We start from the raw sequence: 112,215 nt of genomic DNA on the forward strand, positions 1-112,215 counted from the left end.
GGGCCTCTGCCTTCCTTAGCAGACACCTGTCTTTCAAAACCGAGACACAGTCACTCAGAAACCCTGTAGAAGTGCCCCAGGTTTGTCCAGCTGTGTTAGCAGAGGCTTTGTCTATACTGGCAAAGCTCAGCTTCTGTATGACTTAATGGTTATGCTCCCTGGCCACCTTTTTGGCCTGTGCCAGTGAGCTCCAGCCTAGAAAAGGCCTGGATACAATTTAAATGAGAACTTGTAGAGGAGCAGTTCCCATTTATTTCCTTATGAACTTATTAACCCTGAGTCTGGTGTCAGTTTCTGTTCACATCAGAGCCCCCTGGACAGGTCTGGGATCAAGCCCATGATTCACTTTTAAAGCTCTGAAGAACTTATTGCATGAATATAGGCAGCACCTTTCCTAGTACTTGACAGCATCTCTAGGTCTATGGATGTACCAACAGGCAAGAGGAGACTCATCTGCCTGCCATGCAGCAGCTTTCACCAAGTCTCATTTCACTCTGTAGTGCCACTAGCTGGGATCTTTTGTGGTGGTTTTTGAAAGATACTTCTTTTTCAATACCCATTTGGCCTCCTCAGTACAGATGCAAGTCTCCATGAACCAAACTCTGCATGGGCTGAGCAGGATAAGTTTACACAGGTGACATTTCAACACAAACAGGATCTGCAGCAGATCATAGGATCAGCATTCTCCCTGAAGGCAACAGGGGCTGATGAGCTTTTCGATGAGAAAAATGGGAAAAAAGGGAAAATGGAGAAGATCAGATTATGTAAACCAGCTCTCCTTCACCCAGCTAGAAAAATCAAGCCAGGCAAACCTGCAAGGATGGCAGAGCATTCAAGCATAGCAAATGTTCTTGCTGTTGACTGGTTCCAGCTCTCTTACAACCCTAACAAGTAGCGCAGGCTGGAGAAGAGGCTGGTGACAAGGAGGAGCCAGGTGCTATAGTCAGTGATCTACCAGCCCTAGAGCCAAAGTTGGATGTCTCTGGCTGTGGTAGGAAGGCAGGCAGGAGGAGAGCCAGGGGAGAGCTGCTGCTGTAAGAAGGCCTTCTCTTTCTCCTGCCCCTCTCTTTTTTGGACTTGCTGTTGTTTGAGCAGAGCTAATGTTTGCTCTGGCCCCATCTGCTCTTTGCAGAGCTTTTAGTAGTGAATCCAACTATGGCAGCCTGATACTGCTTCACAAAATTGACCCTCAAAAGTCTCTGGGATAGCTGCCGAAGGGAGAGTCACACCTCAAAGAGTGGTACAAAGCTGCCAGTAAATGAGATGGAATTGCTACACATCCACAATGTATGGACACATTTGCCATAGGCTTCCTTGACACAGAGTGGATGCAGTCAGCTCTCAGCTCCCTGCAGAAACCCATAGCAAGGGTTCTGTCCTCTGGGCAGCATCCAGCCCAACAGGATCTTGGTTCTCAACTGCATTTCTGAGATACTGGTGACACATAAACAGAGCTTTCTTTATCTCTGTCTTCTATGAAATGAGATGTTTGAAAGACTCAGAGTTGGTTTCTTACTGGCTTCTTCTCTCTCATCCTGCCATGGCATAATCCACTGGTCTGATCTTCACCTGTGCCACCCAGTTTTTTGAGTTTCAAGGTTGTAGCTACAACCACAATGTTATCTCCCTTGCCTCCAGCTGTTCCAGACTGTCAGGATCAGATGTGGAATCCTCCATAGAAGCATGGCACTCTGCCCATTCATACCTTCAGATTCTTCCTCAATCAAGATAAGCATTATCTTGAAACCTGGGTGTCCCAAGAGAGCTATTATCTACATGTTATTTCAGCAAGCACTTGAAGAGCTATTTTATTTTCATTCTACAAGAGTACCTATACTAATCTGCTCCTGGTATGAGCCTTCAGGGATTTCAATGCACAATCTGAATTCCTCTCCTTCTGGATACCCTTAGAGATAAGATTTGTCTCTTTTCTTAGTCATGTTTTACCTTGTTTTGATTTTATAGTTGGAGGTTGGTTACCTTCCTTTTTGTTGAAATCTTCCTTACAATGAAAATACTTCATTCTGCTTAATGCCCACACTTCTTCCAAAATACCTCCTAAAGTCTTACAGTATCTTCGAGGGTGACATCCGTTACAGATGGTAATTTCAGAGGAGAGACAAATGCTCCTCTGTAATTCATCTCAACACAGAGTAAATGCACCAAATTCCTCACACACTCCCATTTCTTTTGTGGAAGGGCAGGCAGATGAAAGAGAACATCTCTCTGGGGATGAACAGATGCTTCCCAGCAGAGCAGGATGGTGTGTCAAGGCTGCCACTCAGCCCATATTGCAGAAGCCAGTTCCCGGAGCTCCTCTTCTGAAAGATGTGGAAGGGATCCCTGCCTGTCTTCTGGTACAGACCTGATGTCAACCACTGGCCACGCTCTTATATTCAGCCCTAGGTCAGAGATTCTTTCTGCTGTCCCAGCCAGTCTCTGCAGTGCAGTATCTGCACAGCAACAGCTCCTCTGTCGCCCCGGGGCTGCTACAGCTCCAGTGTCTTTTGGTAGTGCTTCTGGGATGGATGCAGTGTGCTGCTGGCCATCCTGACTCCACTGACCAGATCATCTCTAAGCATCTTTTATAAGAATTCCTCCAGTTCTTCCAAGCTAGGGATGAAGGTATAATTTAAGCAAGCAGATCAGTTTTCATCTGCTGCCAGGAGATTTCTATCCTTCTGCTTTACCTGCATGGAGGATTGCAGACCATGTCATCTCTCAAGAAAGCCCTTGCTCTTGAACTGGCTTGGATGTACTGCAAACTGCCCAACCTTCACTGCCCACATACTTTTCAGACAGCGATTCAGCTTCCATCAGCTATCACATGAGTGTGTTGAAGCAGATGAGATTGACCCAAATGTACACAGGTAAGAAAGAAAACATGTTGCTTAGGATTTTCAGATGACTAATGTGACTTTTTGGTTTCAGATCAACCTGCCAGAGAATGACAGATGCAGTGGAGAGAAGGCAGATTTTATACTGGGATGTCACTTCACTGATCAATTGATCTCCAGTCTAAGAGCAAAGCAATAGAAAGGTATTTTGAAGGAGGAGAAAGGGTAAGTCATCTCTTTGGTTGTGTACAGGCTTTTATTAATGTGATATTCAAGATAAGTTCTAATTCTCCTCCCCCCCTTTTCAGTGTTTCAGTGTCCTTTGAATGAAACCTTAAGGTAAAAATGCTTTGGTTCTGTTAACATGGAAATTGCTGCCACTTTTGTTCTGCATCAGCACTGGTGGTGCTGGGCACTCCAGTTTTTTTGCCTCACGTCTGTCCAGTCCCACTGCACATTCTGGCTGTCTGGGTCCTTGATTCCCTGTCAAAACCCCAAGGAAGACCTGCACAGCTACCCACAGCGGTACAGAGATGTAGGCAGTGGCAGATGTGCCTCCTGCTATCATAGCCCTGCTATGGAAAAAGCCACTCAGTGGAAGAACAGGAGTCTACAAGCTGGTGGCAGAAGCATGGTAGCCCTCATTTGCTGGACTGGGCCTCTGAGAGCTGGAAACTTTTCTCATTGCAGCCTTTGAATGCTGCCTTCACCTAGCTTTACCAGCCCTCCTGGGGATGCCTCCTGAGGCATCTCTAATTCTGATAATTGTGTCCCTCCTGGGGCACAATTTTGTCAGCAGCAGTGCTTTGGCCCATACAGGTTATGCTGTTTCCCCAAAGAGAACACAGCTTTCTGGACAAAAGGATTTTGTGGCCAGCCAGCATAATTACATTTACATGAAGGCTTTTGCCAGCTTTGCTATATTGGTTGGGACCAGAGAATGGTCTGAGGGTAAATGACACTCTTGGAGATAGAGCTTTGCCAGAAAAAGTTCCAGTGCCTTAGTCTTAGCAGCTGCCCTTCTGATTCTGTATCTCTGATTATTTTTAGTTTGCCTTTGCAATAGACAGACCCATGCCTTTCTCATGAATAATGTGAAATTTGCCAAGTTCCGAGTGCACATTTTAATTAAGTCAGTGTTTGCTTCAAAGAAAATGATATTGCTGCACTTTCATTTGATAATTCAAGTAATACTTGCTGAGTGTTCACTCCTGACCTGCAAGCCCTCATATTTAAAACAAGCCAGGAGGTGGGGGGAGTGGGGAAGAAAGGCATTTTTTGGCAAGGAAACTGCTGCCCTCAGGCTATTAATGCATCTTAATCCTGAACAGAAGATGAAATCACTTTGGGCGGGTGCCAAGCAATACAATGACTTTCCTCTGATTTTAGGGACTTCTTGAACAGCCTGTCCTGTATGGAGTAAGAGCCATATTCTTCATTTCACTCTGATTTTACACCCATTTTATACCCCTACCAAGGCAGTGTCCCATCAGAGTTCCCCCAGATTAACAAAAGAAAAGCAGTCCTCATTGCTGCTGGTATTTATTACTTTTATTATGGCTCAGGGTCTGTGTTACTGCTGCTGACACTGGACTTCATGCCTGCAGAGCCAGCAGGCACATTTTTTCTTCTGATTGTGCTTTTGAGCATAATTACTTCTATATGGCATCATTTTCTGGTCCCCTGATAGTGCTACTTAGAAAGAAAAATATCTAAACCTCTTCCTGCAAGGCAAAAGACCTGTGATAGTCATCAGGCTGCTCAAAGAAGCCAAACAGTATCTTCTTGTCACTGATTTGTCCCAGGGCATGATGCATGGTTCTGTTTAGCTACCCTGATGCTGCAGTGCTGACAAGAGGGGCTGTCCCACGTTTTTTCTGCTCCCCTGGGGGCTTCTGGCTACCTCTTATCACCTTGGACCTGGCATGAGATTCTGTGATCTGAATCAGATGAGCTGAGTTATTTGGCTGGAAATTACCCCAGGAAAATGTCTGTGGGATGAGTGTGCTGCTCTGAATGACTACCCAGGCATGCACTGATGGGGAGGTGCAGGAGCAGGATGGTTTCTGTTGCTGGCAACCCACACTTAAATGTCCTTTGAGTAGTAGCTGGTAAGGTGTTGGGTCCCTCCTTGATGTGGGCAGAAATGTAAGCACATGAGGAGAGCAGGATATGAGGGAAGGAGCAGAGGAGACCAGAGCAGGGGTATGGGGGGCTTCTGGAAAGACAGCAAAAGAGGTGAGCTGGAGCTGAATGCTTTGTGGTGACTGGTGAGGTACTCAGGGCAAAGGAACAAAGAGAAAAAGCTCAACAAAGGAAAACGTTTCTGCACAAACACTAATTATCAAGGGAAAAAACCAAACCTAGGCAGGAAGAGCCCAGTAGTGAGTGGAGATCTGAGGCTATGAGGAAAACTCTGCTTTGACAGAGATGAATGGTGTACTGAAGGAGAAAGTTTTAACAGGGTCAAACCAGAAAAGGGCGCAAGGAAAATTAGCAATGAATACCCATTTAGCAATTGAACAGAGGGGGCTCAGAGAGCACAGGCATCATCTAGAAGAAGAAGTTGGGGTGGTGGTACCTCATAAAATGGAGCGACAAGGACAACAGAGTGCCACAGGCAGTGCTGAGAGGGGAGGGAGGTAGCAGAGGGCCTGAGCCACACCCAGCAGTAAAGTGGAGCAAGCAGCAGAGGTACATCAGCAGGACACTGGGGTGATGCATTGCACTGTGCAAAGCAACAAGCTGACCTCGCTCTCCCCAGTCCAGGTGAGAGCTTGTCATTTGAGCAGATGGAAAGGTACCTGTCCACACCCACAGGTGTGACTGCAGAGCACCTCCAAGGACAGCAATTCAGCAACAGTGACATTGCACTCTTCCTGTAGGGCCAGGAGTTAGACTTGATGATCCTGGTGGGTCCCTTCCAACTTAGCATATTCCATGATTGTATGAAAAAAGTGCTGAGGCATCTCTAATTCTGATAACTAGGATCCTAGGAGACACACTGGTGACATTGGATTGTCTCGTGGGTCTAGAGGCCAGTCACCACCCCATCACAGAGTGAAGGAGAAGCACTGCCTGAGCTGTCCCATGAACACCATTGTGAGGCTGGCAGGATGCAGAGACCTACATTTGGCACAGCAGGGAAATGCAGTGTTTCAGACACATATACATCAAAGTGTTAAATATCTCCAGAGCTATGATATAAAAATGCCAGGAAAACTTGCCCTGGGACAAAAAAAACCTTAAGTCCCTGAAATTTGATAAAAAATTTCAAAGTCTGCCTAGCAGAAGAGAAAACCAAATGCTTTCCTGGAATTTGGAGACATGGGATAGAGAGTTTGTCAGGACCCTGAGTGCAGTCTCCCTCTCCTAGGATTTTGGTTGGCAGCTTCAGACCAGCTGGCTGGTCAGAGCTGGTGAGGAAGGAAGAGCTGGGAGAAGCTTTTGGGGGGTATTCCCTGCAAGGCTCTGCTGAGACGTTTTCATGGGAGACCCCCCCTCCTTATCCTGGGAACTGCTTGAGGTCACAGCTCTCTCATACTTGGCTGCTGCCTGAGCTGCACTATGGCCGTGTCCCTGGTATCCTGCTGATGGGAGCCCTGACCCTGCCACGGGCTCTCAATTTCCCGTCTGAACCTCAGGCTTGCCTCTTCACTTTGGGCGTTGCTGCTCCCTGCTGTGGTTTCATTGTGCCTGCCAGGATGGGCTGGGGCACTTGTCCAGCAATGGAGCTGTGCTGCAGCAGAGAATGATGGATGATTTCTCTTCTGCTGCAGGAGAATTGAATTGGCAGGAATCATTGAGGATGACATCCCAAGCTCCCTTGGGATTCAAACTCAACCCCTCCCTGCAAGAGAGCAGCTACTGCCTAAAATTATGAACACACACCATGGCATCCACCAGCAGCAAGACTCAGAAAGGGCTGGGGAGCAGAGCCTGTGCTGCAGCTAAAGACAATTGAGCAGATGGAGAAAGCACTGGAATGATTTTTCACAATAATCACAGGGAAAGAGAGAAATATAATCTGTAGCTGCAAAGGCTATTGAGACAGAAAGAAAGCAATAAAAAATTGCACTTTACACACCCAACATGAGATCACCTATCTGCTTTCTACACAAAATATACTAGATGTACTAAATGTTCCATCTAGGCACAGGCAGTTCAAGCTGGACCAAGAAAGCAGAATCTTAATGACTTTAAGAAGACAGTATTTCAATTTTGTACCTCTTAAAATGCTGCCTGTGCTTGAAATATTTCCCAAAATACTCCTGAAATAACACAAAACTGATGAAGGGCGGGAGTCACTTTTGTTGACATTCTTATGAATGACAGACCCAGAGAAAAACATGACAAAACTCCCCAGGTCTAACAGCATTACCTGTAAGAAGCAGAGAGTGCAGCCTAAAATTGAATCACAGCAAAATGCAAATCCACGCAAAAGAACTGAATTGTTTTGTCTATGCTGCAGAAAGAGGAGACATCAGATTTGATTCAAAGTAAAGAAAGCAGCTAATGAACAGCAACTTCCCTCTCAAAGTCAGCAACTGCATAAGGAATATTGACATACCTATCAAGATTTATACCATGAGCAGCATAAATGCATGGCTCCTGAACTGGGGAATGGTATAAATGAGGAAGACTAAGAAGGGAGAGTGGAAAGAAAACCTTGAACAAGACCTCCAAAGCAGTTGCTTTGAAATCAGGCTAAATCAGCAAAAGCAAGGAAAAGACCACATCAGACAGTTAAAGTAGTAGGAAGGACCTCTGGTAGCTTATGGATGAAGTGAAGCCAATGCTGCAAAATTATATTCCTGGAAAAGTTCTTGTTTGCCATTGTCTAGATGTCAGTTTTCTCTGGCACAATGCTGGAGCACAGGCTAACATTGCAAGAAATTCACAGTCTCTTAGGAGATGTTCTTCACAAGCCTCATGTTCCTGTACAACCAAGTAATTCACATGTAACTCTAAAACTAGAAAGATTCAAATTGAAAGGGAAAATATAATCAGGGAAAGACAAGTTCTTCTGGTATATCTTCCTTGAAATTTCATACAGAAAAGAAAAAACATAAGAGTTTGAGGAAGGAAACCATGCTGATAGTCCAATACTTAACAGTGTCTACATTTAAGTTATTAGAAATAGCAAGAAAAGCAGAGTGTGGGATGTGCTGTGTTTTAAAAGGAAGCAAAGAGAGCAGAGTGACCTGCACAAGAATAACAAGCTCCCTTGGCTATTGCAGGCTTGTGGAATGAGCAAAACATTGTCTGCAGAGAAAAGGCTAAGGATGAAACATAAGGAGAACACTGATTCCTAGAAAAATTGATCTGAAAAAAAATAGGTAAAGGGGGTTTTTGCTATAATGGTTTATAAAAAAAATAGAAAAGGAAGGATAAGTTTTTAACATGGTGTGAAACCACGGGTAGAAGGAAATATGGGCATTGCTGCTCAGACAGAAAGAGTACTGCAAGAGATGAATCAGAGTTTGTGTTATTGGCAGAAACTGACAATGGATTTATTCTCTAGAAGAGATACCACACTCATTGTGAATTATTGTCAAAAGGTAGGTTTTGTTTAGCTACACCATTACCTAACAAATTTTATGGCACTGTGTCGAATCCCACAAAAGCAGCATTCACTCAGCATATAGTTATGCCTGCAGTTCATCAGGTCAAGACAGTGGGGTGAGAGGGTCCAGGAGAAGTCCTTAGGATATCAAGTGCTGTCTGTGTGATTAATGTGTCAGGAGGGAAGGGAGACACTGTGAGGAGCTGGGAGGCAGCTATCGGTGGAGACACACAGAGTTGTACATTAATTGTTACCATCTACAATTTCTGAGCTGGCCTTAGAAACATTGTCACCAGCAGGGAGGCCATTCACACCACAAGGGCTGTCCTCACTGAACGACACAGTGGAATTCAAATGCAATGTCAATCTCTTCCTCTTCTGTACACTGCCTCCTCCAGCTGCCCCTTACTTGAATCAAATGGCAACAACATATGTCATGCTCTGAGCTTTTCCCATTTGTAGGTGGGATGTAAAATGGGGAGGTTAATTTTAAGAGACATTCAGCAAGAGATTCTGGTATCCCATTTCCTCTTGTTTGTGTACAGGTGTGTGCAAGACTTTGGGTGTTTGATATGGTATCAAGTGTCAGAGACAGACTAGTGACTAGTGCAGTTTAGGGATATGGTTTAGTGGGACTTGGCAGTGGGAGGTTTATAGTTGGACTCCATGATCTTAAATGTCTTTCCCAACCTAAATGATTCCATGAATTTTGACATTCATTAATTTAAAGAAGAAACTTGCAGTTTCAGGCGAGAAAATGGAAAATGTGACCCAGCTAGAACCAAAGACTAAAAGACAAAAGAAAAACTTGGCCAGTCCCTGTTTTTCTGAAAACCCAGAATGAAGCCCCTGAATTTCCCTCACTCTCATGAAGGGACAAACAAACACTGAAGCAAGAATAGCTCGTCATCTACAACAGGTGTCAGAAGAAATAATGTTTTTATCCTCCCTTTGAACACCAAATGATATTTTGCATTGGTCCCAGCTTTCACCTGATTTTTGGCCCATCCTAACAAAAATGCAACCGTTTTGCAGTGCCAGGAGGATGGACAGCAGGACTGTGCAACTGGGTACTCCAACTAGAGCTGACAGGGAGGAGAAAAGAGAGTTAATTTTGAAGGTGGTCTAACTAACATCACATCCAATATGTGTTTGCAAAAGACAAGTCAGTCCAGGCTCATCCAAAAGTTCCAGGCTCACCAAAAATACCAGCATCTCATGGGGGTTTTGTTGTTTTCAAGGGTCTGTAATTTGAACATTTTAGGACATTGAGGAATGCAAACTGTTCAGTGAGATAAGAAATTCTTCCTTGAAACTTGTGCTGCTTTCAGTCCTGCTGTGCTGTCTTTGGAGGGTTGAGCCAAAAGGTATCAGCAGGCTGAGCTCACAGAGAGAGTGGGGTTACTTAACTGGGAGGGCTCAGATGCCTCAGCTACTGGTTTTAGGGGACATATTTGGTGGAAAAGAGTCTACATTCCCAGAATGGATGTCACACAAGGGGAATGAGTCTGGGAATGTACACTTACCACTCCAGATTATAAACTGTGAAATTTCCTTTGCTTCAACTGTGTCCAATTGCTTCTCATCCTTTCAGGTTGGACCTCTGTGAAGAGTCTGACTCTCTCATAACCCTCCCTTTAGTCAAAGACAGCAAGTAAGTCCCCAACAACTATCTTTAGTCCAGCATGAACAAACACAGGTTCCTCAACCTTTCCTTATGCATTAAGTTCTTCAGATTCCTGATTTTCTTGGTGTACCCCACTTAGTATATGAATATCATTCATACCCTGGGAAGAAAAGAACAGGAAAGAATGCTCCAGATGCAGCCTCGTGAGCGTCGAATAAAGGGAAATAATCCCTTCCCTTGAGTTGCTCTCTTGTTTCTGCAGTCCAGCATGCCCTTGGCCTACATGTCTGCTGAGTCTTCTGGGAGCCTAAGGCCTTTTTCTGCAGAGGTGTTTTCTGGGCAGTCAGCAGCCAGCCTGCACTGGCAAGCACTGCAAAACTTTGCCCTTGTCACTGCTGAACTTTGTGAAGTTGCTGCCAGCCCTTTTCCCAGCTTATTTAGGTCCTTCTGAATGGCAGTGCTGACCTCCAGAACACCCACCACTACTCCAGGTTTGTATCATCTGTGAACACTGCCAGGTGTTCTCTGCCTCCTTTTCCTCCTGTAGATGAGGATGTTAAATGGTATTGATCCCTTGAGGAATGCTACTCCTAAGTGGCTTCCCATTTTCCCATTAGACTTTGGAATGTTGACCTCTACACTTTGAGTTCCCCTGTCCAGCCTGTTTTTTACTCACTTTGTAGTCCACTCATCCAGCCCATACCACCTTGTTCTGGCTACAGTACTATGGGCCAGTGTTGTAGAGATCCAACACTTCATTTGAGGGAGAAATATGCATGCACCTAGACATCAGTAACCAAAGAGTTTTCCTGTATCACATTTGGCCACATCTTCTCAGCTGGCAATAGATCAGCTGGACCAAAGTTCTCTGCAAAGTGGCAGGACACAGGGCCAGAACTTACACATGGCAATAAAACTGTCATGGAGTTGTGGCAAGGGGCCAGAACCACAAGCTGTGCTATGCTAGTCACAGATGGGAAATGGAAATTTGTGACATTTTGTACTTCAACCCAAAATCTGAACAGATTTTCATGAGACCATATTACAAAAAGTTATATTTTCCTGAATTATATACCCTACCACATTTCATAGTCTTGCTACAACACTGCAAATATTGCAAGAAAAAGGAAAGTCATGAAAGGGTGGGAGGAGAGCTTTATTATTTCTTTTTTATCTTATGGAATGTACCAGGCTGCCAAGTTTTAGGAGTGTGAACTCCTCTGTAAAATCAAAGAAATCAGGATCCAGATTTCAGCCAAGGTCTGCTGGTTATTTCTACCAGTTGGCCACAGGAATCAGTTAGCTGTAGCCCAGAAAGACTGGTATTTGTGCTGATAAATTCAAACAGTTTCCTAAGAGGTCTGATAAGGTCAGCCAAGGATCTGGGGGGAAAAAAAAATAAAAGGGGTTTGGGTCCTCTCTCTCATCTAAAGTTCTTGCTTCAGCTCCTTGAATTTCTGCCCCTTTCTGGAATGGTTGAAAAAACAAATCTGCACTGTTAAAACTATTCTTTTCCCAAGCCCCTTTCAGAACACAAGGATGCTATTTCTGTAAGAATTTAAAAGGAAATACATGTCTGAGACGGAAAGCAAGAATGGAAAATTTCAGTACAAATAAACAGTGAATGTTTGGCAGCCAGGACAAAGTTTTGTAATACACTGTAAGAAAGAGGTTGTCTTGTTGGCTCTACCAGTGGTCAGATTTCTAAGGAAAGAAAAGAATGTGCCTGTTGGAATGGTTTTTCTTTTGCAGAAAATGCTCCAAGAGGCTACTATGGTGGAGAAATAGCAGGTATTTTTTCAGATGGAGTCCAGTAGGTTCCCAAAAAATTGTCTCTCCTCTCTTTCTCTTCCTTTACCTTGTCCCAGCCTTGGCCAAACATTTTAGCCACAACTTTTTTTTTTCTCCTGCTGTACTCAGCCTTCCCCACTCCAGCCTATTTCCTCCTGCCTTTATTTTACTGAGGTCAGCCATGCCAGCAGCATGGAAAGGGAAACAAATGGCTTTGTCTTGTTTTCTTCACTCTGTGAAATGATGGAAAGATTTGGTACAATCTTCTGTGTCCATCAGGAAGGTCAAGTTGAAGTTAATTACCATTATCAGGAATGCAGGACTGCAGCCACCAGGTTTCATGATCTTTCTCATCTCCCATCAGGAAATGACCCAAGGTTGTACATTTCTCCACAGGTCATCTATTGCTTTTCCCAAGGATACAAATCTGGCTGCCTTAAGAGGGCTTTGCTTTAGTGTGTTTCCACACACAAACACTAAAAGGAAGCATTTCCACTACAGAGCAGTACTTTTGTTTGAAAGGTAATCAACCATGAGAAGGTAAAATGGAGCTGTGTCTGAGGAGGAGCATGATGTCCGTATCTCCATGTCATCACATTAGCTGAAAGCCACTGCGATGGCCCCCACACTTCTCCCATGCTGGATGGGTGTGTGGGTACCTGCTTTGACCTTCCTAGGTTTGAGTGAGGGCAGCAGCACGAGTTTATTTGCAGGATGGACGTGTTTGCCCATTTGTTTCCCAACAGGAGGCAGGAAGTCTGTTATTTCTGTGCTATTCTGATGCCTTTGCCAGTTGCCCAAGCAGCTTGGGGAAGGAAAGACATTTACCTTCAATGCAGAGTGGGGAGGCCCAGATGGGAAGGAAATGGGTTGTCCCACACGGGACAAGCCTCCAGGACCTGAAAGAGGGAGAAGGCAGTGACTGTGGGTAGCAAAGGATGACCAGGAATATGTACTACAGGAACTGTAGGATCTGGAGCACTGCGGGAGATCAGACAGAGAGTGGGGAGACACAGCCAGAAGCAGCCAAGTTGGAGGGGCTGTGGACAGCCTGAGGAAGGAGACTGGGAAGGGTGGGTGACTGGACAAAGAGCTGGAGGAAAGAGCCTAGGATTAGGTGATGGATATTTGGGGGAATGGTAGTGAGGAGCAAAAGGAGGCTGAGCCTCAAAGATGAAGGCAGATAGGTACTTTGTGGGGCAAGTAGAGAAAGCAAGCGGGAGCAGTTATGAGAGGGGGAGGCAGTGACTGGAGAGCAAAGAGGACTGGGATGAGAAAACAGCTCCAGGTACAGGAAGGACTGGGACAAGGTAGGAATGAAGGAATCAGACTGGGAAGCTAGGGCTGGGTCACAATGTCACCAGGAGTGGCTGGGCAGCAGCCACCCATCTGCTGCCCACCAACCTCAGTGGGATGTGCTGTCAGCATACAGGCAGCAGCCTCTCCTTCAGGTGATCTGTTTACAGAGGCTCCCTCTTAGAAATGGTTTGAACCCCACTATTGTTTTGGGCAGTGATCCATCTGATATCACAGCATGGGGGTTTGGTGTTGTTGCTGTTGATTTTTGGGGGTTTTTTTTACATTATTGTTTTGGAAGATGAGACAGATGAGAATCTTGCCAAGTCGAAATGCTTTGAACCTGCAGGACATGAAAAGTACTTTCATATTGTGCCTTGCATTGCAGTGAGACCCCAAGTGACCTCCTTACACCAGCTGCTCTTCAGGAGCTCCATACATGGCCTCTGCCAGCCTGTGTGCTCTCACCTCAGCTAGGGCACCACTGTTTCCCACTTCCCTTTCTCATCCCTACCCTTTTTCTGGGCTCTGTCTCCTCTGGATGACACACTATCCTTTTTCCTTGCACGGGTACACCAGAGACATCTGTGTGTGCTTACTGTGTGGTGTATGCACAGGCTGCTCCCCAGGCCTCGTACCTGCAGTGATTGCAGTGTGCCCTCTGCTGTCTTGCTATCTGCAAGTAGTCCAGAGTGCCTGAGAATTACAGAAGCTCAGTCTCTGCCCAGAAGCAAAATCATCTGTGAACCCCCTGCCCTTGTACCGCCTCAGCTGAGAGAGCTGCAGCATTTCTTGGCAGACAAGAAGAAGACAGCATTGCTTTGGGGGAAATATCTGATCTTTGCTCTGACCAAACAATGGAACCAAGTTGTTTTTAATTTTGTTTATCTTACCATTGGAGTATAACATATGCAAGAAAAGAATGAAGGAAGTATGACCCCCAAAGGGGAGAGAGAATTAGCTAGGTGAAGCACTAGACCATTAATCTCAGCTAAATTTGCCCGGTTTTCCTACTGTTGCTGTATCTGTGCTCAAAACAAAAAGGCCTTTTACCAACCTTATGCCTGATCAGAGCAGGAGAACAGGAGCAGAAGGTGGCTGTGTGCAGTTGAATGCCTGTTTACCCACTACTAACAAAGGAAATGCAAGTGGAAGAATTTGTGGAAAATAATTAAAGGAGTTGTGCATTTTCAGGCAGCATTTTATATTATTTTTAGTTTTGTAGCAAGTTTATACTATTAATGTGTATTAATACATATTTTTATGACATAATAATATTTGTAATAATAAAAATTATATAATGATCATAATTCCTAATTTGTAGCCATAGCCTGAATTCAAACTAATTCCTGATGTCAAGTAGAGTGTAGTGCCAGAGTGACTTCGTCAGTGACTCAGGTTGTCTATGGCCAAGACCTGTCCAGGTCCAGGAGATTTCTCAGAGCAGTCAACAGCTCCATTTCAGACCACTGATCTCCTACATATGGAGACCCATACAGATGTTGAGGAACCCCATGTCTGGGGACATGAGAAGGGGTGAGGGTAAGTTTAGGGAGGATGAACACTTACAGGTTCCTGGTACAGTGGTGTGTCACTGTAACAAGTCCCCAGGGAGGTGGTGGAGTCCTCATCTGCAGGGATATTCAAGATTTGGTGAGATAGAGGCACGGCCAATCAGATGAGAGTTGGCCATAGCCCTGTTTCATGTAGGAGGCTGAACTACACAGCCTCCAAGATCCCCTGTAGGCTGGCATTTCTGTGATTCTGCAGGACTGCTCAAGCCCACACATGGTCCCAGCCTGGGAGAGGTGCTCAGGTCATATCCCCTTCCCTTTGATAGTCAGTTCAACTCTGCAAACAGCTGCCAAGGAAACACTTTCTTTCCATCTTCCACCATCTACCCAGGTTTTTGGAGCTTATATGGAGTTGGTGAGACATGCATCTAGGCTTAGGATGGCAAAAAGGGAGACACCAGGAATTATCCAACACTTTTGCTGAAATCTTGGGGCTTGCAAGTGAGAATAAGTCAAACTCATCAAGCCAGTTGAAACAAGGTCTGGTCCAGAAGGTAGAGGTCATGAGCTCTGATCCTGGAAGCCAGGCCTGCCTATGTGTTTTGCTTCCCAGAACATCCTAATAAAATGCAGGATATAGCCATTGGTACTACAATACTGCTGCTCAGACCTCCCTTGTCCTAGGGCAGTCCTTGCTCCTGAAGCAGAAGAATTCCTTCTGATTAGGTTGCTGACAGAGGAGTCATGGCAAATCTTCCTGCAGCAATGTAAGATGTGGTTCTGAGTACCTGTTTCACATCTCTGCTGTAGCTTTCTTTCACTTCCTAGAGCTGAGTTGGAGGGAAGGGGACATGTAGGGAACCTAATATCATTTCTGGATGGTTTTCATCAAGTGGCGCCTTAACTTTCTTGCGAACATGAAATAACACATTGGAGATTTTCCTTCTCAAAGCAGATGAGATCATGATGGTTGGAGGAACTTCAGCAGAAGTCTCCAAGGGCCAGAATGGGAAAGTTATGCAAGGATGCAGAAAGGGGCTTTGTGGGTACTTCAGATGGGTCCTTCCAGCTTGGTGACCTCCTCTGCAGCTGAGCTCAATGGAACGAGGGATCTGCAGAGCAGAGCCTGATGCCATTCCAGTAGCTGGTTTCTGTTTGCAGGAAGGAAGCTGCTTGGCTCTGTGCAGTAAGTAGGTGGCCCAGCTCGATACATGTGGTCCCCCCAACAAAGGATGATGCTTTGGGCAGGGGGGTTGAAGAATGCAAACAGAAAACCTCCCTTGGGTTTCCCCTCCCTTCCTCTGACCCTGTTTGGTAGTTTTCTATAGCAGGGGCAATTTGACTCCTAGACAGAGGCAGCTTACAAAATATGAGTAAGTCTCAGGGGGGCAACACAAAGGCCCTTTGTGCTGTACGCTGCGGAGTTAATCATCAGTCACTGTTGTCTACCACCAGTCTCTACAGTCAGTTCCACACAATGTGATTATACCTCATCAAAGTCAATTTACCAAGCTGTTTAAATGCCTGTACAGTACAGTGAGCCTCCTCCCACCACTAGCATCTTTTTCAGCTGCTCCCCTGATGAGGATGCTTCAGGCTGGGTGGTCCCAGCAACACCCTGCAGCATTTTTCAGTCTTGTCAGCAGCCTGGAATAGGGTCCTTTCTTCTGAGTTTTTGGCTTCGTTTCCCAGCCCCAGTTACAGGAGTCCTGTGGAAAATGATTTGAAGGACAAGAGGCAGCTCTGATAATGGAAAACGTCTGTGAGGGATTGGAACATTGGCTTGTAATCCTTGGACAAAACTGCCTCATTCAGAAAAAAGGGGAGGGGGGGAGGGGAAAGCATGCAGAACAAAGATCTTATTTCACTTCATGAAATGAGCATGTGATGTTTTCTCTGGAATGCCTCACTTACAGACAGGCCCAAATTTTCCAGGGACCATGGCTTTTATTTAAGCTCAGACAAGGCCATAAATGGCTGTGAAAATTATGTAAACTCACAGCTTATGTTAATTTGTCATTTCCAGGCTCTGCGATAACTCAGAGCCATGCCATTCCCAGGTTTGCATTTCCTGGGGAGTGGGATGGTGGAAGAGGCCTCTAAAAGCCCTGCCCCAGAGCCTCTGGACAGATGTCATGTGCATCACGTACAAATTTGCATGGACACAGAGTTACAAAGCATGGCTCCATCCAGATCTGTCCGCATCACCTGGCCATTATGTTTCTCCCACCAAACAGAGATAGGTACCCACAGGAGGCAAAACTGCCAAGCCAGATGTTTTGTCTGGAGCAGATGACCTCATACCTTGCTGAAGGAAGATAGAGGCAAGCTTGGAAAAGATACTGGAGATCTGGGTTCAGTGGACAGATTTTATTCAGCATTTTGGCCTCTACCAATGCTATGTTAAACGGCTGTACCTCTTGCTGTGGGAAGTCATGAATACAGGCATGTAAAAAGAGTCAAAAGCTCAGACCCAGGGAACACACTCCTTTTCTAAAGGTGGAACTGTGCTAGTGTTAAAGTCAATGACCTTGTGAGTGTTGGTTGTCCAGGTGGGATTTGGGAAGATGTCACACTTCCACCACGAATTTATCCCCTTCCTCATCCTTTCAGAGCCAGGCAGGCCCCTCAAAATCTGTTCCATTCAGTTGGAACCTGTCCCCTCTCCAAGCCCTGTGATGGGGCTTTCATTCTTCCTTTTTTTTGCTTATGGCTTGCTTTGCTCATCACCTCCACTGTTGTTCTTGCCAGAAGGGTGTCTCTCACCTCCTTTGCCTTGCTTTCCAACAGAGTTCAGTGGTCCCTGCAGTGCTGCACTGGCCCAGAGGAGTGAGTATGTCATTAGAGCTTGCCCATCCAGCTCTCCCAGTTTCCATTCTCCTGGGACAACTGATTTGGTTTGTAATCACAAGTTCTTATCCACTTTGCCTCCTATCACTAACATTTCCAATTCAAAAGCTTTCTCTCACACAGGTTGAAAGCAGTGACCTTTTGCTTTGGATTGGCTTTGTTTACAGCAATTTATCCTCTTCTTACACATAAAAGGTCTGGCACAAATCCTGACCCACTGGGTCAGCTTGGCTGCAGCAGTTAAAGGCAACATGTTCAAATGTGGATGTCTAAGGTCAGAAACTTTCTCCATACTTACCACCTAATGCAACAACCATATTTACAGGCGCTCAGCAACTGCACTTGTCAGCCCCTGTAGTGGGGCTGAGGGTGCTTAGCATATCCTAGGGAATGATAGCTCTGGTTAAAGGCAGGCATTTCATCTCTGTAGGAAGGAAAACTAAAACCCCTGGGTTTCCACTGTCTAGTCCAGGGCTGCGAGAGGAATATATGATTTCATAGCATTGCTAAGCAATGACAAGAGCTAATCTCTAGGGTGAGCTGTGTTTACTAACACATTGCACGTTTTCTTGCTTAGCAGCATAATTTCTCATTTTATAAGAGTTCCTGACCTCATGTTTATGTTTTAGGTCAGCTTTCCAAACTTACATGGCCAACTCCCAAGCTTTCTCATGTACACCACCAGAACAGACATCCTGAATCTGTGTACAGAACTTCGCAGCAGTCTGTAGTTAAAAAAGGCTGTGTCGACCTTTCCTTCAGGTCTCACAGACCCCTGGTGACTCACAGAGCTGCTGTTCCACACCCAGTCCCCACTGACCCAGGCACGACTCACAAAGCTCAAACACATTTTGGGCAGCAAATTCCTTCTAGCAAGTATCCCAGGCTCTGCCACGGGCTGGGACAAATAGCTATGTGTGTGATCATGTTCTATGCTAGCAGGTTGCCCATCCTTAGAGGATGAGAAATGACTAGCAAAATTATTCAGAGTGGCTGGGACAACCTGAGAACCTCTGTCCTTTGAACCATAGAAATGACTGGCACAGTCCGTGAGGTTTTTCCATATGTATAATGTAAGGTAAGGAGAAGGTAGCTACAAGACCTGAGTTTGAGATGTACTCTGACAGTCCTGTGGCATTGCTGAGAGACAGGATCTGCTGCTGTGGCAATTGTTTGAATGGACTGGTGGCATCTTGGGGTGTACTCAAGTTCTACTATCACACAGCTGCGCACAGATTATGCAGATTAGCGGACATCCCTAGGCAGAGCTGCTCAGTGGATGGTCACCTCAGTGGTCTCTGAGCTCCCACATCCCATAGATGGATTGTGTGGTGTTAAGGCACACAAAAGACTCTACACAAAATCTTCCCACACCTCAGTAGGCTCATTAGCTCTGTGTCCTTGCCCTCCCCAAGAACGGGCTGGCCACACACACCCCAGCACCTCCTGTGATGTTCATATTAATCCTTAAAATGCCCACTGGCTCTTTCGGCACTTGGCGCTCTGACTTGGTAGTCAAGATCCGTAGGTCCCACAGCCAAGCCACAAGTGATGACCTTTGGCTGCTGAAGAGAGAGTGCCTGCTTCTTTACAGCAGGATGGCAGGTGCTAGCACACCTCCTGGAATTTTTTCTGGAGTTTTCATTCAAATGTTAAGCTTGCCCCTGTGTGACAGCAGCAATTGAGAGGTGACACAAGCGAGTGGCATGTAGAACACTTGTGTTTTGTTGTGATATAACTTATAGATTATAACGGCCTGTGCCTGAGCTCAAGACATCCTGGGTTGATTTCCTGCTACATTCATGTGCACAACCCCCCTACTGTTTCAGCTAATGGAGAAAGTGCTCTTAATTGTGTGAATCAGGATTTGCTGGTGGCAGATAACTGCTCGCTCCGCAGCAGTATTCTGTTGGGGATAGGGTGCCTGGGTTATTTTATGGAATATGGCAGGGCCAAGTACATGTTTGTAGATCAATTATGCAGAAAGACAAAGTAGCCAAAATTTCATCCAGCCACAGAAGAGTTCTAGGTTTGACTCTCTGCTCTGCCAGAAATGACCTTAGAAACTCCTCATTGTATGTGTCTGCAAAATGAGGGAGATAATGGGGAAGGAAGAGGAAGGCAGTGATGATTATTTCCTCACTTTTGGAGCGTAGTGTTATATGTAGCAGTCTGTGCTGTGAAGTGCATGTGACATTAGCAGTTGTGGAGTCAAGCTGGGACTCTGTCCTGCAGTGTTTCTCCATGGCAATGCATACCTGCATCCTGCTTTGTGATGTAGCGTTACACATGAGGAAATCCACATCACGAATCGGACGGGCCCATTCAGCTGCCTGTACAACGGACAACTCACCTTATCTTGATACCAGTCCCAAGACTTAATTTGCTAGGCTTCTGCAATTGCCTAGGCTTCTGCATTATCAAACTCTCTCTGAGGAGTTTTTGGGTCAGACTCAAATCCAAGAAACTGAGACAGTAGCACATAGGCTAGGACCCCACAAAATAACTGTGGGTACAGATATCTTGCAAGTGATTGCCTCATTTGGATGGAACAAGGGTTTTGCTCATCTAAGTGATAAGCCACATCTCCTCTGCACCAAGATAGATGTGCTAGGCCATCTCTATGAACCAGTCTCTGTGACCAGTCGTCATGTACACAATGGTGGAAGCACACATCTGGCAGCTGGGATAGCTCTTATTCCCCATCAGGCTGGGGGACAGCCTTGTAGATGCCATTGGACTGCCTGGGAACACTGTTTCCTTCATGCCAGCTATTGATCCAGATGCATGAGACGTGTTCTTTATATGTAAGGATCACAGTAATTCTCACTTGGAATGAGTAATTCTCATGGAATGAGTAATTCTCATTCCATATCTCCAGAACACAGTTACTGGACTTGTCAGTTCTGAACTGTTTGGCCATGGACAAGAGCATCCTAGGGAGCACTTTCAGGGAATTGTAGCAAACTGCTTCTGGATAGGTAGGACTTTTTTTGTGAGAGTGCTTTTAGTTTGAAGGTTGTGTCAAACTTAAAGGACCAAACAAGTTCATTGAATAATTCAGGCTGGAAGAGACCTCAGTCTATCCTCCTGCTCCAAACAGGGTCTCTTCTCCAAGCTGAAAAAGCCATGTGCCCTCAGCCTCTTTACAAAGGGCACATGCAGGACCAGAGTCAAAAATAAGAGTATTTCACTTACCTATGCTGCATCCTGGCCTGGCAACAGTGGAGTGAACTGGCACGAGGAACATGCTGAGACAGAAGCATGCCACACTGCTGAGGATAGATTGACTGTTTCCACACTGAGGCTTTGACACAGATTTCTTTTTCTTGCACCATGACTTGGATCCAAGTGTAGTTCAAGCCTCTGAGGTACTGTGAACATCAAGGTAGCCTTGGCCAGCCTGTGGCAAATGCAGAGTGGACATGGCTACACTGACTGGACATGGGTGCAGTTCTGTGCCCACTCCTGATGGGCATGGCTTACCTGGGTTATCGCACCTGGGTGCTGGGGTTGGATGAATTCTGTGAGGAAAATACGCCTTTGGGAGCTTGCCTTAGATTAGAAAAGCTCATCTTGAATTAGGGATACCAAGGATAAAGTTTAAGGGCCAAGTTGTTGAAGTATTTAGGCATTTTACTGCTCTAGCTAATGGAATATTCAAAAGCCCGTCAAATGCATTACCCATGAGAGAATGCATTTTATGCAAACGACATAGCCTGCTAGTGCCAGACTTGTGTGCCCTTCGGTCAGTAATGTCCCCAGCACAGCCTGGAAAATAAAAACATCTACTAGGGGAGAAAAGAAAGGAAGGTATAGCACTTTATTACATCAGGTCTGAAATAGAGATTTAAGGAATAATTATTAGTACAAATGCTGAGCTGCAGCAGGAGTAAGAAATGAGGAAACCACAATGAGAAAGAAAATTACAAGAGCAAGGAAATGAAGCAAAAAACAAAACCAGAAGAAGAGAAAAAAAAAATCTGTATTTAACGAAGTGCAGTCTGCAAAGTACCCATACTCCAGAAAAGTAGTTACAGACTTGAGTCAGCACTGCCAGGTGAGGGGGACACCTGGAGATGGCTGCTGCAGGCCTGAGTTCTCAAAGAATGTGTTGAGGTATCCGTGTGATCCGTGTTACAGCTCTGGGGACCCTCACACTGGCCTTGCAGTCATCCTAGAGTTCATCTGGGTCTGATGCCCACATCTTTGAGGGTATAACCCTGCTCCAGGCTTTCCCCTCATGCCTTGCAGTCCTGGCCTATGTCTGCTGTGAAAACCCAGGTATCCCTTGGCCCTTCCTCAGGTGCTGGCAGTCTGGTCCATGAGGAGTCACTGCTCACATAGCTCAAGACAACACAGATGTCTCCAGTGCCACATGAGCTGAGCCTTCTCAGCTACAACCTTAATAGGTTTGCTACTCAAAAATAATACCCTGCCTCTTAATTCCACCAAATAATGTTGCTGCAAATTTCCTAATCTTCAGTGGAACAGACTACTGTCCCATCACGAAGGCCTCTTGCCAAGCAACTTGGTTTCTTGAATTGTAACCTAAAACACAGTGCAGACAGGGCAATCACTGACTTCATCACAGCACTCTGAGCACAACCCCATCCCTTAGGGCAGATGTTTCATATGGCAGGGGAAATGGGGAGACATAAAGGATGTGGGTGGTGAATAGGAGTGAGGTAATGTGGAGAGAGTGATGTCATGGTATAGCCACAAGGGTTGGGTGAGTGAAGGCTTAAGAAGTAATTTTTGGCGTGTTTAGCCTCATTTCCCAGGAAACAGAGGCTTACAGTATCACTTTGGGTGTATATGTGTGCACATGCTGTAATAAGGGAGAGGCTGAGGCTTCAGAGTAACCCTCATGAGGCACCAGAGATCCAGGGGAGTGATCCTGACAGTGCCTCAAGAATGGAGAAAGCCTCAGCTGAAGCTTGCATTTTATTAAACACAGGAGAATGTATCCTCCCATGAGATGTACACTTGCATGAGTCCAGGCTTCCCTTGCTCTGCTTCTCAGGCAACAACTTGTTACTGAATTCAATTGTGCAGCCACTTGGGCATAAGTGTACATCTCAAAATTTGCAATCCCATATGTATAACAAAATGTTTGTTTTAGAAATACCAGTGACTGGAAAGTAAGTGTCAGCAGAAATGAAATACTGGTATATGTAATAGAACAACATCTTCTCTGTAGAGCAATGATTCCCAATTTCTTTGGCCCACCAGAGCATTGCAACCTTCAAAATTTCAGGCAAACATCGTTCACCCTTATAATGAAGCTTTTAGCTGAAAGCATTTTTATGATACTACTTTGGTTGTGTAGCCAGCAATGATGAATTACCTTATCCATTATGGCCACAGCTTGAAAACACAACTGTAAATGCATTTGCTTTCCCCTTATTCTAGTGCTTCTGATTCAAGCTGCGTGTTTTGGGTCCATCATGAAAGAGCAAAGATTCCCATCAGATTTATTTGTCATGCACTCAAGTTGTTCAGACTGTTCCTTTGCAGTTTACAGTTTTAAATGGTGAAAGTTTGGAATAAAAGTGAAAAGTTTGTCAGATACCATGTAATCGGTCATAAAATTTGTGCCTTTGTACACAGCAATAAGGCTCTGGTGTCTGCACTGAGATTGTTTTGTGCTGTGTGTGATGGAAGAGAACACACCTTTCCCTGCCTCAGTAAGGTTCCTGACATGGCAGACACCCACACTCTCACAAACAACTCTGGCTCCATCACCTCTCTCACCTTTCCAGTAAAGGGCTAAGGACTGCTCCTGCCCAGTCTACCAGAGATAGATCTCTCTGCACACAAAAGTTTTACTTGATTTAAAGGGGTAGCTGTACCAATGCCTCTCTCCACTTGTGGGAGCCTGTCTTGTGGTCACCCTTTCTGATGCTTGCACGAGAGACGCTTTTTGGTTTTTACTTCTACCCATTTCCATGATAGAAATACAGAAATGTAGAAATACATTTACACATAACTGAATGTCAACGCAATGGGAGATTTAATCCTTTACCTTCTGTTCCATATTTAGTCCTTTGAGTACACAGAAGAAAAACCATGCTCATGGTGACCTACATAATGCAGCGCACTGCCTAATCACACTTACATGAGGTGGCTGCCCGTGGTATCAGGGAGGGAACACAGGCACTGGGAGACCCCTGCTAGTGCTCTGTTCTGAAGAGTGATATGAGTCACTTTTACTCTCTGGAAATAGAGATCCTCCTCATGTAGCACAAGTTCCACAGAGCTGAGTGTCAAGCAGAGAGAAATTGATGAATCTTTTAAAATGTATTTATCATTTGCCATTTGTTTTTTTTCTTATCGTGGCACTCACTTCAGGGTGACTCAGGGTGAGCTGCTCCAAACTTGAGGCCAGCTGATTTCAGCCATAACTGTGCCTGTGCTGTATCATGAAGCAGGGCAATCAACAACTCCGAAACAAAGAGGTACATCATGGAAGGTGAGTTTAAAAAAACCAAAACCAAACAGCATCAGCAGTGAAATAATTAGACATCTCTTCAGGATGGATTTATAGGCTAGTACCATTCACAAACAGAAGCAGAACTTGCTGGGGAGGATGCTTTATAAATGCAAAATTAGTTACAGTAGTCCTAAAAACAAAACTGAATAAGGAAGCAGACCCTGAGGAAGCACAGAAAAATGGCACAGCTGCCATGAACAGACCAGATGTAGGCTAATCCCAGAATTTTCTCCTTCCAGCACGATGCTGGAATACTCTTTGGTCTTTGTGAATGAGGAGGGTGCACATGCCAGCATCTCCCTTGGTGCCTGCCTGCATTGAGGGCACAGAATAAAGCAGGAAAAGAAGACAGTTTATGGGCATGCTTGGTCAGAGTGAGATGGTATTTTAAAGCCAGGGGTGTCATTTTTGGTTACGACAAACCTCAAAACTTGAGAAAATGCCCTTGACAACTGGTGTCATAGTGTTGCTTGCTGTGACAGAGATTTCTGTATGTGCTTGGGGCAATGAGTCTCTTTGCATTGTCAGATCCTTCCTTCTAGCTACTGGAGGCTACTGAAATTCAGAGATGAAGAGATAAAACAAGAGGATCACAAGTATTTATAAACAAATGAGCACCACCGGGCATTTCAGGGGGGATTTTGAGCCCCTGTACCTGGCGTGAAGCCCTGGCTGCCTGTTTTGCTCAGCGAATGTTTGGATCCCAACACATATGGGTCTAAACCCTTATTTTTAAACCTGCCTGCATCCCAACATGAGTGACACCTGTAGCTGTGGCCAGCACTTCAGTGGCCTCAGGGCTGGAGCGGGGGGGGGACAGTGGGTTGAGTCGGTGAGTGACTCCCGCCTCTGGAGAAGCCACCTCGTGCCTCAGTTTCCCCATTTTTGTGACAATGCGGGGGGCGGCTGCGATCCCTCGGCGGGATGCTCTTGGCCCGGCTGGCGGGCATCCGCGCCCCGGGATGGCTGTCTCCACTCCTCCTGAACCCCCACCGGCGCAGGCCTTGGGGAGCCTCCCCGGACCCGTGTTCCACTCGGCCGGGGTGTGAAGCCGGGCGGTGTGGGGCGGCAACCGAATCCCCTGGACGCCCCTCAGCCTCCTGCTGCCTTCAAAGGCCGCCGAGGTCGCCATGGGGCGCCGAGGGGCCGGCGGCGGGAAGGATGGGGGCACCGCCGAGGGGCGGCGGGGAGCGGGCGGGGGCCGGGGAGGAGTCGGCCCCGGGGCGGGGGTGGAGCCGCGGGCTGGCGGGTCGGGGCGAGGGGGAGCCCTCCCCTTCCCTTCACGAGCGAGCCGGAGCCGGGGAAGGCGCCTCCGCAACTCCTCCTGCCCCGCCGGTGCCGCCTGCCGCCCGCAGCATGGTGAGAGGGGTCGCCGGGCGGGAAGTTTGGCGGCGGCGGCCGCCCCGCCGTCCCCTGCCCGGCCCGCGCTCACTGCCTCCCCGCTCCCTCTCTTGCAGATCTGGAAAACTCTCCCGCTGCTCTGTGCCCTGCTGGCCGCCGCCCGCCTGCGAGCCGAGGTAGGCGCGGGGCCCCGGCGGCGGGACGGGGAGCGGGACGGGACGGGGTGGGGGCAGCGGGGGAGCAGCCGGGACCGGGGGAAAGTCGCAGCCGGGGCGGAGGGGGAAGTTGCGGGGCCGACGGGCGCCTCGGTGGGGGCGAGGGGCTGTGTCCCCACCGCGGCCGGACCCCTGCATCCCGCCACCGGGACGGGCTACCCGGGGCAGCCCCCTTTCCTCCCTTCCTCCTTTCCTCCATCTCTGCCTCCCTCTCTCCCGCGCGCTCTTTCCCTCGCTCTTCTTTTTTTCCTTTCTTTCACTGCAATGACATTGAAAACCTTTGAAAGCCCCCAGCTGCAACCCCCCCAGCTCTGTTGACAGAAAACAAACTGTGCCTGCATTCCCGGTTGCGGCGGCCTCCCTCAAAAGTGAAGTCAGAAACAAAATATTTGATAATTACGGCAGGGGAAATGTGGAAGTGATTTGAGGAAAATGAACTCAAGCTGGGCTGGGAAGGGAGGCTGAGCCTGCCTTCGGAGGAAAGCCGTTCCGCTTGGGGGGCAGCTCGTCCTCCCTCTCTGCATTTTTTCTCCCTACACATTTCTCCCAGATGGCGAGACCCACCCTAAAGCATCGCAGTTTGGCTCCGTGGAAAAAAAAAAAAAAAAAAGCAGCATAAAAGCATAAACACGTCTGGGTCCCTCTCTTTCTGCCTTCCACCCGTGGACTGTGCTGCCCGGGTTATGGTAAGGAGTGGGGTTTAGGATGGAGCCCATCGCTGTTGGTCTCTCCCTGAGCAAAGCTCTTTGTGAACTCCCCGCAACTGCCACGTGAGGAGCAGAGGTGAGACAGGGTGGTTGTGAGCCAACACTGTCAAGCTTTGGTCGCTGCTGTCATGAAAACCAAGGAGAGTGGGACTGAGCTGTAGTATGGACTAACATTTCACATCTGCCTGTACATGATAATACTGTAATACACTTTCTTCCTGAAGTGTGACATACTTATGTAGTGAGCATTTCCATGCATGCTGTCCAACACTGTCCTGAAAAAGCCAAATCATGTTTATTCATTTTCTTAGGAACCCTAAATAAACCTTAACCAGTTCTGGTCAGTATATACCAACACCTCTGTAGGAAGAAGGCACAGAGCATCCATAAGAAAAATTATAATAACAGCTAAATAATGATGGCACTGGTCTGAGTAAAGCCTTCTGGGATCAATAGCCCAGAGAAACATAGCCAAAATATATTTGGCCCTGGATTTGTGATTTCATTTGTGTCACTAACATTGTCAAAGTGCTAAATCCTGCTTTTTGCCTAATGTTCTCTAATTTGTAGTACCTGGATAGCTTCCCAGCTGTAAGTACTGTCATGTCTCTGTGTCTCACCTGCAAACTGAAAGTAAGAAAAATGTACAGCCATCATGTTCAAAACTTGGTTTTTAAAGGCCAGTTCATGCTTGAGTGAATAAATGAAATATTATTATGACTGCCTCCAGAGATAATGGTCCAAGTGGCAAACCAGTGAACGTTTTGGTTTGATTCCAGTCTAAGTTCAACAAAACTTGAGACTGATGACTGAGGTCTGGGTCTGGTTTCAGGGAAAATTGACACTTCAGGCAACTTTTGTTTTGGGGTTCAGTTTGATTCCCTTTTGCTAGTAGTTTCCAAGTGGTGAACATCAGTTCAGTCACGGGTGGCATCCCACCCTCTGCGATATTTAGACCTTCTCATTTTCTGGGGAGTGAGCTGTGCTTGAAGGTGAGCTGCTTGTAATTCAGAGACAGCTTTGATGGTTGCCCACTTCTAAATGTTTCTTGTTACTGCTCTCCTGCATCACTGGCATTCGGTAAGATTAGTGTGGCATTTTCCTCTGTGGTTTTCCCGTTCCAGATTTTGGAAGTGATAACCCTCTCTATGCCTTCTGTTACTGCTGCAGCTTGCACTTTGTGTCTTTCAGTACATTCAGAATATTAGCCCTGAGCCCTAAGCTTCTAATCCTTTTGTTAGCAAAACTATATCTGAGTTGCGCTGGAGTTTTTGTACAACACTCATTTCTACAACATTGTTAGGTGCATAATTAGAGTCTTGAAAGAAAGAAAGAAATTGCTTCAGTAAATGTTCCTGGCATAACTTCATGCAGACTGGAAAATCTGAGGCATGCCAGAACTTGGGAGCTTTTCTTGGCCTGGTTCAGTAATAGTCACAAGAGCAATAGACGGTGAACTGTACTCCTCGGATGGAGGCCAGCCACCAGCTTCAGACAGCCCTTTTTATCTCTCTCTTCCTGGGTCAGACTCAATGAGGTGGCTGTTCATTCATATTAACAGGGATGCTGCAGACGTGAAGTTGCTCATATTCTCGGCTGGGGCTCCCAAAGCATGTGGAATGATTTTTGGGAAGCATCCATTACGATAGAGGAAAAGGGAGAGGCATGAAATGTCTGTTGAATGTATTAATAGTCAATCAGTTGTTCACATCCTGCTGGACTAAGTTACCTAGTTAACACTGGAGAGGAGTCCAGTTGCTGTTTGACTGTATCCATGAGGTCTGAAGGGTGGTGTGTGGGACCACTTCCGTACCAGCATCATTCTGTGTCCCACCAGGATACTTGTTTCACAATAAGAGTGTGGGGTTTTCTTGTTCTTATTTTTCACTTAAACCTGATTCAGAATCTTGAAGAAAGTTATTTTCACCGTGAATTTTAGATGTTAGCAAAGAGGTTTACGCCAGCATGAGTATGTTTGTGTGAGCTGTGGATACAAGTCCTTTCTTGAATCCAGCCTTGCTAAGAGAAGAGGTCACTGACCTGGCCTACCTTCTGCTCCTTGCCAATTTTCTGGCCATTCAGATGAATCTCTGGGGCCTGTAGCTGTTCTTCGAAGTGAACCATCCTTAACCCATTTCTGGCCAAATGAGCCAGCCTTTGGAAAGAGTTATGTGTAAATGGTTTAATCTCATTAGTCTCATTTTGGCTAAAAAGGGCAAGCAGAGGAAGGCCAGCAACTCCCCTCTTGCGAGGAGACGTACAGACAGATCTGAGGGGCTGTAACTCCTGAGCAAGAGCATGGTGACAAATATCTGGAGGCAGATTTATAACCTTTCCTAAAAGCATGGTGTTTGCAGTGTCTACATCTGTTGTAACCTTGGGATGAATTTTTTTCACCTGACCTCTGTTTCCCTCAGTGTAATTTTTCTATAGGAAAAGCTGAAAAGGGATGTAAATGGGGAGAGAAAAGGCAAAGGTTTCTGTTTGCTTAACTCACCTAAGTGCTTCCTCTTGATCTGACTTGGCTGCTTTTTCATGTAAGGAGAGCAACACTTCAGCCTTTCCAAGACTTGTGCCCTTTGCCAGCAGAGTACTTGTGTGCACCAGGGAATTTGAAGCTGGGAATTCCAATGGTCTTCACAGGACTTGGTGTACTTCCTCCCACTGGGCTGTTCACACAGTCTGGCCAACATCATGAGCTTGCTGTGGTCAAACTTTTCCCATGTTTTTGCAATGGACAGAACCTAAAAACTTCTGTCTTAGTAAATGAAACTGATTAAATTTGAGATCCTTATGTAATTGCATAGCTGTATTTGGCCCTGAAGCCATCATTTTGAGAAATTTGCCTTTTGAAATTAAATGATGGAGACTTTGTGAATAGTTCAGTCCTGCTTTCGCTGATAATTTAGCCAGGACAGGGGGCAGAAAAGGCAACAATCATGTGAGTAACTCAGGCTGTTTTTAATATGCATTGGCTTTGTGCAATAAAACCCAGCAGTAACACATTCATAAAATAATTTAATAAAAGTGACTTCCCCCATCTAGTCTAGCAAGCACATCTTGGAAGTGGAAGGAAAGATTGCATACATTTTTTCTCCCTGAGCTGGTTTTAGAGTGATAGGTGTCTTCCTTCTTGAAATCCTTCCCTTGAGTGCCAGACCAAGGATTGCTGGAGTTGCATCTCAAGACAATAAGCACCTTTTAAATGGGGAGGCAGGGAAGAAGTGATTCTACCCTGGAAGCACAGCAAAGGCTCATCTGCACAAAGCCTATTTTTTAAGATGTGTGGTGTGCCACCAGGGAGCTGCTGTGCTGCAGATGTCCCAGGAATCAGAGTCTGGGAGATGGATCAAGCGGTTCTGTCCAAGGCACCTCATATAGTGCTGAAGTCGCTGGCCAAATGCCCTGTGTAGGAGTGTTTAAACAACCTCCCTGGCTGTTCTGAAGGGGCTGTAACACGCAGCCTGTGTGGCACAAGCTCTGCAGCAGACGCGATGTCGTGTAGCGCTTACATGTGCGTGGCACCCAAATGCTGCATCTCAGATGGAGCTGCTGTCAGAGCCAAGCTGCTTTGTGCAAACGCGCCTGTGGCTGAGTGAATGACTTTATCTGCCAGAGTGCAAATTCCTTGCCGGTAATTAACAGGGGGCTGCTGCTGGGGGCTGCCGAGGAGGCGGCTCTGCTCCCAGCACAGGAGGAAGGGACTGGCTGAGTCTCCTGTTGCATTTTCCAGCTGCTGTTATTGGTACAGCTGCTTACCCATCGGGAGGCTTCGGGGCACCTTTGATCTTTCTTGTGTGGTGTTACATGAGCTGGGGAGTGTTTCTCTTTGTACAGAAGAGAGTTTGTCACAAATCTCAGTCAGATGTATCTTCCCGGACTGATGAGACTCCCATTAACCAGGCTGTGTTTCCGCCACATATCCTGTGAGCTAGATGAGATTGGTTCCCAGAAATGCCTTGTTTACCTGGGTTGCATCTATCTTTGCAGGGAGCTTTGCTTCTGCTCTACTGTGATAGCTGTGCTAATCTCTGAATAACCAGCATTTCCTTGGAGAGATTTCTCTCTCACAGCGTTGTCTCTGAGTTTAGCAAGGGAACAGAGCAGCCTGCTGTTGTGCTGTGAAGCGTACTTCCTTCTACAGCTGCATCTGGGTGGTAGACAAGGGGGTTATATACATCTGGACTTCAGCAGGGGCTGTAGGTTTTGCCACAACTGTGTACAGAGTTAGGTGTGAGCTGGTTAGAGCAGGGGGAGTATTTGCTCTCAGCTGTGGGACTCTGATTGCAACTCCTCAGCAGTAAATAAACAAATGGCAGATAAGCAGGTCTGGAGGCTTCAAAGCTTCATTAAAGCACAGATAACTGTAGTACAAGCAGTGACTGTGTGGCATTTTCTTGCTACTTTTTCTCAAGTGTGCTTCAGTTCTGATCTGGACTGAAGACACCAGCCAGCAGTAATGAATGACTGTCCCTTCTCTGCCTTGCAAACTAGCTACCCACAAGTGAAGTTCATATAAGTTGCTGTGAAATTTTACTACCTGCTCTGTGTAGTTTTGTCACTTATTACATTGTACCTCTTGGTTTTGGCATGGACCCTGTGGTTGTGTGGAAGTGGTTTAGATGTAGGCTGCCTGTGAGAGTTGAAGAAAAGCAAATTCATGCTCCAGTCTGCAAACGTGGAATTTCTTGCAGATATCTGCACCTTGTTTGGAGGGCATCAGGAGGCCTGTAAGCTAGAAACAAATTGGAGGCTCCTCTTGGACCAGCACATTGGAAAGAGCAAAGGATTTGGGGTGGATGGTTGGGGAGGGGTTTGGTATCTCGTTAAGATTCAGCTGGAAGTGAAGCCCATATTTCCACTGTTTGACAGCTAAACAGCATTTCCCTTGGCTGTACTGTCAACTGCTGTCCCAGAGATGGACCTCTAACCACTTTCACAAAATACCTTAACACTGTGTAATGGACCCCATAGAATCCAGCTTTTCTTGTCCTTCTTCTCCTTCCCTTCCCTTTTGCACTGCAAAGAGCAGCAAACCAGCTTGAAGGAACAATGGAGAAAACAGATAAAAACACCAAGGCAAAGCAGCTGCGTTTCATTTGCAGGAACAGAGGGTTTGCACACCTTATGCTCCAAGCATAGAAGGACTGGTTGGACAGCTATTTGTTATCCACTGCTGGTTGTCCCTAGCCAGTACATGTTCCTTCTGATCCCATCCCTGCTTCTTGCTTAGAGTCCTGAGGTAGGATCAATGAATGCCGGTGGAGCTTCCCGTGCTTAATCAGCTTTTTCCCAACAATGAGAGTTTTCAAGAAACAGTGATGTGAAGATTTATTTTTTTTATCGCCAGAAACAAATTCTTTATTTCTGGATCTGTGAGGAGACCTAGAGAGGTCATGGAAAGACTTGCTGTGGAGGTACCCATGGTAGGAGTATGACTCAAGCCTGTTATGTCTTCCAAGTCACGGGAGGGGAGAAGAGGTTGCTAAAGTCTTAGATAAGAGGGAAGAAAGAGTGGGGGTGACAGGAGTGGGCTGCCAAAGGTACCTGCCTCTGATGGAGAGATGTACTGGTGAACCTTGTCCTAATGCAGGAGCCCCTGGCTTGGGTATACTTCCTCCCATCAGAAATGCTATCCTTGTCTGCCTTTTCCTTGTCACCCTGCTGCCATGGTGAGATATTTTGGGGCTTGAGTGTTAGAGGCAGAACAAAGAATTTCTGTCCATCCAGCAGGATGGGCTTTGGCAGGTGCTGGCCAGCTGATAAGTTGGCCTGCAGTGCTGTGTTGTCCAGGGATGGTTTTGACAGCAGAGCCTGTTGCTGTTCTCCTGACAATGAATCGATCTGGAGGACTGTTCCTGGGAAGGTGCCTCTCCACACTAGAGCAGCCACTGCCATTTAAGCACGGGTAATTTTAGCCCGAAGCCAAGAGCTTTCCTTCTGCATGATGTAACTCCTTGCATATGTACTTCTTGCTGCTCTGGGACTATGTTCCCCTCCTGGTTTTGGCCGCTTTTTCATGTTTATGTTCAAGGAAGCTTAAGTATGAGGGATTGGAATTGTTGTCTCGTTTCCTATATGTAGGAGGAAGCGATTTCATTGGGGAATTTTTGCAATGTCTGGATCATTTAGTTGTCTGGGTGAGTAAAATTCCTCAGGGATAACTGTAAAGGTTGTGACCGAGCTCTGGTCTGCAGCTCGTGCATTCAGACCCAGGGTTCTGGAAGATTAAGGTGGCAAGGGACCAAGCATTCATGTCGGAGGCATCGCCTTCAGCTTGGCAGAAAAGCTGCAGTATTCCTGTCTGAGGACAGCGTGTTTTCTCCACATGATGCAAGCTCTGGGGTATTCCAGTCCTAAGACAATGAATGCCACATGAGTAGTGTCAGCCTAATCTTCAGGTAGTGCTCTCCCTCTCCAATTGCCCTGTTGGTGGATGATGGGGACGTCAGGTTGCAGCAAAGGCCCAGTTTCTCACAAAGCTCTTTTTCTCACATTCCCAAGACTGTGGCTTGGACCTGTTTGTAGAGGGTGATGTGTAAGGGTAAGGAGGAGCAGGTTAAGAAGGGAGTACTTTTTTATTCTTTACTTGTTCAGAAAAACAGACTGTTTTCTACAAAGTATCGCTGCGTGCCCTGGGATTAGTAGCTGCTTGTACAAACCATAGCCATTAGTGTCTTGTCAAATCCAGTTTTACACATCCCTGATAAGTGATGCCCCCTTCCTGTTCTGTGAAAAATGATACCATGCCCTGGAATATCTCAGTTAGTAAGTTTATCTTCACAGTCCTCTCCTGTGAGCAAGTAGACCATTAATCTTCTTATTCTGTCCCAATGGTCCTAATTACACCCCCTGTTCAATGATAATCAGCATCTCCCCCATGCCATTATCTCCACCTTGTACATGTAGCCAGTTTATGGCACCCCTCAGCTGAGTGCTTAGCACACCTCTTTTAATCGCCTTGTAGCTCCCTTCCTCCTGTCAATGCAGGAAAGGAAACAGAGATGTATGTGATCTTATTCTCTGTTTGGTGTTGCCTTTGAACCTTCTCAAATAACTTTTAAACCAAACAGCTGCCCATTTCAGCCCTGTTGAGCAAAGTGTATTCATTTCCTACAGGATACTATGTTGCTCTAAGTTTTGTAGAAGTAGGTGCAGTGGTACAGTACTTACTGCCTTACCAGAGGGAAAAGCTCGAGTGTGAGATCAGCTTCTACTGCAGGCTGGAGAAGCAATTTATGAGCATTCCCCAGTGATTGTAGTTCATACCTTCATAGCCACTAAATGCTATCAACCTCAAGACAAGAATCTGCTGGAAGCAGTTTGTAGAACAACTTATTGTTGCTCAACTTTGTACTCAGTGCTTTGTCCTCTCCTCTTTGGTGCTCAGAGCTGTGTGCAGTCCCCCAGGAGGGTGTCGTGGAGGAAACTGAGCCAAAGCATAGCTAATCAGGGGGGACCAAATGTGGTTTGTTACACCTCATGTGCACCTACACCCGTGCACACAGAGCTGCTGTACTCAGTCCTGTTACTTGCCAGTAACTCCTGCAATCCAGACCTAGGATGGGAGAATGGAGGATGCAGCAAAATTTGCAGTCAATGTAGATTATTTGTGGATTTCCTATCTTGATGGGTGAGTGTTAAATCTCACTGTGGTATGTGAATAGCCTGAAACCACACAGTGCCAGCACGGTGCCTGGGCTGCTCCTGCCTTCGTGCACGTAAAAACGGAGAGAGATGGGAGAACAGCTGGATGTTAACACCTCCTCACAAATCTCTGCCAAGCTCTTCTGCAGTGCAGCAGCACACATCCAGATGCTGGCATGAGTTAGGCCATCCTGGCTGCAGATGCAAGGTCAACAGTAAACCAGCATTAAACAGAGACAACTATTTGGGGTTTGGGTTTTTTGATTTTGTTTTTACTTTGGGTTAATATTTATTTGCTGTGGGGTTTTCGCAGGGTGGAGGGACTACAGGAGACTCTGATCATCTGTGGTTCAAACACTTTCAGAGCCTGTGGGCATCAAGAAAATGCAAACACTCTTCTCTACTGACCAATTTGTCCTCACTCCTAGCATGATGCCATGATTTGTATGTAGGCTTTGGGCAAGGCACCTTATTCCTCTAAGCTGTGGTGCTCACATCTGTAAAACAAGGATAATGATGGTGCTGTGGCTCACAGCAGGGTTTATAAAGCTGAATGCATTCCTGTTAAGAAAAGTTTAAAAGCTCTCATGTAGACAGTGCAGCAGGCATTGCAGAGGATCATTTTCCTTGTCAGCAATGATAACAATAGTAAGAAAAGTGGAGACAAAATGTAGACCAGAGTTGCTGTGTGATACAGCAATTTCTTGCCAGGCAGTAAAGAGGTGCAAAAAGGGCATATATGGGCCACCTTTAAGGTGTGAGCCAATAGCTCACAGATGGAAAAGAGGTGGTTGAGTGTTTCGATGAAGCCAGAGAGAGAAAGAAGCAGGTCATCAAGTGGGAGAGCTGGGGTGTCTCAGAGGGGATTGCACTTCTGGGATCTGTTTGATCTCACAGGGGAACAGTAAGGACCTCTCCATCCCTTTGTATCTCAGAAGAAAAAAGCTAGAGCTGTGCTGTAAGGGGAGCACTTGACAGTATGGCAATGTAGATTTCCCTGTGTTCTGGTTAAGTAGAGAACCTTACACAGGGCATAGTCCCTTGCTTTCCCTGACAGGTCTGTCAGAGGTTGACAAGGGAGAGAAGATGGGTTAGCGATTTCTATTGGTTGTCATGGAAACTAATGGAAATTACTCTCCTTTTTTTTTATTTTTTTGTCTGTCTGTCGTATATGAAGATTTTGGTAAAACAACTAGGAAGAATTCTTTATTTTTCTCTCTCTCTTTTGTTTTTAACACTTTAATTGCTGACTTCTGCTCTTCAAAAGTACTTTGTTGGCAGAATTTTCCTAGGGAAGTTTGTATACTGGTTTTGAATGCTGTAAAGTATGTGTTGGAGATGAGCATCTGAAGTAGGGCAGCTGCTGGGCAGTTCTGTATGCTGAGCTGCTTTCCACTCTGAGAGCTTCTGCAAGGTACCCATGTGACCATTTTCTCACCAAGAGGCTTAAAAGTAAGATGGCAGGTAGCCTGAGTGTTCTGTTTCCCATGTAAATGGCAAGCAGATGATTAGCTACTCTGCAAAAGCACAAACTGGATGAAAGGGGCATGATAATGCCAATTCATCAGCCAGTGAGTTGTCAGGCTTGCTGACATAGTGATGGTAAAGAGCTTAGAGAATTTCAGATTAGAGGTGTGGGTGTAACACAGCATATTATTACTATTTCATGTAAACATCAGTATGTCTTGTTGCTAAAAATATGGCTGTCTACCAACTCCACTGACAAAAAGGGGCAACTTTCCCCAGAGATTAGTAGATGGTGAGGCCAGAAGAAGCTATTTTGCTGTAGTTTTGCCCTCTTGCATAATACAGCCCATATATCTAGCTTTTTTTATTAATTCCATTTGCTCTGGACTTTACAATGTGTCTTAAAAACATCTAGTCTTGATTAAGTAATTACCACAAATGGAAAATACCACTGTGTTTGGTATGTTGCTGCAGTGGTTAATTACCCACATGCTGTTACACCTCATTTCTGGCTTGAATTTGTCTAGTCATGATCTGCAGATGCCGAATCTTCTGTTTAATCCACTAAACAGAAGAAAACCTTTAGTCCAGTTTGTCTGTTCCCTGCTGCTCTAACTGTGGTCTGCACAAGGACTGCTCCCAGTCTTGTCTTTGGCAAACTGAACAGTCTGAGCTCCTTAGGCCATCCCCTGGCAAGGTGAGTTTCCTAATCTCTTGCTCAGTACTGGGTCTCCACGCAGTGCATCCCCTTTGCCAGTGTGTTAGTGCTCCCTCACTCTGTGGTGACAGGGCATCTCCGTGTGGTCGTTTACTGGGAATCCATAAATACTGGGCAATATAAATTGTGAAAAGAAGAAAAAAGCCACTATGAACCCTAATTTAATACTAGGGAGTTTATACACATAAACACACACGCCATCAGGAAGCACAGCTGGTGAAGTTTTCACAATGGGGGGTCCTCCCCAGTACACAAATGTGCTGTTGTTACCAGCTAAAGCCTTGGTTTTGAGTTTCCTAAAATACATGCTTAAGTTAAAGGTCAATATTTGGAGGCTTTTTGACCCTCTTGACTTCACAGGTGAGATTTGACTGGACTGCGGGCCAGGATGTACAGCACAGTTTGTGTCCTGTAGTAGGCAAGCGGCCGAACTGCAGCACTTCAGCCAGCTGGAGCCTGTCCTCAGGCAGCCTCAGCTGAAGCCTGCTAGGGCTCCTGTGCTCCCCAGCCAGTGCCCTGAGCACGGTGTCCCTTTGTCTTTAATAACCTTTGTCTTTAAGTAGGGATGTTGGATTTTTTTCTCCTCTGAGAGAAAGTAGAAGGCTGTCTGTATTTCTTGGCCTCAGGTCCTTTCCAGTGCACATTTTGGAAAGACGGAATGGGCGAGGCTGAAGGTTTGTGCTTTCATAGCTTTGAGGCATCTTCCTGCATGATAGCCTTTACTGGGCAGCAGAGGCATTTGGATAAAAAAATCTCGTGCACTTTTTCTGTGGGCAAGCTAGTTGGAAGCTGTTTTTTGTCAGTGATAAGAGGTGAAAGGAGGTAGTTCCCTCTTCTGAGGTGATGCTTTCACCCTGTGCTCTGCTGTGAGCTTGAAACCCATTTTTAATGAAAGTCTGGCAAGAGGCAACAAAGCCCTGTTTCTCAGGGCTGTGATTTTTAGATTTGTAGCCAAACTTCATTCAGACATGCATCTAAAGGAGTGGTTACAGAGTGTGACTTGCTCTGCCTGTGAGCTGCCCTGAAGAAAGGTGAGCATCTCCTGTGTTGCTTTTTTCTTTGTGCTCCCTCTTCTTTTTCCTCTGCCCTTAGGCAGCTGAAAACTGAACTCTGCCCCCAGAATAACTCTGGGTGTTGGGGATGAGGATGAACATAGTTTTAAATTTTTTATCTTTACAGACGTGAGAGAAAACATTGGAGAACAGTGCATGGGGAGCACAAAAGAGGTGCCCTCCCTCTCTGCCCCATCACATCCCCTACAGCCCCTGTGATAGAAGCCCTTTGCTGGCTGCTCTGTCTTTTGGATGCAGGAGAGCATTAATGCTTTTTCAGAGAAGCTGTGGTCTGTCCCCATTGTTCCTCTAACATAAAAACTCTCCTTCGGAGCCTCCAGCAGCATACAGGTGGGGGGGGGGGGGCGGATTTCCAACTCCCCACAGGACATTTGCCCATGGTCCCCTGCTGGAATGGGAAACTTGTCAAGTGTTCATATATTGCAGAGGCAAATTCTGGAGGACACTAGGTGATGTACTCAAGGACACAAGGTGCCATGATTGAAGGGTGGATGCAGAAGCATCCATCAGCTGAATTCTGTGTGAGAAGGGCTTTGTGTCCTTGCTCATACACATGCAGTGCATGGCAGGATAGTGTAATGGAACAACTGCGGTTGTTGGCGGAATGTGAGCATGGGCTTACCTGGCAGGACTTGCAAGGCTTCCCACAGACTTCCTGTGTGGTACTGGATAAGCACTGAAACCCAAGGCACTGAAGACAGATGATGTATCTAACATTCCTGGAGAATAGAGTTAGACTCCTAAATGATGGTAGTGGTCTGAGCCTAAGTACTTCAAGGTGGGTGTTTTGGTGGAACCCAAGAATTTTCCTGGTCCTGTATTAGTGCGTAAGATTCCCAAAGGAGAGCTTTCTACCCTGTGACCACTTTTAGGTGATAATGCAGTGCAGTTCATGCCTGCTCTCAGGAAGCAGCTATCTGATACAGCAGTGGAGAGTGTTCATACAGCTATCTCAGCTTTCTGCCTAGGCCTGTTTGTTTAGCCAGCAGGTGTTCACACAGTAAGTACCAGAAGTCCCAAATTAGTTCCTTTCAGCCTCTGTCCCATCCAGCAGCATTATGTGTTCCTAAGAGGTTGTTGAAAGCATTAGGATGTCTCGGGGAGGAGTGCCCATATTTGCATCATTATTTTTTATAGGATTTAGCTGTTAAGAGCCAGGCACACTGCGTACTGCTGGCTGCTGTCCCAGTGTTAGTATAGTCTGATCTCTCTGCAGTTGAATGGTTTCCGACAAGGAAGTGGGGAGAGGAGGAATTAAAATTTCTTGGCTCAGATGAAGATACAAAACTCAGGTGAGATGAAGAAACATGGTGAAGTCCATGCCTGGAGCATGCAGAGGTGTAAAGCATGTGTTTGACAAACTATTGCTTGGGGTGTTTTATGACATACAAGAAGGTGAAGGAACAAGATTTAATGGGACATTGATGTGACTGGAAGAACAGCATCCCTGTAGCAGGGCTGTGCTGGCATCCTGGCATTTTGGAGGATACAGGGCTCATGCAAGTCAACTGCGTTTTGCTGTAATAAAGGACTTGGAGGATTAGGCCTGGGCAGCTGAAGTGCAATGTGACCATTGCTGCCTGCAGCAGCCTTTGGCTGAGATTGCCATCCCACAGCAGGGATGACTGGACAGGTCATGGAGCATGTCCTGCAGTGGGGCAATTTTACCATGGGAGTGAGCTGCAACACCTCAACAGGACCTGCTCCACAACCAGTTGGGATACCTTTGCTGTAGAGGGAGTATTCATTGCTAAAGGGGAAAAGGAAGCAGCCTCAAACAGTGTCCCTTTTAGAGACCTGATTTTCATCTAGACCCTGGACTTGATGTTGCTGACTGGAACATTAAAGGCTTCTTGTATAAAGGTTCACTGCTGGGATTAGACTGTGTTTGTGTACGGGTTTCACAGTGTCAGGGTTGCCAAGTGCAAGAGCAAGTGGTATGTGCACGGGTAAGGGGTTTGTGGTTCACACAGTAAGTGAGAATTGGTGTCAAGGCCTCATGAGTGACAGGCTCTTAAAGATCAGCACAAATGTGGTAGACATTCATGTTCACAGTAAGATACTTGCCCTCTCTTTGGTCAGGGCTGTTCCCTTTTGAGTTTCTGCATTGAAGTGGCTCAGGAATTAGAAGTGCTGGAACACTTAAAGCACAAGGAGGAACATAAAGCCAGCAGCTGGATTTGCCTAGGCTGTGATGAAGTTATTGGGTGTTGTGATTGCAGTAAATCTTTCATTACAGGCTAAGATTATTTACTGTATCTTGCTTTTGCCATAGGCTAAAGGAGCACGCACACACACAATCCAATCCCTTCAGCTTGGTGAGATAACTTTCTAGGGGTGGTATCTTACCTGTGTCTGACCTGAAGTGTCTACACCCTTGGAGGGTCTGGGTGTTTGGCAGGGAAGGACTGGGGCAAGCTTTGCAAGTTCTATTCTAGGAGGGCTGTTAGACCTTTAATAAGGAACTTTTGTGGCTTCTTTGGGTTGTGGGGTTTTTTGAATGGGTATTTTTGACTTTGTTCGCTTGTTTTTAGGTTATGTCAAGCTGAGCTAACACAAGTTATTGGGGAGCTGAAAAGTATGATTTGCTTTCTTTGCAAAACAAACCAGGAACTCAAAAAGTTCATGTGTTCATGAACCTTTTATTGCACAGTATTAGACTTCCAGTAATTGCAAAACTTCCAGATGGCTTGCAGCACCTTATATTGGTTAATTGTGGCTCAATACCTTGCTACAGTATCACATGCTACTTCTAAAATCGTTTGGGGTCAAAGAGATCATGTTACCTTAACAGATTTCCTACATTAGTGCAGTTACTGTCTAGGGTAGCTTTGTTTCACAAAGCAAGTGGGACATCCAGTACACAAGATTTACATCTACAATACACAATGATATGTACTTTTAAAGTTTTTTCTCAGTATTCAAAAGGCTACCAGTGATTTCCTGGTGTGCTTAAGTCAAAGCCAGCTCTAGGGATGTATTTTAATAAATGCTTTGGGTGTGTGAATTTCCTGGATTTTCTTAAATCTTTGTCAAGAAAGAAAACCTATTGTCCCTTCTAAATTTCCTATCTTAATTTCTTTCAACACATTGCATTTTATGTCTGAAATCTGCTCTGCACAGGAGAACAGGGTCTGGCTGCATTGGGAATTGTAAAAATGGACTGCTTATACATTCAGATGATGTCATTCCTGGAGGGGAGCCCTGGGGAGGGTGGTGTCAACAGTGCGGGCATTAGGGTCAGGAGGGCTTCCTTATACCCAGTCAGGCAGCGGAGGATGCTCCTACTTTTACAGCGGGCTCTGGGCTAGTGGGGGCGTGAGCAGTGCTGAGAACTGTGGCAGGCTTGGCATTATGGCTTTATCTTTAGCACCTACAGCTCCCTTCCCCCGTGGGAAGCAGTAGATAGCCAAACCAGCCTTTCCAACAGCAAAAGATGCTACATCAATTTCTGTGGAATAAACATCCCTCTTTAGCCCCTTTATTTGCCTCTTTTCTTTCAAGTCTCTTCTAAGCCTTTCATGGCAAGGAAGACATTTAGTTCTGTTCTTATCTGTTCTTTCCCTCCTTCAATATACAGCCATGAGTCTGGGATCTCACCAATCATCAGCAATCCAGTCTAATACACTGGGCTGCAAGCTATAGAGGCTGAGGCACAAGCATGTATTTCTTTCTGCCGACTTTATTAGAGGAGCAATAAATTCTGGCTGGCTGACAAGGTGGACAGCCAAGGCTGGCAGACATCTGTGCAAGCTAATGTCTTAAACTGCTGCAGTTGGATTTGCCAGAGGCTGCCTTCTGAAACCTTTAGTCTGCCTCTGTTTTGCATGTATCAGAGTTTATTTTTCCCCCTCAGGAAGTAATGGCAAAAATTGGCTTGTCTTCACTTGGGTTCTGCAGAGAACCTACCATCCTATCAGGATATTTCCTCTCACCTCCCAGTGCAGCCCTGGCTGCGAATGAGCCACTTAATGTCGCACATGGACTTTGCTAAAGTTGTGGCAGAAGCAGGGGCTGTCCCATACTTAATGAAGACTGCAAGAATAGTGTGACCTTCTCTTTAGTTGCTCACTGCATTCATTAAATGGGACATTTTCTGTAGAATACCAAAGTTGTTTATACAGCATTAAGCAAGGGAAGTTTGCCAAATATTTTATGCTTGTTTAGCTTAAATATGTCCAAACTAAGTGTGCTCCCCGCCTTTAATTTGATTTTGACATAAAGCATGAAAAACACCATGTTTCAGCCTGCCACATGTGTCTCTCTAGTGTCTATATAGTTCCACAGACAAGGAGGTTTGTGGAGAAACATGAACTCGGCCATTTCTGCATTGTTGCAAAGGGAGAGCATAGCCACTGCCCTCACTTTGTGGAGCTGAGCTCTTCAGATCAGATGGGATATTTTCAGGCAGTGTTAGGCTGGTGCTGTGGGCTGGGTTTCCAGTGAGGCTGAAGACTTTTGTTTCCTTTCTGTATCACTAAGCATTTCCAACATCTGTGAACGTCAGGCTGTTTGGAGGAATGTTCTCCCCTGGCAGAAGAACTGAAGCAGATCAGATTTTCTCTTTGATGGAGGAGGTTAGAGGGAGGCATGCAGGGCTGGATACAAAAGGTAAAAAGGGGAACATCAATCTTCTGTAGTATGGTTCCCAGGAGGATGGGAAGCCAAGCTCAGATCATCAGTGGTGTCACCTCTGATTCAAGCAGTAGCAGTTGGGAGCCCCAGTGGTCAAAGGGTGGGTAGGGTTGTGTTTGCAAGTTGCATCACAGACACCCCCACTGATTAGGGAGGCTACCAAAAATTCACAATGTCTGGCTTCTTGCTGTTGTATGGGAAAAAAGAGATACATAAAAAATGTAATCATTAAATGAGCAAGCAAAAAAACCCCATGGAAATAATCTGTTTCTAAGCCAACTGACCTGGCTTTGGTAATTGGAGATCTACTGTCTGTGCAGAGATCTTGGCTTCCACTGCTGTTGTATACTTCTAGGTTTCTGGGACATTCCCCAAAGTCTGGCACAATCACCTTCATTGCTCGGGGAGGAATTGCTGCTGTGCAGGTACCCTTCACATCTGTGGGGGTCATTGCCTTGTCATGTATCTTTTTTCTACCTTTGTTTTGCCTTGAATACCCCCCGCCTCGTGTTCCTGAGCTCCAAGGTGTAAATCTGCTGAGCTTCAGCTCCAGCTGCTGTGAAAAATTAATTGGGCAGGTATGTGCAGCTTGTGTGGCTGCTGTTTGTATGATCAGGGCAAATGGCACTTGAAGGTGGTGCCTTGTGTTGGCAAGACTTGGCTGCCCAGAAGGACCCTGTCTCTTCTAGGAGTGAATTACTGTAGATGAGTGCTGTTCTGCTGTTGGGGAGGAAGACACCTGGGACCTGTAGTGCTGAGCTCTGGCTGCAGTTGGTTTGTCATTCTCAATGTTTTTTTCTTCTGTGGTACAGAGCATCTGTAATTTCATTTTGCTGTCTGCAGCATCATCTATCTCAGCCCATTAGAGCATTTAAAATCATAGAATACCCTGAGTTGGAAGGGATCCACAAGGATCATCAAGCCCAACTCTTGGCCCTGCACAGAACACCCCAAGAATCACAAGTGAGCCTGAGAGTATTGTCCAAATGTTTCTTGAGCTCTGTCAGGCTTGGTGCTGTGACCACTTCCCTGGGGAGCCTGTTCCGGTGCCCAGCCATTATCTGGGTGAAGAACCTTTTCCAAATATCTAACCTTAACCTCCCCTGACACATCTTCATGCCATTCCCTCATGCCCTATCACTAGTAACCAGAGCTTTTGCTGCTTAATTTGCTGCTTAGTTACTTGAGCAGCTGTCAAACCTCTGTAAGGTAAGCTGTTACAACATCTTTCTTGCTTTAACCAAAGACAAGCAAATAAAGTCACACCACCACATTCAGGTGGTTTTCATCCTCTGTCTAGAGAGGTGGTGGCAACCACTGGCTCTGTACTGTTAAGAGCACAGGGCTGGGCTTCTCTTTTGAGCAAATATAAATAGGAAAAGCTGAAGGTCAGACATGAGGGTGTAAGATGCCTGTGTGCTTGGCTCCACAGTGCTTGCTTACCCAGTAACTAAGAGGGAATTTTCATGGGTGGAGCAGCAGTAGCTCAGCCACCTTCACAGGCATAGGGTTTATAGTACCTGTGAATTCAGACTGCTGCTGTACTCATTCAGGCTCTGAGCTGCATCCCACCATGTGGTTGCTTGATGAGGGAATATAAAACACGCACTGGGACCTGCTGCCACACGATCCAGGTCCCGCACGGGGCTCTAGCTCCGGGGGATGATGGCCATGTCCTACCTGCCCTGCCTCTCCTCTGTGCTATCAGTCATGTCCTGAGCCCACCTCTTCTATGCAAACCATCTGCTGATTCAGTTCTTCACCCTTGTACTATTTGTCCTGTTTTCTTCTGGCATCAGCCTTGTTTGCTGTAATGACGGATGACCTGAAAAGGAGATGTAGCTTTTAATTTCATTGCTCCATGCTACACCCCAAGCAGCAGATGCCTATGAAATCCTGCAATCCCAGAAGAGAGCTTGTTTGGCATTCCTGTTTAGCTCGTGTTTGAGCAACAGAATTTGGATCCGTGAGGTGTAAGGGGAAGGATTGTTCTCAGCAGACTGAAGTTTCAGAAGTAAAAAGCCACTAGTGTGTAAACTGGTGATTTCCACAAACACACACACACACTAGATTGCTACAGTCCCTGAGAGATGTGGCCATCTCTCCATAAGCAAGAGGCACCAGGGTGACTCTCCCACCAAATTCAGGCTCTTGCAGAGGTGCTGAGGTCTGCTCTGTATTCTGAGCTGAACTTTAACAATTCCTCAAACATGGACAAAACAACTTAATCGTGTTCTTAGAAACCACTGACCTTTTTCTGTTGACACTTTAAAAGGAAAAGTCACCCTGAGGCAAACTTCTGACATGGAAACATTTCAACCTGAGCTGGCAAAGTTCTCAGCAGCGGAAAAGATGTTTTCATAAGAGAAAGCGTCAGGCTGCTTTTAAGCATTGGGGTGCTACCTATTACACCCTTAAGAGTGGGTGACACCTTGAATTCTGTGAATCTGCTGGCTCAGCTGCTCTCCATTCCTCAGAGGACCTTTAGAGGAGGTCAGGCTGCGAAGTACAAACCCAAGCAAAGTTGGAGCGGGATCAGAGCTGCCGTTTCATATACACAGCTTGGCATGTCTTTGTATTTTCCAGTCACAAGGATGTCTTGCAAATACCAGATGTGTGGAAAATTATGCCTTTACCTTGGCCTTTACTGCATTTCCCATCATGGTGCTTGACTCCTTAGAGGCTGTGGCTGAGATTCTGCCATGGCTTTGGCAATGTCTGCATTATTAAATTAAACATGCATGGGATTGTTTGCCAACTGTGGGGCCAAGGGAGACCAAATGGCCAACATCTATGGTGTTGTTAGAGTGCCTTAGCTCTTACTTAGAGATGCTGTGTGTGAATTACTTCTTGGTTACCAGGGGTCTGTGCTAAGCCCTAAATCATGTCTGAGAACTTGCATACCATTGGCCTTATCCTCTCTTTGAGCTTGGGTGCCTGGGATTTTCCTGCTAGTGCCTGGCTCCCTTAAATTTCCCAGGGTAAGCACAGCTTCTGAGCCTTGGTGTTCTGCTCCCATCCCAAAACCATACGGTTCCTCAATTTTTCCCTTTCTGTGTGGTGTTCAGGAGTGGATTGCACTGTCAAGCCCTTGGTGGCTTCTCCTGCTGCCTCAGGGTATTCCTGTCCACAGCTGAACTTCAAGCAGCTTTGCTGGGATTAGCCTAGACATGGAGGATTACTGAAATATCTGTGATATCTGTTACGAATTCACTCCATTTAGTGTTCTAAACTCTTTCTCCTCACTCCTGGATTATCAGCCTTAGCTATTGCTAATGAGTTTGTTAGAAACACCAGCATGGAGATAAGCTGATGCTGATGAATTGCCATAGTTTATTGTGCGCCGTGGAGGAGTCTTCAGATGGTTACAATCTCCAGTTCTGGTGACACAACTGAAAGTAGCGTAGAGGCAAAAGCTTGTGTACCGCAGTTATCTGGCACATGGGTTGTGTCCCTGCTATGAAATCTTGTCTGCGTTTCTGAGCAATGGAGAACTATGCAGTAAAATGCATCTCCCATGAAGGCTGCTCATCCTGCTGTTTCTTCATGTAAAATTCCTTCACCAACAACTTCAAGGACAATACTGTATTTCTCAGACACTTAATGCTGTAGAATTTGTCTTGGGAAATAATATAATTGCATTTTTTTCATAACAAAGCCATTATACTGTCAAAAGCTTAATTTTCTGTTGCATTAGCCGACAGCCAGCTGAGATTGCTGGGAAAAGAAAGTGCTTAGCTTAACCTAAATTTCTTGCTAGCAAGAAAAATGGAATGAAAACAAAATGAATTTATAATGAAATGGATTTATTTCTGGGCTTTCCTATTGTGCTGTTGTTTGCTTTCTTTGAGGGCATTTAGAGCTGATTAGCAGCCCTGGAGACAAAAGTTCATTATTTACCCAAAGAGCAGCCAAGAGTGGAGAGACAACAATGCAGCCTTCCTCCCTCCCTTTTTCTCTATCCTCTGCATCCCTCCTGCATTCCCAAAACAAGCCTCAAATGTGCCCAGAAGGGAGCATTCTTCATCGAAGAGAGGACAACTAAGTCTGTGTGGTCTGCTGCCTTCTATTGGAGATGCCAGCAGAGGATTTGCTGGAGGTCTCCAGCTCCTCAGGGTCAGGTCCCCGTGCTGGGGCGATGCGTGAGTTGCCTGCCTGGACTGTGGGAGGCAAAGGGCTGGCAAGGGTGTCTGAATCCATCTGTGCTTAACTAGCCTTCTGGGAAGCAGGATCACAGGGGCTGTTTGGGGAACAAGGAGGATGAACGTGTGGTCCTGCTGAAGAGATTTTGCAAAAGCCTGCACATAAGAATTGTTTGTTTCCATGGGAATTAAAGCTGGGGGAAAAAAGTGGAAGAGCCAGATATGAGCTGGTCTGTGGCAGCATCTCTACCCTCCTCCTCCTTCTGTGCCAGGAATTGTTCCTGGGCCCTCTGCATGCTCTATTTGTGGTGCATGGGCACTTAGATACCTGCAGAGATCCCAAGCGTCCATGGCAATTGTTGCCTGTAGCGTGGCATTTTTAATTGCAGGTTTAGAGGCAATTACAAATAATTTGAAACATAGCCCTGGTTTATTGGAGAAGGTTTACAATGTGGGGAAAATGTTGTCTTTTGTCTTTCAGCTGCCCATTGAGATAACAGCATGGCCAATAATGGATATCAGCTCCAAAACAGTAGGGGATTTAGTTCTGGAGGTGGCTGTTTCCTCTCTGAAACAAAACTAGAGCTGCCTCATGTCGTTCTGTTTGTTCCCAGGCTATTGTATTTGTCTCCATCCCTCATCTTGCATGTCACATCTTATACAGAGGATTCTGTTTCCCTAGAAGGAACAGGAATTTGATGATCATGACTTACTGTCCTGATTAGAACCTTGGCTACACTTGCAGTGTAGTGAAAATATTAAATTCGGTTTTGAAACTTTTCTTTGCCCTTTTCTGGCCATAAAATGGCGTTAAACTGCATATTTTCACCTCTGATTTGGCCTGTCCCAGATTTCCACTGCAGTAGAAGATTTTTGGGTCTCATGCTTCTTTAAAAGTATTGTTGATAACAGTCAAAACAGAGATCACTTTTATAAAAGAGCATTATTTATTAAGTCAGGCATCTGTTTTTGCTTTCTCTTTTCCTCTCTTATGCTGAGCAAGACAAGGGAATGAAATGCCAGGGAGGGAAATACATTGTTTCAGTTAAAGTATAGGAGTCATATGCTTAGAGTAGCTAAAGCACAGAATGTATTCCTATGCCAGTTTGAATAAATATGTATGAATCAGCCATGAATGCAGTCAGCCTTGACATTAGGGGAAGGCTTATAACTGTAAGACAGTTTTGAGACCAGGCTTTCTGTGGGTGTGAGACAGCCGAAAATAACAGCCTCTAATCAGTATCATGTAAATGGAGTTGCACAAAGAGGGAGCACCGGTAACATGGAGATGGACTTGGTAACTCACAAGGTGCCTCCCAGTCCTGTGTCCTTTCCAAGTGTGTTATCCCATTAAAGGCAAGAGTTGGGGATATGTACTAATGCTGGAGGGCAGTAGGACCAGTGTGCTGGAAAAGTGGGCAAGGAAAATCATCTGGACAGGCAGGGAGTGGGGAGCTGGAGTTCATCTTACTCCAAAGCATTAGAAAGGAATCAAAGACCGTGACTGCCCAAACACCTTGAGGAAATAAAGTTTCCACAAGGACAAAGTTACAGGAGTAAAAATCAATCATGAGAGGGGACAACACAGGACAGGAAGCAGTCTTCAGTTTGACAACACAGAGCAATGAGAGCTGCTGGCAACTGGAGAAAGTTTCAGTGCTAATGAACAGAAGGTCTGGCGCTCAAGAGAGAAATTAAACAGCCTGTGGGCAGAAAGGATTGTGTAGCAGAGAGACACTCCAGGTGACTGAGTTATTACCAGGAGCATCCTTGCTGAAAACCCCACACTACAGTGGTGGTGTGAAGAAAACAAATAATTTCTCCTCTGGAATGGTACTTTTGCTGTTCCTGCCTGGGGTTCCCTTGTTCAGGGCAAGGCTGAGGGTGGAAAGGACAATGCCAGGGGGCCTGAGGCTCAGCAGCACTGGGATGCAGGGACAGAGCTGTGCTAGCCACAGCTCCTACAGCAGCCATGAGTTGTTTCAGTGATCAGTTGGGTGTCACAAAGCCACCTTTTCTTGCCTTGTGATTTCAGTAAGGTGGTGTGGGAATGGGGCCGTTTGACTGCCTGTGTGGTGTGAAGAAAGAATAATTGTCTTGGAAAGTATTAGGAGAAAGGACCCGTGTAAAGAGGAGACACAAAAAGAGCCACTTCGTTACTCTGGCTGTATTCTGTCTTGTGTGCATATGGCAGTGGTGCAGTTTATACACTCACAGAAAAAGCACATGTAGTTAATTCAGCCCACCTCTGAGACATGACAGGGGAGGGAAATAGGGGAGCACTTGCCTCAAACTATGTGATACACAGAAACTGCAAGGACATTGCTTTTCAGAGCATTCACAACAGGGAAGGCCAGCCCCTGTGACAGGGGTGCTCCCTTGCACAAAGAAATGTGCAGAGTAGCCAGCTAAGGGCCACTCCTGGGAATCATGGATTTTCTAAGAGGTGCCTGCCCCAAGTCTGTTGGTGTGCCTCTGGTTTGCATGCACAAAGCATGAGGGCATCAAGATCTCCCCAGGACAGAGGGAGTTTCATTTCTCATTTCAATGAGGCCAGGGTTTTTCCCTTTGGATCCAGCTGGTTTACTGGTTACTCTTCGACAGATTCTGGTGGGTTTGTGGTGTTGGGTTTTTTTAACAGGGTTGTGTTTATAACTCCCTGTCTTGGTGTGTGAGAGAGAGAGGGCTGCAGCTTCCACCCAGGCTCTGAGCTTATCTCTGCCAGCAGCCGATGCCATAGGCCGGTGTGATCCTTGAGAGCTGCCTTCGGATCTCCTGAGCTGTGCCAGCTTCATCGTGTCGGAAGGAAGGGCTGCGTTTGGAGGGGCACAGGGGAGCCCATCCAGGGAGACCCCTTTTCTTGCTGGTTGTGGAGGGTCAAGGCTGAGCTCTTGCACCAATGCCAAATTTAAGAGGGAACCACTGGGGGGACAGCATGCTGGGCTGAAATTCTGCCTGGCCACTGGCAGAGTCTCCCTGTAACATTCTGATGCGGCTGAGCTGCACGCTGAGACTATGAGCCAACTTCTCTTCAGCGTTTGGGGTTGGGAACTTGGTTTGGCTTGTGCTAGAGGTAGGCAGGGGAGATGGGATGCACACAGATGTTGGTATTGCAGCCTCCAAGTGCCTGCCCTGCTGACTGCTTTGGTGTTGTTCAAATCCTGGATTTTCTGCCCAAGACCTCAAGTGCTCTTTGGGTTCCCTCCCTATAGCACACGTTTCCCAGCTGTGGGCAGTGGTGCTTCACATGCTTGATCTGTGACGTGCTCTGGGAGCCATGGGGACAAAACAGATGAGAAACACATGTTTTTGTTGAGCAAGTTTGCGTGCTGATAGCATCGTGGTCTCTACATTTTGCACCATATCTCCTTAAGGCAGTTGTAACTCCCAGGGAAAGCAGGAGAGCTGCCTTGCTTTCCACTGGGCTAGCTGGGGGCCCGAGGGGGTTACAGCTGGTCCCAAAGCTAGAGGGGTTTGTGCTGGATCTTGCAGCATACCTGGCAAGCTGGGGTTTGCAGCCATGTCTCTGGGCTGAGACGTAGCTGCTCCTCCCTGGCAATGCAGCTGCAGCTGCTTCGAGGAAAGCTTTCGAGCCAGGAATGCGTAAGGATGCCGGCATCTGTGTGTGCTCACAGCCTTTCATCTCTGAAATGTGGCCCAGCCAGGCCACAGGGCAGAAAGCAAAACGTCCTGGGAAGGGCTCAGGAAGTATTAGAGAATAGTTCATGCTGTTGGAGGTGATTCAAGCAGTGATCTCTCTTCTAGGAATGCAGGCTGCAGGAGGCGTGGAGAGCCTCAGGGTCACTAGCAGGGCTTGGAGCCCTCTTCTTCTAGCCCAGGGCATTACTGAAGCTCACAGCAAGTCCCTAATGCCTTGTTGCTGTCTCCAGGGCAGGGAGAAAGGTGACATGAGCAAGCGCTCAGGGTGTCATCATTGCATGATTGCCTGCCCTTACTGGTTTGGGGCCAGATAGGCTACTGCAGTTCTAAAGCCCTGTGTTTAAGTGACTGCAGTGATGCAGTCCTTCATGCCTCTGCAAGTTGAACCACCTCTGGGTGCATGTAGAGGTGTGGCAGTGTCTCTTGAAATTGCCCATCGGGGAAGGAGACCTGGGAAGACCCAGGCACCTGCTCTCCTGGTGGCAGTGCTGGAGGCAGTGCTGTGTTGTCTCTGCATGAGTCCTGGGTACGCTCTGCTTCTCCAGGCAAGCCTGAGTATCTCTCTAGTGCATATATCAGCCTCCCATTTGAGCTTCTGCATGCAAACCTTCTGATGCCCATTAGCTTGCCAGCTGGGTCTGGATGGTGCCAGCAGGGGCAACAATATCCTCCTCTGCTGACAGCTGCATCACTCACTGTGTGTCTCAGCCAGGAGGCAGGTATGGGGGCCTGAAGGATGGGAAGCAATGGAGCAGGACTGAGTGTTTGAGAGGGGACCAGAGCAGAGCAGGAAGGGTATTTGCAGCCCTGGAACAATTTGGACTGGGAGCTGCCTCATTAAATCACTGCTTTGCTGGAGTCACTCAGAGGAGGGCATGCTTTCCCTGAAGCAGCATCTATCTGGGTTCTCATAGCCAAATGGAGATGTGGCTTTATTTTTCTGTTTGTTTGTTTTTGAAAGTCAAGCCATGGGAGTCAGCATCGAAGGTCTTCCCAACTAGACAGGAAAAAATTCCATGCTTGCAGAGAGAGGGGGAGAGAGATGTCTGCATCAGTTCTTCGTTATTTCCAGACACAGTCACAACGAGCCAGATGGAAGGAGATGAAAGAATGAGAAGAATAGGTTGCTTTAGACACCAAATAACAATGTTATAGGAGCAAAGCCATTGGAATAACTTATTGGTTTTGGTTTTTTTAATTTCCTAGCTGAATCAGAGAGTCAACCCAAAAATTTTGTTTTAGGTCAGCTGAAATTCATGTTTTATTCTCAACAGAAAAATATAACTGGGCAAAGTTGCTAAGCTTACCAAAACATGTTTTTATTTTGCTTTCTTTGACCTTTAAGCTTACACACATAACCTCATGAAATATATTTAAAAATAAGAAAGGGAAAATAGTTCACTTCATCTCAGAAATCATTTTGGAATCAAAGCTGTTCCCTGAACTAGGCACAAATTTCCAAATAGTTTTGGTCTACCTCAAGTTGCATTTTCTAGTGAATTAGATCTCTGTCTGAAAAACGTTACCCAGCCTTATTTAGGAGTTATAGGAAATCAATGGTCACTTTTCTCATTTCTTAATCTCAGAATTGCCTTTGGGCTGCAAATGCTGGCAAGTCTGTGCTGTCAGCCTGGCACAGGGGCCATGGGGACAGAAGGGAAGCTTTGCTCTGGGAGAAGTGCTGGTGATTGAATCTGCTTCCCTGAGACTACCCATGTAGGTATGGGGCGTGCCACTTCTAATGAGCTCAGCAGAGGTTGTTTGTTTCATTTTCCCCTTCATTTTATATACTGCTCCATTGCTGTGAGGGGGATGGTGGTTGTGGCAGGTGTATCTTCCAAGGAACAGATCATAAGCTAACAGGTCAGGGGGATGTTCAGGAAATACCATCCAACTTCCTCACCCATAGTCCACACAACATAGTTACCTCTTGTTCCCCTTCTGTTTAGGCTGTGTTAAATCAGAAGTGAGGCAGGGAACCTACAAGGACACACCAGTGTGAGCACAAGCAGCTTGCCTAAGAAAAAGCCTCTGTATTTGACCAAGCATCTTGGATGACATCGGGTCCAGTGCAAGCTGCAGGGAGCAGTGCAGGGACTAAGGGGCCATCGTTGGCTGTGGTGCTGATAGCCTGGAGAAACATCCATCCTTGGGGCACCCATAGGAAGGCTGGGAACCCTCGGACTTCAGAAGTTTCCTTCTTTCCTTCCAGCTGTGGCAGTTGCCATAGTGACTGTATTTTATAGCCTATTTCATAGTGATGCTGCCAGCTTTCTCATGGCCTTCTTGCCTTATCAGAGCTTCCTCCTGGCTGTCTCAGTGAAGAGGTCAGCCATTAAGTGCAAGTCAGAGAGACTTACAGAGCTTTTCCTACCACAGAGGGAAGTCTTTTGAAGATAGGCATGAATTGGTGTTAGCACAGCACAGGGATGGTTTCAGGTGCTGGTGACTTGACTGGAAGCTTTCTGAAGGATGACAGGGATAGCAGGAGTTGAAAAGAACGTGCTGATCATAACTTGGGTCACAGTTCCCCTTGTGCTGGGTCCCAGATGGCCCAACACTGCTACTCCCTGATCTCAGTGTGGGGCTGTGGAGTGACTGCCCTTGCAGTTTAATAGGGTTTGCTTGTTGCTGATGTGATGTTTCTGAGAGTGGAGAACACAGGCATGTCTCTCCCTGTGTACCTCTGTGGCCTTCCCAATGGCCTTGTTGCAGCAAGGATTTTCACTTAGTTTTTGCAGCAAAATTTTTTCTCTCCTCTTTCCAATACAAATCAGTAGGCACACACACCTGCCAGTTGTCAGGTCATCTCCTGAAGTCCTAGTCTGCATTTTGTAGGCTGCAGTATGACAGAGCTTTGGTAGACTTGCCTTCAGCTTCCTCTGGCTACAGGGACACAGTTTAACCTTGGATGGAGCTGTGCCTTTTTGGCAGATGTATCACTGATGAGCAGACTCCAGGTTACTTCTACACCGTACTCAAACTTCTCGTCTCTTGCAGGTTTGGCTTGCTTCACTTCTATTTTCAGGTGTTCCTGTTAGTCTGATAACCATTCCCAGCTATAGGAAGGGGATGGATGCTCCCGCAATACCACAGACCAAGAAAAGTTGTCTAGACAAAATAATGAGGGGTTTTCTGAGCCTTCTTCACTGTTCTCACTATGTAAAGGGGGTTTCGTGACTGCATGAAGTAGAGAAGCTTCAAAGGAGAGGGATGACTGTGACAGGGCACTGTCCCCTGAGGATTCACTCTTGCAGAACTCTCTCCAGCAGAGCCATTGGGTGGAGCAGACCCAAAGCTGCTCTGCATTAACAAGGAGCAGAGCAAATCCTTCAGCAAGGCTAGAAAATGGGAAGTTCAGAACTGGCTTATGTCCAGTTCTGTTCTCATTCTCCCACACGGAGTCTGACTCAGTGTTTCCCCAATCACATAGCAATTTCCATTGCTTTTTTTTGCAATGTGCTGTGGTAGAAGGCGAGTAAAGAAGGACTAAGGGGCAGAGCTGGGAAGAGGGATCATCAAATCCATTGAAATTGGATTCCCATCCTAGCGATGGGAACAAAACCACTGAGGACTCTTGCACAAGAAGCTGGAGGCTGCTGGTAAACCTCAGCATTTCCTGCAATCTACATTCCTCCTGTGTATCCAGTTACTGGAAGAGGTGTGGATATGCCATAGGGTTGTAAATTCTAACTTGCCTCCTACTGCTTAGCTCACTCTTTCCTTCTCTCTGTTGGAGCCAGGTGATGGCTCAGAAATGTGCCAGATTTGGATTCCATTCAGAAATAAATCATCCCAGCTGGTGAGGAAAAAGAGGCAACAAAACTTACTAGCTGGACCAGTAAAATCTGCAGGACTTCAGAGTGTGGGAAATTAGGGGAATGAAGAATGAAAAAAGAGGGACTGTCATGATACAGAGGGAGTTGTGGGTCAACACAGATTTAGGGGCTGAAAAGGGGACATTTGAGGTTGTATATGGCACAAACTGCCTCAAATTGGGTAATGGGTGTGGGGTCAGGCAGCTGTGTGAATGGGGCAGATGATCTCAGGGCTCTAGTGCTGGGCTTCTCGTGTCCTGCAGGGGAACGAGCATACCTTTGGGGAAATGCCACCCGACAGAGAAACCTCCCTTTTACAGCTGAGCCTGGGTGTGCTTAGAGAGAGAGGTGATGGCATCTATGTTTAATTGCTAGCAGTAGTCTGTGGTGCACAGCTCTTCTCTGTGGAGGCCCTGAGGGTGAACTCCTCATCCTCCTCCTTCACACCCTCCTGTTGTCAAGGGCTCCCTCTGACCACTCTTAAGTGCTGTGACTTGTCTCATGTGCTACCAACATGCAGAACATCACCCTCCCGTTGGAATTCAGGAGTCAATGCTGGTCTTGTTTTTACTTTTGTTGTAAACAAAATAGGATGGAGAATTGTCATTCCCAGAAGCTCAGCCATGGCAAAATAGAGGCTAGCCCAGGGCATTCAGGATCTGGAAAGAATAATCATGTCCCAATGAGGAGTTATGACGTGTGTCACTGTGAAGTGGTCCTGGCTCCAGACCAGAGAGCAGAGGGAGCTGAGCCACTGTCTTCTGGTCACTCTAGAGAAAATCTTCTCCCTTGGACCTTTCTTTTCCAGTCTGTCACATGAGAGGATGATACCAATCTCATCCCTAAGGCCCTGTGGGACTAACTTCAGTTAGGACCTTTCACGTGCACTGAGATATTTCCCTGTGCATGAGGGTTATTTTTCTATCCAAATACAAAGTGATTAACTTGACTGCTCCCTCTAAGAACCATGGTGTAGCAGAACATCATGTCCTCTCCTCCTGTTGGACTGATTCTGCCCTGCACACAGCTGAAGCCTTTTCAGCTGGTTTGGTATGCGTAGATCAGTCAGTCTCTGAACTCCTGCCTCTGTGCCCTGCTGGGAGCCAGCACTACCAAGAAAGATCCTGGTGGTTGTGGAAAAGCTGGCAATTTCACCGCATGATGCAGCAGGAGGGAATCAAGCTCCTTCTTCCAGAAGTGCTGTAGGGATAGGTGGAGGGGATGAGTGCTGAGAGACAGTGCAGCTCTGGGCCATGACATTTTGAAAGCTGCGATGATAAGGAGTGTTTTTGCCTGAGCAGCAGAGTGAGGCTGCAGGAGCGAGAGTGCTGCCAGATGCAAGCTCCCTTCCTTCTAGCAGCCATTTTCCAGACTTTTTTGCAGTAGAGATTTCCTCTTCCCCAGACTCTCGTGTCATTGTTCCCCTAATGGGGCCTCACCGGTCATTGGCTTGTGGTGGAAAATATGAGGTTGTGGGGGCCAGAGCACAGACATTCCTTCCAGCTTAAAAGGGAAAACAGAGTCCTCGCACAGCGGAGTCCCCGAGAGGTGTGCCTGGCTCTGTAACTGTTCTAGCAGCATCACTCTGTAAGAGACATCAGCTGTTTGGCTGATGCCTTTCTGCTCTTGATTAGCTTGTGGGGAGAAAAGCCTCCTGCTTCCCTTTCTATGCAGGCACCAACTTCTGCCTGCTCACTGTGGGACACGAGAAAGCCATGGCTGGTGTGTGAGGGCTGCAGACCCTGCCAGTGTTCCAGGCCATGTCTCCACAGAGGTCAGTGGGGAGGTAGAGCTCTGTATCCATCCTGCCAATGTCTGCAAGGGAATGCTGCCCAGGCAGTCTTTTTTTGTAGCCATACGAGCTTCAGACATCTTCATCTCCATCTCCCTGACAGAGCCATGGACGAATTCCTACAAGCAGGCTTCCATGAGCAATGCTGTTTTTCCATGGCCTCATGCAGCGGTCAGTGACCTTATGGGCCTCGTTTATCACAGAGGTCAGTCAGAGCCTCAGTCACTCCCCTGTTCAATGCTCTGATAGGACGGACACATCTGATCCATGGATCATGGACTGAGCAGCCAGCAAGTCAGGGAGGGTCTCGCACAAATGGGTGAGGTATGGGTTTGGAGAGAGGGAACCTCCTCTGAGCTCTGGGAGTTGCACTTCCTTTCTTCTATTGCCTTCTTGTCTCTGCATCCAGATTTTCTGGGAACACACCCCGATTCCCAGCATGGGCAGAGATGTATGGTCTGGCTTGTTTCCCATTAGCGAAAGTCAGCTGCCATTAAATATTCATCTAGCAAGCATTCAAAAGCCTTTAAGGGGTTGCACTTGGCATGATGTTTTAAGAGAGCCAGTCCTAGATGTCAGCTGAGAATAGAAAGAGATACAGGCAAAGTATTGGAAAGAGGGGTTGGCTGATGTCTAGGTGTGTGGATTGGTGGATTGGGGCACATGCTCCTCCATGGCAGGCATCCCACAGGGAGTGCAGTACCTCCTGTGTCCAGATGGCTGTTCACAGCCCTTGATTGAAGCTGGCTGAAATACCCTAGTGATGGAAGCTCTGAGGGGGCAGAAATCCTCCAACACAAAGAAAATGCTGTCAGGGAAGCACAAGGGTCGGTGGAGGGGAGGCTGCAGGGGGCCTGGATTCATGGCAGGAGGCTGGAGTGAGGACCTGTCCTCAGGACTGCAAGCAGCAGTGACATTGAGTCTGTCAAGAGGAGAGGCTGAGCCAGAGAAGTGTTTAGTGGGACTCTGCAAAGGAATTACTGCCTGGTTCCCCGAGGAAGCAAAGCTATGCCTGCCTGTCTCTGGCCTCCAGCGAGTCTTGAATCTATCAGCCTGTTTCCGGCACAGCTGATAAAGCAGTGGAGGCCTCAGAGATAATGGGATCCAGCTGGTTTTGTGACTCTAGGTGACTGCCTTAATGAGAGGGGCCTGCAAAGACCTCCCCTGAGGAAGGAGTCCATGAGCTGCCCTGTAACTAGCTGACAGACAGGCCATGCAGAGAGAGCTGTTGGAAACTGGGCTTCGTTAGTTCTGCCACTTGCAGGATGGCTTTAGGATTTGGGGGTGGAGGACTCCTGCGGTTAAAACGGCACTAGACCCCTCTGCATCCAGGACAGACCCCATGCTGACACCCTTCAAATAGGATATTGTTTGCATTGGGAACATTGTCAAATACGGCTGGTCACAGTCCCTTGGGGAGTCCAGCCCTGGTCCAGACTTTGCCTGACAAACATCTCTTCTTTTTTAACTAATTAGCTTGGGGATAGTCTGGTTTTGAGCCTTCCCAGCTGCCCAACAACACCTTTGCTGGTGTGAATGGCAGGACATGTACCATGTGCCTCCTGGAGACAGGGATGGGAAACTCGTGGGGCAGGGGAGGGACTAGCTCCAGAGGGTACTACTTTGAGTCCAGATAACACCAGACCAAAGGAAGTGTGCAAAAGATGACCCTGCAGCAGGGTGTACAGCAACCTCTGGCAGCAGGTTTCCTTCCAAGTAGAGTATGTATCATTCCACAGCCTACTGTACCATCCCAATAGTGATGACGTCCTGGGAAGTAGGTTTTATTGGAGAGCTGAACTGGGAATCACTGGCTTATCTCCTTCTCATCTTTGCTAAATGAAACTCAAGCCTTCCAAGTAAGAATTGAAGATAATTTGTGTGGATTTTCTTCCAACCTGAGGCAGTAGCCCAAAGGAAGAGAAACTGCAATGTTCGCCTTACCTATCTATTTATGGCTAACCCAGTGTCAGGGGTGCCTGCTTGTTTCACGCTAATCTGCTCAGTTTATGCTGCTGCCAGATTTCCGCCCCATCACACCAGAGTGTTAGTGGATCCAGGGAGCTGCCACAGGAATTGGGTCAGGTTTGCAGGGAGGAACGAGTGCTTTGCTTGTTAGTCGCAAACCAGAACAACGGGACAAATGTGCTGCCAGAGCCAGCTGCACAAATGACTGGAGGTGACAAGCTGGCTGCCCATTTGTGCCCTGCAGTGAATGTGGGATCTGGCCTCCTTGGAGCTCTGCAGGAGGACACCAGCCAAAAGAGCTGTTCTGCCTGGAGGCACACTTGGGTAATGGGATGAAATGCATGAGTCAAATGCCTTCTCAGTGCCATCACTGTACAGGAGTTGCTAAATTTTCCTGACACCCTCCTGAGCTGCTCTGCTGCCCAGCCCTCTGTTTTTGAATGTTGCAGCACAGCATAGTGCTTCTCCCTCCCAGCTCCACAACAGGAGAGGAGGGAGGTTTGGGAGTCAGGAGACATAGCTTATCTCAGCTTTCTGCATTGTTGACTTACTGCCTTGTGCTTCCAAATCTTTCTGCATTCAGAAGCAAACGTTGCCAAGACAACATTATATGAGGCGCTAGATTTCATGGCTGGTTGTTGAGTTGTTCTAGAAATTGTGCAGGTTATGCAGTTTATAGGTGGCACTTTGGCATGTTCAGAGATCCCCTACTCCCTTGGTAGTCATGGCAGGGAACAGGCAAAAGGGGTGAGGATGGGAAGATGTGGATAGGAAGATGGCTGAAATACATAGCTACACAGCTTATTTCTGTCCGACTGCATGGAGAGAGTCTATTGCAAATTGTACTGATTGTATCTGAAAACTTACCCCCAGCTTTTGCTACTGCCTTCCCTGAGGCATGAGAATCTGTGCATGTCTTGCAATCTCAGACATCATTTTGGTGCCCTTTAGTTTTGCCTTATTTGTATTATTATACAAACTCAAGTTTGTATAATACATGGGATTGCCTCCCATAGGAGCTTTCGGTGCTGCAGCTTTAGAGCACTGTGATTTCCTTGCACATCACGCAAGGCAAAAACACAAAGCCTCGATTTTACAGCAAACAGCACAGAGCATTATGTGAGGGTCAAATCATTTTATGGATTTCCAGAAAGTGATGCCAAAAGAAGAAAAGACCTGCCCTCACTGCTGATAGCAGAAAAGGTTGTTACTTGTATCAACAGGAGCAGGACAGTAGGTAATATTTCTCCAATGCAGTGTGGGCTGCTGAGAAAAAGACTTTTGAGATCTCGAAGAGGAGATTTTCTATGGAACGGTATGCAGAAAACTAAAGCCAGTATGACGGGTTGCTGTGAAGCACATTAACTCCCCACCTAGTAGCAGGGCAATCTTTCTGCTTGTTTCCCAGAACATGTGTAATGGTAGTAATCCCTGCTGCTCCCTTTGAGCAGTGGGGCACCGTGGACATGGAGCTGCATGCACAGCTCTTCTCTGCAGGTGGAAGAGCTTACAGAGGTGTTTTGTCACTGAATTGTTCATGGTTTCAACTTTCACAGGCTGGTTGGGAAAGTCCCAATTCCCACTCAGTGACACTAGACAGTCATGGCTCGACAGGCCAGGGGAGGCAGCAGCCAAGGGAGAGCTGCAGTGAGCAGCTCCCTTGCAAAGGCGAGGAGTCACAATACCTCTTCTCTGTCGTGTGTACAATCACTCACATCTCACTGCAGACACCACACTGTTTCCATGCAGTCCCACCAGTGCAGGGCAGGCACTGCACCTCGCAGGACCTTGGGATCCTGAGCCGACCTGCACATGGCACTGTGTTGGTGCATCGAGTCACGCTCAGTCCTGGACATCGGGGCGCAGACAGGGACTCAGGAATGCTCTGGACATCTGTGCTTACTCTGTGTTGGGGGTCCAACTCCTCAGCACCGGATGCTGCCAGAAATGAGAAACAGCCCTTTCCACTGCCTAGTTTCCTAATTTTAGCTCTCCACCTTGAGGCCCTGCATTGCTGGTTGCCATGGTGATCCTTCACCACCGGCCTTGCCTCTGGCTTTCTCGCCTTCGGCTGCTTTGGAAATGTCTTTTTCCTCCTTGCTCCTCAGGAGGCAACAGCTGAGGCAGAGGCATTGCATGTGACTCTCTGCACTGTCAGCTCAGGTCTTCTGTTTAGTGTTTGCCTGTTAAGATGCCAGAACCTTCATCCACAGGATTACACTTCCCAGCCCTCCAAAAGCATTGTGCATTCCCATCCCCATTCAGTAGACAAGCTGGGCTGTGCATACATGACGCTGCCCAGCTGCCCTGAACTTTTGGCCCAGGAGTTGTTGGGAACAGCTTTCTCTATGGTCTTTGCCAGAGAAGATGTCTGGGAAGGTCATGCCCCTGCAGGGTGAAGAGTCAGAGAGCCCTTGTGCTGTGGTAGACATTCCAAAGTCCCAGGTGCTCCTGCCCTGGCTTCATCCTCGCTGCTTTTACACCTTCCCACTTGCTCTCTGGACAGCAGAGAGTACGTAAAAGCATTGCCCAAACAGAGAGTGAGCTTGGGCACCTCACTCGAGGCAGAAGAGAGGAGCTGCCTTGCCAAGGCTTGCAGTGGAAATGCCACCATGCAGCAATTAATAACGACTCTCTGCCCTTTCTCTTCCGCCTGCCCGAGCGTGCTGTGGACTGGAACGGGTGACACTTCCCAAGCACAGGGTGACAGAAAAAGCAGTGGCAGCTCTCAGGGACAAAACAGTGTAAAAGCTGTGATTCCAGCCCCCAAATCTGGGTATTAATTAATTTAAGGGCAATGATGTTGAAACGCTGTGGAGTCCTTTTTTTAAGTTTAAAATATAACAGTTTTAAATTTTGCAGTTCATATTTTCAAGCTTTTATGAGGCAAGTGCAAGGATGAGTATTTAATACTAAAGTGGCAGCTGCCATCCTCACTCACATGACTCCAGAAGGTGAAGCTTTATAAAAAGCAAACATGTCAAGATCCAAGGTAAGGTCAGAATATCTGTCACAAGAAACCAGTTTGGCTGGTAGCTTTTGGGAGGTCACCAGGGAATCGGGAGATTATAAAGCTTCATTCACAAACCCCCCACTGTACTCATCCAGTCATCCACCTCTGTCCCTGTTACACTCAGTTGTGCACAGGAGACTCCCACACTTGCTGGGAAGGCAGCCAGGAGCTGCTAGAAAGAGCTCCCACCCTGTGGTGTTCCACAGCTGGCTTTGAGAAACCCTGTGCCACAGTAAGAGGGCAGCCAGAGCAGCTGGCTTCTTTTCTTCCTTTGGCTGAACCCTGAGGTGGAGAAAGCCATGCTGTAAAGTGGCAACCAGCTCCAACCCACTGCCAGCCTAGGAAAACTTAAGGCAACAAGAAGAAACAACCAGCAAATTGTATTGCTTAGATTAATATGAAAAATCAGAGTAGTGTGGGCTTGTAGCCTGGGAGGTGGCAGGGTGTCTTCAGAAGCTGTTCTGGCAGTGTCACCCTGCCAGCATCCCCAGCCCGGGTTCCAATGGAAGAGCTGTGGGAGTGCTTTAGCACTCCCAGGGAGGGAGCTATGGTTGGCCACACTGGAGACCGGGTTTCCAAGTGAGCTCCTGTGGGAAGAGGAGTCGTGCAACCTGATCCTGGGCACTGCGGATGCTTGTTGAGGCCAGTTGCATTGTAGCAGTGCCTTAAGTCCCAGACAGGAATCAAAAGCCAGGTTTGGCATCGGTGAGCATGGACTGGGAGGTGGCTGCTGGCAGTCCTGCCTGTCCATGGGAGAGGCAGAGTACTGCCATCTATTGCCAGGCCCCTGGATTACAGACCTCGCTGGGTGGTGGTTCAAAGCCGTGCCCAGCCGGTTTTTTCTGGTCTTTGACTGCTTGAAGGGATTGACACATTATTCAAAACCCCTTAAATGGATCAGCACTTTGGTAGCTACGGTGCATTTTAGGTGTGTGAGTGCCCTTAGTCAGACTCCGGCCTTAGACAATTTGGGTTTTTCTTTGTGCATTTTGCAAAATGAGCTATTCTTCATTCTCTGCCCTGAGTTGCATGAGATTGCTTTGTGCAGTGAAGTACTCCTGTTGTGCCATCCCACCCCAGAAGTGCCCAGGTCATTTACCCCAGCTCTCCACTGGAAGGTGAGTAGAGAGTGGTGGATGCAGTAGAAGGGATAGTGTGTCGCTTGTAGCTCAGAAAAAATATGTGAAAGGAGGTTAAAAGGCAGAGGGAGGATAACACTATCTTCATGGGGAGAACAGGCCTGGGACATGGGATACATTTCTCAGCTAAGATTGGCATGTCCAAATACTGTATTTGACAGAATAAGCAGCAAAATAGGAACACCTATAGAGAGTATGAAAGATGTTTGTCACTGTGTGAACCTGGAGGGATTCCTGCAGTGCTTTGAAAAGACCTTCTCGGGTTTGATGAATTGTGCAGTAGGCCAGCAAACAAACCATTCTGAAGACCAGGGCAAGGTTATTCAGAAAATGATCTGGCTGTCTCTGTGGGCTGTAAAGACAGCAGCTCTCTGAAATTGTGGTTTAAAAGCAAAACAAACAAAAAATTAGGATAAAGAATAAACAGGAGGAAAAAATGTGTTCAGCATTTGTCAATAACACTTGTTCTTCTGAGAAATTATGTTTCTAGTTCATCACCTATTTTCAAAAGTATGTGATGGAGGTACAAAGATGCCACAAATGAGCAGATTTTAAGAATAATAGATGAGAAGGTGAAAAAATATTTTTGTACTAGAAGGAAGAAACACAGCAGATATCATTGACTTATCTCACTGATTATTTTTCATTCCTCAATCTTATTTCTGATACAAAACTGTTGCAGAAGCCAGTTGGCTGGCATATACCAGATACTCAACATACAGGTGGAAAATATTAGATGAAATGAGAGTCCCAAATGAAATTAATGGCAAAGCAGGGAATTAAGCCAGGGTCTTCAAAGTCTGAACCCCTGGAACTACCTTCTCTTTTAAAAGTGTATTTTAAAAAGGCATTAAATTGATAAAAGTAAGTGGTGGTTGTATCAAAAACATGATTAAACTATGGAAATACTCCGTGCTAGGTGTCACCAGTTTAGGAATGCATTGGGACTCAAAAAAAAAAATATTTGACAGTTATGTGAACAACAATACTTGTGATGGCTTTGGCTAGGAGAAAACTGTAAAGCTTGTAAATTGTGCTGCAGGGCATAAGTCAACTGCAGGCTGTCAGGAACCAGGAAGGAATTTTCATTATGGGAGGGTTACTGTATAATTATCTTATCCATGACAGCGCTGCTTCCTTTTAAGTGTTTAATCTTGACCAGTGAAAGCAAGATAATGGGTCATGTAGTTTTGTGACTTTTTTGTGACGGGGACATTATCTGGTGCCTGATGGCAATTTCTTTTGCCTGTTTGCTATTGCACCTTCCTCTAGGGATATGTTCACCTTCCTCCTCAATGTCTCAAGCAAAGACATTTCTGCTCCCTACCCTCCATGAGAAGAAATTTTAAAGACAGCCGTCCTTGACATGAGCAAATTATTCATGCTAGACTTCCTCTTGCTCATGTTTGCTCCAGTTCTCTCAGGTGATTTTCCAGGAATGACCTCAAGGAAACCCTGTATTGTTGGGACTGTAGCCCTCATTCTTATGTCTGCTCTTTCTTATTGTCTGAGCTGTCCATCTACTGCAGTCATATCTCTCTTGTTCTGTCATCCCCACCTCACCACCGTGGTACCTTTTGGTCTTGATACCAGTTAAATGTGTTATTTTTTTTAAACTGTGTTGCTACTCTTCTGGGAAATAATGTATTTTGTGTCTCTGATTTTGTATCTTGCAGGAGGAGCCAAGGAGCAAATCTAAGATCTGTGCCAATGTTTTCTGTGGAGCTGGGCGTGAGTGTGCAGTGACAGAGAAGGGAGAGCCAACCTGCCTCTGCATTGAGGTACGGGAGCAGCACAGGTTCTGTGTCTGGGACAGGTGTCACCACCGTCACCCCCCAGATGGGTTTCTTTCACTGGAAGGATCCCATGATGGAATAAAGCTATGGCTGTTTTGAAGCAGCTGCAAATTCACAGTGGCTCTTCAAACAACAGGATTGTTTCCAGTGTTGTGTGGGAGAAGAGCCCTGTAGGGTAGATATAGTCTGGAACTCACAGCTGTGCTGCTTGCAGGACTGCCTAGGGTCTTTACAAGCACAGGAGACTTGACTGGAGGTCTTTTGTTGGGAAAGCCCAGTGGGGTATGGGATATGCAGCTGGCTTTGAAGGGCACTCTAGAGAGTGGTGTGTGAGCTCCAAGACAGCCTGCCCTCACTGGCGTCTTGTTTGAGGAGGTTACAAGCACCCTACTAAAAATCAGCTTTTGTATAATGGAAATAATTGTGGTAGAGTGCTGTGAGGATGAATAGCTTTATCCAGCAGGGAGTCAGGGATGATTAGAAGAGTCTTTCCCAGCTGTAGAGACACAGTGTCTCCCTACTCTGCTCTGCCCCATTCCTTCAAAACATTTCTGCCTGGCTCCTGGGAATGGCCATATGGTTCTTCGTTCCCCCTTCCCTCAGAGCCTGCAGCTCTGACATGACCAGCCTGGGCACTGGAGAGTGAAGTGCCCTGTTAGTAGGAAGAGAGTCTGTCACTCTGGGTAGGCTTGGCCAGCCCAAAAGGGACAGAAGAAAGAAGCTCATAGCCTCAACAGTGGCACTGGAGAACTCTCTTTGCCTTAGGCTGTGCTGTTTGTTCATGGCTGATGGCTTATTCTGCCATTTGGTTGCAGAAGAGTGGAGCAGAGTCTACAGGGAGATGCAATGGAGCCAAGCAAGGACAGGTGCATAGACCAGAGGCACAGAAACACCTGTGACATGTCCATGGCACATGGAGCAGCAGTTGCAGGATTATGCTCTGTATTTATGCTGAGCACTGATTTCTCTGCAGGGTCTGCTTTCAGAAAGACTCCTGTCATGCTGGTGGTGATAGAAACTGGGATGAAGGGAGGCCTTTGAACTCACACCCACAGACTTCCCTGCGTGTGTTTTTCTGGGGTAATGATGCATGAGTTAGCCTGTTCCAAGCACAGCGCCAAGGGGACTATGCCAAGGACTTCTGAGCTGGGCTGATGGTGGGGACTCGCCTGCCTCCCTCTAGCTGTCCCAAGGAGGCAGGTAAAACGCTGTGTTCTCTGGCTCTCCCACAGAAATGCAAACCTCACAAGAGGCCTGTGTGCGGGAGCAATGGCAAGACATATCTGAACCACTGTGAGCTGCACCGTGACGCCTGCCTCACTGGCTCCAAGATCCAGGTGGATTACGATGGCCACTGCAAAGGTAACCCTGGCCAGGAGGGCTGGCTGCACTCTGAGAGACAAAGAGTTGGAAGGGGAAACATGATAACAAGGAAGGGCAGAGGCCTCATCAGCCCAGATCTTGTCCCACTGTTGCTGAGTGGGGTAAACAAGGCAAGCCCCTCAACAGTAGCCAGATTCAAGCAAGAGTCCAGATGACCAGGCAAGCTGCTGGTGATGAAGTAGGCCTGAAATCAAGTCATAAAGTCAGGGCTGGTGATTCGGGTAACTAGAATCAGACAACAGCCAGAAAAACTCATAGTAATGCAGTCTGGAGCAAGGCTGAGATCAACACAGTCACCAAGTCAGGGCCTGGATCAACAATCTGTGGAAGAGAGTGGTTGCAACAGAGCTGGAGACAGGCATGGCTGCAGCATAATGATCACAGGCAAGGATTAGGGGTTGAGATATCAGATATGAAATGGAGCCTCATGGCTCACAGTCAGAGAGTATGGATGGAGGCTTTAGTTGAGGCCAGCAGGATCGTTAAGGCCCTCATTAGTGCACTCAAAATCCTGACACCTTGGCTGTGGTGGAATCTTGGAGCTATTGTCTCCCTAAGCTGCTGGGAGTGCAGCGCTCAGGGGAGCAGGGCAACTTTTTGCTCCTGCTGCTCCTCTCTGAGCTTTTGGATTCAGCCAGGTAAATGTCTCAGTTTAACTGCTGAGGAAAGGTCATGCTCTCAGGATAAACTCCTAAAACCAATACTATCATCCATGTTCATAACTGACCTCAATAACTTTAGGAGCAAGGATTTTGCCTCATCAATGAGGCTGTTTAACATCCCCCATGCCAGCTGCAATGTTTTCTTGTGTTTAGGCAGAGTTTCATGTGTTTAAATATGTGCCCACTGTCTCTTGCCCTGTCACTGGATACCATGGATAAAAGTCTGGTGCAGTCTTCCTCATGTCCTTCCATCAGATTTATAAACATTGATGACATTGTCCCTGAGCCTTCAATTCTTCAATCTAAACTGTTCTCGGTATCTCCTCTGCGTCCAGGGGATTCCAGCCCCTCAATCACATATGTGGCCCCCATATTTCCAAAGAGTCCCAGGTTCCTCTGCTTTTACCCATGGTGGGAAGAGATTCGTATTGCTACACACTGCATCAGAAATGTCCTCTTCTGTCTTTCCATTAACAGAGAAGAAGTCTGAGAATCCAGCTGCAAGTCCAGGTAAGAAGCTGTCTCCTGTTTGGCTGAGGCCTCTGTATGCATTTGTATGCTCTGGGAGATGGGCAGGAGGGTGTTCTGGGGGACTTGGCAGAGCTCTGTGTAAAAGTCATACCCTGCACGGCCTGTACCAGAGTCTGAGTTGATAAATCAGCTGAAATGTGGTTGCCCAGCTCTTTACTCTTGGGCAACCTTTCAGAACTCATACGTTTCCTGGGCTTTTCACTATGCTGGGATGTCTCAGGGACTCAGCATAGTCAAGGTGCAGTGAAACCCAGTTTGCCCCCAGGGACACAAACTGTGCTCATCACCCAGACTGAGGGATGGAGCACTCTTTGACCTCCTTCACTGGGGATATAAGACAGAACAACTGTGGAGCTGTTGTCCCCAACTCCTAGAGCACCCTTTGAAAAGGAAACTTTGCTTTAGGAGTGATGAACCAATGGGTGCAGAGGCAGAGAGTCAGGAGGTACAGCTGAAATGCCTCTACCATCAGCCAACAAGATGATCTTAAGGGTCTCTTCCAACCTAAATGATTCTATGATCACCTAAATTATAAGCCTCTTTGATTCCCTGTGCTTGGTTTCTCCCCTTATGTATTGCCATGTGTACTTAAGACTCTGGATTTTAGGACCATGGCTCATGCTTCATCAGGGGAATTCCTTTTCTCAGTCATGACCTCTTAAGTACTGGAGCTGTATAATCATCAACTTTAATTTCCTAGGACAGATGAGAGCAAAGTCTCATACAAGCTAGAGAGGGAGGACCATGTCAGAGCATGGCCACCACCGTAGAGCAGTTTTAAAGAAGTTCAAAATTAAACATGCAGAATCCCTACAGAGCTGGGTTTTTTCATCTCTCCATCTGGTTGTGATAGTAGTCACTGTATTCAGAAGATCTTTAGTGTGTGTAAGTGACGTGAATGCATGCTGATTCCTTTTCTGGCTTCACTGACCACTGGGCAGGTGTGATAATTCACAGCCAGGCTTTCAGTTTTGTTTCCAAAGGCATGGTTTGTACTAGCACACGAAGTGACAACCACCTGGAGAAACCTGTGACACTGGCAAGCACTGTGAGTGAACGAGCCCAACTTGACCCCTCTTGTTTCCAGTCAGAGTGGACAAATCAGGGCTTTGAAGAAACAAAATTTCCTGAGATAGTAGGCCCTAAAATTCAAATCTTGGAGAAGAGTGGTAGAAAGGCTTGCTCAGTCTAGTCTTCACCCTTGCAGAGGATAGAGGTTTTGGTATTTTAGGGTTGACAGCTGAATGCCAATTCTGTACAGTGTCGGGAAGCCTGGGGACTGTCAGTTACCTTCCTCCCTCCTTCTGGGACTCTTCACACCAAGATGAGTCAGCTCGGGGTTGTTCTTCCACAAGCTTCAGGGATGGGAAGGAAGAGCTTTGGCAGGAGTGTTGTTTTCCGGCCTTGCCACATGGTGTCACCAACAGCCTGTCCACTATTCAGCACATGACACATCTGCTTGGATCTGGCAGTGATGTAACTCCAAGGACCAGACCGAGGGGCTGCAAACTGCCATCAGGGTGGGCTGGCTGGCTTTTATTCCCAGGCCTCTCTCTGGGGTCTCCCTGCCAGCTTCATTTCTCTCACCCTTGTATTTCCTTCTGCTGCACTGTCTCCCATTACAGTTGTCTGCTACCAGTCGGACAGGGATGAGCTTCGTCGCCGGGTCATTCAGTGGCTGGAAGCTGAGATTATCCCAGATGGGTGGTTCTCCAAGGGCAGTAACTACAGTGAAGTCCTGGACAAATATTTCAAGGCAAGTAGAGCAGCACCTGCCTCAGAGCCCAAACAACACTTCTTGCCTTGTCACTGTAAAACAGCTGCTGTGCCCGCAGCTGAGAGGCTCCAGTGTGTGATGCGCCTGTGGAACTGGGGACCAGAGGGATCTGATAAGTCCTACAGCCTGATGTGTTATGGGCTGCCTGCAGCAGCCACTGACTGAGCCACTGACGCAGCTTGTGACAACCAGATGTGGAGCCTCTCCAGCTCCTGGTGTCTGACCTGCCCTGGGGAAAAGGAGGAGGGCAAGCCACATGTGCCTGTGGCAGAGTAGAGAACTACTAATCTCAGGGGTAAAAAGCCAGAGGAAAAAAGGTGAAAGTGCTGGAAATGCAGGAAGCTGTGGCAGCTGATCCTTTGTTCCAGATAGTCCCAAGGCCATATTGAGATGGATATAGGGGACACTTGGGGGGCTTAAAGGAATATGTCCCAGTTGTGGCCGAGAGCTGGCAGTTCCCTAGTACTCTGCAGAGTGAAAGGAGCCACTTGCGTCTTGGGCCTTGCAATAATCCTGTTTTTCTCTCCTCCCCATCAGTCTGTCCTCAGCCAATCCCCACCCCCTTCTGTAACCAGCAGATCCCAAGCTTCTCCCATGCTCCTGCCACATGCACTGCTGTGTCCCTCCCCCTTATGCCTGGCTCCTGATAGAGACTTCAAAGCATTCAGGATGGAGCTGGAGGAGCAGGTGGGGAAGAGGGGAGAGCATTTAAATCATGAGCTGTTGACAGCAAGAGATTAATGGTGCCTGACAGGAGTTAGCGCTGCCAGCAAATTTGCCATGGCAATGGCACCCCCTGGTGAGACAGAGGAGCTGGTCCCCTCGCTCCACAGAGCATCCTCACATTTGCAGCCATTAAAGCTGCTCTGTGTGTGGAAACCCACTGCCCTGGGCACTCCTGTCAGTGCCTGCCAGCACCCAAAAGCAGCAGTGTCCTGTGTCGGTCCCTCTCCCTGCAAATGTGCTGTCCCCAGCCACTTTTGCAGGGTCTCCCCAGGTCATGGGCTTTGCTGAAACGCGTGAGCCAGCCACAGGGTTGTTGCACTGTCACTGCATAACCTGTTCACACCTGCTGTCCTCACGCCTGTCAGTGTGCTGGTGACATCCCATGGCTGCAGCTCAGAGGCAGGCAGCCTCATGTTCTCTTTACTGTCCCACTTTTTCTGGAGCACTGATCCCAGCCACTGGGTGGAAGTTCCTATGGCAAAACAATGCCTCTACTTGTACCAACCGGTGAATTTCTGTGGCTGAGGTCAACAGTATGAGGTTCAGTAAGGCCAAGTGCTGGGTCCTGCCTTTGCATCACAACAACCCCAGGCAGTGCTACAGGCTGGGGAAAGAGTGGCTGCCAAGGGACGTGGTGGAGTCACACCACTGGAAGGGTTCGAGAAACAACTGGATGTGGCAGTTGGTGCTGTGGTTTAGTTGATAAGGTGGTGTTCGATCAGAGGTTGGACTCAATGATCTTGGAGGTCTTTTCCAACCTTAATGTTTCTGTGATTCTTTGTCAGGTGTAATCCACCTTATCAACTACCTTATTCTTAAAGCTTTGAAACATTTTTAAAGCAGAATTCAGAGTTTGGAAAAACTTGAGACAAATCAAGGTAAAACAAACTAAATGGTTTCAAACACACAGAAATTTGTGTCAGCAATGAGTGTCTGCAGTCACTGGAGGAATTTTGTCGTGCCAAGCTGTGGGGCTCTGCAAGCCTGCCCAGCAAATGGCCTGATTCCTGCCCTGCATGTGGAAACACTGGAGACGTAGCTGACATGAAGCTTTTCCCTTTTCTCCTTGATGGGGAGGTTTGCAGATGTAGCATTAAGCTATTTCCCTCCTGGAAACCTGACTTGTGGGGCTCACTGGGATGTGCTTTGTTCGTCAGGCAGGCCATGACCTTGAAGGACATTATTTCAAGAGGAGCAAGGCCAGTAGTGGGAAGCTGCTCCATTTTGGAGGGTCTCTGTGGGAATGCCTTAATGCAGACCATAGCTTTGAAAGGCAAGAAAACTCACTTAACAGTCTGGGTCATTAAGAGAACTGCAGTCATTTTCACAAAAAAAAAGCAGGACAAGAGGCTTCAAAGTCTAGTGGAAGTTGACCTGTGGAGCAGTTATGGAGGATAAGCACACAGAGTAATTTCCCTAGCCCTAGATGTTTCTCCTGAAACACACAGAGGTAACAAGAGTGTCTCTTCCAGCATTCCTGAGAGCACTACACAAGGAGCCACAGTGACCTACCCCAATCATGCAGCAAAAATTAGGTGGCAGCAGTCTGTGTGCAGGATTAATTTTCCACTCACAGGAATGCAGCTGTCTCTGAGGGGGTACAGCAGTTCCTGCTGCGTGCCCAGCACTGTGGTGTCACATCTCCAAACAGGAAGGCAAAATGCAATTACTTCTGTGGGAGTACAGCCAGGATTTTGGGGCTAAAAACGCTGCTCTTCAGTGCCAGGAGCCTTGTCAGGAGCTTAAGAAGTTGATGGTGAGATGTTGTGCTATTGCATTAAATTTTTTCCCTGGTATCAGCAGAAAATTGCTTCCTGTGATTTTCCCTTTTGTCACTGTCAGAGTCCAGGCACAGCTTTGGATTTACACATATTGGAAAGCTGACACCTCCTTGAATGCAACTGGTCTGCTTTAAGGCAGGACGTATATAAGAAAACTAAGAGCTGGCTGGAACAAAGAGGAGAAATAGGGTTAGAGCCATAAATCAAGCAGCAGGAGGTGAATGAAAGGCAGTGTAGCTTATCTGTGAGGACAAGGCTAGAATCATCTCTCTCTCATTCTGAGGCTAATATGGATATGTTGCTGCTTTTCTCTGAGCCTCTTGCTTTGTGAAAAACAGGGATAATGGAACTTGTCTCACTAAAGCTTCAAAATGCTAAGTAAATATGGAAGAGGAAGAAGGAAGAGGTGTACCTTGAACCGATAAATTAGAGCCTCTCACATCTTCCCATCTTCCCCTGCAGAGCTTTGATGATGGTGATTCTCGCTTGGACTCCACTGAATTCCTGAAGTTTGTGGAGCAGAATGAGACTGCCATCAACATCACCACCTACATGGACCAGGAGACCAACAAGTTGCTCAGGTGGGCAGTGGACAGGGTGCCAGAGGGAGGGCAGATGTGGTAGAACAGAACATGGAAATTCACTCATGCTGCTGGGGTTTGTAGTTTGGATTTGGTGTCATGAAAATTCAGCACTAAATCTTACAGACCAGAGCTACTCTGCATCCAGCTGGTGCAGACCAAATATCAGTTAGGGTTTGCACTGACAAAGATAACTTTGTATGAAGTGGCTCCTCACTTAAATAGGTGTGAGCACCACAAGAGGAGCAGTCCTATCTCTACCTTTCATGTTAGGCATGTATTCCAACCCTCTTTTGACTTAAATCTAGCACTTGTGCAGCCAGAAGGGAGTTGGGTGACAGAAGATTTGTCATCTTCTTTCAATTTCCTAATAAATTAGCTTTCCAGAGGACTTCCCTCACCTTTTGCTTACAGCTAGATCCAGCACAAGGAAGATGGTGGGAAAACACCGCTCATATGCAGCGTATAGTTTGAGAGGTTCCCTTTCTCTTAGTGTGCCACTCTGTGAGAAAAGGCTGCTTGTGGTTATGCTGTGCTTGCACCTCTACCTGTGTCACAGCATGTAGGTGTCAACAAATGTGGATGTCCTATTCCTGCTGTTCTGAATATGCCCCCAATGCTCAGCCCCTTGCCAGAGTATTTTGTGACTGTTTTTATTTTCTCTGTATCCCATGAGGTTTCCTTAGAGAAGCCACTTCTGCCAGACATCTTAATGGAGTCTCCCTAGTTATTACTGTTTTTACTCACCTGCACTCTGAAGACAGTAGAACAGGGACCAGCCTAGCACAGCCCTGTGCAGAACAAGCCTCTGTGTTTCCTTTCAGGGGACTCTGCGTAGATGCCCTCATCGAGCTGTCAGATGAAAATGCTGACTGGAAGCTCAGCTTCAATGAATTTCTCAAGTGCCTCAGCCCATCCTTCAACCCACCAGAGAAAAGTAGGAACTCCTCACTTATCTTGGGGAACAAGAGGGGTCCTGGGAAGGGAGGAAAGAAAAGAGATCAGCTTCAGGCCAGACATCGGGTGCTGTAACTCCACTGCCAGAGATAATTTTAATATATGCCTGCCTCTTATCCAGCAGCACCATTGTCCCTGCATTGTTGAAAGTACTGCTTTTTCTGTCCCAGAGCTCCTGCAGCCCTTGTAATGAGAAAGGTTTGGATTTTAGAAGCAAGGACATAGCTTGAATGGGTATGGTATGCTTGTAAGGTCAAGGCATGTATTTAACAGTGCAGAGATCAATCACGTGAGGAGTTCATGGCCAGATAACTTAGGAAAATCAGACCAGACCAAAGTCCTGCTATGCTCTAGCTTTCACACAGAGAGCCTCCCTGATGACTATCTCAAAGTTCACTATCCTTCCAAATCCTGCTTAGTGATCCAGTTGGTGTGAAAGCAGCTTAATGTTCTACTGACCAGGTGTGCATAGCCAGTCATCTCATTGTCTCCCTGAGGGGTGAGTCCAAAGGGGCCAGACTTGCATCCCACTGCAGTGGCACTGAGCAGCAGGCAGAGGCCATGCTTTCTTGGGAATATTAAGTTGAACTTGCTGTTGCCTGTTTCAGTGAGAAACTAGGGATGCTGCACCTTCCCTGGAAAACTTCATCGGCTCGTTATCACTTAACACCTTTGAGTGCTTGGGGGGCGTTGACTTAAACATGTAATGTAGCTGTAAGAAGAAATGTGAGCTGAAATGAGATTTTTTTTTTTTTCCTTCTTTTCTCAAGGCAACATACATAAAATACATAAATACATAAATCATTTCCCCACCTTATCCCTACCTGGATCAGAATAACCCAAGCTTTCATTTCAGGGGTTCTTTTCTTTGTATAACAGATAAGGAAATTCAAACAAATCCAACGCTGAGATTTCATTTGGAATTGAGAAGTTGAAATGTGTTCTTCTGAGGAAGAAGAACAAAGTGTTTGACTTTCCCAAAATTATGTTTTGGCTGATTTCACTCACCAAATTCAGCATGAATATTTTAGTCATTAGGAAACTTCTGGTGGTTGGGGGAAGGAAGGCTTCACCTTAAACCTCATACCTGTTCTCTCTCTTAAAGCATCTCCAAAGTAAGTTGTCTTTAGCCTGCTCACTATCTCACAATCACTGCCCTTGTTTTGTGCCTCTTCAGAGTGTGCCTTGGAAGATGAGACCTATGAGGATGGAGCAGAGACCCAGGTGGAGTGCAACCGCTGTGTCTGCGCCTGTGGGAACTGGGTGTGCACCGCAATGACGTGCGAGGGTCCGTATGCTCTCCACATAGTTACTGTGTTTGGGTTTGGACAAAAGGAGTTCTCGCTCTCTGCCTTTCCAAAGGCACCAGCTATCCAGGTTTCTTCTCTCTCCAGCTTCTCAGCTTCTCCATGAGTGGCTTCTGCATAACCCTCACATGTTCCTTGTTAGTCAAACCCAAGCTGGTACTGTTCCAGAGGTCAGAAAGTGTGTAACTGAGCTGGGGGCAATGCTGCTGGGGTTTGTAGTTTGGATTTGGTGTCACAAAAATTCAGCACTAAATCTTCCAGACCAGAGCTAGTCTGCATCCAGCTGGTGCAGACCAAAGAGATCACTGGCTGCAACTGTATGTGTAGGCGTGAGCAAGTCAGCTTTCCTGTACGTGTGTCTGTATCCTCACTGTATCTGTGTTTATGGAATTTGTAAAAGAGGATCTAGGATCCTGTCTTGATCCAGAGGAAATATAGGAAACTTCATCCAATGCAAAGGAAGCACTTTAGCTTCTTGCCCCAAAAACTGTAGAATGATGGTGATGAAAGAAGGTGGTGCTCATAGTAATGCAGGGTTGTTTGTTCCTCCTTTGGAAGGCCCTTAAACTTGCACAGCCACGGTACAATTGTGAGAGGTCATGATGCAGTTGTGAACAGCAGCTCTCTGTTTCACCTTCTCACAGATAGTCCAGGGCCAGTGGAATGCCACCTTTTCCCTGTGTTGGCAAATGTATGGGTCCTTCCTAAGGAGTCACATCCATCCTACCAGCATGGTGCTGCATTTTTCTGGCCTTCTCCCCTAGCAACTCAGCCCTTGCTGCATTTTTCTGGCCTTCTTCCCTAGAAACCAGGCCCTTGCATGAGCTTTGTTTCAGTGCTGTGTGGGACCTGCCAGCAGTACACTGGTTCAGATCTATAGTCAGTAGCTTGGGCAGAGTAGGAGAGAGGGGAACAGCAGCAGTGCATACAGAGTTCTTCATGTTTATCTGACTTTCTGCAGCAGAGCCTTCAGGATCACCTCAGCCCAGACTTAGCTGTAGCAGCAGGAACTCACCTGAGAAAAGACAACTGTAGTATTAATAGAGCTGCCAGAGGAGCTGTGTGTAGGTGTCATAGATTAAGCAGCAGAATGAGAGACTCTTTTTGTTGCCTCCCCAGAAACAGCCTTCAAAGTTGCTATGCAATACCTGTTCTTGCTGCCTACTTTGTTCCCTGCATCCATGCAATGGGATAACAATTCCTTGACTTTCTGCCCATGTCAGAGCAGCAGAGGGGTTAGAGGAATAATGAAACTGAAGAATCAGATCAAACACATCAGCAAGTTGTATCTTCATTGAGTGAAATTACCTCTTTATTAGATATCAGTTAATGTACTTGGGTAGCACTGAGCTTCCATTTACTCCTTACAAGAGGCAAAGATGTTTGAACTAATTATAGGTGTTTCTTTTGAATAATATGCAGCCTCTTCCATGTTTTTTTATTATCAGTCACGTGGGAGGGAGAGACAGGGACAGACTGGACACCCAATTTGTGAAGTCCCAGGCAGCCACAAGGCTCGTTCTCTTTCTAGGAAGCCAGCCCATACCTTCCTCCTGCAAAGGCTTCTTAAGCTCGAGGGATGCTGTGGCTGACCTGCCTCTCTTTGTTCTTCATGGTTCAGCATCTGAAATGTGTACCCCCTGTCTGCAAAACACTAAACTCCATTTCTGTTTGCAGGGAGGAATGAGAAGGTGCCTGCTCAGAGACACCGACCTGATCAAGATTTGACTGAGGAGGAAATGGCCAGATACATTCAGGAACTGCAGAAGCATCAGGTTAGCGTGAGGCTGGAAAGGTCTGCTTGTACTAAGTCTCCCCTTGCCAGAGGAGTTCCCTCTGCTTCTGTTACTTGGAGACTTCTGGTAGAAGGGGGAGCACAATAAAAGGGGGATCTCTTACCTGTGGGGACACATACAGGTGTGGGGCTTTAAGATACAAGCCAGTGTTGGCACTGCCTGTGAATGAACCAAAGGCTGCAGAGCACCACCAATTCCTGTGTCAGTGCAGAGCTTCACTTCTGTGCTCTCTTTCTCTAGGAGACGGCTGAGAAGACCAAGAGAATGAGCACCAAGGAGATGTAAGGGGCCTCCACAGCGGAGGAGCCCAGGAGGATGGGCCCAACCTGCCACCCTGTCCTCCAGTGCTGATCTCAGTATGCACAAGTGTCTGCTACAGTTGCCCAGTCACAGATATTTACATGTATAGCAATGGGTTATTTGTTTTGTAATACACAGAGAATGGGGCCAGGAAAGGGGAGCAGAGCCCACCTGTTCAGGGAGCTTCATTGCTGGGACCTTGGAAGGCTGGGAGGGACTGACAGCAGCCTCTGGGACCCTTTCCCAGAGCAGACGGCTGTTCCCTCCAGGAATTAACAGGGATTTCTTGTTCCCCTGGATCTGGGGAAAGGATGGAGGTCACTGCTGGATAGAAATTCAATCATTACAATTGTCAGCACCAGCTTTGGCTGCAAAAATACAGGCCTGGCAGTTTTGTGGCTGAACACGTGTGCTGCAGGGCATCATTATCCAAGGACCTTACCCTTTGGTTTGAGCTCCTCAAAGCTGGTCAGCCTGGTGTGACACCTGGGAGTCATGGTGCCATGCTGCTGGCATGAGTCCAGCACATTCCTCCTTGCTTTCCACTAGACTGTCCCCATCAGCTCCTCCAGTACATTGTGGGCTCCAACACAACATGGTTCCTTTTGACCTCATCTCACTCGTACTCTCCCTGCCCCCTCCTTAGAGGTGCTATCATATTTTTTTCTTACCACATTCACATGCTGACTCCCCCTTTTAGTTTTTGTTTTGGGTTCTTTATTATTTTATTTCCTATGGTAGTGATCCAGCTTTTGTATGTTTTGTAGCTCTAGATCTTTCAAGAAAACCCAGCGTGTGGGTTTTTGTTGTTGACAGTGCTGTAATGCCCATGCACAGTTTGTATCGCACTGCGCTCAGCCACCACAAACACCACAGGCAAATTGTGAGCCTTGCACTACAGGGTATTTCCCAACTGGGGACAGCAGTGTCCCTTGTGGGAAGAAGAGACAGGGCTGGATGTAATTAGTTTCACCAGACACAGATTGCCACTGCAGCTCTCTAGCTCTCACTCCCTTAGCTAGCATTGGTCATGTGCTCAGAGTCTGTGCTCGTGCCTCTCTTAATTGCCCAAAGCAGTCTAGAGACAGAGGGACCAGGCAATCCCATTAGTACAGTATCTTAAAAAGCTTAACTACGTAGAAAACTGCTTAGTTGTGCTGTTGGTATCGTCTTGGGCTTTTTGTCTTCCTCTGGGGTGAGGCAGCAGCATTATTCTTCGATTCCAGGTATGAGTTTGGAGTCAGGGCTGGAAGCCTCATTACTGGCGCATTTCTCAGTGTCATTGATCAGACCACCTTTGACCACTCTCACATTCCTTCATGGGTCAGTTTCATCCCACACGTTTCTCAGAGCATTGGTCCTAGATGTGAATGAAATGCTGTTTTGTTCATAGTCACCTCTGTAGCCTGAAGCCCAGCTGATTTTCTTATGCAGTTGTCAAATGTACTTCATACACACCTGAACACCCATGTTCCCTTTGTGCCTGTGCTGTGCCTCCCAAGCAGTTGCATGTGCCCTGAGACAACTGCTTGTGACTTCCCTCTTTCTGTTTGTGAGCAACTTCAGCAATTGTTGCTGGGTGTCTTGCAGTCCCTATTGCTTACTCAATCAAAATTCCACTTGCATCTGCAAAAGCATGTCTGGTTTGAGTGAAGACCAGCAGGACTTTTGTCCCAACCTTCCCCTTTTTGCACAGTGCTTTCCTTGGAGAGGAGGAATGAGCTGGTACCTAGAAGTATAAGAAAAGAAGAAAGCTTGGTCCCTCCTGTGCTCTTTCCTGTGAGCCAGGTGTGTTAAAGGCTGTCTGGTCTTTGAGCTGTTTTCCTGATGTGAAGCTACAGGACTTCCATTGACTTTGGCAGAGTGCCACTTTTCCAGTGAAAACCATAATGTACCCTGCCATAGAGGTTTTGGCATCATAAATACACAAGGAGTCTGGGTTTTTTTCTCACGAGGGCCTGGATTTGAGCAGCTTTGACCTGTGAAGGTGAGAGGAATGAGTCCATATGAGCTGAGGGTAATGTGGACAATGCTACACTGGGACAGAGTCATTGTGTTCTGGTGACACTGGAAGAAGTGGTTGGTAAAATAGGAGCACCCATTAGACATAGCCTTGCTCCTTCCCAAGAGTATAAGTGAAAGGGCTTCATGTGCTGGATCTGGAGTCACAGGAACATTGTTAATAAATGTTTTGCTTTATTCCAACCCTGCTCTAAAAGGTAGTTAGTGCCTCCCAGATCACTTCCTTCCAGCTTGGATTGTTAAAGTGCCTTAGAGAAAACACAACAGCTTGCCTTAAAGGCTTTCCCTGGATGGGGATAACATCTTGTTCAGTCAGGAGTATCTCCAACTGTGAAAACCAGAGCACGTGCAGGAAGGGGAGGCGAAGGCACGGCTTCAGGGGTTCTGTAGGCTGCACTGTGTGTGATGTGTTCTCTGTGCCCTCCTGTCTGCTGGGGCTGTGGATGGGGGTGGCTGCTGGGGCAGCCAGAGACCTGTGCTGGCAGCTGAGGTTTACAGAGCTTGCTCTTGCACTGAAGGCGGAGGGATGGGCTGCGGTCTCCGGCAAGCTGAGCTCTCTGAGAAGCCATACAGCAGATCCCAGGGTAACCTGGGGCAGCAGGCTGGGAGTGCAGCAACAGTGTCTCTGGAAGGGGCTGCGGCCTGTGGAGCCTCTTCCTCCTTGTGCCCTCCCAAAGGGACGCGGTGGAGAGCAGGGCAGTTCTAAGGGCAGCAGTTCTCAAAGCGGACCGAAACATCTCTGCTCCCTGCACAGAGGGGAAGGGCAGCCCAGACTGAGCAATGCTCAGGCTGCTGCAGGCTGGTCAGTCACTTAACTCCTGCAGGGTAACCTGGCTGCTGGGGAAGGAAGTGCTGAATTTCAGCCATTGCCCTCTGGGACGATTGCTGTACAGACTACAAGGGGCAGGGAAGGTGTTTTGTTTTGTTCTGTTTTTTTCCAAAAAACCAAATTTAAGCAACAAACAAAGAAATCCCACTCCTCCCTCTATATTCCCTCCTGTACGTGTGTGAAATTTATCAGTATTCTGTAGGTTTCCTTAGTGCACTTATTTTACTTGATTTTGTAATTTTTTTGAAGCAGGGGGGTTTGGATATTACTGCCAAATAAATGAAACAAAATTTAAAAAATAACACTTGTTTGGTTTATTTTTCACAAGCCACACAACTTGTTTTCAAAAAAAATCATCTGTCTTTGCACGTTCATACACAGATCTCAGTGTGTTGGACAAATGTGAGACGTGACTGGCTCTGTTTCGTAGCTGGGGCATCCGGTGCAAAGGACCCATAGGCAAGTAAAAACAATAACTAAAGGCCTTGAAAATATGACTGAATGGTGAAATAGCCTTTAATGGTGTTGTATGGCAGGAGGAAGTGTCCTGCCATTTATCTCCCCTGTAACTGTAATGCCACTGCTGTGAGCGCTTCTGTGCAGATAATGGTCTGAGAGAAAGCTCCCTTGCTTTGTTCCACTTGGTGTGCTCCTTCCAAAGCTGTTCAAAAAAAACCCCAAACAGCTCACAAACATTGCCTCTTCCATGTATTGTTCACACCAAATGGCCTCTTTGGCAGGTACCAGCTGCTGCACATGCAGTCTTTTCTGTGGCTTTTCCTGCCCATTCACTGCCCAACTGCAAAGTGAGGCTGCTTCATTACTGCAATTTCTACTGCAAGAATTTCCCAGGATTTTAAGAAGGAATGAATGGAAGCGGCAGCCACAAATTTAGCTAGGTGGCACTATAAATACTTTGCCATGTGCACCATGCATACTTACTGAAGCAAAGTGATTTTGAGGTGGGAAAGAGGAAAAGCAAAAATTCTGTTGCCCGCTGCTTGTAGAAGCCTGGGAAAAGCCCTGACCTGTTCACGGAGTTAAGCACATCTGAGTATTAAATTGCTGCACTATAGCTACATACCCTTAATCCCAATTCTCCGGTGCTGTTAAGTTTCAAGTTGAGAAATAGGCTATTTAAGTGGTTGATCAAGACTCTGAACTGCATTTGTGAGGTATTTATTAACTTGAGTTCTGAAGACAGGAGCAAACTCATCTATAATAAGACTCAATTCCTGAACCAGGTCACAGGACACACCTTGAGAAGAACCAGGCTTAAAGCACTACAGAAGACAATAGCAAAATCCAGATGACCTTACTCTTGTGCTTACATAAACTCTCCTAAAACTCTCCTGGAACAGTACAATCTTTGTAGAGTGGGAAAAATTATGTATGTTGATAAGTTAACAATATTGGTGAAGTGTCTGTCCTGCAGCTATCTCTGGGTTCACAGCACGGCTTACATTTGTGAATCCACAGTCTTGGAAAACAAATTAAACAAGTCCAATGGAAAGTGACCTGTTCATTCCTACCCACTATTCTTTCTTGAAGGCTGAGCATAGCCCTGACGAGTTCCTCCTCTCAGCAATGGGAGCTGTCACATCAAAATATTTGGCGTGGTGAAGTCCAGAGTTCATAAGAGCACCAAAGGAAGGACAAGTGGACCATGGATTTCGTCCACAGTATTCTGGACACCTTTGAACTCAGCACTGTTGCTATTTCATGCGTTGCTTTAAACCAAGGTTTGTACAAGCAAACTGTGATTTGTTTCTGTTTCTTCCAGTCTAAGATGACAGACTTTTGTGTACATGAAGTGTTTTGAGGAGGTGGGAGGTTGTTACTCCCTTCTTTTTGGCTCCTCTACGCATCACAAGGAAGCAAGTCTGCTTCTTAAGCCTGGACTTAGTTCACGCAATATCCCCTTGGGTTGTGAATCTTCTCGTTGTCATCACATATAGCTGCTGCTTCTTCCCATGATTACTGACTACACTGATGTTAACTTGTGTTCAAAGAGCAATGAACTGAAATCACGGATCCTGCCTTGCCTGTTTGTATACGTATGGTACGACAGGGGTCAGCTCCACATCGATCTGTGACCAGCATCAGACAGTTCCGCCTGACAGATGTGTGTTATGGATTAACTCCTGCCAATGCCCCGGCTCAAGACCAAAGCTGTCTTTTCACATCTTTTCACCCACTGAGGTACTTCTGGGAGTATCTCCGTTTTGGTGCTCCACGGCAGCAGCTCACAGAACCATAGAACGTTTTGGGTTGGAAGGGACCTCAAAGATCACTCAGTTCCAATCTCCCTGTTCTGGAGGGACCAAAGCAGATCAACCCTTGGACAAAACACCCGCTGCCCAGGGATACTGGGCCAGGCTCCGCCGCCAGCAGCCACAGCGGAGAGGCCATGGGGCACACGGGTTCAGGCAGCACCTCTCCTTCGGGCTCCGAGGATGACCAAAAGGGGCAGAGGGAAGGGTATGGTTTAAGTTTCCAGTTGGCAGTTCCGGTGTCCCGAGCTCGGTGTAAAACACTTGGCAGGGAGCAGCTGGCATTTCTAGCCGGCAGGCCGCTGCGGGCTGTGGCGGTACCCGGGGGCGAGTGGCGAGGCCGGGGCAGCCGCGCCTCAGGGCAGCCCCCGCCACGGGGCCGCGTCCCGCACCTCCTGCGCATCGCCCTCCCGTGCTCGTTCCGGGGCCGCCGAACGCTCCCTCTCCCTCCGCCGCCCACCCCCGGGCGCCCCGCAACCTGCATGAGGAGCGCTCGCCCCGCTGCGGCGCGCCCGGGATCGAGCATGACGCGGGGGGGCCGCGGAGGGCGGTGGGGATATGCAGGTTCCGGGGCGGGCCGGGGCGGGGTGAGGCGCGGAAGCCCCGGGGTGACGCGCGGGGCCGTCGGTCGGTGCGGGCGGGATGGCGGCGGCGGGCGGGGAGGGCCCTGAGCTGGAGCCGGGACCGGAGCTAGCGCTGGAGATGGAGCCGGAGCCGGAGTCGGAGCCCGAGCCAGATCCAGAGCCCGAGCCCGAGCCGGAGCCCGAGCAGGCGCTGGCGGCGGAGCTGTCGGCGCGGCGCAGCGCGGAGGCGCGGCGGCTGGTGCTGTCGCCGCGGCGGCTGTTGGGCCCGCTGCCTGCCGGGCTGTCGCAGTGGTTCCCGGCGCTGGAGGTGCTGGACGTGAGCGGGACGGGGCTGGCGGAGATGGGCACGGAGCTGCTGTCCTTGCCGTGCCTCCACACGTTGCTGGCCAAGAACAACCGGCTTGGCGGGCCCGGCTCGCTGCCCAAGGGGCTGGGGCAGGCGCCGCTCGCCCGCTCCCTCCGCGTCCTCAACCTCAGCGGGAACCGCTTCGCCGAGGTGCCGCCCGCGCTGCTGCAGCTCCGCGGGCTGCGCAGCCTCAGCCTCGGCGGCAACCGGCTCCACGGCATCCCGCCCGACATCCAGGAGCTCCAAAGGTGAGGGACGGGCCCCGCGGGAACAGGGACAGCCTCGGCAAGCCCGGCCGGGTTTTCTGCCACGCTCCCCCTCCGGGGGGTCAGTTCTCTCCAGCGTCAGGTGTCTCCAAGCACTGCTGCCGCTAACGTGGCTCTTCCTCTTCATCACGCTGAGTTACCAAAACTCCAGGACGTTCTTTACCTCATATATATATATATATATATATATATATATATAAGTATCTAAAGGGTAGGTGTTGAGGATGGAGGCAGGCTCTTCTTGGTGGTGCCAAGCAATAGGACAAGATGCAGAAAATGATGCACAGGAAGTTCCTCCTGAACGTGAGGAATAACTTCCTTACTGTGGGGGTGACCGAGCACTGGAACAGAGAGATTGTGGATTCTCCCTCACTGGTGATATTCCAGTGGACACAATCCTGTGCCGTGTGCTTTAGGATGACCCTGTGTGAGCAGGGAGGTTGGAACAGAAGACCTGCTGTGGTCCTTTCCAACCCAACTGATGCTGTGTATTCTTCAGGTGATGATGGGCCTTCTGTGCTCACAAACTGGGTGACTCTTGGAACTGCCCAGTCCCTGCGCTGCAGGGGAGCTCTCCTGGTGATGGTGTGGTTGGTGTGAGTGTTGGCATGTGGAAGGCTCTCATGCACCTCTCTGGGTGACAGTGAGATAAACCCCATGTGTCATGCAGTTCGTGGCTGCATGATGGGTTGCTCAGGAGAATAAAGATGTGTTTGTGACTTGCGCAAACAACAGGGCCTTTCTCCCGATACAGGTGCAGTCTCGCTGGGGTCTTGCTGTCATGGGTGGGGTTTTGTGGTGTTTCTCTCAGCCCATGGACTCGTGTAGATCTGACAGATACTGACAGACCTGGAGCACGGAGCCCCATGCTGTGCTTGGGTGCAGTGGTACATCTGGCTCTGGGGCTGTATCAGCCACTGCAGGCCGGCCATACAGAAACTTATGGCTGAATCACAGCAATTAGGAACAGTGGTGGGGTGGGAACAGGCCTTAGCCAGCACTGGGTATTGGCTGCCTGCGCTGGCCTGGGCTGGGTACTCCTGAAGCCTGCTGTCCTCCTGGGCAAGCCGGATGCTTGTCGTGGCTTAAGTGACACAGGCAGCTCAGTGTGTTCTGCTGGATCCCCAAGCCTCGGACTGACCTCTGTGCAGCTCTCTGCTAAGACTTTGGATCTGAACTTTGTTTGCTCCGGCTCTTTGCCAAGTGACTTGCCAGAGGCAGCTTCTCTTATGCAAATTCCAGCACCCTTGACCCTAAATACCTGGATTCACTCTGATGGCTCAGCAGAGCTGCATCCAGTGGAAGCATAGGATGTTCTGTGTGATGTCTCTCATGGGCGTTGGTGGGAGGTGCCAGAACTGCTTGAGTGCTGTTGGGAAATGCTTTTGTCTGCTGCAGTATAATACAATTGGGTTTGTGGCTTTTGTCCAGGTAGCATAACATGCACCTGTTAAGGATTTGGAGCAATTCTAGGTTACGCTCTCTGGACTGAGAGATGCCGTGAGACATTTTGAGTGATGGACAATGCCCATATTCTTCTTGACAGACTTGTGATACATCCTGGGTTGCGGCTGTCATGAGGAAGAGGAAGCTCAGCTTTTTCTCTGTCTGGAAACAGATGCTTCAGGGATGAAAAAGGAAATGAGGCATGGGAGAGGAGGCCAATGGAGGAGGGCAGCTGTGTGAGGAAGATGATCCACATTGTCTCCGTAGCATGTCTGGTAGCATCCAGGATGTAGTTGGGATCTGATTGTTGCTCCCACCTCTGAGTCAGAGGCTCCCTGCTGCTGTTTACGTGGTCTCAGTCTGTGGCTGTGATTTTTTCTCTCTCTTTCTTTTTCTTCCCCCAAGAAAGCAAAGCTCAGCCCTGATGTCCCCAGGAAGGTACTGGGCTGTGTAGCACCGCGCGCGGTGCCCCAGCAGGCTGTGACCTGTGCTCCACGCTGCACCTCTGCCACTCTTTGTTCCTCTGACCTGCCCTGAAGCAGGGCTCCTTGTTGTCCTGTCCTGCAGCTCTTCTTGGGCTGGTCATGCTCAAACCCCCAGAACAAGAATTCAGAGAGAGCAAATGCAGACAAAGCTATTGAACTGTCCATTTATCATTGCAAAGTGACATGTCAGATGGAAGAGTTACGCTTAGACACGGCTTCTGTCTGCTGCCCACGTCACCACTGCTACCTCGTTGAACTTCTGCTAACATGTCAACATAATATAATTGAACTTTAGCTCAAGATAGCAAATCTGTGCCCCACCAGGATTGTCAGCTTCTTTACCACTCTGCCATCAGTGACTTCTGTATCTGGGACTGCTTGGGTAACAAAAGGGAGCCGCACACGGCTTTGCCAGCGCTTGGAGAAAACAACACTTTATAATGTGTTGTTCCTCCAGAGGGAATCCTGAATCTGTTCATTGGGACCCAGATAACCAATGACCCTTGCCAAAAACATAGAAAGTACATTCTGGAGAGAAACTGCTGCCAGACTCTGCTCCTACCTGCTGACAAGAGTGTCCTCAGTGTGAGTGTGCTTGTTGTGGAAGGGGTCAAATGAGCCTGAGCAAGGACAGAGCAGAGCCAGCTGTTACAGCACAGCAACATGGAGACCTCTGTTAGTTTCTGAGCTCTGGAAGTTGGACATGGGACCTGGTGCTGTGGCTTCTGTTAACCTCCCAGCTCAATCTGCAAATGCCAGTCTTGCTGACAAGCCAAGACCTTGAGCCTTTTTCCATGTGCAACTTCTCGTAAATTTTTCTTTTATCTTAGGGGCTGTGAGACCACAAGGGAATGCAGGCAGCACTCTTACTGATCAAGTTCCTCCTGCTGCTATTAGAGTTCCTGAGGCCAGCAGTTCTCCTCTTCCTGTGACCCTGGTGGCTTCCCATTTGCTCCAGTCACTGATGATAGAGCAGACTGGAGTTGCAGAAATCTAGAAATGCTTCTTAGATTTCCAAGGAATGGCTGAGCTGTGATGAGATGTTTTTTTAAAATACTCTTGATAACTAAGCTTTGTGTCTTTCCTCTGCACTCTTAGTTTTTGAAGGGGCAGCGTGTCAGTTTTAATGAAGGCCAGGAATATGGCAGATAAGGAGTCTGTGTATGTGATAAAGTTGAAAGTATAAAAAGCTGATGGGTCTGACCTGCCAAAGGAGAGGGAATGTGCTGGTGACTATGAATGCAAAGGTCCTGGAATGGAAGGTGTGTGCCATGTGTTGTTACTCACAGGAAGATAATAAATCCACCACTTTGCAGCTGTATTTGGGTTAGGCGTATTGTGCAGAAACTTCTCCCTGGCATGTTCATGGTGACTTGGCAAGTTAATGAACCCGGTGATAAGAACCACAGCCAGTCCTGCTGCTGTCGTGTCTTACTCATTCCGGCTTCAGCCATCTGCCCCGTCCTCGCCCACACAAATGTTTCGTGTGCAGTGCAAGATCCTGCGTGGACAGTGAGTGCTGTGTTCCTGATTGTTGGTTATCTCCTAGGCTGTTGTGGAAGGCCTGCCTGTATGCTTGAAGCTTCCTTTGCGTGGCTTCATAAATGTATGATCATAATTGCTCTGGTGATGGCAGTAGGATGATGCTGATCATAGCAAGCTGGCACCAGGGATGAATAGCCTTTCATGCTTCATGTTTTCCATTAGGAAAATTCAGTGCTCTTTCCTCCATGTTTCAGTGTAGGCATCGAGGGTGCCCAGCAATAGCCTCATGTATTTCTGAGAAATGTAGGTGTTGCCCCTGCTGAGGGCTTTTTCTTGATCGTGTTGAAGCTGTGCCAGGTCCTTCTGTATGCCCAGCATCCCCAGTTCCTGACAGCTGGTGTGTCAGTACAGTGCAAGACCTGAGCAGTGGCTCTTGCTGTGAACTGAGAGTGGTGAATGCACCAGATGTGTGAGAGCAACCTTCCTTGCATTGCTTTCCTGTTTGTTGCCAGATAAAATACGAACTCAGCATAGGCAGACCCAAGTGTTATCTTCTCTGTAGTTCTCCCTGCTGACCTTGCTGTGTTTTCAGTGGGAGATGTTACGGTCAGTCACTCTCTCTCAGTCTCAATTCACAGCCCTCAGCAGCTCCTGAACTGTGATCTGCATAGAGATCCCACTGCTGCATCGGTTCTGCATGTGCTTCCGCTGCTGATCCAACTGGGGATGCAGTGTGGGGCAATGTGTGTTACAGCTGGTGAGCTAGAAACGTGGCCATCTACTTGTCCCCATCCTGGCACAAAATTTGTGCGGCAAATCTGGTAAAACATAGCTCTGATCTTCATGGTGCAGCTGTGGCTTTTGGCTTAAGAGTGCAAGGATTGCCCTAATCAGTGTGCAGGCCTGGGGAAATGTCCTGCAAGTGTCCTGTAAAATGAATAATTCGCAAGGGCTTAGTGAAACACAGCCGATACTTTGAATCTCCCATGGGAATTTTGAGTTTAGTCATACTCTCCTAGTGAATACTCTGATGCTCCGTCAAGCACTGGGGAGCAGGCAGAGCTTGGAAAAGACCCGTGCATGCTCCTTTCCTTCTTGCTGCTATTCCTCTAATAAAGCCCAGTTGTGTGAGGGCTGGGATCAAAGACCTCAGACGCCTAACTGGATTCATCCAAGGTTTGTGTAAAGGCTTATATGCATTGAAACCCAGAGCGTTTGCTTTCATTCGTGGGTAGTATTAAGCATGTTAGACAAGCGTACGCTTACAGAACGGCTGTTAGTGTGGGAAAAAGGGCAAGCAGAGCTTTGATAAAGATACAGCATTAGGAAATCTGCTTGCTGTCTCCCTTCTTCTTCCCCTCTTCAAACGTTTTGCAAATAGTGTTCAGACGACCGTTTGATCTTAAATTTGCGTGTCAGCAAAGGCTATGCAGTTCTCTCAGGAATTAGCAAATCGTAGAACAGGGTTAACAGGAGTGTATTGTGGGCTGCTTTGAAATTCCTCCCTTGCATGAGCCTCAAAACTGCCCTGGAAATTTCTTGCTAAAAAGTTTATCTTAAAAAGACCCGGAGCTATTTCAGGCAACATTGTTGGCTTGGTTTTTTTTAGATTACCTATTTAGATGCATCTGTTTGATGTCAGCTGTTAAATTTTATCTGAAGAAGCATCTGTGGGGAAACAGGGTGGATTGAAAATTTGAGTATCTCTTCTGCCTGAAGACATTATCCCCTTGAAACATGACTATGGGAGTGCTGTAGTAATTGATAGGGTATTAAAAAATACCTCTAGTGCTCAGAGTGGCTCTTCTTATTTACTGAGTGTTTGGGGGCTTTTGGATTTGATTTGTGGTATATGATGACCTGAAAACATCAAGGACATAAGCAAGAAGGTACAGTCTCTTTGCACGTTAAACTTTGCTGCCACTCCCTGAATTGATCATAGTTTTTTTAGCATTTCTCCACTCCTTTCCTAGTAGGTAAAAGTATTTTCATTGCCGCCTTACAGCCCAGTGGTGTGAAATACGCTGCTAGAGAGGAGCACCACATGATGGGCTCAGCGTGCTGGCTTGTGCTTGGCAGCAATTAGGACTGGCTGTGCTGAGCAGGGGGCTGCTGGGTGTGAGGCTGAAAGGGACTCTGGCCTTTTATTAGCGTATTTGTCAACATTGCTTAAAGGCAGGAGAGAAAGTGTCAACCCTCATTAGTTACTCTGTCACATGCTTGTTGGGTCTTTTTTCAGATTCTGTTGAGGTTGATTTTGTTAGTGTTTGTCCCTTCTTGAAACTCATTCAGCCCAGAGTCTGTGTGGCAAGTTGGAAGTACATCATTCATTCTAGCTTCAAAAATTGGAACTCATCTTATGTTTGTTTGATGATAGTTGATCTCTGGCTTTTTGAAGATTCTGGACTTTTGAAAGTGCAGAAAAAAATCCAGTTCTACGTCTGTGTACACAGCAGCTCACAAGACCTTAGCTGATCTATCAAAATGACTGTACAGATTAATGATTGTCAGAAGAACTAGGTCTAAGTGTGAAAGGTTAGTTAGAAGCATTCACTAAGCTCAGTGCCATCTCTGCTGTGGTCTTCCTGCAAAAACCTGTGATGAATGTTGTGGATTGACTTAGTGCAGGCTCTTGTGTGAAGAGGGCAGAGCTGAGCAGTGCTTTTGCTTGTCTTACCAAGCAGCGAACTGCCCTGCCCTGAGTAGTGCAACTCAAGAGCCAGCATCACCTTGGCCTCTAGTACAGGCTTAGTGTGACATGAAAATCAGGCCAGGAGCAGATGAGCTGGGAGCAAACTGCATTCCCAGTTCTCTGGTCAGTGCTCTTGATAAAAGGGTTGTGTCTCTTGAAAATCCTTTCCTGTGTCATTATTAGCTTTGCTCAGACAAATCTTGACATTTTAATTTGATGCAGAAATGGCTGTTGTTGATTCCTTCACCTTGCTTAGCCAAGACTAGGCTAGATCCTTCTTCCTAGCAAATTGTACTTTGAGGGATGGGAGTTACGGATTTTGTTTTCCTGCTGAGTGGTGTTTCAATGGAAACTGTAAGAATATCTTTTCTATGTTTTAAGTAAGTTTCTTTGTCATTTCAAAACCTCCTCCCTGTGGTTTTTTAATAAATTAATCATCTAATTAATACCATAAGTTGATGTGGAAATTCTGAATTTGCTGTAGCAGACCGGGCCCCATGAGTTTTTAGTCTACTGACCCCAAAACAGTGATTCAGAAGATGAGTGAAAAGAAAACATTTTTTAAGAAGTATTTTGTTGCCAATGAAGAAGTTACTTTATTTAGTGGGTTTTTAGTTAGAGACAGTTTGTATTCTGATGTTAGATCTTTGTATCCTGTGCGGTATGACTGAGTGTTCTCATTACAGACTTTACAAAGAACAGATTTGAAGCTGTAAGAAGTTTGTAGGCAGTGGTTTTGCACACTTAGTTTGTACAGTAGGCTACTCTTGAAACATATGTGTTTTATGCCTTGAAATGAATTTCCTAAATATTTTTACTATATAATTTGTGCCATCCTCTCTTTCCCTGGTAGGATGTGGTTTTATGCCATGTCACTTTACAGGCATTAGTGTCCTCAAACACAAAGGATGAGGAGTTAATTATTCACTTTTCCTAGGAAGTGCAAACCTGTATGCATGTAAACCTTGTTTAAATATTGAAATCCACATTGCTAGAATTCTCTTGCCCAACAGTTTTTGGTGTGGGCTCCAGCAATGGTATGGAGTTAAAATATGCCTAGGAATTGTATACTCAGCAGTAAAGTCCCTAGTGAGAGCCAAAGCAGCCTAAATCCACATTGGGAAACAATGGAGGTTCGAAGGAGGAATTTTGGTTAAAACTCAGGGCTTTGTTAGGGGATCAAAAGTTAATTAAAAATAATCTCTCCTTGACATGGTCTCTGCACAGCACTCTTCCTCCTACCCCCACTCCTCACCTACAGGTTGTCTGAGTAGAAGAGAGGTTACTTTGGAGCAGGGGCGATTGGTGACGGTTTTTCCCCGTGTACTTTCTTTCACATTCAGAGTAATCTCCAACTGTGCTGTCCCACTTGGTCTGTAGTTACTGCCTTCCATATAATCAAATTCAGTTTAAGGCCTAATTTTGTATCCACTTTATCAAATGTCAATTATTTAGCTTGCCTTTGACATACTCCAAAAATATAAGGGAATCCGGGGGAAGCTGAGCCCTGCAAGCATCTCCTGGTGTGTTGCAAAGGTCTGTCATTCTGTCCTTCACTGTTGGGCATGTGCACCTTTGTGCTGCAGTAGTGGCCTCTCTAGCCCAAGCAGATGCTGTCATTGGATCTCTGGGGTTCAAGTTTCTTGCAAGAACTGAGCGAAACAGACTCTCTCTCCTGTTCTCCTGCTCCATCCCAGGGGAAGTCTCAGGGAGGAGCTCCTCTGCGCTCCACATATGCTGTGGCACAGGGTTTCAGGGCTCAGACCTTGTCTGGGTCGACCACAGTGTCCCTTGGGTGCTCTGTTCCTGTGTTTCTGTGCCAGTTGTATCCATAGCATTTCTCAGTTGCTGGGGTGAGGTGAAGGTGTCTCCTACTCCAGGGAAGTTATAACCTCTACTTAAAGATGGAGCCTGATGTGTTCACTTTCCCTGGCCCGTGGGCAATGCTTGGATCAGAGAAGGCCAAGGTGCATTGTAGTTAGGCAACCTGAGTGTGTACTGGAGATACTGAACCAGGACTATGGGATCCACCTTTTTCAAATACGGAAGAAATCTTGGCTGGACTGTGATTAGCAAGAAGTACCCACACTGAGCCTGCCTTTGCTCCTCTTTCAGACAACATCCGAGAACAGGGAAAGAAAGCTACTTGAGTCCGTGGAATGGGGATTTGAAGCTATTATGTCAAAGAGAAATGCTTGCCAATTTTTCTTCCTAGAAGGGCAGAGATGCACAGCAAATACTGGCTGCTCCACCTGGCAGAAGGGGTTTAGTGCCTCTCTCCATTCATGTCTCCCATCCACTGCGTTTTCACAGGACATCCAGTGATTCTTTGATTTAGGCCCAAACTGCAGTGAAGCCCAGCTATGGTTTCTGTTAGCTTTGAGCTTCATGACTTCAGTGTAGTGAAATCAATCTCTGAGAAATTGCATGCATGTTCTTGTGTGACTTAGGTGCACTCTGTGCTGTTGCAGCTGTGGTATTGGTATGTGAATTGTATCAAAGTGGGACCGGCTGCCTCTGAGTAATGCTGAAAGGTTCCAGTTAGTCACCGAGGAGTCAAATGATTCCACAAAGAGCAACTAGTGCTGGGGCAGGGCCAGGATTTCCAGGGAGAGACACTGCACTCATGCTTTGCTCCTACCAAAACAGAGAGCTCCCACTGGCTGCAGCAGGATCTGTGTCGGGGCTGCAAACCCTGTGTGTGCAGGCTGCTCTTCCTTGGAAATAGGAGCACAAGCTTTGCATAAGGGGTTGGTGTAGGAATACACAGTTGTCTGGTGCCTACCTGCAGGTGTAAGGGTGACTGCGGGAGTCTGGAGGTAAAATCTCAACATTATGTATTGTGAAACATCAGCTCTGTTGTAATTTTGATGTGCAACTCAGCTTTTTTTTTCTTTCTCTCAGCAAATTATCTCATAGGTAGTCATCTGTCAGCTTCCTTTAAGAAGTGCAGAGATGTGAAAACCTAGGTGTTAAAGGAAACTTGAAATTAATGAAATAATGCACTGTTTTCTCTTCTGTTTTTCAGTTTAGAGTTTCTATACCTTGGAGGGAATTTCATTACAGCAATTCCACCTGAATTAGCAAAACTGCCTTCTCTGAGGTATCTAGTTCTGTGTGACAACAAGATCCAGAGCATTCCACCTCAGCTGGCACAGTGAGTATTTGCTGTCATTGGCCACTAGCTGTAATTAACTCTTTGAACTTTTTCTCTGTGCGTGGATGAAAGCACCTGGGAGGACCTATTTGTCCTTCAGTTTGTTAATGTGACTAGACTTGAAAAAGAACATCCCTGGCATGGTGCACTGCAGGCAAACCATGAATATATGATCTGGTAAACTCTATCAAAGGGTCAAAAAACTCTTTCAAAGGGTTTAAAAAACTCACTGGGATTGCAACTTACAGTGAATTAATAGATTTGTATAGAGGGTCCTGAAAAGAACCTGGGCAACTCAGAAAAGATAAATTGCTGCCTTAAGAAGTAAGAGTGGTACTGTTTTATTAGTAATGAATGCTTGATCTGTTTTGCCCTTCACCCCAAACCCTTCTGTACTTTTATGTTGTACCGTCCCCTGTGCTCCCTTGGCATTCCTTACTTTAGGATCTCTGAGTCTTCATTTAATCCTACGGCATAGTTCTAGGGGCTAGATTAGTGCTTTATCTGTTCATAATGGGGGAAAGAGGATGCTGCAGCTCTGTATGTGTAGCCTAAGATGGGAAATGAAGATGGGAGGTGTAGCTGTAACCTAAAAACAACTGAATGGCAGCATGGAGTTCTCCGAGTTGGAATTTGATGATGTAGTGGGATTATTCTTGATATACAATGTCTTGTAACTTTTACAAGTTTGGGAGCAGCCCTGGATGCCATGCTGGAGCATTGCTTTGTGCTTCCTGAGAGAGGAGAGCCTCGTCCAAAAGCGAAAAAATTGCTTGTCCCCTGTGCCGTAGCTGGCCTGGCCTGACCTTGCTCAGAGGTGGTGGTGTCATAGCGCAAGCAGTGAAAACATGGGGCTTTCCAGGGCTGGCTGCCTCCCAGCAATCATCTTTAATGCATGAGACAGAGCAGGTGACTTATTCAGAGCACTGCATGGGACTGTTCTTGATGCGTGCACTGGGTACAAGGAAACGTTATGTCCCCTGAAAGAGCTCAGTTTGTACACTTTTGTTCTACCTTTTTTGGGGGTGTGTGTGGAGAATACTGAGAGGGACAGCAGCATGTTTAAGACTGTGTTTCTTTAGCAGGTATTCCGGTGCTGAGCCAAGTTTTCTAATGCACTGTGTGTGCTGGAGTAAGAGCAGCTCTTTTAGCATGAATTTATGCTTTAAAAGGGAGAAAAGCCAAAGAAAAAGAAGATGGTGGGAGAGGGGAGAGTAATTAGGTCTGCATAATGCAGTTGTGTGGCAATTTTGCTTGCACATCTTGACAAGGTATCCATCTCCATCCTTAGGCTGCATTCCCTGCGTTCCCTTAGCCTGCACAATAACCTGCTGACTTACCTTCCTCGAGAGATTCTTAACCTGGTCCACCTCGAAGAGCTGAGCTTGCGTGGGAACCCGCTGGTGGTGCGGTTTGTGCGTGACCTGACCTACAATCCCCCGAGCCTTCAGGAACTGGCTGGACGCACAGTTAAAACTCGCAACATTCCCTACACTCCCAGTGATCTCCCAGAGAGTCTTGTCCGGTACCTGAGCCTGGCCAGCAACTGTCCCAATCCTAAATGCGGGGGTAAGTTCACCTCTGCAGCTCTGCTTCCTGCTCTTACCTGATGGTTTCCTTTCCCTCTGACTTGCCCTGACTTTATAAGCTCACTCAGGTTCAAAGTGTTACTTACTGCATCCACATTCTGCCTGTATTTCCCTGGCTCCAGGTCTCCTGCAAACTTGTCTTTAAGGAGCCTTGTTCCCTTAGGAACAGTATTCAGAGTTGTAGTACTGGTTTACTGTATTTGCATGGGAATGTAAGACAGCACTTCTGTCAGAGTCTTCGTGGCTCATCCCAGCACTCCAGTATGGTTTTATGGTCTGAAGTTTCTGATCCATTTGCCCTGAAATAGCTCAGAGCAAGTAATGGACAGGAGAACTTTCGCAGACACTTTTGCTGAATGGTGAGCATCATTTCTGGATGGAAGAGAGGAGAGTGGCTCTATTGCTTAGCAGTTACCAACAGCAACTTGTTTAGTTCTAGCTTGGGACCACTAGCGTGTAGTTCTTGGAAGGAGAGGACTTAATAAAACAGCCTGGAATGCTTGGGCTTAATTTGGCTCAATGCTTAATCTTTATCCAGAGTAAATGATCTGCACATTTAGCCTTTAGAAGATTAAGGGGAAAAAAATCATTAATTAGTATCTACCCTGCAGTCATAATGTTATCTTCTTACAGGACAGTATCAAAGCACGCTCCATAAGCAAAGATGGAAGGGCTGGGACTTCTGTTGGGAGGAAAAGAAAAGTTTCTTTTTTTAAGAGTTTTGCACGGCTTGGATAACAGTGGATTGGTTCTGTGCTTTTTCACTATGCCTTATGAACTTGTACAGTACAGCAGCACTGCTCTAGCACTGCAGGAGAAAAGCTTACTCCTGACCAGCTAGGACTTAAAACACTGCTGGAAACTTCTGAAAATGTCAGCGTCTAAAATCACTTGCTGTGACAGGAAGAGAACATAATTGTGCGTTACAGCAAGACTGTTGCCATGGAAAGTAGCATCCAAGCTCAGTGTGGTGACTTCACTCAAGCAGAAGAAAAGTAGAGCTGTGAAGGTCTATTTGTGAATGCATTTTTACTAGCTGGTAGAAGAGGTTCTACCAGTTTGAAAATACAGTGCATTAATTCATTTGACATTTAAGAAGTTTGCAAATTCCCAGCCCAAGTTTTCTCCCTAATGGTTAGAAGAAATTTCCACATTATTTGGAAGTAACTGCCCTGTGTCTTTACGTGAAGAGTGTGCTGTTCTGAATCACCTACCAAATAACTGCTAAAAAAAGAAAAATACAGTTTTACAGGAGTTCTTTACTAAGAAAAGAAATTACACATTTTCATAGGTATCCTGGTCCCTTCCACCAGTACCTCTTTGCTCCTGCATCCAGTTCAGTGCCAATTAAATCCTAATTCAAGGCATGTGCTCCAGCCATAAGAGCCCTGCAGAGTTTGCAGGTCTCTGGGCTCAGGGTCTCATGTTTTTCCTGTTACCTCTCCCTCACAGGTGTGTACTTTGACAGCTGCGTCAGACAGATCAAGTTCGTTGACTTCTGTGGGAAGTATCGGCTCCCGCTGATGCACTACCTGTGCTCCCCAGAGTGCTCCTCTCCCTTCAGCTCTGCCTCCCAGAGCTCCACTTCCCAGAGCGAGTCTGACTCTGAGGATGAGGCCAGCGTTGCTGCGCACAGGATGCAGAAAGTCCTTCTGGGATAACGGGCAGCCAGAGGGGAAGACGGGAAGGAAAATGGATTTGAAAAGCAATAATGGAATGGTGAAGCATGAGCCACTGGCCTGAAGGGCTCATGAGAAATTGTCCTCAAGTCCATGCAGGGCCAGAACATCTTAGCAAGCCTAGGCTTGCTTGGTGCAGTGCTGCTTAGGAGATCTAACTCGGTAGCGTGCTGCCTGTAGGTTGCCTGGGGTTGTTAGAAATGTCTCCTGGCTGGGAGGCACCCCCCTCCCTCAGACAGGCTGGGAGAGGGATTTGTTCTCACTGGCGGATTCAGAAGGATTTTAATATATGAAACTTGATTGGACTTCAGTCATCCTGCAGAGCAAAGGAGACTGTCCAGATCCTTTAACACTGTGGTAAATTAGAAACAGGCTAATGATGCCATGTGAGTATGTATGGACCCCAGTGTTTTATATAGCAGTTTGATTCCTTTCTGTCTCCTTTGATCTCAGTTACAGATTTTACACCCATCCACTAAAAATGAAAGTTGAATTTTTTTTTTTTTTCAGGACTAGGTTTTTCCAGACTCTGGTTACTCTTCCTTTGCCTAGAGGTGTAGGGTCTCTGTACTGTTACAGATGTTATAGCCATCACAGAACTGAGCCACCTTTTTTTTCTCCCTTGTCATACTAAGCTGCTCTTAGTGTCTCCTAAGAGTATTTGTTATTTTTCCTCCTCCATCTTCTTCCCATTACACCTGAAGTGTTGCTGCCTTTATGGTGCCTTCAGAAAACAGACAAGTTGTTCTGTTATACTCGGTATTACTTCAGACTTGTGGCCTGTGCAAGGGACCAGATGTGATGCTCTGTGTTATGCTTTTGAGTCTCAGCTCACAGATTTGGAGCAAATCTGCTTTTACAGCTGTGAATTGCAGGAAAGGTCTTGATTGACATTTTTTGTTTATAAACAGCCACATTTCCCCACTGCAGTTTGCTCTGCTGTGCTTGGTAGAGTTACTTTCCATCTTTAAACTTTCCATCTTTAAGGTCACCTGCCTAAGGTACACAGCAGCTCAGTGAATTGAAAGTACACAGAGAAGTGCTGTGGAGATTGAATGTCTTTTTTCCTGATTCCTAACAGGAGAGGAAAAGCTGGTAGGGAGGCAAAGGCATGTTTTCTGAGCTTCTTGCACAAGGTGCTTTTGAAACGTCTTCCATATTTATTTGTTTGCATTTGCTCTTGTTGCAATGGCTTTGGCACTCTGTTGATGGTTCAAATAATACACTGAGTTATCTTAAAACTATGTTTAAAGGCAAGCTGCAGAAAGTAGCTCAGAATTTTTAAGCATCAAGAAATACCTTATAAAATTAATACTACAAATTGACGGGTATCTGTAAGTCAACTTTATGAGGCTATTGTGTGTTTCACTCAGTGAGAGCTGCCCCTTTATTAAGATTTCATGGTAGACAGTCCTTTTGATGCAGTTTCTGATAGAGTAAATCCAACTGTGCCTTTGAATGCATGAGCAGAGCAAAACCATCATGTTAAGAAGCTGAAATGAACAAGAAAAACTTTCTTAACCCACTCCAGCCCTACAGGGTAATTTAAAAACGTGTCTCTCCTGCATTCAGAAAACACATGTACCCATTTGAACATCTTATGGCAGCTCTGCATTAATGGTCCTGTTTAATTATGTTTGACACTTTATGTATTAAAGCACTTTGACAATTCTGCTCTTTATAACTAACTTTAGTGATTTTTTTTTTAATGAGACTACAGTTTTTCCTTTTATGTGACCTGAAGAACAAGGTCTGTCTTGGTGTGCAGGTTGAATTTCTTGCCTTGCATTTCCTTGACAGCACTCTTTATTTCCCCAGGTTCCCTTGGAAAGAACTGGAATTTGAAAGACATTACCTGGTTGTAAAATAGTACTCTGTCCATTGTTAATCATTGCAACTTAGTTCCTACATGCACATGTGATTCCCTGTGTGCATAGATCTGCAGGGAATTAATCGCATGTGCTCTATGCCTTTCCAAGTAATTATATTAAAGTGTATTTTTAAGACACAATAAGGTGTATGTGCCAAGCAACTGGATGTCATTTTAACAAATTCTGTGAGGTTTGCTTTGGAAGAAGAACCTACAGGTTTTGTGAGAAACCAACTGCATGCTGTTAGTGAAATTATAACCAGCGAGTGGCCTGTTTCGTTTGTCTCATCTTTCAGATGCCTCTTGCTGTCCCAAGTGAACATAGTCACGCCAATGCTGAATGACAGTAAGATGATTCCAGAGCCACAATTTTAACTTGCCTGCTGGTATAACCATAGCAGTCAACTGAGTGATCTAGAGCTTGACTCTCCTGCCAGCAAAAGTGAGCCACACAAGTTGAGATCTCACAATCTTTTGAGCTCAGGGCCATGAGGTACCACCTTCCTTTCTTGTCTTTAGCAGCAGCTGCCTTGAAGTCATGCATTTTTTCACTTCACGAAGCTAGATTTCGTCAGAGTTCCTGTTTGCACAGTAGCACCTCTGTGTGTGATGAGTTCAGACCAGTGGTGGCTGTTTCTAATTTAGCTTGATCCTTAACTGCAGTTTCTTTCCTAACTGAATAGGCATCCCACTTCTGCCCAAATATTATATGGTCTATTAGGGTAATCTTTTTTTTCACAGATTCTTCACTGTAGCCAGGTCAAAACTTGACATCTTATGCAGTTGCTATCTATGCATTTTTAGACTTGATAAAATGTCTTGACTCTTAAAAATTTATATATATATATATATTCCTAAATACAGCTACCAAGTTTTCTTTTTGCTGCTGGGCTTTAAAGTGCAATTCAAGTAAGTCAGAATTTAAAACAATCAAGAACTTGTAGGAAAAACAAATTACTGGTTGGTTGGGTTTGAGGTTTTTTCCCTCCGACATAGTTTTGAGAGGACTAGGGATGCAGGTGTATATTGTAGTGCCTAACACATTGAATCCCCATGAGTCGTTTTTCAGCAATTGTTAGCCCCCAAAGACTCGAAAGTGTACTGGGCAAAAATAGGTAAGACACAACTTGAAAATACTCAGATTAATGATAGGCACTAGTTTCTATCATTCCCTTCTCAGGGGTCCTGAGAAGTAGGCAGTGTTTTTGCCACTGTCTGTTTGTTTTCTGTCTGTTTTTAGCAGATTTCAACTCCTACAGATGCATCTTCAAGTGAAGTCTTCAGTCAGTGTTTGGGTATCAGTCCCTTTGTAGCTACAGCCACCCAGCATGGCCAGCTTTTGAGCTGTTTTTAAGCTGAGACCCAAGTGTGTTAAGCAAAGTTGCTCATTGCTTCTTCCCCGTTGGGCCTGGGGCCCTGCCTGCATTCATCCCCTGCCCCACCATGCCTCTGCCAAGGAGAGCTGCTGGTGTGTTTCTGAATGCAGGTACTTGATGGGAACAGTGGGGTCATGTTAAAAAGAAGCAAAATATCAATTTGATGGGAAGCAACTTAGACAGTTGCCAATTCTTCTATGTTTCTCTTTCTTTAATAAGAGGTGAGACCTGAGGAAGTCAGTAATGAATATTTAAACATACTCTGAAGTGGCCAGATGCAGTTTTTCATGGGCTTCTCCTGGTCATTTTAAGTCTTTGAAATCTTGTGTTGAATTATAATGGGACTGGGGGGGAGGGTAGGGGAGAACCAGCTCCTTTTTGTTCCTTACTCTTGTTGGCAATAATGAATGGAAGGAATTTAATCCAATGAAAGTAATGAAACTTAATCCTTGCAATGCATCTTTGTTGCCCAGTTCAAAGAACTATTTTAATGCATCTTATTCACACCATGCCCTCTCTCCCCAACTGAAGACACTTTGAAATAGACTGCTCCAGAGTGCACACTAATACAGCAGTAACTCTGTCTTGGAAACCTTTCTATTGATTATTTCACTTGCCTGCCTGAGTAGAGAATTGATAATTTACTGACCAGAACACTAAGGGTAGAAAGGGTTCTCATCCAGCCCTCTTGTTGAATTTTTAAATAAGCATTTGTTTTAGGACATCTTAAAGTGCCTTACGATTTTAAAATTGTATTTTGCCTGAAACATATGAATGTAAAGTATCTCTAACAGTATTTCATTATAAGCTGTAAAACAAATTGCAAACACTAAACCTACAAAAATGTTACTCTACTGTTGTCTGTCCATTATTTTCCGACATCTCAGTTCTGGTGTTTCTGCAGACAGAACTTCTGTAGGATTGGAAGCATTAAAATGGGGCTGTATGTGGTCGGGGAGCGGATGGGATTTGACCTGTGCTGTGTAAAACCAAGAGTGGGTGAGACTTCCAAAGGGACTGCTGAAACTCCTGGCTCTTGGGGCCCACTTGTGACAGACCAGTGTGTGTTACAGAACCAGATCCTGTTTTACTTCTGGTATAGTGTTGCAGAGATTTGCTGCACAGTTTAAAGGCAGAAGTAACTCACAGACTGGATAAATACCCAAACAAGAGAAGGTGGTGTCATGGTGGAGTTTTCCAGCAATATGAAACAACAGTTCTAAACTTTGTGAATTGTTTCCCTCTTAATATGCTAACCTTGAAACCTCTAAATGACTTTTTGAATGCTAATTTTCTGATCATGTTAACTGGCTAATGTGTTCCCATTTCTTGAGTAACCCTATATTTCCTCCTACATCCTGAAGAGTTTTGTGATCTATTGCCAAAATGTTTCGGATCCTGCTGTGCAATTACCAGTTGTCAGTGAAGAAATGTGGTGTATCGGAAAATGGGAGAGTGGGAAGCAAGAATGACTTGATACTGACTTGATACTAACTTCAGCAGGAACTATTTCAGATATAGTTCAACTGCATATGTAATGAAAAACCTCTCAAATTATGCAGCAGCTCCATTTTGAGTAACATAAAGTACAGAGGAGTGCAGTGACCTTGCAGTAATAGCCAGGCTGAGAACATTCTTACTTCTTTTTGTTAACTAATTTAAGGATACCCTTTTCTGTGCCTTCTTAATGCCTACCTTATATTTGGAAACAAAATCCAGAAGTGCTGATTCCTGACATGAGTTGCCCATGTTTTAGTCTCTGGGAGCAAATCTTGGCTCTCAGACTCTCCTCTGACTTCAGTGCTAGAGCAATGGAAAGGGTGCAGAGGAAACGTGAGTGATGTAGAGGGCTGAACCAGATGCTCAGAATGTCAGATTGACATTTTAGGCTCACACAGTTGCACAGATCGAAAGGGAAGCGTTCCATTGATGCATTCATTGGAAGTGTGTCATCATAAAATAGAGCTGTACTTCTACTCAGACATGCTGCCTTAGGTGATCAAGACAGCTAGAGCTGAATGTATGCACCTTTTCCTCTGCACTAAGGCTGTGAGTTGCAGTTGCCAACCTTTTAAAAAAGAAATTTTGGGAGAAAGTCCAAGTGCTACATCAAAGAAAGGCAGGGCCATCTCTGTGTCCTGGCCTGGGACCTACTGGTAGCAGCTCAGAGCTACTCTCAGAGTGGTAAAGGATTAATGTATCTTCAGAGTGTTGTCCAAGTGCCCTGTCTGTAACCCCTCCTTGACTCCATAAAAAAGCAGGACCCAAAGTCAGTACTGATAAGTGAGTTGTATATTTATCCCAAATATTACCCTTTCATCAGAGTGTCACAAGGCTGGCTGCCATTTACACATCTCTGAAGATCATTGTGTTGGCAAATAAATGATTTCATCAAGCTCTGTCGTTCCTCGTGCAAGGGAACGTGACAGACCAAAGTGTTACAGGATCCTTGCCTGAGTTTGACTTGGACACTGATGAACAGATGAGTTGGGAGGGCAAACGAACCCTTCATCAGGGTCATAGCTTAGCTGGGGACAGGGGGTCACAGAGTGAGCCCAGCAGGTCAGCACATCACCCTTTACATCTGCAAGGACACAGACACTTACTGCTGGTGAAAGGACATGTATGAAAGGCACAGCATTTTTTTTGGTTCTGAGGATTGTCCCTGAAAGAGTAAATTTCAGCCTTAGGGCTTTGAGAATGGATAGGAGAATGCCATTGTGGAAAAATACTTTTCAGTAATTCCTGGTGTTCCTGGCATCCCTAGTAAAAGTTAGTGTATAACAAATGTGCAATATTGAGCAAGCCATGTCCTTTGTGCCAGCCAATGTTACGTGGCTGCTCTAAAGCCTTGCTTTGCAAACGCTGTTTGTTGACTCGGGAGGGCAGCCTGTGGTGCCTCAGGAACAGCCACGTGGTGGGTGTAGGTGACCTGACGGATTCTCCTTGTGAGCAGGGTAACACTGAACAAATCTTGACCAAACTGGCATTTCATGGGAGCGGGGAGGAGTATGGATGGGGACCCGGATGCTAGAAATAAGGGACCTTTCATTTCCCTTAACAATAACCCTCTGCTTCCAACATGCAGACATGCATGTCCAAACATGGGTATTTTTTGAAGGCTGGGGTAAACGTGTCCTTTTGGGGACATCTTTTGCACCAGGTTAACGAGTCACTGCACTTCTTGTACTTCCTTGGCAGAGGATTCCCCTGGGCTACTTGGGACAGTGCTTTGTTTCCGTGTGTATTGCCCTGCTCTCCCTCACAGGGCCCTGAACTCAACCCCTGCTCATAAAACCTCCCCACAGGCACAGGGGGCCTGGTGAAAGCAGTGGCTGAACCCAGCACTTTGTTTCTGTTGTGAGTAGCACTGCTGAAAGGGGCTTGCTGGAAGACTTTAAAACATCCCTTGCATTTATATAACCAAACACCCTTTATAAGCTAAATCAGACCCGAGTGGTTTGCAGTGGTTTTTATCTTCAAATAAACACTGCAGTGTGTTTTCCAAAGTTGGGTTCCCTACTTGGTCTCTTCAGTTATTTGGAGTTAAATTGCATCTTTTTGTTTGTTTTTCTTTCTTTAAAGCAGTCCTGAGTCTTCTACTGAGAGATATAATCATAAAAGGCCTTGCAGAAAACCCCATGCAACTGGGCTCGTCAAAACACGTTTTGAAATGGTCCAGGAATGTCTGAAACTTTATGTTGGTCTTTCACAACTTGCAACCCCATCTGGCTGCCTTGCACTTTGAAAACGTGCTCAGAGATGACCCTTTGCCACGGTTTATAGGGAAAGCCCACACTGTGGTGCCTGGCTATGGCTTGTCCCTAGTCCCACGCACAGCCCTCCAAGAATCCTGCCTAGAAACACTTTGTAGTGCTTCTAGGAAAACAAATTTTGTTTGGTGTGTATGTGGAGGGGAGAAGTATTGCCTTGGGAGGCAAAAACTTCCCTTGACTGAATGCTGACAGCCGGCATAGGCCGGGCGTGTTGTGGCAGCAGGTATTTCCATCCCCGTGCTCAGAGGTCCCTGCAACTGTGGGCCATGAGGAAGAAAACCATGGTGCAACATGTCCAGGAGCATCTCGTTTTCCTCCACACCTCTTGATAGAGGGCTGTGGGCATGGTACATTTAAACTCTACATGAATAAGGTATTTGCTTTGGCTTATTGCTGTAAATATGGGATGCATTAATAGTGGCTGGCAAAGCCCTGATGCGGTGTATTCCTGCTGCTGTGATCCCCACTTCAAGCAGGGCATTGTGGCTAGTGAATTCCCCACGGGAAAGAGGGCAAAGGCAGGGCGTCTCCCAGGGCCAGCGTGTTCCCGCGGCAAGGAGGAGCCTGAGCTTGTGCTTGTTTACCTGCACCAGTTGCACACAAATGCCATTTGCACAGGAGGGGATTAGCAGGGCTTGTCTTCCACCAACAGCCTGGAAAAGGGCATGTGCAAGGGGAGAGGGTGTTACTGTAATTACTGCTGATGCTGCAGGTGGCTGTCCCAAAAACAAGCTCTCCTAAGAGCTGGCCTGGCTGCTGCTGAGGATGTTAAAAAGGTCCATCCCTGCATGGTCCAAGGGAGGCACAGTCCTAGCTGAGCAGTGCACCAAGAGAGGCTCATGTAAGGTGCCTCTGTAGGGTTGGGAAATGGCAGATGCCTTTCCCATTATACAGTTGAGCTTTTGCATTCAAAAGGTCATTTCTCTTGGAGAAGGAGGTTCACCAGTGACTGCCTGCTTCTGCTCCAGGTTGCCATAGGAGCTTTGCTCCCACAGTCACAGATCTGCCCCTCCAAGGTGAGTCCCTTTCAGAAGCATATTGAACATGAGTGGCAAAAGTGTCACTTCTGTGTCACACTGCCAGTTACCTAAGTTTTTGGGGGATTCACGTTATGAAAGAACATCAACCCCAGGGTAATTCCTCAAACCCACCACCAGCTTCTGAACCAAGGGTGTCCTGAGAGAAAACACCTTCCAACACCTTCCAACATCATTTGTGGTCTCCGGGCAAAAGGAGAATGTCAGGGGTGATCTGTGCCATTCATCATGGGCTCTAAAGGTGACTTCTGTACCAGGTGAGTGAGAAACAAATATCCTCTTTAATGGCATTTTCTGAATGCCACCCCCTCTTCAGACAAGCTGTAGGTTTTCAACAAATGCACCTTTTATACCATTCCACACATCACAAGTGCCTAGTGAGGGTGTCTCACCTGATGCTTTTTAAACCATCATAGTGTTGTGCCCAGATTGTGGCCAAAGGTGAAGCCTGATGATAAGTTGACATGACAAAATGAGGCCCTGGTCTGACATGACTAAATAGCAACACTGGTGTGACAAAGGGCGTATGGACAGAGCAGAACACATTTCATCATGTGTAAAGGTAAGAAATGTTTTTCCATGGATAGGGATGTAGGAATATGGAAATATGCCCCACAAATAATTTTTTCACACTCATTAATGCACCAACAGATGAACCCTCCAGTGATATCTGGGATGGATAAGGAGGTTCATGGTTATCGTGACCCAACAACTCCTTAAGATGATGGCTGGTTCATCACTAGAAAAGCTTTTCATCCTTCCACAGACTTTGCAGACAACTTTATGTTGGTTGTGGTCTTGGTCCAGGCAACCACAGGAGGTGGGCATGGTTCTGCAGTAACTTTGCTCTTTCAGTGCATTCATTCCTGAAGTCCAGAATAAAAGCCTGGCAAGAGAAAGGCTGGAATGACATTTAAAAAGGCTGTTCCAGTCATCTTTTGCTACTGCTCCAGGTGCCAGCATAATGTATTTTCCCAAGCCTGCTTCCCAGAAACCTGGTACATCCTTGGCTTTAACTAACCATTGCAGAAGCTGAGTTGCTGTTTCATGAGAAGACATCAATGCTGGCACTCCTGGCTACAGTGATAAAAACATCCTCCATTGCCTGTGTTTTCTCCTTGTCATAACATGCCTGGCCATCCCAGATCTGAGAGGTTTCCATGTGCCTGTTGAGTTGTAAATGGCAGCCCAGCCATTTCCTCCCTCTTCTCTTTTCTCCTTTCTTTTTACAGTAACAACCTTTTCAAACTTAAAAGTCTTGTTGCTTCTGTCACGAACTTTTCTTCAGAATTCTCCAGGGTGAATAAAGCTGACAAATGTCTTGTCTTCACAGTATTTTATTCAGCAACAAGTGTCCTCTTCATGCAAATTTCATTGGCAAACATCTAGTCGAACTTTTTCAAAGACATCCATTTTTAAAATTTCTTTTTAAGAAAAGAAAGGTGTGTTGTGTTTCTTTTATTTTTAAAGCAGCCCATGATGAATGGGCTTTCAGAACCTTCAGACAGACTGAGGAGTTCACAACTTCAGGGCTGGTGTGTGTCATCCTATGAAGTCTGTGATTATAATCCCTTTAAAGGACAGTAAGCAAAAACTCTTGTGGGTTGTAAAATATTTTCCCATCTCAGATTCTAAATGTTGGGGTAAAGCAATCTGCAGTTGCTGCTTTGAATTTCTTAGTAGCAACAAAGCAGTGATCTTATTGATCAAAGTGCTTCACAGCTTAGTTAAAAATTTGGTACTAAAGATCTGTGATTTTTCAGGTACTTGTCCTTGACTCAAAATAGCTTTAGAGGCCATGGAAAATCTATCATGTGACTTGTAAAATGTGGGCATATTTAGATCAACATCTGCCAAGGGTACGATGTACTTTAGTGGTTGTTAAATTGGGTGTTGCACATCCATGGAAAACTGTATTGGAAACAATAGCTCTGCTTTTGAAATTTGTTTGTGCCAGCTTTTACGAAGAGTAAGAACCAATTGTTTCCTTGCATGCCAGGCTTGCACTTGCCTTGTTTCTCAGTTGTCACTCCTCCTGTTCCTGCTCTACTTTTTCTGTTCCCTTCAGCTGATGAGCTCCTGGCTTTTTTCCTATTTACTAAGTTATTCTTGGCATTATAGATACCCAAACATAGATGGTGGTAACTTCCATTTCCTGGCTCTGTTTCTCATACCCCCTTCTGCATTTGTCTCTGAAGTCAACAGCGCTGTCCTTGTGAAAGCCAAGGCTTTGCACTGATTTAGCAGTCTGATTCAGCTTTGCAGCATTACTGGCTTATCTTTACTCCCATTTGCCTCCACACAGCACCCCTTTCCTGTCTTCTTCCTTCTGCACAAGGATTTTTCCACAACCCCATGGTAACCCTTTTCCCTTCCCCACGCTGCAGGCCCCTTCTCTGGCAGCCAGCACAGACGTCCAGGGAGCCCACTCCCATGGACGTGCTTTTCCACAGGTCTTCTTGGTGCACGTTGTCGGTGGCCTATCCTTCTGTCCTCACATCTTACTGCCTCCTCTTCTTCCTCCCAGTGAGCCCAGAAACACCTTCCACAGCTGTCTGCATGAGGATGGATAAGGACACAGACAGCTGGTCTCTGCTCCAGGATGGCCCATTCAGGATGGACATGGGAATCTTCTCATTGAACACATTCATTCCCACCAGCATCAGGAACTAATTTGAGTGACGAACCTCTCCCACCAACCACATGGTTGTCAGCCTCAGCCTCAGACTGAAGTCTTTGTTTCTAAGGACTGCCATGAGCAAGAGCTTTCCTTGCCTGTGAGGATCTGGAAACAGGGATGCGCAGTCCTTACCTGGCAGCACAGTGCTTAGCATTCAGGGAGGCAAGTGCCAGGCCCCTGCTGTGACAAGGGAACACCTTAAAAGGAAGGCAGTAGCCTGTCTTTCCAGCTCTTAGAAGGAAAAATACTTCAGATGTGGCAGCTAGAGCCAGAAACAAAGAGATGCTTCTGTTATGCACTGCATGTGCATTAGATCTGCATTAATGGGGATTTGGGGTTGGTTTTACTCTCTGCTGTTAGAAAGACAAACATCTTCACTGTGTCAGGTAGAAGAAAGAACGTGGTGAATAACTGAAATGAGATCATTATATGACTTCACGAGTAGTCATGGACTGCTACAATTGAAGGAAAGTATCTTGTTACTTAGCAGATGGGCACAGCTGAAACTCGGCTGCACTGCAAACTTTATTGTTTCCCTGTCAAATCCTAAGAGGATGAGATACTCCCAGGAGATCACTAATCACTGCTGGCACTGGGTGTTGCTGGCAGCACGAGGTGAACCTTAAAAGCTTTGGCGGTTCAGATTAGCATGAAAGAGGCTGAATGCTTCCTCTGGGTTCCAGGTCATGCTAAACACTTAATAAAAATCCTATATTAAGACTCCGTATGAAAGGAAGGAGTGGGCAAGCTTACTGACTGCATCTGGCATGACCAGTCCCTTACCTAAAATTAGCTGAACTCCTGGTCTCCTGTGTCAGCATGCAGTAGAGGTTGGGCAGAGCTTGGCTGGTCCTGCAGGAGCTCGGACCTCTGCAGGCTTTTCTGAAGTGTGGTACCAGGCATGGTCTTTCACTGAAGCACCACCTAACCTTGGAGGGCATTTGTTATTCCCTCACCAAAAACAGGGACTGTTGAAAACCAAGTCTCCAATGGAAAATACAAGTGGAAAAAAACAAGAAGAAAATGGTGTGGTTCTGCTTCTGCTTCCCTCCACCCCACCTGCCCACCCTCCCACACTGTTTTTTATATTATGGTCAATAAAACATGTCAGCCTGTGGACAGTTCAGTCAAGGATGCCCTGTCCTCCCACTGGCAGAACCTGTGCTTTGCCATGAAATGCTATTCTGCCTTATTCCATCCCTCTGAGAGGGATCAGCTGATGTTTAATAAAAGCTGTGCATGTGCTCCTACCCCATGTGGGAGAGGGAACGATCCACCAAGTTTCTCTCTCCCCCTTGAGCTAGTTTTGGCTGGGGTAGAGTTAATTCTCTTCACAGTGTCTGGTACAGGGCTGTGTTTTGAATTTGTGCTGTACACAGGGTTGATAATATAGAGATGTTTTTGTTATTGCTGAGCAGAGCTTACACAGAGCCAAGGCCTTTTCTGCTTTTCATGCTGCCAGGCTGGGGAGGAGGCTGGGGGTGGGGGGAGAAACAGCCAGGACAGGTGACCCCAACTGACCAAAGGGATATTCAACACTCTGTGACATCATGCTCAGTATGTAAAGTGGGGGAAAGAAAAAGGAAGGGGAGGACATTTGGAGCGATGGTCCTAACTCTTTAGAAAGGATCTCATCAAAGATGAGGCCATTTGTCTCTGAGTCCCAGGACCAAATCTGTATGAACATCCTTGTTTGTCAGAGCCAGAGAGCTGCTTGGTGCCTCATCCACCAGAAAGCTCGGTCACAGCCTTCCTTGATTCCCACACACTCTGCGGCGTAGGATCATCCTGCTGCTTTCTCAGAAGCTCTACCCTGGCTCCCTTTTCCTTGCCACAGTACCTAATTCATAACCTCATGTTTTGCCCTTGATGCTATCCCCCCAAAAAACAATAATTAGAACGCATGTGGGAAACCAACTTACAAAAGTTGTCAGCTGTTGGGGAAGATGAAACAGGAAAGCCTTATAAATATGATTGCCTGACAAAAGATTTTGGGAATATGAAAGCTACAGGCGACATCGAAATGAAAGCCACTTTTGAAATACCAAATCTTAGTTACTGAACAACTGGAAAACAATGGTATGGCCGACTGAAGGTAATCCCCTCTTGATTGAACAATACCCTCTGCTTGCAGGCAGGTCCAAGGGTCAGAGCAGACCCTACTAGCTCAGCAGAAGGGGTCCAAAGAGTAGTTTTTAGAAGTTAAGATGTAACACTCTATGGTAATATAAGAACTCTTATAGGCTGTATGTAAATGCTATAGGATTTGTATCTTGTATTAGATTGGTTAGTGACAATTAGAATATTCAGAACAGAATATGATTTATTGTATTGTATCCAGGACTTCAGACACTCTTATTCCACTCTTACTCTTACTACACTCTCTCTCACTACTTCTTCACTCTCATTCCTCTCGCTCTCTCTCTCTCTGCTTACCCACTTACTCTCTTGCTCTCTTGGGCCTGCTCAGAGCTGAGTCTGGCAGCTCTAAGCAGTGCCCCTATACCCACGCCCTTTGCAATAAACCGCATGTTCCAAGATCTGACTTTAGAGATCTCCCGTCTACGCCCGGTCCAGACTGAACCCCCCAAAGCTCCTACAGTCAGCCTCTCTCCCACATCCGACAGACTGACTGAGGGTTTTCTCCATCCAGCTGGTCCCCATCCAGCATTGCCACTGGTAGGATGCAAAAAGGCTTCACACAGAGAGTTTTTAACACCCCATAGATTAGCTTCATGGATGGAGCAGAAAGGATTACAGAGACTTGAAGCAGACCAGCCTTTCTTCCAGTAGTGAGCACCCAGCTCCACTTTTAAAGGGAGCTGCCAAACGGCAGCTGGAAGGAGGTCATGTCTCAGGCCCAAGCCTTCTGTGACTTTCTGACCTGGCCCCCTGTCAGGTGATTCTGGGATTAGCCTTGCTTTGCATAAGAGACAGGCAGGATGAGCAGGGTGTTGCTAACAAACCAGTTTTCACTGGTGGGAGTGAGCTGCAGTTCTAAGCATGGTGGAAACCACGCTGGAGCTGATCTTCCTGCCCTAGACAAGTTCAAAGTGCTGTAGCTTTGGCTACAAGGGGATGTGGGTCACATGTCACTTGTGCTTTTCTTCCACAATATTCTTGATCCCTCTGGTTCTCCCCACTTTTTCCTACTTCTTTCTCCACCTGGGTCCCTCCTAATATCTTGGTTTGTACGTCTAGCAACAGTGGGGTACACATCAACCATACAAAGATCATCTTTCTGAGAGACTGTTTCAAATCTAGGAAGATGCAGGGCCTTGTACTAAAAAGGAAGGTTTTTTGACTTGCCCTGGATGGAGAGGCACTAACTGGGCTCAATTTTCTGGGGCAAGAGTGAGTTACAAGTTATCTTAAAACAGTTCACAGAAGCATGGAAAATGGGCTGTAAAGGGAATGTGACCTGGTTCATACTCATGTCCTCAGCTGCACCTAACCACTCCTGGCAGAGATTTCACCATCTGAATGGACAGTCTTCCAGGAAGTACTGGGAAGAACAGAGCAAGCAGTGGGAACCTCCCTGAGGGCAGCTCTTTGTGTAAGAGTAGTCCACACATGTTCCCAGTTGCCTTATCAAGGTAAGTGGTTATAATGGAGAACTTCTGTCAAGGGGAATGAGGAGGAGTTGAGATTGTTTGGAAGGTGTCAGAAAGCCAACAGGATAGTGTGGAAACAGCAAAAGATTGTTCAAGCCTTCAGAAATCTCAGAAGAGCAGAAAAAAGTCCAAGGTCTTGCTCCTGGGAGCTGGAGATGAGAATAGAAACTCCTGGAGGCTAAAGAAGTGGCTGGTGTTTGCTGAGAGGCTTTGTAGGGCACTTAGTCCTGGTTCTTGGGGATGGGTTATCTGGGATGGCTGCCTGTCCAGTCCAGTGCCCAACCTCATGGCCTGGAAATGCGCTTGGAAAGGCAGGATGGCTTTAATGAACCCTGCAAAGTGAACCTTCAAATGGTTAAAACTTCAACAATTCATACACAAGGGACCATGGACTAGGTGGGTATGTGAAAAGAAAATAATCAGTTGTTTAAATTCCCAAATAGTAAACTTTGTCTGAAAGAGGAAAGCGTGAAGAAGTTTCCCTTTTAAGAACGAACTGGACCAAACTGGTATTGCCCAAGTGTGGCTAGATGCTTTTTTTAAGGGGGATGTTACAACTGCTGGCTACCACAGGTTGAGAAAGGAGAGAGTGCGTGAAAGAGAGAAGGGTGGTGCTTCGTGCTAATGGCAACATTACCCGTTCTACAGCGGGGACTCGGAGCAGACTATGTAGATCAGGAAAGCCCAAGAGGGAGCACTGTGTGTGCCTGACTACCTCATCAAACGAGGCCCAGCACGGATCTCTCTCTACAGGCTCATTTGCAACGTGTGAAAAGAAAACTGTATTTGCATAGATAATTTAATTCTGGGACACAACTGTGGAGATTGCCTGCAGGCCACAGTCAAGTCTCATGAGAGTTTCTAAGTGTGCTGGATGATAATTTTCCAGCAGAGGATGCATCCATCCAGCACACCCTGTCTCCCTTTTAGATTCATCATGATGGGTAGAGACAGTGGAGCTGAGCAGTTGCCTCACTGCAATGGACTTGAGCAAAGTCAGGACAATCATAGGTAGTCATATTTGAATTTGGCTTTTCCAAGACACTAAGTTTCCCCAAGATGAAGCAAAAACAAATGCAATTCATCCTAAAGAAGACTTGGACAAATTTAGTGAAATTTGACTGCAATGTGAGTTGCTTAAGAAGAGTTTAGCAGATGACCAAAAGCCCCAGTTAAGGTAGAGGGTAGTCTTGATGGTTCTGTGTGACAACCTGGTTGGGTGTGAACCCTTGAGGATGGGCAAAGTGCAAGTGTTAAATGGGCTGAAACCCTAAGCCAGACCCCAGAAGAGAGGTGTTACTGCTAATGACTGGCAAGCAGGGGGGTTTCAGTCCACAAAAATCAGCTCCAAGCCCTCTTCTTTCAACAGTAAACTTGAAACAAGTATCAAACCACTGTGTACGTCTCGGAGCAAATCACATGGGCTGTACCTCCAAAGTGAGGTGCTGTGTCCCAGATGATCACACCTCCCATGAGGGATCCAGCAGGCATAACGTGGAAATAGCTCCATACAGGATGAACAAGGTGCTAAGGACGAAGAGCCAGAGCAGCAGTGAAGAGGCATGAGCAGGTGGTTTATCCTTCTTATCAAGCAGTGTTGTGATGGTCACTGAACCCTTCCAGGTAGCTCTGCAATTCAGCTCTTCAACAGGACGTTTAAAAAGAGCAAGGACTGAGAAAAGACATGGAAGACAGATGGAGAAAATTGCATCCTGCCTCCCCTGGCAGTTTCCAATGAGTTCAGCTTTTGCTTTCCCTTCCTAGGACCTGGCCTTGGGCCAAGCCATGCTGCTGCTGGGTTCCAGTTATTCTCTGGCATGGGGTGCCATGTTCCCAACCCAGGGTTATTGACCAGGCTTTAAGCACAGCAGGACCCTTTGGCACAAAGGGGGCCTCGTCCCTGCAGAGTTTGTAACGCAAGTCACCTTAACTAGGGGCTTTCTGCCCTCTCTTGTGCCATACCAGACCTCCATTCCTTCCTGCTCGGCAGCACAAATCCTCCTTTGGTGCATACCTGTAGCGCAGCAGGCGCTTTCCTGCCTCCAGACAAAACACCCAGGCATTTTTTCCCAGACTCCCCAACATCCTGGCTGCAACTGCATGTTCTCTGACAATGCCAAGTGACACCCAGAAGGACGTCCCAGCACTTGGAGGGCTGCAGAGCTCACTGGGATGAGGTTTTGGTCCCAGTTCTGCTGCGTGAGGAATAAGAGGTGATGCATGTGCACGTGTCTGTAGCAGTTGCCAAGGAACTGTCCATACCCCCAGAGCTTTGATTATTTTTTTCTAAGAGGAAAACCCAGGAGCAAAATTGAAGCATGCACAAAGCAGCCATTTCTCATATCACAGTTTACAAAGTGCTTAGTAATAAGCATGAGTCAGTGGGGCAACAGGAGTGCTCTCTGCTAGCTTTGGGAGAAATAAGGCATTCCACTCCTGTTCCTGTGTGAACAGTCAGGATCTCACTCCTCTCCCCTCACTCCCTTCTGAAAGATGTTTCTACTTATGGTCCTGGTTTCATGGAGGCAGAGACTAGACTGTTAAATTCTGTCTAAGAGCCTGCGTGTTTTAAAAGAGATCAGATTTCCAGAGATACTGAAATATGGGGGACCTTCATTATAGCCACTGTGAGCTGCAGATAATCCACACCTCTGCAAACTGGAGGGGTGCTTTCAGTGCCAAAATTCAGAATTAATCCATCTTTTAAATCGCTGGCTTTCCAAGGAGTTTTTCATTCTCCTTTGTGGCAGTAACAAGACTCTACTTCCTTCACCTGCTCTGGACATGATCCTCAGCCCCACCAGCAGCTCAAGATCGAGGACTGAGCCTTCATCACCCATCACTGCCCAGGCTAGAAAACACTTTCTGGAGGGTGGTGTTAGACTCCCTGGCCAAGGTACATCCCTCTGTTTTGCCTCAGAGGAGGATGGGAAAACAGAGTGAAGAAGTCCTACTGCAGTTTCTCCTCTGGGCCATCAGTCAAATCTAGCAAAGGGGAGTCGGAGCTGCTGCCAGAACCAGAGGCTGCAAACTGGATGCTTTCATGGGGCTTGGGAACTAACAGGTCACCATTTGTTCATGATGGTGCTGTGAGGCACAGCGAGACCAACAGGCTGTACAAACCTCCCCACTCCCATTCAGCTGCCCCTGGTCCACGGCTCTGCAGGTTTGGGAATGGGCAGGAGTGAAAAATTAGCGCTGTTCATGCCAGGGCCTAGCAGAGCTGGGTAAATGAGGTAAACAGAAGTGTGTAAAGAGAGAAAACCTTCACGGCCTAACACCTGTCTGCAAACAGCCCTTTCCAGCAGCACCTGGCACTTTGCTGCAGGCTGGGAGAGAAATTACAGTGCGGGAGCAGAGCTTTTGGAATTGGGGGGAAATTCCAGTAAAATGGAGTGGATGTCTTGAGGGGAGAGAGAACGAAGTTGATGCGAGCATCAGGACCGTGGGAGGCAAGACAGGGAAACGGTCGGCACGGGGATGCTGAGACGGATAGTGGGTCTGTCCACATGACACCGAGCGCTGCTCACACAAACATACCTATTGCAGTAGTCACGCTGGCTACCACTAGCCATGGGGCGGCACAAGCAGGTCACGGAGCACGAGGTTGGCCGCCCTCGCGTTTACTCACCTTCTCGGGCCGGTTTGGCCACAGACGTGGGGTTTTGTGCTGCCTCAGCTGCCAGGAGCACCCAAGAGAGGCGGCCCGTTCCCAGCCGGGCATCCCGCCGGCAGCAGCGGGATAGGGACCGGCGATGGGCTCAGCCGCGGGAGCGCGGGGCTAGCGGGCAGCGGCGGCGGGGCCAGGTCAGCCGGGGCCGCCGGGGGGCTGTGCCGGGGGTCCCGCCCTCCCGGCTCCGGCACCGGGGGCGTTCTGGGGAGGGGTCGATGCTGCTGTTGCCCGGAGGAGGCGCCGGCGTGAAACGGGGTCCAGCCCTGCCGGGACAGCCCCGGCCCGCGGGCTTTTTCCCCGCTGCCGAGAAGTTTTGTCCCGGGTCAGACGGGAGCGGGGCCGGCGCCACCGCCCCGGCGGGAGGAGCGCGGCCGCCGGGCCCCTCCCGCCGCCCGCCTCCGCCGGGCCGGGCCGGGCCGAGCCGGGG

The 112,215-nt window shown here is 46.9% G+C and overlaps 3 protein-coding genes across 3 annotated transcripts in view; all 3 read left to right on the forward strand.

The window, feature by feature from the left end:
- The first annotated feature begins 25,205 nt into the window (after nucleotides 1-25,205).
- FSTL1 (follistatin like 1) lies at nucleotides 25,206-78,062 on the forward strand. Its single transcript, XM_042031722.1, has 11 exons — nucleotides 25,206-25,336; nucleotides 25,435-25,494; nucleotides 62,989-63,093; nucleotides 64,341-64,470; nucleotides 65,631-65,663; nucleotides 67,310-67,440; nucleotides 70,431-70,549; nucleotides 71,374-71,486; nucleotides 72,684-72,794; nucleotides 74,491-74,588; nucleotides 74,850-78,062. Exons 1-11 carry the CDS (start codon nucleotides 25,334-25,336, stop codon nucleotides 74,892-74,894), a joined length of 948 nt encoding a protein of 315 aa, XP_041887656.1. The 5' UTR covers nucleotides 25,206-25,333; the 3' UTR covers nucleotides 74,895-78,062.
- Nucleotides 78,063-80,639: 2,577 nt separating this feature from the next.
- On the forward strand, nucleotides 80,640-97,857 carry LRRC58 (leucine rich repeat containing 58). Its single transcript, XM_042031721.1, has 4 exons — nucleotides 80,640-81,211; nucleotides 90,366-90,494; nucleotides 91,786-92,063; nucleotides 93,536-97,857. Exons 1-4 carry the CDS (start codon nucleotides 80,676-80,678, stop codon nucleotides 93,742-93,744), a joined length of 1,152 nt encoding a protein of 383 aa, XP_041887655.1. The 5' UTR covers nucleotides 80,640-80,675; the 3' UTR covers nucleotides 93,745-97,857.
- Nucleotides 97,858-111,901: 14,044 nt separating this feature from the next.
- The window catches only part of GPR156 (G protein-coupled receptor 156), a 24,993-nt gene continuing 24,679 nt past the window's right edge, over nucleotides 111,902-112,215 (forward strand). Inside the window, exon 1 of the mRNA XM_042031726.1 lies at nucleotides 111,902-111,922. The gene's annotated coding sequence lies outside the window, so the exon portion shown is untranslated. The remainder of the gene's footprint in view (nucleotides 111,923-112,215) is intronic.

Source organism: Corvus kubaryi, unplaced genomic scaffold (genome assembly GCF_017639235.1).
Source record: "Corvus kubaryi isolate FWS band 111438036 unplaced genomic scaffold, C.kubaryi_AGA036_p1.0 37341, whole genome shotgun sequence".
NCBI classification, from domain to species: Eukaryota; Metazoa; Chordata; class Aves; order Passeriformes; family Corvidae; genus Corvus; species Corvus kubaryi.

Excerpts from the sequence above, each read along its gene's own strand:
- FSTL1 (XM_042031722.1), top strand. Across the intron at positions 63,094-64,340 it reads CAACCTGCCTCTGCATTGAG|AAATGCAAACCTCACAAGAG; the intron begins GTACGGGAGCAG and ends GCTCTCCCACAG. Across the intron at positions 64,471-65,630 it reads TTACGATGGCCACTGCAAAG|AGAAGAAGTCTGAGAATCCA; the intron begins GTAACCCTGGCC and ends TTCCATTAACAG.
- LRRC58 (XM_042031721.1), top strand. The coding sequence starts at position 80,676 with ATGGCGGCGGCGGGCGGGGAGGGCCCTGAGCTGGAGCCGGGACCGGAG. Across the intron at positions 81,212-90,365 it reads GACATCCAGGAGCTCCAAAG|TTTAGAGTTTCTATACCTTG; the intron begins GTGAGGGACGGG and ends TCTGTTTTTCAG. Across the intron at positions 92,064-93,535 it reads TCCCAATCCTAAATGCGGGG|GTGTGTACTTTGACAGCTGC; the intron begins GTAAGTTCACCT and ends TCTCCCTCACAG.